At 36.4% G+C, this 144,179-nt stretch overlaps 1 protein-coding gene across 2 annotated transcripts; it reads left to right on the top strand.

Moving 5' to 3' along the window:
• The first annotated feature begins 68,132 nt into the window (after nt 1-68,132).
• On the top strand, nt 68,133-130,477 carry LOC131045294 (probable inactive purple acid phosphatase 2). 2 transcript variants are annotated; one of them, XM_057978857.2, is made up of 3 exons: nt 68,133-68,424; nt 68,539-69,191; nt 128,913-130,477. In XM_057978857.2, exons 2-3 carry the CDS (start codon nt 68,544-68,546, stop codon nt 130,113-130,115), a joined length of 1,851 nt encoding a protein of 616 aa, XP_057834840.1. In that variant the 5' UTR covers nt 68,133-68,424; nt 68,539-68,543; the 3' UTR covers nt 130,116-130,477. The 2 variants fall into 2 exon arrangements, with proteins under 2 accessions (XP_057834840.1, XP_057834839.1); XM_057978856.2 differs by having other exon boundaries at nt 68,133-69,191.
• The last annotated feature ends 13,702 nt before the right edge of the window (nt 130,478-144,179 follow it).

Genomic DNA, 144,179 nt, shown 5'->3' with positions numbered 1-144,179 from the left:
ACATGGTGTTGATATCTTGCATGGTATTGCTCATATTGTTGATTCTAATATCATGCCTATGAAGAGTTGTGCTGAAAACCTAGGTTATACACAACCTCCTAGTCACATTAATCATTCCATTCCTTTAACAACTCCTATGACTAGTGTCCCTACATTCACATCAAGCATCATGGCTACCTCCACTAGTACATTTGGAGCTGATTTCCGATGGCCAATTATCGGTTGTCGGATTTGCGACTAATTTTCATCAGAGTGCCGACAAAAGTAGTCGTCAAAAACTCATCATCGGATTGGTCGACGATGCCCTACCCATTGGAAATATGACAATCCCATGGACTCTGCCGATGGTGGGCATGAATGCTCTTCCGGTCAAAAAAGTTGTCGAAATCAGTAGATTTTGTCACAAAGCTGACAGCGATTTGGAACTTCGCACCGACAGTGATGTTGTTTATCTGACACTTATGTCATCGGTCCATTCGGAGACATTGACGACCGTCTAACTACGAAGTGTCATTGCACGTAAAACATCCTCGTCGGATGTTTGTGTGGTTTGAGTCGGAAGTGCGACGACTCCAGAACATTTCACCGACGAGAACATTATATGTCCGCCGATTTCATCGTCAGTCGAAAGCTTGGTATTCGTCGTAATTCCGACGATGATAATATTTTTATCAAAAAAAAATTATTATTATCCAGTCATTGATATGTATAGCGAATGATATTCTATCCCCACCACCTACCAGTAGGGGCATAGGTTTGAGGCTAATATGAGGTGCATGGTTTCAAGCTAATATGATCGTGTGCACCATGGTTGAGATGGTCCAACTCCCTAGTCTCACTCTACGACTAATCTCATGCCATATCTAAATGAAAGACATCTCAAATACATCATCGGTGGAAAGCTACAAAATGTCATTTTCATACATAAGCAAGACATACACAATTGGGCACAATCACCAAGAGAACGGTAAAAAGTGTGTTTGAGATCATTGTCCTAATTGTGGTGTGGTCACGAAGAGATCACCATAAATTTGTCAACCTTTCCTTCATTTAAACCTACAAACCATCATTGTCCTAATTATGGTGTGGTCACGAAGAGATCACCGTAAATTTGTCAACCTTTCCTCCATTTAAACCTAAAGGTTTTTAGGTTTAAATGAAGGAAAGGTTGACAAATTTACGGTGATCTCTTCGTGACCACACCACAATTAGGACAATGATCTCAAACACACTTTTTACCGTTCTCTTGGTGATTGTGCCCAATTGTGTATGTCTTGCTTATGTATGAAAATGGCATTTTGTAGCTTTCCACCGACGATGTATTTGAGATGTCTTTGATTTAGATATGGCATGAGCTTAGTCATAGAGTGAGACTAGGGAGTTGGACCATCTCAACCATGGTGCACCTGCATGTGTATATAGTTTTATGTATTCATTAAAGATTTTCATTTAATTTTGAGCATTTTGGTTAGCAAATCAGGGTTGCACTTTACATTCTTGTTGTTAACCAATTCACTTACTTTAGCTCTGTTTCTTTCTTCATATTTGGGGTCTAGAGCTCCTCCCTAAGCAGAGATTGTTGGTTTTGTCTCCCCTACTTTAGCTGGAGAGTTTCTTGCTATCTCTGGTAGTTTGCCCTCAGAGTTCAGCTTCTCTATTGGTCATACTGGTATTTTCCCTACCTTCTTCTCCAAATGTTCCTCCTCTTGTTTCTAAGATTTTTCCTTTTCCTTCTACTCAATGGCCCTTGGTTGTGCCTTCATGCCCTCTTAATGTCTTCATTGGGTTCTTGTTTCCTTCAAATGATGGCTTCTCTATGTTATGCAATATCCATCTTGGATCTTGCAACATCAAATTCTGGCATGGTTCAAGTAATGTATACAAGAATTAAAGGACAATGGAAACTTTTCCATTGTCTGTAATAGATAGCAAGAAGGAAAGACTATTATCTATGTAACATCTATTTGACAATTTTGGATTCATAACTTTACGTATAAACATATACAACCATGGTATATTGCAAAATGACATAAAAAATCCATTTCATGTAATCAATAATTTTGTACAAAGGGGAGGATGCTAATCATGTCACCTTAAATATTCACAAACAAGTTTAGTGTTTGCAGATTACGTTTCATAGTCACAGGTTGATGGATCACATAGATAATTAATTATAGATTATTGCAAGTTGTTCATGGTTTATCGTCACCTAGTTTCTTACCTAATTTTGCATTGTTTTCTACTTTATTTCCTAGCATTCATCTACACTTGAGTCATTCCTGTGTTGCTTCAGATATGTTGTTCATGATTTATCCTCGGCTTCCATGGTTAGTACTGATTTTGCATTTGACTCAACATAACTCCTAGTTGTGTATTGTACTTCACACATCACACAAAAAGGGTTATTTTAGGAATTAGGATACGATATAGTATTTTATAGTCCTAATATCTAGGTCATTAAACTTTCACATATTGATGTATCACTGTTAGCTATTTTATAATTCGATGTGTGCTTAATGTACCTAGTTTATGGAGTGATTACATGTTTGTTTGATTGGAGAAAATTAACCAGACCAATTTGTAGGCTAGGGTTGTTATATTGTTGGTAATAGGGTTTGGTACATACATTGAATTAGAAACATCTTTTATTGATTAATATAGATTCTAAAGATATTATTTTATGAATTATGGTGTCTTATTTAAAAATCATACCAAGATGTATGTATGGGATCTAGTGTTCCACAAGGACATTTCCTCCCCCAAAACTATTTGTTTTTTAAATGGGGACACCTTCAGAATACAGGGACTTGGATGGGACGTCCCCCTGCTGCCCTAGTGCAATCCAATGCCATCATCTTTGAGACATCTCTAGAACATCCTTGAGACATTTGAGGGACTCCCAAGAGCCTCCTGACCATCCCAACAACCCATAAGTGATTTTAAAAAATCAGAACTTTTTTTCAAACTCCATGCCCAAGGTCAAACTGTCACAGCCTATGGGCCCCACCCAAACCCCACCAACTTTATAAAACTGCCTCCTATTTTTGTTTCAACTCACAAAAACAAAGAGCAAGAAGATGACAACTATGAATGTGAGAGTGAGAGTTGCAGGTGCCAGGTGAAAAAGTGAGAGTGCAGAGCAAGAGGGTTGAGGAGAAGTAAGAAGAGAAGTGATGCCAAGTTGCCAATTTGTAATGGTCTACCCCTGTTTTGAAACCAATTTCTTTTGCACCTTTTCAAGTATGCTTCTTAACAAACAGTTTACTTGAATGCTCTAATACTAATTTTCAGTTTGTCTTTCTTGATTTTGTGAATGCCAATGTTTGTTTGCTGATAATTTTGAGACAACATTTTGGCAAACAGCATGCATGCACTGAAAGGGTTTCAATTTGGAATTGATAGTGCAGATATCACTTTATAATAATCAAGATTTGCATTCACTGAAATGATTTTAATCAAGTAAAGAGCAATATTCATGACTTGCAAGTAATTAAAAAACTTTCAAGGATGAGGCATATTCATTACTTACAAGTAATAAAAAAACTTACAAGGATGAGGCATATTCATAACTTTTGCAATCCCGCCTTGGATATCAACACTAGAAGCAACTCATATTGTTCATGTACAGACAAGACAATATGGGAGTTCATTATACCCAGCAACTTGTGGTGTTGTTGTTCGTGTTGGCTCTGTTGGACCCTGCAATTCAGATTCAATAGACATTATTCAATAAGATTAACTGTGCAACATAATGAAATATTGAAAAGTGTATTATCTTGTTGAGCTTCGCTTGGTTTCGAAACCAATTTCTTTTGCACCTTTTCAACTATGCTTCTTGACAAACAGTTTACTTGAATGCTCTACTGCTAATTTTTAGTTTGTCTTTCTTGATTTTTTGAATGCCAATGTTTGTTTGCTGATACTTTTGAGATGGCATTTTGGCAAACAGCATGCATGCACTGAAAGGGTTTCAATTTGAAATTGATAGTGCAGATATCACTTTATAATAATCAAGATTTGCATTCATTGAAATGATTTTAATCAACTAAAGAGCAATATTCATGACTTACAAGTAATAAAAAAACTTACAAGGATGAGGCATATTCATTACTTACAAGTAATAAAAAAACTTACAAGGATGAGGCATATTCATAACTTTTGCAGTCCTGCCTTGGATATCAACACTAGAAGCAACTCATATTGTTCATGTACAGACAAGACAATATGGGAGTTCATTATACCCAACAACTTGTGGTGTTGTTGTTCATGTTGGCTCTATTGGACCCCGCAATTAAGATTCAATATACATTATTCAATAAGATTAATTGTGTAACATAATGAAATATTGAAAAGTGTGTTATCTTGTTGAGCTTCACTTGGTTTCGAGAATAGTTTAATATTCTCTACTTAACAGGGCCAACCACGTGAAGGTGGAAGCTCATTTGGCCCCTCTCCCCCCCCTAACATCACTCTAAATTCCCCGTTAACATCTTATAACATTCATTCATTCTTTATTTCTTTCTTTCTACCATTAATAAAATATAGCATTCATTCATTAATATCACATAACGTTCATTAACACATAACATTGATTAACATTAATTAACACACGACATTAATCAATATTAATTAGCACATATCATCCATAACCATTAATTAGCACATAATTACATTCACCAACACATAAAAATCAGTCATTATCAAATAAGTTAGATTACAATCATTTATTTTTTTGTTTTTTCTTTGAAGCTATGAAAAGACTAAGTGGAACATCAGTTTCTTCATCATTTCCCCCCTCTGCAGATGTTCCGCCAACTACTCATGATCTTGATGTATGCCTAGTCCTATATAGAGGAAGAGGACACTGAAGCAAAGGGGGGTCCTTTGCAATAACAAAGAGATGGGTTAAATTAAAAAAAAAAAATATTATTGTTACAAGTATTTCATTAATTTAGAGAACATAATTGTTGTGCTTTTTACCTTATGGGGCCACATCATTTTGTGTAACCTCAACCTCAACATGTTGAACACCCTCTAAATCATCTGGAGTTGAAATACTAAAGGTTACATTAATGCTAAACACCAATTGTAATTATATTTGTTTAAAGCAATAGCAGTGGTCCTCTTTACCTAAGTGGGGAACATCGCGTTCTTGATGTTGTGTACCCAGATCATGCTCCACTTTCTCACCACCGACTACATGCTCTAAATTATTAACAAAAAAGGTTACATTAATTACTACTCTAATTACAAATTAAGATGTTTAATTGTATTAATAGCTAAATAAATAAATTTGAATAGCAAATGAACACCTCCACTACTGGGATACACATTCGGACCTTCATGTGCAGGTGGTGTTTCATGATTAGAAGGCTGCATTCCAATGACATGCACATTGTTATCATTTCTTGCTTATTTAAAACAAATATAGTCACTTTATGTTGGAACTCAACATCAATTAGATTATTGGTAAAGTATTCAATTTGAAATAATTTCCATTTAGTATATTTACCTGTGTATGCCCACTCAATTCTCGTAGCCAATCAGCCACGGTTGAATAGCCTTACTAGTAGGCAATTCTCTTGTCATCTTCTGTGGGCGCTCTATTGAATTCAGAGCCCTGCATTTTTAATATTTTGATGCAATATTTCTTTTGCATGAGATACTTACAATTCGTGCAGCAAGTTTCATGTAACCACCAGAGCCAAGTTTGTGTTGCCCGTGCTTTTCTTGCCTTGCCTTGGTTGCCTTTGACGTGTCACTCAGTCTGTAAAAAGTTTAAAATATGTTAGATTATATAAATATAAAGAGTAATTAATTAGTACATAATTACATTCTTAATAGTATCCCGTACCTTCTTCTAGCGTCTAGTGGTGTATTTCCTTTTTTCCTTTCAATTCTCTCCTTGGCATCCAAAATTAGGTCTTTCCACTCCCTCTCTAGAATCATGGGGGGGACGCTCGTACTTTAGGTTCCTCTCTAAATGGGTCCTGTATTGGTCCCTCGCATACTTTAGATATGTGCCATCTTTTTCAAGGAGCTTGGTTTTGTCAAAGGTGTCATTTCCAAACCACTTAACCATTTGGTTTGTCAATTCATCTTTTAACCTTTTTTCTTGGTCATTCCACCTTTTAAAGCAAAAACAAACCTGTTAGATTCATAAATGAACTGAAGCTACATTTATTACACTTCAAGAAATGGATCAAAGGAAAACTATTCTAGCAATGATATGAAATCAAAATAGTGGATTAGGGTTAGTTCACATATGATGTACCACCTTTTACGTATGGTGGGCCCAAATATCTACAATGCAATGTCACTAAGATGTTTATAGAAAATATCATTGCCTACAGAAAAATCATGGGATCATTAGTCCAAAACGAGTGATCATAAAGTAAATTACAATTAGATTATATATAATAATAATTTTAAAGTACCTAGAACCTTTTGTATCTTTAAGGGAATCATTTCTTCGTCGCTCACCACCAATGTGGCCTGCAACATTCCCATGCTGGCAATACGAGAAGATCCAGGAAATGATGGTATGTTATCAGTAGTAGTCACCTCTGGCACATCCTTATGTGCATCTCCTCCTGCAAAAAATGAATCCACTATGAAATGGCACTAGAATTCAAGAAAGAACACTTGAAGGGAAATAAACACATGACAGAAGATAGAGCAAAAGAGGGATCTACCAATAGTGGGCAGGCCAATATGACGTGCAGTAGAGGATGTCTGCATGCTACGTGTTGCTGACATTGCAGTCGGCAATACAAGTGAGGGTAACCTCTGATGAGGTGGTGGCGGCATTTGCACAGTAACATTGACAACACCTAAAGAATAATACATTAAATATATCAAACATTAAATATATGAAAAGTGCAAGAATTGTAAACAGGGATGAACCTTTATTTTGAAAATTGACAGTATCAAGTATGATGTGTTTTGGGTACTCAGAGTGATAAGCCAAGCAAGTGATAATACAAGAAAATTGTTATCACTTGAAGATCCTGCAACACCCTAATCATGGGAACGACTTTCATGAGGGCGGATAAATTGCTGTAAAAACAATACGTACATATTTTAGTTAATGACATAAAAGAGAATAATATATAAACCATTATTGAACTTTTGTTATAATTAAAGCTTTCATTACTACTTACTTGCAAGTTTTCTATTGTCTGAAGCAATAATTCCACCCTCTCTCATTTCTCATCAGTAATAGGATGCACGGCTGCCAAAGCAACAATCTCTTTTCTAATTTTTATAAGAGGCATTTTAAAGAATTTCATAAGGTGTGTGGAATCTTTAGGGTCATCATCACTTAACCCTAATGATTCCACATCCCTAGAAAGGTGCTTAGGTACTACAACTCCCTTTCCCTTTCCCCAAACATCCGTCTGTGTCAAGAATATCATTAACAATTACAAAATTAGTATAAATCACTAAAAAAAAGAACATAATAATGTAACAGTTTGCTTCTATCTAATTTGTATAATTACAATGAGGTTTACCTGCTTAGTAGAAGTGTCACAAGCTACATCCCTATCTGTGATATGTGATGGATCCATGTCGGCCTGTGATAAAGAAAAAATATAAAAAATGTTAGCGAAATTAAACCAATAGACTTAGCAAAAAAACTTCATAATAAAATGGTATATTAGATTCATTAATTGGAGGTTGGTTAATTTAAATGGTATATAGTACGTACCACCCCCATGATATTAACTTTGTTTGTATCTATACGATTCAAATTGTAATCAATTAGAATCTCTTCACTTGCACTTATTGATTTTATCGCACATACAAATACATGATTTCCCTCGCGTGCCTCAAATATGCAATTGGGTTGTTTACTAGCTGACCCAGGTCGCGTACTATTTATAAAACCTTCAATATTCCTTGTTGCTTTTGGCTGACCATCAATGTACACGTATGTGAAGTACTTAAATACATACTAAAAACACAAGAATGTGAATTACCTTAATGAAGGTATGCCAACCATGCATTTTCATCCCTGGCCCAAATTCACTTTTCTTTGATATGAGATTGTTTATGTTCGCAAAAAATCCTGTGGGAAATCGAATTTTTTGTATGACTTCTTTTATAGCATTGCTTTGCTGGTCTGTTAATAACCAAGGAAGCTCACTTATATTAATCTGGTCTCCATGGCTATTTGATTGAATGACATTTATCATTGCATGATTGGAATCCTGAATGTCACTACATATTTTGACATTTTTTTCTTTGTCACGCCTTCCATCCAATATTTTCCATACTGTCTCTGTTATATTCTTTCCAATATGCATACTATCAAACAAATGAACAATTTGTAACTGCTCGTAGTAGGGAAACCTACTAAATTGTTGGGGATAACTTTTTAGTCCCTTAGGAAGGTGGTCATTTATGCCTTCACGACCTTCATGATCATCAATCACATCATCAGTAAACAAGTGAGGTATGACCTTGACGATTTATTCTATTATATTCCAACTTCCACAGGTGAGGTGTCATTCTTCGTGGCTTTGATGTATTCTCTTCTTTCCCATTGAAAAGATGTTTTTCAGTATTTCGATACTTATGATTTTTGTGGAGAAAGTGCCTATACTCATCAAACACCTGCTTTCCTAAACTTTTTGAATGACGAGATTTCATCTTTGGACCACAAACAAGACATGCAAATTTTCCCTTTGTTTGAAGACCTACAAGATAATGTATAATTGGATTAAATATGATAATTTTTTAAATTATAATGTTCATGCACAACTTAAACACTATAACATACCACAAAAATGTGTTAGCCTTGGGGCATCATGTATTGTCCATAGAAGCATCGCATGGAATTGAAATTGTCTTTGTCTTATTGGTCTAGAGACGTCATACATAGTGACACTAATCCATAACTCCAGCAACTCGTCAATAAGAGGCTTGATATATACATTTATATCTTTAACTTGGTACTTACCTAATTGAATGAACAAAAATATTACATAATTATTATGACCATTTTACTACAATATTTATAATTAAATTTAGACGACTATATTTAAATGATAAAATACCTGGAACAATCATTTCCAACATTATGTCCCCCCTCTTTATTGAGATCCATGGAGGAATGTTATTGCTGATAACAAAAACAGGCCACACTAAGTAAACAGATCTCATCTCTCCAAATGGATTGACACCGTCCACTACCAATGAAAGCCTGAGATTATGAGGTTCTTCTTTAAAGTGTGGCCACTTTTCCTCTATGTCCATAAATGTTGAACCATCTACAGGCATTCGAATAATGTCATCTCGACTTCTATTGCGTGCATGGTAATCCATAAATTGTGCCAAGCTAGTGCACTTGAATAATCATTGCATACGTGGAATAATGGGAGTATAGTGAAGAACCTTGCGAGGAACCCTTTTTGTTATTTGATCTGTTCGATATCTACTGATATGACATTCAGGGCATTCAGTTCAAAATTCATGTTGTTTGTGATATATAATATGATCATTGGGACAAGCATCTATTGCTTGATACTCCATTCCAATATATTTCATAACGACAGATAATTCTTGGTATGAGCGAGGTAGAATATTTGATGGTGGTAACAAAAACTCACCTATCAATCTACAACAAAAAAATATAATTTGTTAATATAAAGAATATTAATGGTACAACATGATTCACAATTTATTATGACATATATGACATACCTTAACATGTGTGACATTGTTATGTTGGATAAACCATTCATAACCTTCAAGTTCACCAACAATAATACAGCGGAGAGAAGAGTTGCCTGCGAGCCTTCATAAAGGGCCTCAGATGCCTTCTCAATTAGAGGGACATCATGAACAATATCAAGGTCATCTTCATCATCATGATCAGCTACGTGAGTACTAAATGAGTCATGGATCAATGTATTTGTACCATCATCTTCAATTGTGTTTTCTAGCTCATGATCATCATCTTCCATGGGATCATTATCTTCAGCTTCAATATTCACACCTCCATGTTCATCCACTTCAAAAACCATATTCTTAGGGTTGTGTTGATCCATACCATGGGCTCTGGGGTGCTCGACCTATATAAAATTGATAAACATAAATAAACCGTGATCATGATCTCATCATCACGTGATTTATTATGTATATAAATTGTTAAAACGATATAATGAAAAACTTACCAATGGATGATAATCATGTCCACCTTCAATGTGACCATGCAGCCTACAATGTTTTTTGGTTGTTTTGATTAGAAGTCTTCTAGTCTTTAACCCCTTACAAATTTTGCACAGACAATAACATTTTCCATCACCTTTTCTTTTCAAGTTAGACCACAATCTAGCAATTGTCTCCTTATTTTGTTGTTCATTGATATTGTCTGACATGGTCTTTCTTCACAGGCAAGAAAATTGGGCTATAGAACTAGTTATATAGAAGCTGAAATGTTAGTTATGAAATCACGTTTCAGTATAATATACCGAATCAAATTACTTGAAAATAGAAATTATCATCATTGAACCAAAACCATCTAACTCTTCTTTTTCATCTCAAAACATATCTAATGGCTTTGTGGTATGCAATCCTTGTATAAGATATTAAGTTGATTGATGTCTAATTGGGGTAATCCATGAGTGTGTAATGTGAATTTAGTATCCTAAACATTGGAGAGACCTTATCTGACTTTCCTAATCAATGTGGTTGTTGTCCTAATATGAAATATTGAGTTCTACCCTTGCCTCTGCATCAAACTTCTCACATCATGTTTCTTCAACAAAACACACTAATATGAATTGAGCCAACACCATGAGGATAGGGTCAAGTATAAATATGGCAACTAATCATAATACGTGAAGATGGGGTTCACACATAAGTGTTGGCTCTCAACAATGTCACACTTCCAAAATTGTCAGTCTCAAGACTTGTCCTATTGGGTGAGCACTCATTGATGGCCACAAGGCCAAATCAATGTATGTAGGCTTCGAACTCCTAACTCTAGGCTAGGAGGACCCTACAGAAGGTCTATGAAAACTCACTTGGTTACAATAGAAAGAGCCTTCCTCTAGAACTTTGTTTGCAACACACACATCAATATTGGTAATAATTGTTATGATGGATGGTCTATTAGGACGGTAAATAAAATGCTTATTTTTTTCCACCCTTTGAAACTACAACAAGGTATTTGTGGTGCAGGTGCACCAAGGCAAACAAATTCAAATTTGAAGACCTTTGAGACCAAGGATGAGTGTCCAACATCAAACAAATTCAATAAAATCAATCCTGAGATCCTAAAGCCAATAATGGCTTTTGAAACTAAAAAAAATGCAAAAGTTGTCAAATTGTCCTGAAAGTTGTAAAATGTTGTCAAATGTTGGATATTGGGTCAAAACACCCAAAAATGGATTTAGGAGGGTTTAGATTCATCAAATATGCCAATAAGGATGAAAATCCAATAATTGTAGGTTTTATTCAAAAAGTTGTCAAGCATTTGCAAAAAAATGTAAAATTTAAATTTTCAAGTTCCAACAGTTAGGAAGAATTAGGAGGGAAAAGCAAGTTTTAATTGTTTTAATGTTAAATAAACTTTGTAACAAACCATATGGTGGTTGAACAAACTTGGAGAGGCTATTTAAAGCCATAGACATGCTTTGTAAGGCAGATTGAATGCCAAGGAGTATGGACTGCTGTAGAAACTCAATGAAAATTCAAAATTTTGGAGTAATTTCTCATATTTTCTATTCTTTGTGAAGGTTTACCTTAAAATTTGTTCATTCCATAACATTATAAAGCACTTTTATCAACATTCCACACCTCTATGGATGATTTGAGTTCATTATTCATTCTGAAATTCTATTATAGGGCTGACTGTCATAACTTTTTGAGTATTTTCCTTTGGTAGCTTTGACAAAATTCAATCATGGGATCATTCCATGAATGTTGAATCCTGTTTCTCATGGGATTACTATTTTATAACATGTATAATACATTATAACAACTAAAATGTGCAATTGAGGGGTTTAGTGCAAGTGATCACCATTTGAAGGAGTGAGAAGCCTAGTGAAGAGGCTCGATAGGGTGAAGGTTGGAGAGATCTACCTACATGAGGGGTTGTTTTTATGATTTGGAAATTGGTAAAACACCTATCTAAAGGTGAATCAATAACCAATTTGATCTAGGAGTGAGTGGACATGGGAGATTGGAGAAACCCTAGATTTTAGGGCTTTTTGATGAAAATTTGAGGCTTTTGGGGTTAGAGGCCTCACAAACTGAAATTGATTGTGGGTTCCTTCATCATTTGATATTTAGAAAGACTCTTTTAAGGTTAGAAGTACCCAGAAGTAATATTTCTTGTAGTTGCTTTGTTAATCCACCATTCTAGTTGCTTGAAAACGAAGGACAGTCTAAAAACAGCAGATACTTTCCAAAACAACTTGCTAAATGCGCTGACTATGTTATATAAAAGCCAAAAGGGTATCCAAAAATATATTTTATTTGTCTTTTGTATTGGAATATTTTAGATTTTTCATTAAATTTCTCTCGCTATAGGGCTAATAGGGGCTCTAGGGCTAGTAGGAAGAAATTAGGGTTTGGGCATTTGGGTATTGAACAGAAGGCCAAAACTAGTTTGAACCTTTCTACAAGAAATGCAAAAATTTTCATGGCAATATGACAACTTTTTTCCCAATGGACCTCAAACTTTCACAATTAGGTCTCTATTTGTTGTTAGAATGCGATCTATGACTAAGTATTAGAGGATCATACTAACTTGAGTATCATTCTTTTATGTGTCTCTGACATGACTCCTAGTAACTATATAAGGATCTTACTAGTCCTAGATCTATGACTTGTCTTTTTGATATGGTTCCTAGTGAGAATATATGAATCTTACTAGTTCTAAATGTCATAACTTTGTGTTTTGCATGCTTCATGTGTGTCACCAATGTTACTCATATTACTCACTTTCTACTTCCCTTTTATCTCAATATTGTAGATTGACAATATCATAAGTCTTGGGAGCTACCACCTTTCCAAACTTGTAGACATCTTGACTCTTCAATATCTTGGTGAAAGAATATTTGGTTTCTCCATATTTTCCAAAGAGTAAATGAGCATAATTTCATACTCTTGCTAAGAGGGGGCTAAATATTGCATCATAGGTTGTATCTCTTTAAACATATACACTAAGTTTGGACTCAATTTAAGTGGTTGTGCCTTATTTATGCCTAATTGTACTTAGGTTTGATAAAGTTTCCATAAATTTGGTTCATTCCCTTATTCATGATGTTCCCCATTGCTCATTTTTATAGGACTAGGATCTTGGGAACCCTTATTCATGGAAATTGGACCTAAAATTTGAAAGATGAATGGTGGATTTGCAAATAGTAGGAATTTCCTCTCCAAATTTGGACTTTTGCAAAAGTTCAATTTGAAAAGGTGCAAGGACCATCCATATAAGGTCCATCTTGAAAATTAAATGATAATACCATCCATACATATTAAATGATATAGTCAAGTAATAAAGAAGGAAAACCATTTCCTAAAGTCAAATGATTTTAAAGATGCACAACAGTCCACTAAATGCAATTAACTAAAAAAGAAAATAAAGTATGCTACAAGATAGTGGGTAAGATGCAAGGAATGAAGTTAAATAGACAAAGAAAAACCATGAATATTACCAAGTCAAAAGGAGTAGCTATGACCTCTTAGGTGTTTTTTCACTTGCATAAATTAGACTTCTTAAGGATAGAAACACATGTAGATAGTAGTATGAAGTCTTTTTGACGATTTTTGAAGTAGTTGAAGGAATGGCTTATTTTAGTTATATCTAACCCAAGACAATTTCAACTCAAAGTAAGGAATAAAACCATATGTCCTATAAGTTTGGGAAGCTAATTGAGTAGATGGATAAGGTAGAGCATGACTATAGGGTAGTCTTGAGACTCTTTTAACTCGATTAGAATATGTACCAAGTATCTAGGAGCTTACAAAGCCAATTCAACCATATTTCAAGTGAAAATGCAACAAAAGGAGTAAAAGCTTTGAATACACCTCAAAAACCACTCTGGCAGCCAAGTAGGTGGAAATAGTCTTTTCCAACATTTTTTTTCTTCATAGATGCAGCCCTATATTCTCTTTATTATTTGAGATGAGAAATACATTGTTGGCGGTTCCGTTATTACCCAGTCCAGTATCGATCTGATCTCGATACTTTCGTAAAAGGAGTTACTATCCTAAGTGCTTGATACTGTCACAAAAACTGAGTGTTGCAGCAGTGAATCTTCCTTTGACCTTTGGGTGGTCTTGCCCAAGCAAGACATAATTACAAGTTACATGTATTTGGGCCCAGCCCTAAGTTAGATTTACATAATAGATAATACATGTGTATTTTAATTTGCCATTGACAACATTCAAATACAATAGATAGGTATCTGAGCTATCTACTATTTCAACATATCTATGATATTGTGCAAACCATTTAAGAAGTAATGCGAAACAAGGATGAAAGAAAACTAGTCTTAAAATTAAATAATTATGAAATATATATGTAACTTGTATTATCATACCCTATGATGCATATATTGAGTGGACTACCATGATAGTAATATAAGGAAGTACAAGGAGGGAGAGGTCCTCCTCTAGGTAGCCCACCTCATGGTAGTTGACTGATGGTCCCATGAGGCCAAGGGGGTGTAAGACGAAGTCCACCGCTCTTGGACCTAGAAGGGAAGGACATTCTCGGCACCCTATTGTATCTTTCCAAACTATATCATTATTGATTATTGACAAGGGGATAAGGATGGAAGTGATGAAGGGGAACAGTGATAGGATACCTCACTAGGTAGCCCACCTCATGGTAGTTTGGCCAATGGCCGCATGAGGCCAAGAGGGCTCTGGCTTTCACTCCGCTCTTGGGCCTAGGGTAGAGGGTCTCTTGGACACCTCATCATTCCTCTTACTCCCACTTTCTTATGATTGAGCTCCTATAGGGAGTTGGACCAGACACTGGTTAAGTTAATTTATGCTTAATTATCTTTCTTTAGAGATTTATATTATTAGCTCTAATGGATTTCTAACCTATTGCAGGACCTCAATCAGGTACGCATCTTATTCCATTTGTAGTTTTACATAAAATGGTGATTTAGGGCAAGAACTAGGGGTTTTACAAAAAAAAAGTAGCAGCATGTTTGTTCTATGAGTGTTTTGAAAGCTATTTCATATTGGGAATCATTTTGAACATTCCATGATCATTGCTTAAGGACAAGCAATCTTGACCGGGGTGGACTCTAATGTCCCCACTTTGGAATAGAATTTAATAATAATAGTGTTAAATTAAAAAAGAATAAATATAAAATATAAAATAAAATAATTAAAATTTAATTAAGTTAATGAATGGTCAAAAGACATGGAAGGAAAAATTGTGACTCCCTCAAACAAGGGATATAAAAGGGAGAAGAGAACCTCATTTTGAGAAGGGGAGAATTTTGGAAATGAGAAGAGAAGATCTGATTTAAGAAGTGCATATTTGATTGTGGAAGGTTGTGTCCCTTTCAAAGGGCAAAAATAATGAAGAATTGCTCTCTTTCAAAGGGTGATAATGGTGCTAATGGTGAAAGGGTGTGTCTCTTGCAAAGGGCATACATGATGAAGAGGTGAAACCTCTTTCTCACATTGAGAGATATAAAGGGAAGGAATCAAAAGCATCTAGTGACATCACCATTGATCTAATCAAATCAGAACTATTATTAAGTTATAGGAATTGGCAGCCTCCTAGTAGGGGACATTACAAATAGTGCAGCTAGAATGCAACAATGGAAGTTGAAATGCTAGCTAATGAACTTGCAAATGCCTATGATAATGTAAACTAAAGCCAAAGGAACACTTTGATATTGCTATGATCTCCTAAGCTCTTCAAAACAGTGTGAAAGTGTAATAGACACTCTAGACTCTAAATGGAGATGAGAGGCTTCCTCTTTATAGGCAATTCACTGCTTAGATCCAAGGTGGCAGAAATCAACGATTGGGAATCGGTCTTATGAAATGGAAGGTCAAGATCAAATTGGTTGAGTGAGAGGAGAGATAAATGGAGGATGTTTCTACTACATTGACAAGATGGAAGGATATGTGGAGTAAAGAGCCACATGGGAAGATGCTCACAAAGAGCATGAGAGAAAGATGGAAGAAGGAATCTAAGTTGTAGGGAGGTTGGAGGGAATATAGGATTCATGAGAAAAGTGTCTTATGAGTCTCTTTTGACTAGGATGATGTGGAGAAACCAATCTCTACAATGTAGGGAAGGTGGAGAGGAAATAGGAAATGGAATGCCACATAGGTCTCCACTCCCATTTGACTAGGAGTTGTCAGCTATACCATACCCAAGGATGTACCAAACTACCAGAACCTCGAACCCTTACCAATCCCTATCCCACAACTTAGGTATTCCACCATGGATCCCTTTCAACCTCAAGGGTTTTCGTTCTTCGATTGAATCACACTAAATTGCTCTAGAAACAAGGTTTGATAACATGACAAATTGGATGATCATTTGCTTTTTGCAATTGCTTTTATATGTTTCCCTTCTCACATGGTGCCCAACTCTTGAAAATCCAAAACTAGATATTGGGGGTTACAAAAGGCCTTATCTGACCCAATTAAATATTACACTTTATTTTAATCCATAAGTTGTCCTTTTTTTACAAAATTTCAATTGGACAAACTTAAAACATTATTACAATATTATTTCCCTAATTTTGTTCCCATTAGCCCATAGGAAATAAAGGAATTCACTATTGGGTTTCCCTTGATTCATTTTGGAAAAAGGGAAATAACATCATCTGCCCCAAACAAGGATCAGAACTGTATTTCCCAAGTATGGCTAACTTTCAAGGAGGGCCTCATAAGTTCATTACAGAGTTACTAACATGTTGGTTTGCCACAAAGTGCACCCACAACATATAGGAAATAAATATAACTGAACATCAAGTTGTGTAGCAGCAATCCAAACACAAATAAATGATTGAGACATTCGAAGAGCTTGTACAGTAAGTGCATTCCATCCAGACATTACCATGAAGATGTTGTAGTAAAATCACACAATAGCTATACCAGATTCCACAACAGATGGACTTTATGCTGCCGAATTCTAAAACAGAAATGATATTTTTTTCATAAACAAATTTGTATAGCTAACACAACCTTACACTATATACATGGTAGCCAACTAGTTTTCTAAAATATGCTAATAATAGTTTTTTGGCAAATATTAGCCTACGAGAATCCCCGCTATGGACCCATTTTCAGTTGTGAAATTATTTAAACTACAAGTCCTCTTACAGAAGCTTTCACCTTGATTTTGTGCTCTAAATCTCATATGTTATAAATAGTCTATCTAATTTTTGCACTTATCAAGAAAAAATTATGCCAAACTTTCAGACAAAGCAATCTCATTTGCAGAGGATAAAAAAATATTTTTTAAACATTCCTTTGAAACAATCCTAATTACAAAACTAGGGTCTTCAAACATAAACATCCCTAAAGAGTCCCACAACACACAGAGATTGAAGGTGTCCTGCCGCCCAAACTGAAAAGAAAAGAGAGAGGTGACTCAATTTACTTACTTTGGGATTTCATCCATGGACGCCCATTCTGGGTTTTTGGATATCTAGTACATTTTGTGAGTTGAGTACCAGGGGGATTAGAAGACCCATTTGAAGGAGGATTTGTGTGAATAAGGGCTGAGGGTGTATGTGGTGATTGAATGTTGGAGAGTTGGATTGTGACTGAGACATGTTTATTTGTCTTATTTGAGTGTGATTCAATGGTTGGGTGAGGGTTGGTGAGTATGGGTGTGTTTTGGGGTATTGAATCCTTTTGAGTAACTTGTGGCCTTGTGAGGGGTCTTGTGAGTAAGTGAAGGGTTGACACCTAATTGAATAGGTGAGTTGGGAGAAATATCTCCCTTGTTGGTTGAGTTTATTGGATTCTCTACATCAACATGCCTTTTCGCTATCAATCCATTCAAACTTCCACCCAAAGATTCAATCTTGTCAAAGTTCAAAATAAATTTCCTTGTTGTCCTTACTATCTTGCATCAACTTTCATATCAGTAGGTAGTATTTTGCTTAGAACTATCATCTTTCATGGTAGGATACCATCTCAGTCCCTTGAGTTAAGTTAGCTTACCTTTAGAATTTATCATTTCCTAATCAAGTTGTTCAAGGGGAAAATGTCACTAATCAAGTTGAAATGTCAATTTCTCAATCTGCCTAAGGTAAAAGGTTAAAATAAATTGCAAAAGATAGAACAAGGCTGCGAGAAAATGAATCATCAGTATTACCTAAATCCACATTATCAACAAAATCTAGAAATAACCTTGTATGTAAATAATTTATCATGCCAAAATTGCCAATTCTAACATGAAAATGAGACCAAGGAAAGCTCTAGAACAACTACTACTATTCATTCACATGTTCCTTATTAACCTCAATCACCACGAAAGATGCACAAATTGATTATAACAAAGAAGATGTTTCATAAATGTAAATATTAATTTAGGACTAAGGAAAATGAAAGAAATAAAAGAATACCAAGCAATCAAAAAAGACTACCAATACCGTTGCAAACTATGAACTTCATTTCCATTAATTCTTCAAAATATACTAGCAAAGCACAAGTATTCAATCTAAAGCCTACTACTAAATATCTTTTGAAAGAAAACACACTAATGAGTGTTACTAAACTTGGACATTAAATAATCAATTATTAGACCCTCAAAATGAATTTTGAAATTACATTTATAGGGAAACTTTTTCCAAAAAATTAGAGATTAAATTCCACCCAAAACCTTATCAAACTAAGAGGTACAATCAACACACAAGATACTAGCCTATAACTAAATTAAGAACTATAAGTTGACTCATGAAAATGAAATATAAGTCAGAAGGGACTTAGAATATGGAGTCAAAGAAGCATGGAGAACAAGAAAAAGAGGATCTATCTAGGCCCCCACCCCCAAGATGATGACTCCAAAAAATTTAAACTTAGGTGCACAAGCAACAAGATGAAGAACAAAGGCCAAAGTAGGTTGTAACTACCATGAACCCGTCCATCCAAAGTGATGAGAATCTAGATATTCCTAAGTGGCTACAATTCAACTTTGAAAGGATAAAGAAGAGAGTATTGAAGAAAGTAAGTTTGCAAAAGGTGATCGTTGAGGTTGAGGCCGCAAGGAAGCCAAAGAAGGAAATGACTTTGTATGCCACCTAAAACTATGCAAAAGGAGAGATAGTTGCCAATACCCTAAAATAGAGAAGATTTAGTAAAAACTACCAATACCCTAAACTAGGGTAACCTGAGACAGTAAGAAAACGGTTTAGGGGTCATATAGACTAGCTTTATACTGTATGTTAATTACAAAGTGATAAGTTGTGTGGTTGGATATTTTCAGTCCACCCCTTCTAGGTTAGGATTGTGTTGAACCAAACACGATTGTATCTCCCTAGGGCTTCCGGGTCGGGTGTGTTAGGCTGGTTGGCAAGAGAAAGAAATGCTTGCCCGAACAACACTGAATGAAGGTTGCAAATCAATTGAATAATATTCATTCCCATTGTTTTATTGTGCGTTGGATTGATCTCCATCGATTCAGCAGCCAGAGGCAAACACCGCCCTATATATTAGCTCGTACAATAGTGAACAATCAACACATGTGTATACGGGAAGAAGGGATTGCTGCGACAAAATTGAATGCTCACTCCTCAATCACAGTTCTATGGTTTTACGAGGAGTGGATTCCTACAGGGTATTATGCATTCAGGGAACCACACCTTTGACTAGAAGCCATCTGGCCTGAGATTGGATAATCAATATGAATACGAGATTGACCAATCTGCAATAAAAACTAGGGCAAATAACCACCACATGTCTCATTTCCTAACATCTTTTGCATAAAAAAGGAATCTCTCATACTCCAAGAGTTTCTTCCACAATCAGTCAATATCCCACAAGAATGCAGGCATAGCTAGCATGTATAAAAGCAAGCAAAAGTTGTAGAATCTCTTGAATGGTATATTTTTTGCAACATGAAATTAAGGTGAAGAATCTACCTCCTTCGCGGGATTGCAAGCAATGCACAAATGCCTTCGACGCGGGTTTGATGTTGTTGGGGGTTGAAGTCACCACGGATGCTTACGCGGGATTGCAATACACAAATGAATTGCCCTCTTCTTTTTTTTTAAGTAATGGTCGTTGTTGTCAGAATTACGATGAACTTGAGAACTTTTTTGAAGAAAAGAAAATTTTCATTGCTAATGCCTTCTTCGTCGAAACCAAATGGAAAATTTCTATCGGAATTACAATGAATTCAAACATTTTTTCAAAAAAAAAAATCAAATTTGGCCACAATATACCTTCTCCGTCGAAAACCTCAGTCGGAAATCTAGTCCAAATGTATTAGTGCTCTACACAAAATGTCATAACTACAAATGTTAGTCATGGGGGAAATACCTCTTCTTTCATTTCTCCTACCATGAGTGTTCCCCTTGTTACCCAATCACATTCACCACCTATAAATGTTAGTCAAGGGGGCAACTCCTTCAATCACAATTCCTTCATTCCTCCTATGAGTCTTCTATGTGTTACCCAACCTTCTCCATTACCTACTTATCATAGTGTTCCACCTACTTATTATCAACCTCTTCCTGCATTCAACAATGTTACTCCTCCCTCTCAATCCAACATGTCTAATTTCAACCCTTCTACCGAAGCTACAATCAATAGTCTATCCCAAACAATGTCTTCCTTACAACAACAAATAGCTTCTATGAATCGATCCAAGTATAATGTTCCCACATTTGATGTAGCAAGCCCATTATCCAATGACATTGTTAGAACCATCCCTCCTAAACATGTCAAAGTCCCACAATTAGAACTTTATAATGCAAAAGGTGATCCCTTAACTCATGTTAAGACATTCCAAACTTTGTGTAGTGATTCTACTCATGATCAAAGATTGTTAGCAAAATTGTTTAATAGAACATTAAGGGATAGAGCTTTGCAATGGTATTGTTTTTTGCCTCCTTATTCTATTACTTATTTTCAACAATTGGCTAATGTTTTTATTCAACAATTTCACTATAACATTGGTCCTAAAGTTACTTTGATTGATTTGATGCATTGTAAACAAGGCGTTAAAGAAAAAGTGACTGATTATATTGGTAGATATAAGAATTTGTATTCTCAAATTTATTTTCCTATGCCTGATCAAGATATTCAAAACATTTTATTGTTAATTTACAAAAACATATTAGGGATAAACTTCTCTTAACTGAGTTTATTTCCTTTCCGTAGTTGTGTGCAGTACTTCACAATTATCAATTGATTGTGAGTCAATTGGAGAAATATCCTTTCATGCCTCCAAGTGATAAGGGTGATAGTGCTCAACAACCATTTGTGAAGTTCAAACCAAACAAAGGATTCATCAAATTCAATGACAACAACAACAATCAATCAACTGGTAGCCACTACAGGTGTGTCTCCTTTGTCTAAATACTTTAAAAGAGAAAAATAATTTATTTCTTTAAATGAACCTTTGCATAACATTATGTCGCAGTTAATAAAAAAGAATGTGTTAAAAATTCCCCAAATCAAACCAATTGATCCATCTATGACAACTTCACCTTACTTTGATGTTAAATCCTTTGTCAATACCATCATCAGCCTGGTCATGATACTGAAAAATATTTTTCATTGAGAAGAAGGATTAAAGAGTTGGTTGATAACAATATCATATATGTGGCAAGTGTGAATGATAAAGGAAACAACTCCATAGCTCCTCCTAATCAAAACCTTCAGATTTTCACTGATCCTTTACCATCTCATTCCACTAATGTGATTGAGACTGATCATCTTGCTTTCTCTCCCAATGATGTTGGCCTTGAATCTAATAATGTGGTGAATCTTGTAGATCAACAAGAACCTCCTAAGGACTTGTGCATTACATTTGATCCTAGTGAGACCATTAAAGCACCTGATGGCCCATTATATATAAGTGCAAAAATCAAAGGTATACCTGCTAGAGAAGTGCTTATTGATCCTACTTGCATCATTAATGTGATAACTGAAGAATTTATTTATGCTTTGCAATTGCATCAAGTCATATATGATGATATTTATGTGGTAGTTAAGGTTCTTGATGGCTTCATTTATCCTGCTATTGGTTCTATAACACTTCCTATTGATGTTGGCACTAAATGCTTAGATCTTTAATTTTCTATCATTCCTACATCCGATCAATTTCGTGTGAAGCTGGGACATCCTTGGATCTCTTCCATGAAATCAACTGCTTCTAATGTTCATAAGTGTTTGAAATTTACTCACAATGGTGAAATCATAACTGATAATCATAGCATGTATCAACCTACAATGAGGCATGGATATGTTTGTCTTGATTACTTTTGGTCTGAACGATTCCAGCCTCTTCAACCTAGAAGTGATGCTCTCTTTAGATCATATCAAAATTAGAAAAATGAAATGATTTTGTCATTGAGTAAACCAAGAAATCCAACACTTATCATTCCTCTTGATGATCATATACCCCTTCTTGAGGATAAGATTATTTTTCCTCCTAAGGAAATAAATAATCTTCTTCCCGAAGAGGCACCTATGCCTTCTCCTAAAGAGAAAAGTATCCTTTCTCCTAAGAAAAGAGATATTCTTCTTCCTAAATAAAAATATATTCCCTCTCATATTGATGATTCTATTGTTCCTCCCAAAGGTAGAAAAAATATTCCTTCTAAACATCAACCTATTCCTCCTAAGGCTAGACCTAATTGTCCTCCTCATGATGGACCCGATCTCCTTCCGACACCTCTCATTCCTTCTTTATATGGTGTTGTTCCTCTTCCTTCATCTTATAGAGAAGTGACTGACCTCTCCTATTGTCCAACCTAAAATACCTCAACCCATTCATCCTTCCCTAAAAGAAGAGACAAAGCCTATATCTGATGAACCTAAACCTCCTCAACCTTCGGCCAGAACTAGACGAAACCATTGTGCGAGAGAATGTCGATAGAGACGTCGTGCTAGATCTCATGAAGTTTTTTCCCAAACCATTTCTTCTCCTAAAACACCAACTATTGACATGATTCCATTTTCTGCTAAACAAGATGTCCAACCCAATTCTCCAAGATGCAAAATAGTTAAGACAAATGATGGTTCAAGTTTTATTCCTATTAGAGCTCCTATTCTTATTAATCTTGAGGAAGAAATAGGTGAAAATGTTATTAATGATGAAAATTTTGATCCTAATATTTCTGATGATGAATATGAATATGTTGATGTTGACAATAATTTATCTACAAAATTTTTAAAAGCATTAATCCTAGCTCCTAGTAACAAACAAAGTGACTCATCATTAGAGCATGCTCCTTGTTTGGAACTTGTGATAGCTCCATCTACTAGTGCTTGATGTGGCTCCTCTTGCATGTTGTCCACCTTCTCAAAATAATGATCAGCAAGATCGAGGGGAGGATGGCATGCTTCATTAGCTTCATTAGCACCATAAATTCTCTCTCTCCCCTCTCTTGCTTATTTGTGGTATTCTTCTATTTGTTTCCCTATTCTTCTATTTGTTTTCGCTAGTGTTGTCTAGTACTTGAGGATGATGCACAACATTGACATCTCTTTTGGTCTTTTCCATGTTGACTCAAAAGACACATGTGTTCCCTTCTTCCATGGTGGTTTCCTTTCTTTGCGGGATGAGGACAATTATATATATATATATGAGTTATCATAAAAAGCATACTGGCTCCAAAGTTAGGTGAAACCACCTCATGTTTTGTGTTTTCTATTCATTATCCTTTGATTTGTCCTCTCTTGGGGGCTAAATTATTGTGATAATGTGTTTGTCTTTTTGGGTGTATCCTACCTTAAAGCAATTGCTCTCGGCAACACATGTGCAATCTCTTTAACGTGGGGGCATACACTTCGCTCATGATTCTCTCTCTTGATACTTAAAGTTACTTACCGAACTTTGTCTTTTCTTTGTAATTTTTGGTGCTTTTTCTTTTCATGACTTATAGTAAGAGAACCTTACTAGTTGTAGTCATGGTTCTCTCTTTATCTCTCATGATCTTCCCTTTTACCTTATCATTGAAGTTGTAAGATCCTAAAGTCCACTGGGGGCTTTTTTGTATCTTGCCTCTTTGATATGGTGAATGTCTTTCAATCTGAATTCCTTGTACTTTTTCACGAGTATTTGTGTAAGCTCATACTCCTGCTAAAGTGGGGGCTAAATGTAACATCCTAAAATTGCACCCCTTACAATTTTCGACTGCATTTGGGTCTTCGCCTTAGTGTTTGCACCCCTCAACCTGATCAGAGACCTGATTATACTCACACATGTCAAAAACTTCTTTCAACTCAGTGATGCACCTGACTGTCATCTTGATCTTGCCCCAAATTAGGGCAAGACCAGGGCATTGCACCCTAGTCCCCCTTAATGGAGAGTTATCTTGGGCCCCTCCCCCTAACCTATCTCAAATTTGAAGTGGAAAAATACCCTCTATGTCGGCTCATGTTGGAAATTTAATCAATTAATCCTACGAGAAAGTATATAATAGGGATTTCCCCTCTCATTTGACAAATACAAATCATGAAATTCAATCAAGCATCTAAGCATTCAAGAGATCAAGCATTCAAGCATTCAAGAGCAATTGAGCATTTGCAGTCTTCCTTCAAGCTTTGGAGCAGAAATAGAATCAAGATTTCAAGCATTGAAGAGGAGATCATCATTCTAATTCATGAAATCATAATTTCATGTGGATGAAAGAAAAACTTCACAAGGAGGTATAATAATTTCATTCTCAGTCGATTCAACATCCCCTCAAAGAGGAGGATTTCTTTTTTCAGTCATTTCAATTACATTATTTCAACCACTTGGTTAATTCCAAAACTGGGGTTTGACCTAAAGGCAAACCTCTATTCCCAACACATTTCCCTTTCCTTCTATGTGCAGGAAACAGGTGTGCAGACATGCTTATGGAATTAATTTTTATTTGCATAAATGAAAAAAACCTTTTTCACGTACAAAAAGTTCAAAGGACTGATAGGAGGGCGACTTGGTCCGGACAAGCGGTCCCCACAACTTTTGGCAGATTTCACAAAGTATCTTCAAATCATCTCAAACTTCTCAAATCCAGGTGCACGACAAAATCTTGAATCTGTAGCTTGTTGTTTTCTCATATTTATCTTCATTTCCAGCACTTAGGCTTAATCCAACTATTCTACTTAGTATTCAGTCCTTGTATCATTTTAGGATTTGATCTAGTAGATTCATGCCCTCTTTTGAATGTAAAGTCCCTCAAAGTGAAAATTGGCTTAGTGATTTCTCCTTTCCGTGTGGTGAATTTATTAAGCCTCGAATTTTCCTTTACAAATTCATTATTGTTATCTTGGTTAAAAACAACACCATGCTTGTTGGAGAAATATCTCCAAGTAGCAATTAAATCACATTGCAATGATGGGATAAAAAGAACAAGATTTATCTATCGTGCTTCAAAAATGATAGGTATATGCTCTCCCCTTGATTGGGTGATCAAAAATCCAAACTTTCTCTTTTTGCTTTCTTTCAGTTCTTGCAAATAAGATACAACCTTTAGTAAGCCTACCCTCCCAAGAAGCCCATAAAGCTGGTGAGAGGGGAACAACCTAAGTGGGGAGCAACTAACTCCAAGTATTCCAACCCACTATAATCAAATGTGGATGTGATGAAAATCATGTCCAATGGTTTTTCTCATTGATTAGTCTTCCCCTAGTATCCTCGTGATACATAAAGCCTTTTGTTCTAAAGGTTGGGAAGCCTCCCAAGGGAGTTTATCACTAAAGACCGAATGAAAGCCTTACTAAAAAGCTTTAAGAGTAGAATCCTCATGGAGTCAATTATCCAAACTTTTCTAATATCATAGTGTGAGGGTGGGGAAGAATCCACCCTCAAGACACTCAACATGCATCTCCCAAGAAAATGATCCAATTGAGAAGCAATCTCTTTGGTTCAACTTCTGGCAAAAGGCAAAAAAATGAGCGCATCGTAGGGTGTGACAATATCGTTTGAGTTGAAAGAGTATCAATATGTGAGCTATTGATATTATTAATGACCCTTGAGATTAGAGAGTTTGATTGATGTGTCTTCTTGTTCCAAACCAGTGAAAACAAAAGGGGATTTGAAAAGATCCTTAAGAACATGCACTTCATGCTTAAATTAGAGACAAATCTACAATTGTGTTCATGAGTGTTTTCTATGTTCTTGTTAGATATCATAGAAATATCTTGCTAAAAATCCAACAACTCAGAAATCACATCAAAAATTTAAAAAAAATTAGGAAATCCAGTAGAGTAGTGCATTTGACCATTTCTATGGCACATTTGAGTATTTCTCTAGCGCATATAATGTTCCTGTTGGTGCATTCAACATAGCTTTTAGCGCTTTTGATCAGTATACTAGCCCATTCAACATCTTAAGTGGCCCATTCAATAAGGTTTTAGCACATTTACTTTGGCGCATTTGAGATAGTGGACACTTTTAGGCATACTTTGATAATTCCAAAAATTGATCCAAATACCGTTTTAGGTTTTCTTTCAGATTCAACTATCATAGACAAGCTTTCTTCAACAAAAATAGACTGAAACTCAACCAGTGATCTAAGTACACCTTTCAACAACATCAAAATCAAATACCTAGCTTATTTATTCAATTTAGTCAAATCAATTAAGTTTCCATATTAGTATCTATCATCGTCCATCAAGAAACTTCATTAATCATTTGGCACACTTAGTCCTATCAATAGGAAAGCATAAAATCTCATATTTTTGACTTAGTAAACTTGAGTCAATCAAAAAAAGTATTTGTTATCAAAACAAACCTCAATTTTGATCACTCGTATGACCATCCCTCATCACTTAAAGAGGAACGAGCTTAGTCAAAAGACCGACTTAAAGAGAAAGAAGCTTAGTCAAAAGAAAATCTTGAAGAGAAGAAATTTTTTCTACATAAACTGCAAACTCTTGCTAAAACATCACCCACTCCTACACCGATTCCAGAATTATTCACGCGGTCGTGGAACTGAGTTTGATGAAGAGTCATTGAAAACACATGCCTTTCAACAAATATTTGCATTATCAGAACATCTTAATAAAGGAGGAAAGATCAACTTGGATTATTTGCCTCAACAATTAATCACCTATTGAGTTGCAAACTAATCCTTCACATGCCAGTTTTAACTCGAGCTCAAAAGTGTAGAGAGCAGGAAATACAATCACAACTTATCATGGGACGTAGAGAAACAAACCCCTTTTACACGTATCTGGATTCTAGTGAAGAAGAAATAATTGAGGACCTAATTCAAGAGGCCCAACAAAACCCTAGTTACCAAAAACTTGTACAAAAACTCATATAATCGGACAAGGAAAAATACTTTCTCATGCTAGAAAGAAAATGTGTTAAGATTCCTAGGGATTTTGATATGGACCAGCTAACACAACAACACCAGGAAATAAGAGAAGAGCCAACAACACACAACTATAATACCGACGACCATGATAATAACCAAGGAACAATGATAACGAGTCATTGAACGCCTTAACACAAAAGATCCAAGCTCTTCAACAACAAATGTGATACATGCAAAGGGGAACAACAAGGAGATATACCTTAGAAGATATTTGCCCCTATCCATTTGATCAAATTATAAACATGATACCATTTCCACCAAATTGTGAAACTCCAAGGTACGAAAAATACAATGGCAAAACCGATCCACAAGATCATGCGAGTGAATTTTTCACACTGTCTAGAATTTGTGCATAACAAGACTTACTTAATGAGGTTATTTCTAAGAATTTTAGGTGGACCAAGCATGAAATGGCTCTCAAAACTCCCCTCAGGTATCAGGACATTCAATGAGGTAGTAGATAAATTTGTGTCTCTATACTCATACAACATTTAGCATGAAGTCAACATGCTTGACTTATGCAATGCAAAATAGAAAAATGGTGAACCTTTCCTTACCTTCTTGCAAAGGTGGCGAAGATTGTTTGCTAGGTATCCTCATCCTATACTAGAAACAAAAAAGATGGGCATTTTCATTAATACTTTAAACAATTATATGAATTATCAGCTCCAATTACAATGTCCAACTTTTCAAAAGATGGTCGAGAATGGTCTCAAAATTGAGAAGGCTTTAGTCAAAAAGGGAGTATTGAAACTCTATAAAGAAGGAACCGGTTCTTCCAACAATTCCATCAACCTCAATAACAATGACAAATCCAAATTTTGGACACAGAACAAGAACATTGTTAATGATGGTGTAGTAGATTCCCATAACATAAAATCCAAGCAACCAGTCTTGAACTTATCAAGAAATACTACACCTGTAAACAATCCAGAAAATAAACCCAAACCAATCCTTACTCCATATCGAAGGAAGTTCACACCTTTAGGGCAATCACTCGAGTCCGCATTCAAAGAACTTCTAGCCAACAAACTCATAACATTACCCGATACACGAGATTTTGAACCACAAGTCAAACCATCATGGTGGAATGGCGTGCATTGTTGTGAGTGTCACAAAAGCAAAGGTCATAGAACTAATGACTACTAAAGATTGAAAAACTTAGTGCAAGATCTAATCGACAAAGGCAATATAACGGTAGAGGGACATAAAACAAATGATGATCATGAAGCATTCAAAAATCCTCTCCCCAGTTATCAAAAGGGAGAACCATTAAATGACAAAGTAAAGAAAGTGAATTATATCTATGATAATGTTATCAATCACATTTCCACATTAGATAACTAGGTAAATGTCATCAAGATCAAAGATAAACAAGAACACAAACTCGTCAATATAATTGCACGGGCTCAATCCAAGTTTGTATTAAAAGGAAGCACATCCAAAACAATTCCTCAATCAAATCCATACAAATTGGTAGATCAGTTACAAAAGACACCGACCCAAATATCAATACTCAAGCTTTTAAAATTATCACCGGGGGGTAAAAGTACAAACTTGTGTCATACTTTTATAAAGGAAAAGGTTAACACAACAATAATTGTTCAATTTTGAGGCCATAAAAGTGGCATTTGTATTTTGAATTTGAAAATGATGTAAAATGATGAAATGTATATAATTTGATGAAGTTTGAGTCTACTATAATTTTGAAAAAAATTGTTAAGGATTGATATGTTTTTTTTAACTTTTAAAGTCGAATTTTTTATTACTGAAAAATGTTGAAAATCAAGGGGTTTAGTTCCCACCAAAAAACAAAATATAAATCAACTTATTTTTGTTTGATTTTGATATCCCTAATAGATGACATACATATATAGTGCATAAGAAAATTAATTAATTTTCGATGTATATTTTTTTCGTTATAACATTTTAAAGTCGAACATACCTAAATTTGTCAATTTTTATCTCCCACCACAATTTGTTTATTTAATTTTTGATAATCAAAAAACAAAAAATACCCTTTTGGAGAAGACTCTCTCCTCTAGTGAACCATTTTTTTTTTTAAACTTTTTTGAAGTGATTCAATTTTTGTTTTGTTTTTCAAACCAACCTCTTATCAAACATTAGAATACCTACTTGTAGTATTTTTAAAATAATATATATTAAATCTAATCAAAACATCATAAAAATTATATAAGTAGATTCTTGACTTCAATCTCTACAAAAGGGTTTTTTTTTTTAATAAATTGAATTTCCTTCTAGAATTTTGTTGCAGAGGTCATAAGTTTCAGAAATTTGTCAAATTTGGTGATGTGGCTGCCACTTAGGACATTCCGGCCAGAACCCTTTCGGTCGGATCCTTGGAGGTTGGCGTGATCAGTCGTTTGAGCGACCATGCCTCTTCAAACCCATAGAAATTATGAAAATAAAGGTGTGTGAAATAATATAATTCATTTTTTAATTAAATCAATTGTTTTTACAAATAAAAGCGACATTTTTATATAAGCAACATTTTTTATATAAAGCGACAAAGATTTTCAATTTTTTTAAAGATTTAGTATAAGGCTTCAATTTTTTTCTAGTATGTTATATTAAATTATTATTTTTAATTAAATAAATATCTAATATTATAAGGCTTCAATTTTTTTTAAGTGTGTTATATTAAACTAAATATTTTTTAGATTTTATTAAACCTCATTTTTAATATTTTTGTAATTATTTGTAGTTTTTGTACTATTTTTAATAATTGAAATTAAGGGATCGTTTAGGTCTTTATAACTCCTAGTATGTACTAGGGGGTATGTTGTACCTACTAGGACTTTAAAAGGGGTAATATGGGGTCCTAAGGGGTTACACATGTGTGGCCCCTTAGGACTCCATATGACCCCTTAGGATGCTATATGATCCTATGGGGTCATATGGTGTCCTAGGGGGTATGTTGTACCTACTAGGACTTTAAAAGGGGTCATATAGGGTCTTAAGGGGTCACACATGTGTTAGAACATGTGTGGCCCCTTACGACCCCATATGACCCCTTAGGACACTATATGATTCTATGAGGTCATATGGTGTCCTAAGGGGTCATATGGTGTTGTTAGGGGTCATATGGGGTCCTTAGGGCCCACACATGTGTTTTAGGGGTCAACATGTGTGCCCCCTAAGGACCCCATATGACCCCTAACAACACCATATGACCCTTTATGACACTATATGATCCTATGGGGTCAAATGGGGTTAGTAGGGGTCATTAAAAGTCATAAGTGGTCTTAAGGGGTCATTAGAAGTCATAAGGAGTCATTACAGTCCAAAGGGGTCTTGAGGGATCTTATGGTGTTTTATGGGGTCTTATGTTATACATGTTAAGATGCTAAAAGGGGTCAAAAGATGTCCTAGGATGTATTAAGCAGTCGTCCATGTACTGGGGGTTATGTTGTACTGACTATGACTTTAAAAGAGGTCATATGGGGTCCCAAGAGGTCACACATGTGTGGCCCCTTAAGACCCCATACATGACCCCTTAGAACACCATATGACCCTATGGTTTCCTAAGGGGTCATATGGGGTCTTAAGGGGCCACACATACATGTTAGAACATGTATGTGTGGCCCCTTAAGACCCCATATGACCCCTTAGGAAACCATAGGGTCATATGGTGTTCTAAGGGGTCATGTATGGGGTCTTAAGGGGCCACACATGTGTGACCTCTTGGGACCCCATATGACCTCTTTTAAAGTCATAGTCAGTACAACATAACCCCCAGTACATGGACGACTGCTTAATACATCCTAGGACATCTTTTGACCCCTTTTAGCATCTTAACATGTATAACATAAGACCCCATAAAACACCATAAGATCCCTCAAGACCCCTTTGGACTGTAATGACTCCTTATGACTTCTAATGACCCCTTAAGACCACTTATGACTTTTAATGACCCCTACTAACCCCATTTGACCCCATAGGATCATATAGTGTCATAAAAGGTCATATGGTGTTGTTAGGGGTCATATGGGGTCCTTAGGGGGCACACATGTTGACCCCTAAAACACATGTGTGGGTGGCCCCTTAAGACCCCATATGACCCCTTAGGACACTATATGACCCTATGGTGTCCTAAGGGGTCATATGGGGTCCTAAGGTGTATGTTGTACCTACTAGGACTTTAAAAGGGGTCATATGGGGTCCTAAGGGGTCACACGTGTTAGAACACATGTGTGGTCCCTTAGGACCCCATATGACCCCTTAGAACACCATATGACCCTATTGTGTCCCAAGGGGTCATATGGTATCCATTTGACCTTATGTTGTACCTACAAGGACTGTTAAAGGGGTCATAGGGGGTCATAGGGGGTTACACATGTGTGACTCCATATGACCTTGTATGACACTATATAACCCTATGGGGTCATATGGTATCCTAAGAGGTATTTTGTACCTACTAGTACTTTAAAAGGGGTCATATGGGGTCTTAAGGGGTAACACATGTGTTACCCCTTAAGACCCCATATGACCCCTTAGGACACTATATGACCCTATGGATTCATATGGTCTCCTAAGAGATATGTTGTACCTACTAGGACTTTAAAAGTGGTCATATGGGGTCTTGAGGGGTCACACATGTGTCAGAACACATGTGTGGCCCCTTAGGACCCCATATGACCCTTTACGACACCATATGACCCTATGATGTCCTAAGAGGTCATATAGGGTCCTAAGGGATAACACATGTGTTAGAACACATGTGTGGCCCCTTAAGACCCCTTAAAACCCCATATGACCCCTTAGGACACTATATGACCCTATGGGGTCATATGGTGTCCTAAGAGGTATGTTGTACTTACTAGGACTTTAAAAGGGATTATATGGGGTCCTAAAGGGTCACACATGTTAGAACACATGTGTGGCCCCTTAGGACCCCATATGACCCCTTAGGACACTATATGGTGTTTTAATGGGTATGTTGTACCTACTAGGACTTTAAAAGGGGTCATATGGGGTCCTAAGGGGTGACACATGTGTGACCCCTTAGGACCCCATATGACCCCATACGACACTATATGAACCTATAGGGTCATATGGTGTCCTAAGAGGTATGTTTTACCTACTAGATAAGAGGTATGTTGTACCTACTATGACTTTAAAAGAGGTCATATGGGGTCCTAAGGGGTCACACATGTGTGACCCCTTAGTACCCCATATGACCCCTTAGGACACTATATGAGCCTATGGGGTCATATGGTGTCCTAAGAGATTTATGTTACACCTACTAGGATGTTAAAAGGGGTCATATGGGGTCCTAAGGGGTCACACGTGTTAAAACACATCCATGGCCCCTTTGGACCCCATATGACCCCTTAGGACACTATATGATCCTATGGGGTCATATGGTGTTCTTAGGGGTCATATGGGGTTCTAAGGGGTCACACATGTGTTAAGGGGCTACACATGTGTTCCAACACATGTGTGGCCCCTTATGACCCTATATGAACCCTAACGATGCCATATGACCCCTTAGGACACTATATGACCCATGAGGTCATATGGTGTCTTAAGAGGTATGTTGTACTTATTAGGTCTTTAAAAGGGGTCATGTGGGGTCCTAAGGGGTCACACATGTGTGGCCCCTTAGGCCCATATGACCCTTTAAGATATGGTGTCCTAAGGGGTATGTTGTACCTACTAGGACTTTAAAAGGGGTCATATGGGGTCATATGGGGTCCTAAGGGGTAACACATGTGTGACCCCTTACGAACCCATATAACCCCATACGACGCTATATGAACCTATGGGGTCATATAGTATCCTAAGAGGTATGTTTTACCAACTAGGACTTTAAAATAGGTCATATGGGGTCCTAAGGGGTCACATATGTGTTTGAACACATGTGTGACCCCTTAGTATCCCATATGACCCCTTAGGACACTATATGACCCTATGGAGTCATATGGTGTCTTAAGAGGTATGTTGCACCTACTAGGATGTTAAAAGGGGTCATATGGGATCCTAAGGGGTCACATGTGTTAAAACACATCCATGGCCCCTTTGGATCCCATATGACCCCTTAGGACACTATATGATCCTATGGGGTCATATGGTGTCCTAAGGGGTCATATGGCGTCCTAAGGGGTCATATGGTGTCCTTAGGAGTCATATGGGATCTTATGTTATACATGCTAAGATGTTGAAAGGGGTTAAAATATGTTTTAGGATGTATTAAGGGGTCGTTCATGTCTTAATTGCTCCTTGGATGTACTAGGGTGTATGGTGTACCTACTAGAAATTAATATATATATTTAAGCATTAAAAAACTATACAAAATTATGAAAAAAACTAAAACATTAATTTATTAACACTAATTTTTTGCCCCCCTCTTCTCCTCGGCCACTAAACTCTAAGTCGATTAGTGCAAAATGAGGCAGCAAGCCTTTTTTGCAGGTTATATAGCAAAGGGGTTCCAATTGGAATGGTTCCTACCAAAACACATTTGTTATGTCAGCACCACGTGACTGTCACATTGGTCCGACTAAAACCATTCCAGCTGGAATGCTTTCGGCTAGATCACATAGATTAGCTCTAGGTGCGACACAGATCCATACTTTTACCCTGGGGCAAAAAGACATTTTAGAAAGGGCTCTTGTAGACACTACGGTACCAACCAATTTGGATATTGATCGATTCCAAGCCATGGTGGGACATTTAAATGTGCCTCACACTTTGTCGTTTTCTAAGCATGATGATGTCTCCTTGAGTCATCCATATAACAATCCCCTCCATATTGAAGTTCTAGTTTACAAACATCAGATCAAACACATACGAATATATGGAGTAGCCGACCTAAATATATGTACTTTAAAGCTTATCAGTGCATTAGCTGGTTTCTAAGAGAATGTTATAGATCCAAAGAAGAAAATCGCCATCAAAGCATATGACAACGAAGAGAAATCCTCAGTATGACTAGTGGTCTTACCCATCAAAGTGGGAACAATTCAGAAGGATACCCTTTGCCAAGTCTTGGACATAGACTTCACCGACAACATACTATTGGGTCGACCTTGGATCCATGAAATGCAGATAGTACCAACCACATACCACCAATGTGTAAATTCCCCTACAATGGACAAGAAATTTCCATATCAGCTGACACAAATACCTTCTAGTACTACAACAATCTCAAGATAACTCAGAATGTCCTTGTACCACACAACTAAGAAGCTCTCGCTTCTACGTCATCAAGAAGTGAAACCCAACTCAAATATTTATCAATAGATTTTGAGAAAAAGATTTTGTTAAAAGATAAAGGTATGGGAGAATATTCTTTTGAACCCTCCTTATGTCTATCAAAATTTCTAGTTTCACCAAGATCTCATGGACAACCATCAACATCCGAACAAAAATATTCACAGCCCATCAAACTCATTGGTGGAACATTTGTTCAAGAAGGAACCTTAGCTGATGAAATAGAGGATAAGGATGTACTCAATTGGCTCTACAAAGATGAGGAGAAATCTAAAGTAGTCATTCTTAACATCAAAGTACCCACAAAACAATATGGTAAAGGTTTCAAAATCATGCAAAACATGGGATATGATGGTTATGATCTTATTGGCAAAATAAAATAAGGTATTCTAGAACCCATACACCTTCCTACTCAAAGAGCTAAAGACAAATCAAGACTAGGCTTTGGTCAGTACATTCCAGTTCACAGGAAAGAAGAAGAAATAACACACAAATAACAACATGAAGAAGTAGCTCAAAACCAACAAAGCCTGGAAACATTCCAAAAACACCAAGAAGAAGAAGTAGCTCACCAACGAAAAGAGGCAAAAATAGCCCATAAACAACAAGAAGAGGAATATGAGTGAAAACAAAAAGAACTTGCTATCAAGAAGGAGGAAGATACTCACAATATCTATGAACAAATCTAGAAACTGCAAGCCAGTTTTGAAATAGACTCAAATGAGTGAGAATGGGATTATTATTTTGAGGAAACTTGTGACATTGATATAGATGTGGTTAATACATATTCACCCATACTTTATGATGAACAAAGCTTGGGATCTAGACCATTTGAATTTGGATCACAACCTATCTATGGCTCTAGTGAGGATGATTAGACTCCAAGCGAGATAGAAAATACTGAGGAGAGTATTATCATAGACCTTGAATTTTCTATCACAAACCTTGATAATATATCTATCATTACCCTCACTGCTTTAGATCTTAACCCACCTAACAATCCCTTACAATTAATACATCCTGAACTCATTGACTGGGAACAAGAAGAACCACTTAGTATCCCTACAAGCCATTATCTATTACCTTTGTTCAGTAAATCTGGAAACATGTTCCACCAATAAATCTCAGATCGAAGCTCTCAACCAGGGGAGTGCCAAGTCTCTTAGTCACAAAATGAATAAAGCAAAAAATTGATCTAATGGTGAGAACCATTCAATGGTAGTATTAGATCATAAAAAAGTAAAAAGAAAGGGTGTATCCAATGGTGAAAACCTCTCTGAGGAACTGATAGATGAGAGACTTGACACTCTTCCAAAATATTATCAGGAGAGATCATGAATATTTATTGAACCAACTCAATCAATCAACATTGGCACTGAAGCGGCAACAACGACCATACACCTGGTCGAATCATTAACAAAACAAGAACAACCTCATTTCACTAAGTTCTTTGAAGAGAATCAAATCAATTTTTCTTGGTCCTATGTAGATATGCCAGGGATAGATCCAAATTTGATCATACACCACCTATCCATAGCTCCTGAAGCTAAGCCAGTAAAGCAAAAACTAAGAAATATGAATCCACGTGTTGCACTTTTGGTAAAAGAATAACTAAATAAACTACTAGATATGGGATTCATCAAACCAATTCATTATGCAGAGTGGATTTCAAACATTGTACCTGTATCCAAACTAGATAAAAGCATCAAAATATGCACAAATTTCAGAGATCTTAACAAGGATTGTCCTAAGGATGATTTTCCTTTACCTAGCATCAACACCATTGTAGATTTAACAACTAGACACACCATGCTATCACTCATAAATGGTTTTTTAGGATACAATCAAATGAAGATAGCACCAGAAGATTAGGAGAAGACATCCTTCACTTGCCCATGGGATACATATTGTTGGAATGTCATGCCTTATGGATTAAATAATGTTAGAGCAACTCATCAATGAGCAATGGCCATAATCTTTCATGACATGATGCACACATTCATGGAAGACTATGTAGATGATCTACTAGAAAAATCATTCACAAGGGAAGGACATCTCGAAATCTTAGATAAAATCTTTCAGCAGTTAGAACAGTTCAATGTGCAGCTGAATCCTAAGAAGTGTGCATTTGGAGTCACATCAGGAAAGCTCATGGGATACATAGTATTAGCTAAAGGCATTGAAGTCGATCCAGCAAAGGTCAAAACAATTATGGAGATGCCATCCCCCAGAAATATCAGTCAACTAAGATCTCTACAAGGAAGGTTGCAATCCATTAGAAGGTTCATCGCACAACTGGCTGACAAATGCCTACCTTTCACTCATCTACTACACAAAAATGCACCTTTTAGATGGGAAGACAAATGTGAAGAATCCATTGAACAATTAAAGCAGTATCTCATGAATCCACCCATATTGGTGCCACCAATGGCTGGAAAACCACTTCTACTCTACATATCTGTTATGGAAGTATCTTTAGGAGCTTTGCTAGAACAAGAGGATTCTACAGGAAAAGAGAGGTTCGTCTACTACATCAACAAAACATTGAGTGGTTATGAACTTAACTACACATTCATTGAAAAGGCTTGTCTAGCTGTAGTGTTTGCATCCAAAAAGTTGTGACATTATGTGTTAGCTCACAAAATCAAGCTAATAGAAAATATAGATCCCTTGAAATATCTACTCAACAAGGCCACTTTAACTGGTCGACTTACAAAATGGGTAATGATTTGAGCGATTTTAGAATTCATTACATGGATAGAAGAGCCATCAAAGGTCAATAAATAGTAGATCAATTGGCTGAGGAACCATTACAAGACAATCATTCGTTGCATATTGAATTTTCAAGCATGGATGTTCTAACAATCACAACGCAACCATGGATCTTGTACTTTGATGGATCATACACACAACATGGATTAGGTGTTGGCATCCTATTCGTCACCCCACAAGGACATACCATCCCAAGATCTTACAGATTAATGTTCCCTTGCACAAAAAACATAGTTGAGTATGAAGCTCTGGTCACAGGAATCAAAGTCGTAGTAGAATGGAAGATCACAGAGTTACAGGCCTATGGAGACTCCCAATTGATCATCAATCAAGTAAATGATGAGTATCAAACCAAGGTTACAAGAGAATAGTGGATGACTTTACGAAGTCCTTTGTTGAGATCAAATTCGAGCATATTCCCAGGCTGGATAACAAAGTTGTAGATTGCATGGCAACCATTGCCTCTCAACTACAAATACCAGAACAACAAACTCGTTATGAGTTCCTAGTGGAACAATTATTTTCTCCCACCTCTGATAATCCCAATACTCGAGTCATATGCCACTTAGTCGGTTCTGACTCACCACTCTATGGAAAGATCTATACCTACCTACAAGATAATACCCTTTCACCATATCTATCTCGAAACCAAAAATACAACTTTATATGTCAAGCAACCCATTATACCCTAACTGTTGATACACTTTATCGATAGGGTCTTGATGGTACTCTCCTTCAGTGTCTTGACAGTAAAAAATCTAAAACTGCCTTGCAATAAGTTCACGAGGGAATTTGTGGTACACATCAAGTGGTCCTACTCTAGCCAAGAAACTTTTGAGACTGGGATACTATTGGCCAACTATGGAAAAGTGATCCCACCAATTTGCTAGAAAGTGTTTGAAATGTCAAATCCTTGGCAATCTTATACATGCACCAGCACAGGAATTACAACCATTCACTACATCATGTCCATTTTGTCAGTGGGGACTTGACCTCGTGGGTAAGATCCATCCCTCCTCCTCAAATGGACACAAGTTCATTATCATAGCCACTGAGTATTTCACAAAGTGGATTGAAGTTGTTCCATTAACTACTATTACCAATAAGCTAATATCTTTCTTCATCTTGAACTATATCATTTGTCAGTATGACATTCCCAGTTCCATTATCACTAGTGGTAGACCCTTCAAGAACCAAGATGTGCAATAACTTTGTGAAATATTCCATGTTCAACGTTGCTTCTCCACACCTTATTATCCTCAAAGGAATGACCAAGCAAAATCTTTAAATAAAACTATTTTGAAAATCCTAAAGAAAACATTGAACGATGTTGGTCGAGATTGGCATGTTCAACTTAACCCTGCTTTATGGGCATACCGAACTAGTATTTGCACCCCTATCGGAGCCACACCATACGCACTTGTATATCGATTGAAAGCCATTTTACCCATTGAGGTCAAGATACCTTCACTCAAAGTATCATTGAGAGGACTCATCCCAGATGAGAAATACATGGTAAATAGACTACAAGAACTGGAACTGTTAGATGAGCACCGTCAACATGCTTTTGATCATCTAAAAACATATCAATAATGGATGTATAGAATCTATAATCATAGAGTGTACCCAAGAATGTTTCAAGTTGGTGACTTGGTATTGAAAGAGAATCCTTGCAATCAACAAGATAGAGAAAAGAAGGGAAAATTTGAACCAAATTGGCTAGGTCCATTCATCATTATAACAACATATGGATCTGACATATATCAGCTCTCTACATCAGAAGGGGACCTATTTGACGAACCTATCAACAACATTCATCTCAAAAGGTTCTACACATGAGTCATCCAATGCACAAAAAAGCTATAAAAAAAAAAATCAACAAAAAAAAGCAAGAAAATACAACAAAACCAAAAACAAATCTTGTGTAATAAAAACAATTTGTGAAAACCTGGCAATAGACACTATTTCTGATTGATCAGCTCATCTATCTATTAGTGCGTATATCATAGATCCATTTTTCCTATCTGTTAGTCTGCTCTTTTAATTTTTCCGCATCCAAAGAAAGTTTTCGTTTTGTGGCCTTTCTTGAACTTGAACCTTGAACCTTTCAAAAAAGTGGTTCAAAGTTCAAAGTTCAAAGTTGGTTTATAAAGTAATGGATGTGTTTAATAGGGCATCAATAGACTTTGTGATAATTGTCGTTGAACTTGAACCTTTGAACCTTCTTTTTGGTGGTTCAAGGTTCAAGGTTCAAACATCTTGTATTAAGTCTTTTGTGAGTCGCGTTCATAAAGTGTGAGTCCTTGTTTGGTTGAATGTTTTGTTCTCTAGCGCAGTCTTGAACTTGAACCTTTGAACTACTTTTAAGTGGTTCAGGGTTCAAGGTTCGAGGATAGATAATTTTGAAGACAGAGTAATAAAGTATCGGCATATAAGGGAATATTCCGGATTTGAATGATGAACCTCAAGGGAAATGAATGATAATGACATCTGTACTAGAGATAATCATATTGAGGAAAGATATGAAAGGAGAAGGCACGTGGGAATTAATAAGGTGTCAAGATAAAATCCTCTCGGCATAATGGGCATGAATAATCTGACAGGTGGGAGTCATAAAGAGTCATGCAGCCAACATTTCAGGTTATGTTATAAGTCTGTTTCTTTGAAAGTAAATTATTGGCCTCTATTGTTTGCTCAAATCAGTCAGTAGTGAAGTAGCGGCGGCGGTAGTTTCTTTCCTCAGCTTTGTGTGAATTTTCGGTTCTGCATGAAAGGTGAGCTCAAAGTTCTTCTTTCTTCCCTATTAAATTGCGTAAATTGAAAAGTGTTGTTCAGTATTTCAGTTAGTTTAGTCCATTCTTCTTGCTGTGCACTTTTCCTGTTTGTTGAGTAAAGATGAGACCAAAACCACCTCAGCCGGACCCCAAATCTGGTTTAGTCTGTTCCCTACCAGACATAGGAGACACCTTCTTGCCAGCAGTGAATTTAGAGGAATTTCATGAAAGAGCACGTGATTTTGCCAATACCCCATTAATGCAGAAGATTCTAGACAGTGGGTTAATTGAAGCCGCAACATTTCCCCCTGTTGTATCATGTCCAGAGTTAGTTTTAGAATGTATGAGCAGATATGACCCTGTCGAGAGGTGTATTAGAGATGTAAAGGGGAAAAGTTTGCTAGTAATTAGTCGGTAGACTATTGCCACGGTAATGAGGATTCTTGAGAAAGAACAGTATGAAGACTAGACGGTTTGCAAGTCACAAGGGTTGTTTTTAGAAAAAAAGGCCTATTACCGAAGTGTTATTGCTAGAAATTGGCTGTTGAAATTCCAAAAAGGAGCTTCTCGATTGCCCGGCCCATTAACCCGTGATCACATGATTCAAGAAGTAAGGGACATTATCATTCTCTTACATAGAATGCGGGGGAATATGATTGCCTATTACTAGGAGGATTGGATGTATTTCTTTGTTCAAGTTATCTTTGGTGAGAAAAGATATATAGACTGGGCCGAGTTGATTGCAGAGAGAATGCATGAGGGTTTAAGCTACTTTGGGAACAAGAATTTCTATATCTTCCTATCTTATATATTGCTTAGCTTGTATAAGACAATGGACAGGTTTATTCCATGAAGTTTGGCTGAATAATATGAAAATTTATGAGTACCATCCACATTTAAAGCAACACAGGGTAGTAGAGAATTATTATAAGGCTCAAAATATTTTCCTAGGCAGGATAGTATTTGAATTGAGGGGAGATATGCATAAGAGATTGACTGAAGAAGCTATGCAGTTTATAAGTACCTATGGCGGTGTTTATATTCAGTTTTCTAGATTCACTTATCTAAGGGTTGGTGGCTTTGAAGGAGAACCCTATAAATTGCCGAGGTATGTCTTTGATACACAGATGCTAATGGAAGTAAGTAGACAGATGCTAATGGAAGTAAGTAGACAGCTTGCTTATATAGAAAGGAAATACAGAGAAAAGCATCAAACATGAGTATCTTTCCCTATTGAAATAACACATTACACTTGCAATACTATTCCGGATGCCTTGAACCTAGAGCTAGAGTTCAAACAGTTCAATTTCAAACTGTATATTCCTCGCACTAACTTTGATATTAAAGGTTTTGCAATGGCTCATCTTAAAATTAGTGAACATTTTCAGCATATGCCGAATCTAGAATATTTTTGGATAAGTTGTGAGGATGAGTATGAGGTTCGGAGAAGAGGCCACCTAAGATTCACTGTGCAACAAGTAAGAGAGTATGGCCTGGAAATGAACACTGCTTGTTGAGGAAGATGGAAAAGATTTAGTTGATCCACAGTTTGTTGAAGATAAACAGCCAGAGGTAATCCCAGAGATAGATTGGGAGAAAAATGAGGAGGAAGAAATTCAAGCTAGAACCCTTATGGTCATACGAAGAACGGAGAAATGGCTTAAGCAACACCGATTGAGGCAAAGTCGGCATAAGGGTTCAACTTCATCCTCTAAGAGCCTGGTTTCTAATACATTTATTCAATCTTGTGATGTAGGTCATTCTCACAAAAGGGATAAAGGTGAGCAGAAGAGCAGGGCATTACAAAGCACAGGGCAATTGATTCCTATTAGAGTTACCCACTCTAAAACCAGGAGTAAAAGAAGGTCCTTTCCTCCAGGCACAGTAGTGGTTGATCTTGAAATGGATGCCCTTCAAGATAATCCAGGTTTAGAGCAACAAAATCTAGATGATGAGGAAATCAGTCAGCAAGCACAGGAAACCTTTCAGGTAGATTCTATCATGGTAATAAGAAATGAAAAAGATGTAGGAATTGATTCTGTAAAGACTCCAGTTTCCATAGGCCCAGTCTGGTTGGATAATATGCTTGGTAGCAAGAAGAGAAACATAGTCCCCGCATCCATTCCAATGGAAGATATGGTGAGTAAGTGCTTAGGAAAGACTCCCAAAGCCAAGATATCAAAGACTGTGTCAAAAATTGATTTTGATGCTGATAGTGGAGATTGGGTGGCAGAGATTGCACATCCATTGACAGACGCTAAGATTGAAAATCCTACAGTTCAAGATTTTACTGTTGAAAAAGTAAACATAGGGACTGCTACTCGTGCCACAGACGTTCTTCATCTTGAAGCTTCAACTAAGAAGATTATCACAAGGACTTGGAAAGATGAAAGGGACAAACATCGAATGAAGGAGATGTTGTGCAGAATGGCAGAGTACATTGAGGCAGTGAACAGTCTGAATCCTCAACCCTTGTCACAATTGCCTACATCATTTGATCCGAAGTCCCCGGTCAATCAGAAAACCTTGGAACAAATACAGAAATGTAGACTGATAACAGAAACCGTGATGGAGTGGTTGGAACAGATGCGGAAATCTGGAGTTGTGTATTTTGGGAACCTGAGTAAAGTTTATAATGGGGCAATACAAGTAATGAAGGAATTGGAGACTGAAATAGGTAATTGGAAAAATGAAGAGGTGGAATGGGCAACAAGGACTACACAGATGCGAGAAGTACAAACTTACGGAGTTATGAAATTCCTAACTGAGAAACCAATGCCAGGACTAGATGATAGCATCTTGTATGTCTGCCAAAAGAATATTGAATGGAGGAATTCATTGATAAAACAGGCATATGAAGAATTCACAAAATTGGCAGGCCAACTTGCAGAGTTAACCACTTCCAAGCGAAATGAGCTCTTATGCATTGGAATTAAGTGCCTAAAAAGTGACGGGACACTAGAGACCGTCGAAGTAATAACAAAATCTTTTGAGAAAAAGATTAACTATGTGAAGGAGGCTAAAGGCTTGGTCTCAGATGACCTAACTACTATCACCAAAATTGAGTCGCTTCTCTTCCTATGCATTGGACATCTGGATAGCCACTCTGATAAAGTTGCATAGGTTCACAAGGAAAAGGAGGTGTGGAAGCAGCGCATAACACACATGGGGCTTCCACATAAGCCTGTTATCTAGCACTTCATTATGGCGTATTCTGATTGGAAGAAAGAATCTATTTCTTGAAATTTCTTTCATGTTTTCTAGACTATAGGCTCTGTTTTCTGGTAGTGAAAAAAAGACAGTTTCATTTGGTAAATTTTGTTGAACTTCACAGGGCGGAAAGTTAGTTTTTTCCATGTTTCCCGCTTTACTGTAAGCCTTGCTGTGGCTATTTAAGGGATGAAAAAGACTCTGTTTGGTTCTGAAAGATTTTGGGGGAAAAAGGAATGTAATAGATAAAGATTTGTTTTCATGATGTTTTGAGAAAGAAGAGAATAGTTTTTATAAATAAAATTGTTGCAAGTTCTGTAGTATTAAATCTGTGAGTTTAATAGATTTGGATGATAATCTCTGTGTGGATTTAGTTTGAATTTGGAGTTTGTTACTTTTCTTCTCATTATATGTGAATGCATGTAAAATGCTTTTCCCTTGAAAAACAAATGCTTGAAGTCTGTGAACTTCATGATTAAATTGGTGTTGTTAATTGAGAATATATTCATTATGTGCTGACAAGTGAATATAAATCTGCCTTTAAGTACTTTCGGGTAAAAAGTATGCAAATTAAATTACTATAATCAGAGCTAATTGAAAATCATTCTTTGTTGGGAAGCTGTACCCGTATGCAGAGGATAATTATTCCTAAAATTATCCAACTGTTAGTTGCTTTTTGTCTTTTAATTAATGGGCATACAGAGATTTAAGAATACAACGTATAAAAGACAAATCTGTTGACTAACACTATCGTTATTGATATTTGTAAAGAGACCTTGTATATACCTCAGGTGTCGCAGTAATCTCTCACCATGGCTTCATAATCATCTTATTTGTCTATAATAAAAGGTTGTGTCTAAACTAGGGGCAAAATCTTGACCTCATTGGAGGAAATTCACTTTAAGCTAACAACATGTAGACAACTAAACAAGGCAACATACATATCAAACAAGGATCACAAAAATCAATAGTGAACACTGAACCAAGTTCCCAAACACTCACAGGTAGAATCCAAAACAAAACCAAGTTGAAATCCATTATTACAATGTTTTTATCTGACAAGATCCAGGAATAAGCATGAATGTACATCTGTGGTAGTTTGATTTTTGTTATCATATCACCTGATCAACTCAAGGATGTCTTGAAACTAGAGGAGCAAGGAAAGGGTTTGATATTGTCTACTATTTGTGAGTGAATCCTTGATACTATGCAAATTTGTCGCAAGACATGATCGATAACACATCATCGAGGATATTTCAGATTTGTATAGGATAAAGGTTAGCTCTTTCCTGTTTTACGCAAACAACACTCAGGTCATCTCGGCTCAATTATACATCTATGCTTGTGTCAGTTTGCAATATCAAAATCCATGTAAGTTGTACTCGGGTCATCACGGTTCAATTATACCATCGATATTTGTACTAACTTTCAACATCCTAAAATCTCAATGATGATAAAAAGGGCACAAACAATTAACCGACAGAATGACAACATTGCATAATTAGGCTTGTATAGTTAAGATAGATTACATTCATCCATATCATCTAAAAACTAGTAATATTTGCATTTATCCATATCATTTAAGTGCATTTTTTACATCATCATAAATAACATACATAAATCACAGAAGCACAATCAAATAGTATCATAGAACATTATCATATACATGAATTTCATCATTGCATCTTTCCATGCATCACATCATATAAGCATTAATACATGCATCATCATCACACTATCGTATATATAACATGATCACAAACATAATCATATAGAATTATTTGTATCATCATACATGGAAATCACATACATCTATCCATTATATAAGAAAAGCCTAAGTCATGTACCATGTAACATGCATCTAATCATCCAATGCATATCATATCATAAATAAAAAATCAATATCCATGTGTACAATGACGTCAAATACATATGAAAGATACATCTCAGACCAAACATGAATCATCAAATGTCTCCAGAGACATGCATACTTAAAAAAGAGAACACATGGATCTAAGTGGTGCTCTCTCCAGATACTGTTGGCCTAACTAAACCTCTTGTTGCTCCCCCGAAGGCACCAAAATCAACGCATCTAAATCTGCCTGCAACGTGATATCAATTTTTTTTTTATTATCTATCAATTGATCAAATCAATCAATTAGTTATCCTATCAGCTCCCTCAAGATTTTAATCAATCTCTTTGAGCACCTATCAGTGACTCTCATCAATCACGAGGTCACATAATCAATCAACCTCAAATCTATCCTATTAGTGGCGCAATCACAAAATCATCAAAATTGGAGTTTCTATCATAAACTCTTATCAATCAAAGGTTCATCAAACCTATCCTATCAGTGGCACAGTCATAAAATCATCAAAATTGGAGTTTCTATCATAAACTCTTATCAATCAAATATTCATCAAACCTATCCTATCAGTAACAAAGTCACAAAATCATCAAAATTAGAGTTTCTATCATAAACTCTTATCAATCAGGAGGTTAATCTAACCTAGCCTATCAGTGAAAAAGTCACACAATCATCACATTTGAAGTAAATAACTCTTATCAATCAAAACCTAACCTATCAGTGACTCTCATCAATCATGAGGTCATACAATCAATCAAACCTATCAAATTGTGAGTTTATATCATTGACACTCATCAATCATGAGGGCAATCAAACTCAATCAATCATCTAACTAAGCAAACACATCAACACAATCAAGAAATTTATATTTTATTGGGAGATCATATCAAGTTAATCAGCAACATCAAGTATTTAACCGAAAAATGAATCAATTGTCCAAATCCCAAAAATGTATAAATATATCCGTATTCATCTCCAGAGGGGGCATCGTCACATCATTATCCAACCATCAGCATCTGAGGCAAATCAAAAATTTTATCAGCATCAACAAACAAATTTTCTTTGAATCAACGTGTGGTCACACATCACTTCGAAGAGGGGCAAAATGTAGACACCCATTTTTGTCCACTTGATTAAATGAATTTTATATTTGTTTAATTATCATTTATCCAACTATTAATTAAATTCACATTTAATTAATCCTCCCTTTTTCCAACTATTAATTAAATTAATATTTAATTTATTCATGTTACTACTTATCAAGTTGCCATTAGTTTCATGTCAAAATTATTCTATATACTCTAGTCAGTTATCTCTACCGAGATATTCAGTCGATATGAACAGTCTAGTCGGTTACAGAAGAAAGTAGTCTCAGAACATAGTATACACCGAGCTGTCTACCGAGTATCATTTCATGTCTATCGAGCAGCAAAGATGACACACCAAGTGAAACGTGTTACCAAATTCATTGAACTTGGACATACATATGAAAACGTGTTACAAGATCAAGGCACATCTAACCGTTATCACATTGGAAATTGCACTTAAAGATTGTGTATGATTTTGATGTCATCTAACCAATGAAATAACTTGCATGGTTATTCATTCGATAAAACATGTTTGTAAGATCGAAGCAATGAATGGATCACCGTCATAAGAGATCTATTTATACAACATAGATTGAGATCAGACACATACATGTAGAAAAGGAAATATAGTAATGCATGAGTGTATGAAGACTGTTACAAAGACACAGAGGTCACCGAGAAGGTTTTCAGATAACAGTTAAAGAATAGAGTAAACAGAAGAGTTTACCAAGTTACTATATGGGTTATCAAGGTATGCTATAAGCAAGGTAACTTATTTTGAGCACATAGAATCTGCTATAACATTCCAAATGTAAAGTTGCAGATATTTGTAATAATTTTATTGTAACATTTTGAAGTTGAAAGAGAAACCTTAAACAGGGTAAAAGACTCTAATCAAGTCTATAAATTGTAAAGCCTCTAACCAGGTGCAACATTTAGATTAAGTGTTGTAAAATCTTTTAGCAAGGTAGATCTAATAGATCTTGATACTCCTAACAGGGTAAGCTATCAGAAATAGCTAAACATGTAGCTCTAACCGAGCACTCTTTATTATTGCAGTAGTGAAGTTGTGGGTGCCATCCCCACCGCAGTTTTTCTCTCTAACCAAGAGTTTCTGCGTAGCCAAAATATATGTGTTATGGAGTGAATCATGTATGATTGTTATCTATTTGTTTTAGCTTTATATTATGTTACTGCACTATTTGGTTTATGCATAAGAGTAAAGTTATTATTGAAGAAAAGTTTTGGAGTACTGATTCACCCCTCCCCTCTCAGTACATTAGCTTTCCATATTGAGCCTAACAATTGGTATTAGAGCTTCAATCTTGGAAAAGGGTATAATTGCCTAAAGAGAAAGATCCTATCAATGAAAGGCTATAAACAATCTTGGAGGATTGTATATCTGCAAGAAGAACTGGATCATGCTAATCAAGTGATTGCAGACATGCAAAGACAAAGGCAAAAATCTCTAAAAGTAAGAAAAAGATTATCTGATGATTTGCAGGACTCTCAAGAGTTAGTGGAACAAATTGAGACATCATTTGAGGATAGTATATCTGAAGAAACTGAAGAAATGATTGGAGTATTGAAAGAAAAGAACAAAGCACTGGTTGATCAACTGAAAGCAATGAAAAGAGAACATGAACACTTCAACACACAGATGACTGAAAATCTTGATGCATTGAGGACAACCGAGGATAAAGTAAGAGATCTAGAAAGAGAGAAACAACAACTTGAAGTCTTAGTATCAGATAAGAATGATGGAATCACAAGGTTGACTGGAATTCAACAAAATCTGTCAGATCAACTAGGTTATGCACATCATGAAGCAATTCTGAAAAATGATGAGAAGCAAGCATTGAAACTTGAAGTATCAAGGTTGACCGATGAACTTGAATCAGAGAAGAAATCCAAAGAAACACTCAAGAAGAGTTATGAAGCATCAAAGATGTTGGATGAGCAACTGAATACAAGAAGACCCAACAAAGATGCAGAACTCGGTTACAAAGGAAAACACTCTACCGTGAAAGGAATTCATACTATCGAGAGAGGAGAATCATCAAAGCAAGCTGGAATCAAGAAGAATATCAAAAGAAAGAAGCCTATTTGCAACTACTGTGGAAATCAAGGTCACACTGCCAACATGTGCCAAATCAGAAAAGGTAAGCAACCGAATATTACTAAGTCTAATGGTTATTGTTATAATTGCAATAAATATGGTCACGCATTTAACCAATGTAGGACAAAGTTTGTTAACAATTATAAGAATGCAAAATTCAAAGGGTTCTGTAAAAACTGCAATAGATATGGACATAGTACCGAGAAGTGTTGGTATAAGCAAAAGAACTATATGTGGTCTGCACACCGAGCAAATGCTAGAGGTTACCGAACTCACACACATCCTTACTGACAGTATTCTGCAGTACCATGGGATTACAATACAAGGATATGGTGTGAATGTTGTAGAAGATATGGACATATAAGTGCCAACTGTTTTATAAGGTTTGAGCTAAACAATCGAAGATCATGGAGAAATCCTGGTATGGCATGTTTTCACTGTCACAAAGTTGGACACTTGGCTAGAGATTGCAGAGATCAACCTAGAAAAGACACTGAAGAAATAAAAGACAAATTAAAGATGATTTGGAAAAAGAAGGAAATTATGTCAAATGAAGAAAGCACCTTACCTAGTGAGTTAGGTGCACCTATTCCAAATTAATTGGTAAAGGTATGAAGGGACTGCATTCTCTCTAAGGTTAAATCTTAACAGTTTCTACTTTAGTATGTACTTAATTCAAAATCTACATAGTTAAGATGTATTAGTAAGTTTGAAATTCTATCAAAGTCTTTTGGAGCACTATATAGGAAACTTGTCGAGTCGGTAAATGAAGGAAGTTTGGTTACTCGGTTAAAGCGCAAAACAAAGGAAAGAAAGTTAAGTGGAACCGAGTGCATTTAATATTTCTGACCTAACCTACACGGAACCCGATAAGGCATATGATGTACTTAAAGCATTTACGCGGTCATTTTTCACTCACCAAGTTTTCAAGAGAGCAGAGCAAAGCGATTCAAAGGCAATCAAACCTCCTACAAAGCTAATTCAAGGTATTTACATCAATCTCAATGCATTGTTAAGCTGATTTACCGATCATATCTAGTTGTCATTATCTGCTAAGTATAAAGCGTCAGTTATTTAAAATCCTGAAACCCTAAGGATCCTTTGTTAGCTTTTATCTAAAATCTACAATGGCGCCCAAGATCCAAGATCCCATAGTTGTCAAGAATGTAGAGAAGCCCTCACTAAAATACTCTTTGACTCCCAAAGTTGCATCTGAACCGGATGACAAAACCACCTTTTCACTCATCCTGGATAGAGTGTTGTTAGTCGAGGATGTGAGATTCTTCACCAAATGTCGTGTTGAAGAACTCAGTCATGTTGAAATTAAAGACACCTATGATGAGCTGTGCACATATGGTAAATTGAATAGCAAGTATGAGCACATCAAGATCAAGGGATTAACTGAAGCCCTAACCTATCCCTGTGTGTTCAAACCCCAGTGGGTTAAGTTTGTTCTAAGCAGAGTTCATGATGATTTCATGTGGCTAGAAGAGCAACCATTTAAGATTACCAAGGAAATCATTCATCTGATTACCGGTTACCCCATTCATGATCATGCCCGAGCCCAAAAGATGATATCACAGAAGGAATTGATCAGTTTAATCGGAGTAGAATCTGATTGCAGAGGATTAAAATTGAACAATGTCACAGATGAAGAACTAAAATTTGTCATTAGAGTAATTGGTTACTGTTTCTTCCAATCAGTAAGGGAAAATAGTGTACCCTGTGCAGCAGTAGACCTGGCTTACAAAATTGTGAAAAAGGAAATGAAAATTGACCTATGTGAGGTGTTGTTGAAGAACCTATTTGAGAATCTGAACACCATCAGGAAGTTGCTGAAGAACAACTCGGCTAATACTCTAAAGTTTGGATCATTACTGGTATGCATGTTTTTCTATTTTGAAAAATTCTTTCCATCAGTCAGTAAATTTGTTTGGGAATTGCACCGACCAATCACCCATCAGATTAATGACTTCATCAAGAAGTTAGGTGATAATTTCAATGATATTATGGATGATTACTTTAGTAAATTTTAAGAGAAAATGCATAACAGATATAGGATTCCACCCTAGCTAGTGGAGAAATACAAAAATGATATATGTTTTGAAGTTGACACCGATTACTGTTATGTGAATGTTGTGGAACCGAGGACTCAATCTTTGTCACTGATGGGTTACGAGATTGATTTTGAGATCACACAACAACAAATTGATGCATTTCTCTCATTACCGAGGCATGCTACCGAGCTGAGGTATGGAACCTATGAGGAAGTGAAGGAAAAGGTAAAGATGAGCATTGTAGTACCCAAAGCTACAAGAAAGGCAACAAAAATGATAAAGGCATTGTTAGAAAAATTCGGAGAAGACTCTTCCTCTACACCTGTCAAAGGCACCATTGCCATTACCAAAGAGGAATTTGAAGCCCAAGAGGCAGCAATAACACTACGCAATGAATTGCCTAAGGGAAAAGTGTTGAAGAGAAAGAAACAGGACATGTCAAAGTTATTCTATATGCTCTAGTCGGTTATCTCTACCGAGATATTCAGTCGGTATGAACAGTCTAGTCGGTTACAGAAGAAAGTAGTCTCAGAACATAGTATACACCGAGTTGTCTACCGAGTATCATTTCATGTCTACCGAGCAGCAAAGATGACACACCGAGTTGATATACACCGAGTGAAATGTGTTACCAGATTCATTGGACCTAGACATACATATGAAAACATGTTACAAGATCGAGGCACATCTAACCGTTATCACATTGGAAACTGCACTTAAAGATTGTGTATGATTTTGATGTCATCTAACCAATGAAATAACTTGCATGGTTATTCATTCGATAAAACATGTTTGTAAGATAGAAGCAATGAATGGATCATCGTCATAAGAGATCTATTTATACAACATAGATTGAGATTAGACACATACATGCAGAAAGGGAAATATAGTAATGCATGAGTGTATGAAGACTGTTACAAAGACATAGAGGTCACCAAGAAGGTTTTCAGATAACAGTTAAAGAACAGAGTAAACAAAAGGGTTTACCGAGTTACTATATGGGTTATCGAGGTATGCTATAAGCAAGGTAACTTATTCTGAGCACATAGAATCTGCTATAACATTCCAGATGTAAAGTTGCAGATATTTGTAATAATTTTATTGTAACATTTTGAAGTTGAAAGAGAAACCTTTAATAGGGTAAAAGATTCTAATCAAGTCTGTAAATTGTAAAGCCTCTAACTAGGTGCATCATTTAGATTAAGTGTTGTAAAATCCTTTAGAAAGGTAGATCTAATAGATCTTGATACTCCTAACAGGGTAAGCTATCAGAAATAGCTAAACATGTAGCTCTAACCGAGCACTCTTTATTATTGCAGTAGTGAAGTTGTGGGTGCCATCCCCACCGCAGTTTTTCTCTCTAACCAAGAGTTTCTGCATAACCAAAATATATGTGTTATGGAGTGAATCATGTATGATTGTTATCTATTTGTTTTAGCTTTATATTATGTTACTGCACTATTCGGTTTATGCATAACAGTAAATTTATTATTGAAGAAAAGTTTTGGAGTACTGATTCACCCCTCCCCTCTCAGTACATTAGCTTTCCATATTGGGCCTAACAATTCATCCCAACCCTCTTCTCCTATTAATTAAATAAATTATTCAATTTATTTGATTTAATTCACTTAACCAAATTCAGACCATTAATTAAATAAATAACTCATATTTGTTTAATTAAATCCTCTTTCACATTTAAATAAATTAATATTTATTTAAATCCCCAAAATCCCACCTCTCACATTTAAATAATCCCATATCTCACATTTAAATAAATTAATATTTAAATCCCCAAAATCCCATCTCTCACATTTAAATAAATTAATAGTTATTTAAATCTCTAAAATCCCTCACCCACTTGCACTTTCTAGAAAATGCAAGTTGCAAGTTAACATTTTTCATAATCATGTCTAAACCTCTATTATTAGCCTAATCATCATTTCATGGTTTGCACATTCCTAAACCAAAGATTAACCCAAACCCCATCAACTCAAGCCTTTAATGACTTTCTCTAAAGTCTTCAAACCTTTAATGGTTTCATTCTAGAGACTTCTCAAGTGTTTAATGACTTCCTTCAAGTCTTCAAGCATTTAATGCTTTATCCCCCTTTTTCTCATTTAAATAAATTAAGATTTATTTAAATAAAATCCAAAATTCACATTCACATGTAAATAAATCAATATTTATCTATCCAAATGCAAGTTGCACCAATAAATTGAAATAAATTAATTTTATTTCAATTAAATCTTAAAAATCCCTCCCACTTGCATTCTCCTACAAATCCACTTGCATGCCTAAACCTCTTCTAATCACTTTCATTTTAGCCTAATCCTCCTACTAATCATTTGCACATTCCTTAAGAAGGAATCACTTCTTAAAAATATGCAAAGTCTTCATAAACCATTAAAGGCTTTATGTCTTCAACAATCTAACCTCCAAAGTCTTCAATAACCATTAATGGTTAATTCACCATCTACCCTTGGTTAGAGACTTTCCTCTAACTTAACCATCCTTTTAACCTATGGGTCTCTTCAAGCATTTATTTCTTTGAACATGGTTATCCCCTTAACTCTTGGACAAGAGTTTATCCATTGGATAAAAGCTTTATCCACTAACTCAACCCTAACCAAACCCTCCTAGGTTAACCATCATGTCCCCTCAGGTATTTAATGTCTCTTCTCTCTCCTCTCAAACCTTCTCATATTGACACTTGTCAACATGGGATTGGATTGAAAGTGTCACATGGATTGAGTATCCTTCAATCCTAACCCATGTTAAGATTATTCAATCTTAACCATCCAATTGCCCATTTCTTCTATAAATAGGCCTCATTTCTCTCATTATCCATCATCCAAGTTTCATGCATCCATATTATAGTCTATTTCATCAAGCTTTGTCTCTCTCTGTTTAATCATAATCTTTAATATTTAGAAGCATTTTATATCATTAGAATATCATATTCATGTTAGTATATCATGTTAGTATAGCTTAATATCCATATCATAGCATAATATCTCATCTTAGTAAGCTTTGTTAATCATCATATAGATCTCAGTGACTTTGCATACAAATCATCTTATCACACACCACTCCTTCTTGGAGTTGTCATTCCAAGAGTCAATTGCTCAATGATTTGAGAGCAATCATGACTCAAGGAATCCTATGAGATAGAGAACAATGGAATGGTTTTGAGAGGATATTGATTTAACTTGTTTTATCCTTCATGTGAGAGGGAAAGTTAGGCATTTAATAAAAATCCACAAATCCCACATCAATGAAGGTACAAAAATAAAGCATAAACAAGGGAATAAGGTAAGAAAATGCAAACCATCCTTCATATGCTTGAAATGATCCCCTCCATTAACCTTCTTGCTTCTCTAATCAAATGATACGAGGCTCTCAAACTCCAAATTGCAAATGTGTTAAAAGAAAGTGCGAGAAGATTCAAAGATTTGAAGTTAATTTGACAACATATAGTTACTCAAAATGTGGATGTCAAAAAATGAGCAATGAGAGCTCAATTTATAGGAAAGAGGATTTTGAATCGACGGATGAGAATAATTTGAAGATAGGAAGAATCAGCGGCTAGGATCAAACACATACTAGAGTTTCCATTAGGAGACAGAGAAAAAGTGGAAGAAATCCGGAAAGAAATTTGGAATCAAATTGAGGAAGATAATATGGGGATTTAACAAATAAATAAAATTGATTATCCTCATATTTTTCCAAATTAGTAGATTGAAAAGATAAATATGGGATAATTAAATAAATAAAATTTATTATCTGCATATGAGAATATAAATATGATAAATTAAATTTATTAATTTACTATTCATTTTTAGGAACTAGCTAATCAAATAAATTTAATTTATTTAATTATCGAAGAAGACCCAAAATTGATAATGATTTTGATAAAAGACTGATAAGATTGATAAGACCAATTGACAATGACTTGATAAATAATTGATAAGATCAATTGATAAAGTGCCATGAAAAGAGGTTGATAATTAATGACCGATTAATTATCAACAAAGAGGAAATTAAGTCTAATTGTCAAGATGAGACCAATTCGAATGATTTGAAAATGATAAAACACTAATCATAATGATTTAGGACCAAATGTGAATGAACAAGACCGGTTAGGGTTGGATTTGAAATGAACCAAAACGAGAAGAATGACACAATGCCAACATATGATGAAGATCAAATGCGACATAGAAGACATGCTAAAAATTAGGTTAGCGACGTAGGAGTGATGACCAATTTTGAGTGTCTACAATTTGCACCTCTTTGAGACAATGTGATTTTGAGTGTTGTTTCAAAGAATAATTAAAAAGATCACACCCTAATAGACTGAGAGACGGAGGTAGGATGCCCCCTCGAGAGATTGTTTATGTATGAAAGAAATGAATGATCTCTCGAAAGAAGAGAAGAAATGTTAGAAAAATGTGTGGGAACAAAAGAATACTTAATTGATTAGAGATAAAGAGTTGAATGATTGATAAAAGAAATGTTAGTAAGTGGAAATTAGACAAAGAAAAAGGGTGAAGAAACCTTGCCTTCACAAATGCACATTACTGAATGGGAGCCTTTATTTAATATTGCAAAATGGATGCATCGCATCATGGCATTGAAGGCCAGAGCGATAATGCAATCCCTTTGCATAAAACAAACACATTGTAGACAAGGAGTGAGTCAAAACAGCCTAAGACAATACATGTGTCAAGGGGAGAGGTATGTGCGGTGTTCACAAATTGAATGTACTTATCACAGACACCCAAGACATGCGTGCCCCAAAAATTTATGAAACACTCCGCAAACAGAAAACAAAACAAAAATGATCACGAGCCATCCTGACCACTCTAAATCACTCTATGACATCATCGAGTAGCATAGGAACATGATCAAATATAAACGAAATAAAAAAATAAGATTCATAAGTTCAAACAAGTCAAACAAACATCTTGATCTTCATTGCCAAAAGTGAGAGTGTTGTGTTTAAAGGACAATCATGTTGTCTAGTTTCAGGGAATGCAATACCCCGTATAAGACAGAACACTGTCTGGTTTCAAGTATACCACACCCTGTATAAGACCCATGATAATGTTGTCAAAGGACCGATAATGTTGATGTTGCTAATTGATAGGACAAGTTCGATTAGTTTGAATGCTTGGTTGGTTGAACAGTTCATCTATTAATGCGTGATTTGCAAAGCGCAATGTTTAATGTATTTATGTTTGACGTCTGCTCAAAATGTTTGTCTATATACAAAGGGGATAGTTAATTAACGAAATAAAAATGAAAACAATTGTTTTTTGGGATTTTGATGTTTTCAAATTTTTAGGGTTTTTGAATTTTTTATTTTTTGTGATTTTTTTAGGACATTTTACAATTTTTTTGTATTATTATTTTAGGACCTTTTACAATTTTTTTGGATTATTTTAGGACGTTTTTCAATTTTTTTGTGTTATTTCAGGACTTTATTTGATTTTTTATGGATTTTTTAGGACTTTATTTGATTTTTAGGGATTTTTCAGGACTTCGTTTGATTTTTATGATTTTTTTAAGGACATTATTTGATTTTTTTTTGTTATTTTTTATGATATTGCCCCCGGTGTCTATCAAGGCAAGCAATGTGACAAATGGATAAATGAGCTTACTGAAATGATGATGGACAGAGGAAAGACATAGGCCATTTATTATGGAGACATAGCGAATGCAATTTCTAAGGGAGATCACACAATGGGATACATGATTGGATATGACAATGTAAAGAAATGGCATGGCATGAGGGACATGTCAAGAGGTTTTTGAAACCATGTTTTATATTTTACATCCTTATGTCAGATCAAGATCAAGAGACAAAAAAAAAGAGTGTATGGACTAGGATAGGATGTGTATAGTATAAGCAATATCAAAAATGGATAAGGGACATGGACTGAAGGTTGTGATAGGCTAATGGATAGTGATAGCAGGGTGCAATAAGCCAATGAATATGGATGAAAGGTTGTAATAAGCTAATGGATAAAGACCAAAAGCTATGATAGACTAAAAGTTGCAAACAAGATGCATGACATTCATGAAAATTATCAACCTTGTCAAGATCAAAGGTGGGAAAGGGGATATGGACATGAGGGATGATAGGATAATGGAGGGTATGACAGGGGTACAATAGGATATGGAGGGACAATATGACATAATAGGATAACATAAATGAAACCTGCCCCCAAGTATGGAATGCAAGAAGTTCATGGATTACACATGATGCCTATTTGCCAGGTTTTTGTCATGGTACTTGTCCAAGGCGCCTATTTGCTAGGTTTTCACTAGTGGACGAATTATTTTTCTTTCCTTTTTTTTCAATTTTTTTTTTGTATTTTTTTTTTGACTTTTTGACTTTTAGCAAAGAATGGACACATGATAGGGGATGGAAGAAAGACCCAAGCATCTAGTTGTTTAGATAGTATCCTTGAAAAAATGAACCATGGCCATTAAAAATATGCTCAAAGATGTTGGTAGGATAATGAAATGGAAATGAGATGGGACTAAGATAAGGATTTATGCAAAATATTGGATAGGATGGACGAAAGGATGGAAAAGAGGTGCTTGATAATGGATAGGGTATTGGAAGACTTATGCTTGAGTGGATGGAAATGTTGGAAAGATCAGCATTGACACACACCTTGAGGGGTGTTGGACTGATGGAGGAAAAATGGATTTTGGATATTGATATTTTGATGGAGGAATAGCCAGGGATTTTGGGACATAAGGACCCAAAATGGATGAAGGAGGTGATTGAGGAATATATTTTGAATATTTGGATGGAGGAATAGAAATTTTGGATGCCATGTTCGATGCTTCCTTTACTGTTGTGCTTCAAGGACCTCTTGAGAATCCACATGGTTTTTTATTTTTCATTCTTTTGTAGTTCCTTGGAATGCATTGCTTGCACAAGGGATTTTGGAACCCATATAGCTTTTGACTTTGCTTTCTTTTGTTCATTGGGCTTTTGTGGCCTTTTAGATATTTCTTTTTCTTTATGGATCATGTTGTTCTTTATTTTGACATGTTGATTAGATTGGACATGTTGATCCTTAAATACATGTGGATTGTTGGACTTATGAATTTTATACATGGCATCCAAATTGCTTGGAGAGGGAAAGGAATGTATGGATGAATAAGAATGAAATGGATGTCTTTTGGATGGATGGGAGGTGCTCGAAGATGTGTGCCTTTGCTGACCTTGCATAGAGGACAAAGCGATATAAGGACCTACGATGGATGGAAGGGATGAAGGGGAAGGCATATGTTTGGATTTTGATGAAGGGAAACCAACGCCTTGAGAGTGAGTTGTGTATCCATGACCATTAATATTTTCTTTGGTGTGGAGGGGTTCTTGCTAATGAAGGTCTACCCATTTGTATTTATGATTATTTTGACCCGTAAGATACTCTTTGCTTTGGGAAGAAGACGTGATTCCATTATGAAGTGGATATGATATGATAGGAATGATGGGATTATGAAGTGGATCAGACTCAACCAAAGTGGAGGAATCTATAGTGCATGTAGGGGGTTCATGAACATCTTTCACCAACATGTTGGGATCATGAGGGGGACCAGGATCAATGACAAACTCTTCATGAGATGGAATGGGATGAATAATGGGATTATCAAAAGAAATGAGATCTTGGAGTGTATATGGAGGATTAGGACATGGAGATGGGGGAACAAAGGGTTCTTGCAAAGGATTTAAATGGATGATAGGGTCTTGTGGTGGACATGACTTTGGAAGGATGTTTTGATCTTGACAAGGAGGAAGATCACTGGATTCATCTTTAAAGGTTTTCTACTCTTGAATTTCAATGGGGTTATTAGGAATGATGAAAGGGATATCTTGATCTTGCTCAGGGAGTGGAATGTCAATGGGATTTTGGATAAGATGGACAACGATAGGGGGATCATAAAGGGAAATGAGATCTTGATCAAATGTAGTATTCAATAGAAAAATTTTAGGGTCTTGATCTTGATCCGTTTCAAGACTCATTTGTTCATGCTCTAAATAATCCTCTTGACATGGGGTTGGACTTTGGATATGCACGGGGGATTTGGGAAAGGAATAAATGCTTGGACATGAGGAAGATGAAATTTGAATGGTATTTTTTGCAATAGGCATGATAGGAAATAAAGCACATGGTGGCATTGGGTCTAACATTTCTGAAGCATGGCAAGGACTTGCATCATGAATTGGATTATCTTGGCAATCATTCGTGGATATCACTTGGGGGATTTCATCTTCGGTGTATCATTTGATGAGGATGATATGGAAGGCTCTTGCAAATATTTGAAAGGTGTAGGAATGGATTCCACTAGATAGTCAATTTTCTTATGACAAAATGAGCCATTGCTAGACATAGATGCATGATTTTGATCTTTCTCTGAAAAATTGCTTAGGGATCTCTTTAAGAGTTGTGTAATAGAGCCACATTTATTTGGAGACATATTTGAATCCTTGTGAGGTTTTGACATGGTTGACTTTAGAGTTTGACATTGTTTGAAGGTGATTTGGTTTTGGTTTGGCATGAGTTGCAACTTTTGGTTTTGAATTTCTGGTTGTAGTTGTTGATATTAATTTTGTTGTTGGTACTCCACAGTTGGTTGGACCAATTGTTGACATTGTGTATTTGGTTGAGAATATTGTTTAAATTGCCTCATTTATTGTGTTAGTTGTACATGTTGAACTATTGGCTGTGTATGTTGAGTCATTGGTTACGTTGGTTGGAAATGTTGGACCATCGACTGTGATGGTTTGATATGCCATACCATTGGTTGTTGTTGGATGATAGCTTGTTGTTAGATATTTGGCAGTTGTTGTATGATTAGTTGTTTATTTGAGATTTGATTGAACGGAGTCTGATTTGGGACTTGGTTGAAACTTTTGTTTGTTTCTTGAAATTGTTTCATCATCTCTATTTGAGAGATGATGGATGGAATGTATGATCGTTCAATAAGAGCCTTTACATCAATTGGCTGAAGATTTGGGTTTAGATCTTGAAATTTTTGAAATGTTTTGGACATTTGGGATCTAATCTTTTCATGGTTTTTCACTTTTTTTTCCCAGATCTCTTTTTCTTGAGCTAGTTTCTCCTCTAGTTTTCATATCTGGACACTTGTTTCATCATAGAAAGTTTGACTGATATTGCCTTGTTGTTGGGTTGGATAGAACTGTGATTGCTTTGGATTGAAACTTGATTGCATCGTGTTATTCATTGGTCCAATCATTAGTTAATATGCCAAAATTTGATGCATCATAGGATCCTGGAACCTTGTTTCAATAGACATGTCACTATGCAATGTTTTTGGGATTTTTTTATTTTAAGAATGATGTATGTGACTAATGCAACTAAATGTTTTTGGACCTTTTGAATTTTTGAATGACAATTAGACGCAACTAAAAGCGACTTTGGGATATAAACATGCAACTTAGGGCAAGAATGCAACCTATATTTTTTGTTGTTTTTGAAGATTTGGACAAAATTTAAAATGCAACCCTAAATATGTGACCCTTAGGAAATTGAAATGAAGTCAAGACCTTAAAAGGACAAAGGACAAAATGACAATGTATCACCTATACGCTTGGATACTAAGCTAGGTTTGACAAAATGATGTTGATGACAAAAGGACAAATATTGGACAAGGTCAAGACTCCCTAACAATGAATTAGGGTTTAATCCAAAGATTTGAATCTTTTTTAAGTTTGCCAAAACCTAATTTTGAGACAAAATGCAAAGAGGACAATTATAATGACAACGACCTAGGGTATGAATCCAAGATATGATATGAAAATAATGTCAAGACATGAAATGAAATGACCTAGGGATATGAAATAACCTAAAGGTATGAAATGACTCAAGGCTATTGTGCAATGATATGAGTTAATGGTATGATATGAATGCAAATGTGACAAAAACAACCTAAGAGAAGACCTTGGGTTTTGGACTATGCAATGATATGATCTAATGCAAGAGAAGGATATGCAAGGCAAGAATATGACTTAATTTTGGGATGACAATGATAATGGAAGATGCAACCTAAGCCAAGACCTGGTTTGGGTATGACAAAGATAATGCAACGTATCACCTAAGTGAAAACCTAACTTATGTACTACAATGAAAAGAAGACTTATGGAAATGATTTTAAACCTAAGTGCAAAATGAGGATACTAAAATGAAATGGGCTAAAATGGAAGATAATGCCTAAGGGTCCTAAGACCTAAGGTTTGAACTATGCAACACCTATCCTAAGTGACATGAATTTTAAGACAAGGATTTCCAATGTTTTGACAAGCCATGTTTGAATGTTGGATGAATAATTGGACAAGATTTTGGACCTTTGTTTTGAATTTGGTTTGGAGAATGTTTGGACTTGCTTGAAAATGACTTTTTGTGACACTTGTGTTTTTTATTCAACTTTTGGCAAACATATAAGACAAAATGTTTGTTGGAATTTGACCCAAAATAATCATTCACCTTCACAACATTTCCTAAGGCTGACAAGGATAATATCTATTGAATCCTCTTACCATAAAATACCACATTCAACCGGATAGTTAGAATCTTGGTAGCATTGGCTCCCCTCCACGACACTCACTTCTACGGGCATACCAAGCTTCAAATTCAAGGGGCATCACTTCCCAAGAATTTACTATCTCTAATTGAGGGGTACATGAGAGGTTTCTTTGGCATGCGTGTATCACAATGCCCAAGTCAACAAATAGTGGGATTTTGGTCTCTAAACACAGGAGGTTTTAGTCAAGGCATCCATTCGAGTGGGCATATATTCGATGGATTTAATCGTCGCTATACCTTTCCAGCACTCGTTGCTTACAACTTTCGTTGCAAACACAATTATTTAGAGTGATTTGGAAGAGCTTGGCCTTAGCCCATCACCACTTTGGGTCGTTCCCTCTCACCCGACCTTAAGGGCTTCTCGAGAGGCAGGCCCTCTAAAGGTTACCACACACAAAACATCTATGAAAACAAAGCAAGCACTTGTTCATTAACCTTAAGAAATTTAAGTGTGCACTAATCTAAAAATAACCACAAACACTTTGTTTTTGGATAATGTTCTTTGGTCGCGTCCTGCATCAAACAATGTCAATAGTTTTTTTTCTTTCCAAGCCTTTGATGAACAAGGGGGGAAGAGACCTGCACAAATAAAAAGTTCAAAAATCAGTCCCCAAAATCAAAATAAGCACACCAAACAATCACACCACATGACTAACTAACCAATTAACCTAAGACCACTAACTAGACAAACATAAAGCCAACAAATTTAATTTAATCAACAAACTAAAATAAAACAACTAATCTAATTAAAAAATCTAAATTAACAACTAACTAATTTAAATTAACTAAATCTAAATTGTAAACTAAACCTAAAGTAATCTAAATCTAAATTAACAAACTAAATAATGAAAACTAATCTAATTTAAAATCTAAAATCTAAAATCTAAAAACTAATTCTAACAAAAAAAAAAACCATTTCTAAAATAAAAATCTAAAAAAACGAACAAAAACTAATTCTAAAATTAAAAAAGAATAATAATAAAAAAAACCTAATTCTAAAATCTAAAAATCTATTAAAAAAAAACTAAAAAAGAATCTAAAAATCAAAATTAATTCTAATTTAAAAAAAATCTAGAAAAAAACCAAAAACTAAATCTAAAATAAAAAAAATCTAAAAACAAAACTAAAAAATCTAAAACATAATTTAAAAAGCCATCTAATGTAAACCTCCCAATGGAACCTTTCTCAACGTATGTTAATTGACTTTTTAATGAATTTTTAATGTGGGAGCATAGAAAAGGTATGTTAATGAATGCAAATGATTGTAGACGTGAAACCATAGACAAACACTTTGACAATTTGCTAAAACGTGGGCAAGCCACATGAATAATTTGGCAAAAGGAATATGATCTCAAATCAGATATCATGGAAGCTCTGGGACAATAATGCAGAAATAAATATGATCTCAATAAGAAGAAATGGGACAAGAAGAAATGGGACAGAGAGTTAGTTTGCATAACATGCATGTGGGATTTTGGCAATGGAAGTCAAGGTAGAAATATATGTCTGTAATGTGGGCTGCTATACTCCTTAAACAAAAATGTGGGTTGTGAATGAACAATCAAGTAATCATAGACGATGGACTGTAATGTGAATTGTGAAACGATTTTAATAAATGCCTTCAAGAAATGGTGTTTCAAAACAAGATTTATCAACCCAAAATATTAACTGGTCGAAATATCTGCAAATCAATGCTATGAATCAAATGCAATCAAACCAAAAACGAAGATGATATTAATATGTTAATTGTTTAACAAAATGTAAATACAGTTGACTTATACACAAAAAGATCGCTCAATTGCATAGATTCAACACTGAATGCATCTTTCTGTCTACAAGAAACACACATGCAAAGCTAATATTTTCACTGAAACAACACATAAAGGTCTATTTTCTTCAGATTCAACCTACAAACACCTAAAAAGGAAACAAATTTAGTTAGTTCACATCAGGTTCACCCGATAATGTAACTAGGAATTTGGTAAAACATCAAAGCATACAATTAGGCCAACCACGAAAGCCTAAATGCTATGAACATATTCCTAACACATTCAACAAAGGCATGAACACAAACTTCTAAAACTGAAATGCAAACCAAAATGCTGGAATCTCCTTCATTACTCCTCTATTGTTCTTCTTTCTCCTTCAAATTGTTGTAAATCTCACCTACAAAGCAAGGTGTTGCAAGCAAGATGAATTGAAATTGACAACATAAGGATACTCGAAATGTGGTTGTCAAAAAATGAGCAACGAGAGCTCAATTTATAGGAAAGAGGATTTTGAATCGACAGATGAGAATAATTTGAAGATAGGAAGAATCAACAGCTAGGATCAAACACATACTAGAGTTTCCATTAGGAGACAGAGAAAAAACGGAAGAAATTCGGAAAGAAATCTAGAATCAAATCGAGGAAGATAATATGGGGATTTAATAAATAAACAAAATTGATTATCCTCATATTTTTCCAAATTAGCAGGTTGAAAAGATAAATATGGGATGATTAAATAAATAATATTTATTATCTGCATATGAGAATACAAATATGATAAATTAATAAATTTAATTTATTAATTTACTATTCATACTTAGGAATTAGCTAATCAAATAAATTGAATTTATTTAATTATTGAAGAAGACCCAAAATTGATAATGATTTTGATAACAGACTGATAAGATTGATAAGACCAATTGACAATGACTTGATAAAGAAATGGTAAGATCAATTGATAAAGTGCCATGAAAAGAGGTTGATAATTAATGACTGATTAATTATCAACAAAGAGGGAATTGAGTCTAACTGTCAAGATGAGACCAATTCAAATGATTTGAAAATGATAAAATGCCAATCATAATGATTTAGGACCAAATGTGAATGAACAAGACCAATTAGGGTTGGATTTGGAATGAACCAAAACCAGAAGAATGACACAATGTTAAAATATGATGAAGATCGAATGTGACATAGAAGACATGTTAAAAATTAGGTTAGCGATGTAGGAGTGATGACCAATTTTGAGTGTCTAAATGTCATATGTAGTGTTCCATTGGTATGCTTGTTCATTTAGTTCTTAATTGATCACTAACATCTTTTCAGGTATACACCTATTACTTTGAGTAAGTTGTTTTTCAAAGTTCAAGTAGTAATTATGATGTCTAGTTGGATTCTTAACACCTTTAGCAACAATCACAAGTTTTTTTTAAGGTTGAGGGGCATCTTGATGAGATACAAATTTAGGTTTTCAATGACTAGAAACATGAATTGCATTGACTTGACTTTGATTAAAGGCCCTTTATTCACTAAAGCTTCATATTTAGAAGAGATAGCATTGTAAACATTGCTTTTCTCCTCCTCATCCATCTTGACACATACACATACCAATTGTGTCACCAATATATTGAATTATTTAAGGTGGTATGTAATTAACCCACCCTCTTCTATTCTCAAGGAATATAATTTCTTCCTCAAGAAAATCTTGTTCACTAAAGATTTGGCTTGATGCATCTCACCGAGTTTCTTCCACGACTTCTTTCCAGAGGAATCCTTATGGACATTGATTAGACCCTTGGCTTTGTGTGAGCCATAACATCATATTGTTTAGTCATTGTGGGATATATAGTTTTGAAGACATTCTATTAATAGATCTTCCATATTCAACTTTCAGTATCTCAAAAAAAAAAAAAGAATTTTTTTCCACCTCTATTATCCATAATGAACTTTCCATATGTTTTTTTTGCAACAAGATCATAAAGTGTCTTCTTCACAAACTCCCATTCAAATCTAGATTAGTTCAAAAACCCTAACAACCCACAACTAAAACTAAAGGTGATCAAACTCTAATACCACTTGAAAGGAAATTAAGGTAGTATTACAACTTCTTACACTAATCTTGAGAGGAGGGTAGTGCAAAACAAATTCAGATATTTATAATAGTTACATAAACTTGACATAAATAAACATAAATTGGATGCATACCACGAACATGATGATTTACATGGGGGAAAATCCTTGGGAGAAAAACCCTACACTCCAAAGGCCACACAATATATTGTTCATAAATCAATAACATGTTACAATATACTTGCAAAGCAAGCTTATCATAGGAGTATCACCAACTAGATGTCCAGAGGTAACTCAATAGCTATAAGAGTCTTACACACAACCTCCATCTCACACACCTAATACATAGGAAATACAATGCATGAGATCATCAAATGATATTACAAAACCATGAGATAAAAACACTCAAAAAATGGTGCCCAACTTATCTCCAATTCAAAATGTCCTATGATGTGACAAAACATACACCTACACATGTGACTCCCTTTTGCAACTCTTTTTATGTGTCCAACATATTTTTTATATTTCCCATTTTAGGAGACCTAACTTCTGGAGGCCATTACTTTTGATCTAAGAGTCTAATTAATGAACCATTTGAAGCATTAGAAAGTTCATTAAGTGTTGTATCGACTAAAGATGACCTTATCAATTATGACCACTTTCAGGCCCAAAAAAATGCTTCTAAGACCTTCAAGATTGACTTTGAAACTTTCAAATGAAACGTTTAAAAAATGAAACTTTAATATCTTCAAATCTAGACATGATCTTACAATGAAAATTAACCAACATGCTTATTTAGCTAATCAATAGGTTTGGGGAAAATTTTGGACCAATTTGTGCTCAAATATAAACTTAGTATAAATACCTTATGTAATTGCAAGGTTGAGACATCATTTTCCTAACAAATAATATGCCACATCAAGGCCTGGGCAATCTCTTAATCTACTTTGGGGGGAGTATCTCCAATAGTCTTTAATAAGAAACACAATACTCAACATGAAGATTATAACTAGCTACTAACCCATCTATATACCCAATTATGTCTTGGATACCACTTAAGCCAACTTAGATACTTAACTATAACCCTTGGATGACCTAAACACCATTATATAATTATAATAGTGATTGTGTAACTTATTTATTGTTGAGATAGCCGTAAACCATCTCAATACACATTATATAGGGTTAGGAACATAATATTCTCCATCTCTTTACAAAAGCATTCTCCTCAATGCTAATCAATTGTGGATGCCTCTACATAAAATATTCATCTTTTGACATGGTAACTTCAAATAGAAAATACTTCCATTTAATGAGGTACTTTTGTATTGTCTTGCTCTCATCTTTTTCATGTGTTTGGAAAATTAACTTCATCTCCAAGATGGGTTTTCCCTTTGCATCTAGCTTAAGTAGTATCAAAATTTTCATTGGTTCACTTGCCTATTCATTAAGTTTTGATCCTTTGCCTTTTTCTCTTTGAGAATAGATGGTAAGTCATACTAGTGTTGGCATTTTTTTTTTCATTTCTCTAACTCTTTTTGTGTACCTTTGATGAAGAGATGAAGGTTGGTAGATTGTACCATACCATTAATTAACTGATTATACTAGAATCCATTTTAGAAGGCAATCCTTTTCTAATTTCTCCAAATAGTGACAATGCATGGAAAAATGTTAATGGTTTGACTTCTCTTTATATTTTCTCTTAACTTCTATTTCTTCGCCTTCTCCTTTTGCTTCTCATTCTTTTTATTCCATATGTTCTTTTTCACAAATATTTTTCTTAGACTTTATAAAACCTTTCATTTGCTATGCCATTAATAACTTGATTTCATCCTTCATCTTTTTATATTATTCCTTTATTATATCAAGATTATTGTACCCATCTTTTCCACTAATTTATCCTCTTTGGAAGGAGTCTTTCCAAGAGTTATGTTTCTTTCCATGCCTCTTGATGAAACCCTCACCATGATGTGTCAAAGTAATTTTTTAATATATCACACAAAATCAAATCAAATTGACCCTTTTTGCAACTTATGCATACCAAGATCTCACTTCCCAAATCAATCTCTATGATATTAATTAATTTACACTCTTGGTAGGAATTTTTTTTGACATTCTTCAATGTGATCTTGAAAACCTCTTTAAAAACCAAGAAAATTTGCTAATCAAAGAGATATGTGCTTCCCAAAATGGCCTTGAAAATTAAAACAAATTGTCTTGCCTTCATGGTACCAAGACTATGCTTGATGCCAATTGTAATAAAACAACTTGCATAATAGAATAAATAACAACAAATATGTTACAAATACTTAATAATATGTCGCTTCTAGGGGGCATCCTCCTTATCTACTTCAAGGAGGTAGCTTCCTAATCCATCCAATAGTCTTAAATAGGAATATGATACCCATCCTAAAAATAATAATTAGCCACTAACTCTTATACACAACTAATTATGTCTTGGCTGCTACCAAGATTTACTTAGATACTTAAATGCTTGTATTTGATTATAAGAATGATTATGTAACTTATTCAAGAGTTAAGGTAGTCACAAGCCAAGTGCTCATAACCCAATACACATTATAGAGTTAGAGAAATAACAAGATGACATTTCATTGATTAGACGCTATATAAATTTCGCAAAATATGTACGTATATAAATATTAAAAAAAACTTATTTTTCACTTATAATACTTGATTTATTGTTAAATGATAATAAAAAAACTAAACTATTATCTAAATTATAAAATACCATCAAAATACTAAAACAATTATATTTAAAAATAATTTTTTTTTTTTAAAATAAATATAATTATTTATTTATTTACATATAATGAATTATTTAGTTATACATGATTACTGAATAATTATACATACTTGATGAAAAATTGAATCCACCGATTAAAAACAGCCATCGTCTATCCAACCCATAAAGTACATTTAACCATGTTAATTAATTAATAATTAAAAAATAAAAATCCGTTTTCTAAATAATTTATAAATACGGTAAAAATTAGAAAAACCCATGTTGCTTCCTGCGAGGAATTTGCTTAAAATATATAAATCCGAAAGTAAAGAATACTCGGCGAATATACCTGCATTTCTATGACAAATGTACAATCCAATGGGCAAAACCGAAGCATCCCTTGCAGAGATTGTAATCAAGATGCTCTGAAAATTTGAAGTTTTCAATTAAACAGGATTAAAGCATACGTAATTTTATGGACGCTGTTGTTCAATTTCGCCACACTTGGATGTAGTTTATTCAACAGCCAACTTAAATGTCAAAACTCCCTCTTTCAAAGTCATCGATTGCTTGATCGAAGTCCCTCCTATCTTATGGTGAGTTTGCGTTTTGATTTAAAGTGAGTCAATTCGCTGTGCTTATTTTTATCAGAGGTCAGTTATCAGAAATGGGTTACATCGGGGATGCATTTTTAATGCTGGTGTCAACAGTAGTGATGGTGGGTGTGGCTCGTGGTGTAACACTGGAGGCATTTCCAAGGATACTGAACGCTTCTGGAGATAACGTCACTCTGCACTGGGAAGGCATTTCTTCTCCTTTAGACTTAGACTGGGTGGGTATTTATTCTCCTCCCAATTCTGCAGATGATCATTTCATAGGTTACATTTTTCTCTCCTCATGCCCAAATTGGAAAAAGGGTTCTTGTTCCATAAATCTCCCCCTCATCAACCTCAGATCTCCTTATGAGTTCAAAATATTCCATTGGGACAAATCCCAGATTACAAATACCACTCCAGTGGACTCAGATCACAATCCCCTGCCCTCCACTGCCAATCTACTGGCCAAAAGCCAGGTTGTCACTTTTCAGAATCTGAATCATCCAGCTCAGGTCCACTTGGCATTTACTTCCAATGAAGATGAGATGCGTGTCATGTTTATCACCAAGGATGATTTCAAGAGCTATGTGAAATATGGGCTTGAAGAGGAAGGGCTGGATGAGATGGCGGAGGCTTTGTCCATCACTTATAAGCAGTCTGACATGTGTGATGCGCCTGCTAATACTACCTTGGGATGGAGGGATCCGGGTTACATTCATGATGCTGTCATGCAAGGACTGGAGCCAGGGAGGCGTTATTTTTATCAGGTAAAGTTTTTCTTTTACAGACTTTAAAGATTCTGTAGCCCTGAATAACTTGCCAAGAAATTCTGGAAAAGAAAAAAAAAAAACTATAATTTTTTTGAAATCGATATTTCAGGGGCCATCACTTCATCAAGATGACTGATGAGATAGATGGCAAAGTCAAGCTCCATATAGATCAAATTTGGAAGTTTTTCTATTAGAAATCTTTAACTTATGTACTCCATAACAATTGAAAACAAAATAAATCCTGGAGAAAACACATGTAAAGAGGAAGCTTGGGTCTGTTGTCCTCAATTTTTGATTTCAAAAATTGGACTATCACAAGGAAATTTTTATTAAAAAATGAAAAAAAATTACTCTATGGCACGCTTCCCGAGGTAGAAATTCGTCCCATCCTTGGACTGGATCGATTGTTGATCCATCTCCAAGCTACGTTTCGAATTTCGTCGCGTTTCGAGTCCGTTTGCTATGTTTTTGCTTCAATGTAGGGGAATTTTTCGATAATTACCAGTACCTGGTAATTTGTTTTTCAAAACCCCCTTGAAGCTTTTGGTCTTGTAGGGGAATTTTTCTCCAATTGCAAGTTTTTGGAAACTGGTAAAAAGGGTTTTAAAACCCCCTTTACTAGTAGAATGACTTAAAGTGTTTTGTAAAACTTGTAAATGGGTTTTTAAAACCCCTTTACATGTTTTTATGACTTAAAGTTATTTTTTATTTTTAAATAGAACTTGTAAATGGGATTTTAAATTCCCTTTACATGTTTTAAGTAAAATCACTTGTAAAGGGAATTCTATTTCCCTATTACAAGTAATTAAAACTTGTATTTCCATTTCTAAAACCCGAAATTTCTCCCATGCCTTTGCAAATTGATTTGGGTTCGAATTTTTTGGAAGAAAGATAGGGATTCCTTCCAAAGGCGGATTTGCTGCAACTTTGAAGAATTCAAACCCTTGTTCTACGCATCTATCAAACTGATTTTCGCCATTTGTCTTCTTCAACGTTTTTTTTTCTGAATCATGCATTTGTGCCATTTGCCACGGTTTGGAGGTTCGAATCTGCTCTTACCTAAGGCGTTTTTGATTTAATCATTAATGCGTTGGATTTCAAGCTGCATTCAAACCGTTTTGTGCGCATTTTGGGGAATCGATTTGCAAAAACGCCCTAAAAACCAGTCACGTTTTTTGCAAGTTTCGCACCTTTTTCGTTCAAGGTATGCTTTCAATTCTAAATCATTTTTGCTTTCTCTTGTATGTAATGATGAATCGAATCATTTTTGAACTACTTCCTTGGCATTTTTCATGGTGTTTTTATAGCGAATCGGTTTTTCTTTGGTCACCATGCGTGGCTAAGTTTCTTCCTTTGTTTAATTTCTATTTAAAGGGTTTCATCTTCTATGTTTGGTTGACTCCACAAGCTTGGATCTCTCCTCATCTTTGCAAGGTAATTTTTATTTCTATATTTCTCTTTTGTTTCTTTCCTTGCAATTTCCTTGTTTAAGTTTTGGTTTTTGTTCATGTTCGTATTGGGTTTATGAGAGGAAATTCCCCATTTTACAAAGGAATTTGTAAAGAAAAAGTTGTTCTTCCCCATTGAAAATTCTCCTTCTTTACTTGCATTCGGGTTTTAAAACCCGATTGCAAGTAAAAGGAAAATATGTGTTCTTCCCTTTTTGGACAAAGACTTAACCTTCTTTAGTCCAAAAATCAAGTTTCAAAACAAGAAAGATGTGCTCTTCCAAATATGTTCTTCCCAATTTGCAAAGAAATTTGCAAGTGTGAAAAGTTCTACCTCAAGATGTGTTCTTTCCTTTTTGGACAAAGACTTAACCTTCTTAGTCCAAAAATCAAGTTTCAATGACGGAAAAATCAAGTTCTTCCCAATTTCGGGTTTTGAAATCCGGATTGCAAGTCGAAAGTCCTTCCCATTTTGGCACGACAAAGTTCCAAGTAATCTTCCCGAAATTCATTTTTACTTATCCGCTTCCAATTCCCTCATCCGTACTTATCATCTTCGTCATTTCTCGCATGCCTAAATACCTTTTTCCGTCCATTCCTTCGATTTTCAGTTTGAAAATAAGTTTGCATTTGGATTTAAAAACCCATTGCAAATGCGTTCTTCCCAATTTTCAAACTGAAAATTCATTCTCCTTCCATTTAATCATGCTTCGTGTTTCGCAAGTATAATTGCATTCGGAATTTAAAATCCGATTGCACGTTTGTACTTCCCTCTTGTGTACTTGCGAAACATTTTTCCAAAACCCGAAATAAGTCAAAAGCTTATTTTTCCACCCCTTATATCTCCTCTCACAAAGTCAAAATACGAAAGTTGAACTTTCTCATTTGGAGGAGTGAAAATGTCTAAAGATACTGACTTTGATGTTGCCTTGATACTCATGGATTTACATTGCAGCATTCCCGGTTGTGCCCAGATGACAGATGTATCATCATCTCCCACTCCAAAAAAGATGAAATACAGGTATGATAAATACCAGAATGAAGTTCCGCAGTCACAGATCTCCTCCTCCCTTGATCATATCAAGGATACTGAGATAGGGCATGTTGACATGTCCGAATTCATACAAAGGATTGAAGATCCGAAGGAGGGGGATATGCAACGGTTGCTGGACAGCCATATCCATCATGCCGCATCCTTTCCAGTTGCTGCCCTAGAACCAGAATTTGTTCTAGCATGTGCTCATCATTTTGACAAAGAGTCACGAGTCATTAGAAATGATGATGGGGAAGTGATCATTCGCTTGGATGCAGAAGCTATAGAGAGGGTTTTTAAAATACCTTCCGAAACCATTTATATAGAGATCTCCAAGCAAAGTGCAGCTGAATACTTTGCCAAAAAGGAGAAAGACTGTAAGCGTCATATCAACAAATGGATTCATGAACCTCGCACTGCGCTTACCAGATGGGCAAAGTTATATCGATCTGATTTCAAGAATGAGATCGGTGATACTATTACTCTTCTTAGCCGTATGATGGGATTGGAACATTCCAATGTTTTTGAACCTTGGATGTACCAATTTATTATGTTAGTAAGGCAGTCTCAGCACATCTGTTGGGGTGAAATCATCAGTGATGCTTTGTGTGAGCAACTTGCAGTCGTCCCTACTACCTTCACCTTCTACATGAATTCATATCTCGTGTATATTGCTGCGTCACTTAGACATTTCCCAGGTCTTTCCACCAAGGGTGACCGCATGCTTGTACCAGTTTGGGAATACTATGATCAGTTGCCTCTAAGATCAAGTAGGTCTCATTTCAGAAGGGTTCAGGACGCTTTCTTTGGTCATTATTTGTGTCAATTTGACAAGAACCTGAAGGACAAAAGAGTCTCAGATGAAGCATGGGAAAAGGTGAAAGAATATGGTTGTTTGTTTCTCCAATTTCCAACTTTTACCTACATGAGAGTTGGATGTTATGGCGGGCAGCCTTACATGCTCCCACGGTACCCAACAGATAAGATTATCCTCATGGAATTGGGAAGGCAGATCATGGCTGTACATACACACCAGTCAGTTAAGCACAAGGTTGGCATGGGTATTTCTTCCAACAACCCATTGAAGATTGGGCAATATTCTCTAATGACTTCAATCAAGGCCAGGGCTATGGAAACTGAGTTGCAGGAAATCAGACTCAAAAGATTCAAACCTAGAGCTGATTTCGATTACCGAGGCATGAAAGAGAAGATCAAGAAGACCTTCATCCATGTACACCGGATAGAAGATATTTGGGCTGATCTTCGTACCGAAAAGGAGATTCGCAAGATGGATTACTGCCGACTCACTGCAGAACAGATTGTGGATCTAAACCTCGCAAACATGCCACAAGGTATGATTGATGATGGTAACGTTCTTGATCCTGAGTTTGTCAATCAGAATGTTGATGAGGCCCCGCTTCCTTCTATCCACTGGTCCCACAAGGAAAGCACTTCTATCTTGGATAGATTTCAGTCAGTTCTTGCCAATACCAATATCTGGCTTAAGAATAATGGTGTCAAGCTCATTAAGATTAAGGTGGGGAAAGAAGATGATTCTACAGGTCCTCTTGGGCGGAAGTCTGAAATTCAACTAGACAACAAAGAAGGTGCATCCTCTTCTAGTACGAGGATTAAATTGCGGGTCAGCCGTGCGATGGTGCTTCCTCCTCAGGAAATAACAGTTCAAGGCAAGGAGAAGCCACAGTTGAAAATTCATGTGATTGATCCTGAAGCTTCAGAAGAGGAAACTCAATCTGATAATGCTCCTCAGTCACTTTCTACAAAGTCTCCACATAATTCTCTTTCTTCATTTCCTATTGAGGTACCCATGTTTCCTCCTGTGATAGATGTGAGCTCTCAATCTGCCCCTTCAGTTTCGGAATCTCCACAGAAAGTCCTCCCGCTTTCAGCAGCAGAACCATCTCAAGGCCATCCTCAGGAAAGTTTATTGAATATCTTTTCGGAAGATCCTTCATATGTACCTGTGTCTGATATTGATACTTCTATGACCTGTTTTGATGAGTTCATAACATCTTCATCATATCCTGTCGTCACTCAGCAAACTATGGTGGCTATCCAGACGGACACTTCTCCCAAGGTCACCACTGTTATTCAAACAGAAACTGCTTCTCCCTCCATCCCACAATTAGAGTTAATGGCTTTACCTCCATGGCTCAGTTCCTTCATTGCAAAGAGGAAGAAGCAAGTGATCTCACCTGATCCCTTCGACTATCAACATTTGAAACAATCAAAACCTAAAGCTGTGAAGAAGGCAAAAATAGTTTCAAGGGTGATCGTTGATGAGAACCGGATGAGAGTGGCAGAGATTGCTGAACCAATATCAGATAAACCAGTTGAAGAAATGCAAGCAGCTGATTATCGGATCACCAAAGTTCAACTGGGTAAACAGACTCATGAGGTTGTCAAGCACGATGCTCAACAGACAGTGGCTACATTGGTGCAACGATATGATGAAGTGTTGACCAAGAAAGATCAGCTAGAAGTAGAGAATCAAAGACTCATGGCAGCTATCCAAAGTATTACTCAACCTTCAAGTGGAGAAGGCCAAGTACCTATTTCTTCCAGGGTCAGTGAACCAATCCAAGGTATCGAGAGAGCCGCCCAAAAGGTTCAAGCCTTAGACACCTGGGTTGATCAACTGCATGACTTATGCTCACAAGTCATAAGACAGGTATTTGAAATGATGGTTAAATTGGAGATCATTGAAGATAAGTTGAATCAAATCTTGACTGCTTTCAAGCTAAATTTGGAGAAGGTTGAGGGAAATTTAGTTTCTTGGCGAAAGATGCCTCAATATCAGTTGAGCGTTCTTCAAGTGCATGATGTGATTCCTTCCAGAGTCATGTACATTGAATATGAGGAACTCCTGGAGAACAAATCTCTTGTTCTCAAATCACTCATTGAAGAAGTCGATGAAACCTTAAAGTTGCGTGAAGCAGTCTTTCAAGATGTAACCTCCCATTGCAAAAAGGCATCCTGCGACATTTTCAATCAGAATGATGAGCTGCTGCTCGAGGAAGAAGTTCTTGCAGACCTGCAACTCAAGATTCATGATGAATGGAGAAGTGATCAATTCTCAGTCGCTTCCATTCAAATATTGATCAAGTATCAAACTAAGTTGCAGGAAATCCAGTCAGCATTGGAAAAAGGGAATTCCACGCTATGCCAATGCCATGATGTCATCGTAAAAACTAGGGTGGTGGCTATGAACACTCATGAACCAGATCCTGATGAATTGCAGAAAGTTATTCAGAAGTTCGATTTATTCGTATCTTCAAGAGTTGCAACTTAAGTGTTTTTAACACTTGTAAATTTTTAAATAATTGTAATTTCAGAATTGTAGTTTCCCTTTCGGCAAGTTGTCATCACTTGCATTTTTGTAATTACTTGTAAGGCAACTACAAGTTGTGTCCAATTAGGACTGTAGTTGGAATAAGTCTTAGTTAGTTAATGAAGTCATAATTAGCTGTTGAATAGGTCTTGGTGGTTGAGGGAATTTCTCAAGTTAGTTAGGATCCTCCCATCTTTTTCTCAAGGCTCCTCTCCTATAAATAGAAGAGAGGGTCCTTTGTAATTTTTTTATCTTTTGGAAAAGCAAGCAAAAACTCTACCAAATTTACAGCAAGAAGTCTTTAAGCTTATGTATGTGAATTGAAGGTTTTGAAGAATAAGAAAGAAGGATTACTCAAGTTTTGAGTCTTTGAGCTACATGTTTGAGTTTGAATCTTTTATTTCTTCTATGCCAAGTGTTTCTAAAGGAGCTTAGTCCAATCTGATTTGAAGTCTTTGAGCTGCAAGTAGAGAAGATTAATTAAAATAGGAAAATCTCTAGAAGGAGCAGCAAGTCTTTGAGCTTGCGTCTATTCTTGAGGAAAAGTTACTGTTTGATAAGAAATATAAGCAAGTCTTTGAGCTTGCATTAGTTCTTGTCTTTGTGTTAAAAGAATAAGTTATTCCAGTCTTTGAGCTGTTGTTGTTTATTCATTGTAAAATTTAGTATAGAAAAGGGTAGATAGGACTTCCAATAGTCAAGTCTTTGAGCTTGATATTGCTGTCCCGTCCCGAAGGAAGTGACGGAAGTCTTTGCGCTTTCAAGAAACTTCATTTCCTTTCTCCTATTTCATTTTAAAGTGGTTACTATTGTTATTCAATCGCTATCCTTTTCTGTGAAGAGAAAAGGATATTGTCTTTCTTGAAAAAAGAGGAAAGATTGCTGTCCCATCCCATTTTACTTTCCAAGTTGTAGTTAGATAGGGGGAGCCTTCCCTTAATTAGGAGAGTTTTTACTCGTGTGCTGTGGTTGAAACCACAATTTTGTATATTTCCCCAAGTGTACAAAATTTTCAACCAACAGGGTCAAACAAGATGGATCAAATAAGACTGCAAATTCGAGAACCTTATATTGGTAATTGTTTGAAGCAAATGTGATCCTCGATTAACTACAAGATCATGGTTATAAATTATCGGTCAAAAATAGTTTTTTAGTATTTTACCTATGCTATGCTTCTTGAATTTTCATCCAAATGATAGTAGAATTCCTTTGAATTAGAGTTAAAGTAGGCATTCAAGTGTGAAGGATGATTTGTAGTTATGCTTCCTAAATAAGACAAAACAGAAGCAAATCACACCATAGAAACATGCAGAGTTATCTTAGAATCTCAAGGCAAGGTAGACTGGTTGGAAGTGGCAAAAGAACATCTTCCAAGCTTCTTTAGAATGTTGAAAGTCACTTGAAACAACTACAAGCATGAAAAACTCACTTCAAGCATTTCCCATTTTCCTACTGTTGGTTGAAAATTTTGTACACTTGTGAAAGCAAACAAAATTGTGGCTTCAACCACAGTGTGTGAGTATGAAACTCTCCTAATTAAGGGAAGGCTCCCCCTATCTATTTAAAACTGAAATAAAAACAGGATGGGACAACAGTCTTTCTTCTTTCTTCAAGGAAGCCTATATCCTTTTCTCTCCTTAGAAAAGTGATAGCAAGAAAATGTATAATAATGGTAACAACTTCAAATGAAAACGAGAGAAAGGAAATGAAGTTTCCTGAAAGCTCAAAGACTCCCGTCACTTCCTTCGAGATAGGACAACAATATCAAGCTCAAAGACTTGACTATTGGAAGTCCTATCTACCCTTTACTATACTAAATTTTACAGCGAATAAAAGACAACAGCTCAAAGACTGGAATAATCTATTCTTTCAACACAAAGACAAGAACTAATGCAAGCTCAAAGACTTGCTGCTATTTCTTGTCAAACAATAATTTTTCCTCAAGAATAGACGCAAGCTCAAAGACTTGCTGCTCCTTCTAGAGATTTTCCTATTTTAATTAATCTTCTCTACTTGCAGCTCAAAGACTTCAAATCAGATTAGACTAAGCTCCTTTAGAAACACTTTGCATGGAATAAATAAAAAGATTCAAACTCAAACATGTAGCTCAAAGACTCAAAACTTGAGTAATCCTTCTTTATTATTCTTCAAAACTTTCAATTCACATACATAAGCTCAAAGACTTCTTGCTGTAAATTTGGCATAGGCTTTGCTTGCTTTCCAAAAAGATAAAGATTACAATAGACCCCTCAAGTATTTATAGAAGAGGAGCCTTGAGAAAAAGGTGGGAGGATCCCAACTAACTTGAGAGATTCTCTCAACCACCAAGACTTATTCAATAACTAACTAAGACTTCATTAACTAACTAAGACTTATTCCAACTACAGTCCTAATCGGACACAACTTGTAGTTGTCTTACATGTAATTACAAAAGTGCAAGTAATATGTAACTTGCAATTATAAAGTTATTTTTTTACATGTAACTTGTCAAAACGAAATTACAAATGCATAACTAAAACTATTCCATGTGTCTAAAGACACGACTCTAACTGCATCATCCTTTGTCTGTGATGATCTTCATGTCGCTTCAGGATGCTAGAACTTGAAGTATTCTGGATTGGTAAAGACATTTTGAACCGGAACGGGAACTTGCATCCTTATCTTCTTGCTTGAGGTAGTACTGGCTTTTCAAGAGGGAAAGGGCGGCCTTCCTTTTTTTATGTCATGACCATCTTTGTCTTGAAAGCATTCTATGTTCTTAACCATGAATTCTTATTGTATCTCTTCTTTGTATCATCCTCCAATCTTGAAATCTTCTTGCAAAATAAGGCCCATGCCTTAATCCATTGATTTGGTAGATCGTGTTTGCAAACCGGACTGACAAGGGAAAGGATAAATTGATGCAAAAATGGCTCACAAGTGAATTTCGGGTTTTGGAAGTTGCATTACATGTGTGGGAAAAACAAGAGCATTAACTTGCAATTGTGGAGAACAAACATGCAACTTCATATGTGTAATGGGTAACTTCAAGTTTGCACTTGTAATTGGACCTTTAAAACTCATTTTCAAGTGTTTTTTGAGTGCATTTTGGACCAATTTCGGGTTTTGGATGGCTGACCGCAGGTAGACTTTAAATGGGGAAAATGAATGAAGGTGTGAAATGAGTGGATGAAATGGTGTGTATGGATAATGGAAATGAATATGAAAAGATTTTGGGAAGATCGTCTTCAAAAAAATGGGAAGAACTTTCAACATGTAATCCGGTTCTAAAAACCCGATTTTGAAAGAATGGTAATTTCTCATCTTTGTAACTTGGAATTTCAACAAAAGATGGTTAAATCTTTTATCCGTAAGGGAAGAACAATTATTTTCATCCAACTTGTAATCGGGATTTAAAATCCCGAATACAAGTAAAGAGGAAAAAGGGGAAGAATAATGCAATTCTAAAATTGCTTTACAAAGGGGAAAATCTCTCTCACAAAATCTGATTTTTGGGAAAGAACCAACATATTTACAAATTTACAACTAGAAAGGAAAAACAAGAAAACAAGAAAATGAAACAAAGAAAGAAAAGAAATCAAAACTTTGCTTCAAATTGAAAATGCCTTCTTCAAAAAGATGATCAATCTTTGAAAGAAGGAAGGAGAACTCTTAAAAAGAAATTAACCGCATTCCAAAACCCTAGCCACGTTTTTGAAAAAATGCCCAAAACTGAAAAACGTGGCAGCAAATGCATGAGAAATGGCATGGAAAATGGCCAAGACTCTTTCTAACCTCAACGCCTTAGCATACCAAGTCAAAACGATTCATAACATTGCTGATTTGTGGCATTTCAAATGGCAAAAAACGTGGTTGCTGTTATAAAACAAAAAACCAGCAATCTTAACCTCCATGTAGCGTGAAAGGTGTCTAAAAATGCATGGAAATAGGAAGGAATCCTAAACGCCTTCCTCCTCCAACAAATTCTCCACAAAAATTTGCTAAAAATCCTAAAAAAAAAAACGTTTTTCCTTGCAAATCGGGATTTTTTGACCAAATAGCAAGTTTAAAATGTCAAAAATGCACTTTATAAGCAAAATCGGGTTTTTGGAGACAAAATGCAAGTTTAAAATTGTCACTTTTTTAATCACAAGGCAAAATCGGGATTTTTGGAGAGAGATGCAAGTTTTATGCACTTGTAAAGGGGAAATAAAACCCCTACAACAAGTTATAATTTACTTGCACACATGTAATAGGGGTTTAAAATCCCTATTACATGTAAAAACCTAAGTTGCAGGGTTCGCCCCTGGGAAGCCCTGGTACGGGTCCGGGTTCGACCGGGTCCGTGGTACGGGTCCGGTTCGACCCGGGTTCGACCAGGGTTCGTAAAACCCAGGGTGGGTTCGACCCGGGTCGAACCCAGTCGAACCCGGGGTCGAACCCAGTCGAACCCGGGCGGACCCAGTCGAACCCGCGTGGCTGGGCGGCCCAATAAGTTAAAAAACAAACCAAATTTTTTTTTTTTTTCAATTCCGCCTTTAAAAAAGCGAAAATTATAACCTAAAAAACACTTCTAAAACATCTTATTGACACATTTCACCTCATTTGTGTTGCAAACAAATTTTTTATGAGAGCAGGTTGAAGAGAGGTTGAACAAAATTTGGCTTCCAAGATCAAAGAGGAGGAGTTGAAGACTGATTTTAGAAGCTTCAACAAGTGTTGCAGCATCATTTCCATACATTTTCAAGCTTCCATTGGCAGCAAGAGGTAGGTTTTTAAACATTTTTTTCCAACTATTTTTGTTTCACAAATTGTCAAACATGAAACTTGAATTTTTTTTCATTATTTAGTTTTTGTTTTTGAATATGTTTATTTTATTTCTTGCCATAGGAACTAGAATGGCATCTACATCTTCCTCCATTGGCAATGAACAAGTAATTGCAAAACAAAGAAATGATCCAAATTCTCCCTTATGGAAATATGTGGACATTATAAAACAACTTCCGGGAGGTGGGGGATTCCGTTGGAAATGCCATGGATGTGATATTGAACGTAATAGTTCATATTATCGAGTGGTAGGCCATTTGTGTGGAATAAAAGGAAGAGGCATCAAAAAATGCCCTGGCAAAAATGGTAAACCTATACCAAATGAGATAGTGATGAAATATATTAGGGAGCATGAGGCAGCAGAAGAGAGGGAAGCCCGTAGATTGAACCAAACCGCATCAAAGAAAACAAGGGGAATGCAAGGCCCTTCTAATCCCAGCATTGTAGTAGAAGACCACCCCTTCTTTGCCACAAATGAACCTCAAAGTGAACCACCCTTGACACGTAAAAGAACAAAAGGGCCTTTAGAAACCGCATTCCAAAATGAGAGTAGAGACAATGCTGATCAAGATATAGTAAGGTGCATTTATGCAAATGGTTTGTCATTCAATGTTGTTCGCTCCCCATATTGGAAGCAAATGATAAAAAGTGTTAATGAGGCACCAAGAGGGTATAAGGGCCCCGGTTATGAGAAGGTACGTGGAACATTATTGGAGAAAGAGGTGAAGAGGGTTGAAGATGCATTGAAACCCATAAGGGATTCGTGGGTTGAGACAGGTGTAACAATTGTTTCAGATGGGTGGAAAGATGCTAAAAACCGTCCCTTGATCAATGTCATAGCGGTGTCCCCTAAAGGGGCAATGTTTTTGAGAGCTGTGGATTGTGAGGGCCAAATAAAAGATGGCGAATTTATTGCAGAAATTCTCATCTCTGCCATTGAGTCTGTGGGACCCCGCAATGTTGTCCAAGTCATAACGGACAATGCAAAAAATTGTAGAGCTGCTGGTTTGTTGGTTGAGCAACGCTATGATCACATCTTTTGGACACCTTGTGCGGTACATTCGCTCAATCTTATGCTACAAAGGATTGGGCAAAAAATAAAATGGATCAGAGATGTGTATGCAGAGGCTGAGGACATCCAGATGTTCATCACAAACCACCACATGTCTCAAGGGATTTTTAGAACCTATTCGAATTTGGAGCTATTGAAGGTAAGTGAAATAGTAATTTAATTTTACATTTTCTGATTTTTTTGAATTTTCAATGTTAATAATATCATTGTGTAAGCTATATTGTGTATTCTTCTTTAAAGTTTGGCTTTATTTTTTAATAATTTGGCATTAATTTGTGTTATAGGTTGCTGAGACCCGTTTTGCATCAAACACAATCGTCTTAAGACGACTTGTGAAAGTTAGAGTGGCACTATGCAATATGGTGATCAGCACCAATTGGACTGTATGGAAGCAAAGTAGCACTGAGAGGGCAGGAAAAATTAGGGATAGAATATTGGATGAGAAATGGTGGGATCTTGTTACATATCTCCTAAGTATCACTGAGCCCATCATGAGCATGATTCGCTATACAGACATGGATAGGCCTTGCATAGGTGAGATTTATGATGGCATTGATTCAATGCTTGAAAAAATAAAGTTCACTATAAATGAAAAAGAGAATGATCCTCAGGAGAAATTCTTCAAAGAACTGGAATTAATTATTGTAGAGAGGTGGAATAAGATGACCACTCCTTTGCACCTTCTTGCCTATGCCTTGACACCTAAGTACTATAGCAATCAGTTTCTTGATAAACCAGGAAGGATTCCACCATGGAGAGATCTAGAAGTATCTGATGGGTATAAGGCAGCATTTCTTAGACTATATCCCGATGATGATTTGCGAGATGTTGTTACAAATGAGTTCATAGAATTCGCAAATGGGAATGGTCTAAGTGTTGATGCACTTCGTCATAGATCCAAGAAAGATGCTCATAGCTGGTGGTACTTCCATGGCACATGCTTCCAACACCTACAACCCCTCGCTATAAAAGTTTTATCACAAGTAAGTTTAATTAATTAAAATTTTTAATTTACAAGTTTTAGTTTATTTATAGTTTACTTTGTCTTCATAGGTTGCTAGTAATTTTATTTTTATTAATGTATAACTTTAATTGTTTACTTTGTCTTCATAGGTTGCTAGTTCATCTGCTTCAGAAAGAAATTGGAGCACATACTCTTTCATCCACTCAGTAAAGCGCAATAGGCTGCTATCAAAAAGAGCGGAGAATTTAGTATATGTGCATTCCAACCTACGTCTTCTTTCACACAAACAACATGACTACACACAAGGGGAAACAAAGATGTGGGATATAGAGCCAGAGCATACTGATTTGGATGCTCCTGGTTCTCAGCTTCTTGCATTGACACTTGATGACTCGGAAATTGAGCCAACTTATAGTGCAAGTGCAAGTGGCATTGGCTCATGTAATGTCAATGTCAATGAGGATGAGGAGGAGGAGGAGGAGGAGGATGAAGAATTAGATGATCCATTTGATGATTAAACTTTTAAGTTTATATTTTTGAAAGTTGAAACAATGATACTTGAATATTTTGTCATTTTGATATTAAACTTGATGTATATGATGCTATTATCAATTATGGTATGATCATGATGCTATGATTACAAGTTTATGTTTGTTTTGTTGTTCATATGATGCTATGTGACATGCATATTTTAATTCATGCTTATAGGCTTTGATATATATATATATAATATATATATATATATAAATTTACATGTTTTTGTACTAACGAACCCAAACGAACCCAAACCCCTTTTCAAAATTTTGCCGTACCGGCGTACCGGGTTCTTCGAACCCGAACCGGAACCCGAACCCGAACCGGCAACTTAGGTAAAAACCATTAAAGTAGGGGTTTTTTGAGAGAACTACAAGCTTACTTGTAACTTAACCAAAAAATCCCTATTTTAACTAAACAAGCCAAAAAACAATAAAAATAATAAAAACAACAAAGGGGAAATTTAAAACAAATTACAAGTATTCATCTTTGTATAAAAGTGCACATGTAATAAGCTGAAAATTCTCCTACAAAGACTAAAACAATGGACATCATTAAAACTTGCAGTTTGAAGAAAATTCTCCACCTGCAGTCGGGATTTTAAAACCCGAAATTGAAGGAAAGACATAGCAAACGAACCCAGAATTTAACGAAATTCGAAACGTAGTTCGAGGATGAACTGAGGATTAAGCCTGTAAGAACCCTTACTAACTTTGCCCTTAAATCATTGATTTCTACCCTTGGGAATTTTGTCAAACACTTGTCTTGCAAAGTCTGTACTTGCTGTTATGAGTTTTCTGTTTGTATTGTTTGGGTCTTGTACACTGCATTTAATGTTTTGAATGCCTCTAACCATGAAAGATTGACTAACAATGTCATAGAAATGATATGCCAATTGATTTTGATGCATATAAGTAACTAAAAATAACAACTACAGCTGCTTGACAAATCATCAAACACTTGGCATGCAAACTAGAAATTATGTGGCAGCGGCATAATGAAGTTTTTATTAGTTATTCTCACACCAAATAGTTACAAAGGTATAACATGTAATTTCCAAAACTTATGACAGCAAAATTAGAGAACCTGATATGTAAAATGCTTGCTGCAAATGATGGTCTCCACTCTTCAATGGACTGCCAATTAAACACGTTCCTGCTGTAGCTACGAATAATTTGCCAATTAAATGCCTGATTTCTTAGTACTGTAGCACGTCACTATTCACGCCACTGTAGCGTTTCACTATTCACGGATTACTGTAGTGCGAGTACTGTAGCGTCTACTGTAGCGCGGTTACTGTAGCGCGGGTACTGTAGCAGCAATTGTATCTTGAAATGATTGCTTCAATTCTGATTTTTAATGGCTGCCAAATGAAACTGTAGGTCTGCAATTGATATATATTCGAAAATCTGCATACCCTAGATGTCTTCCCTTCTTTTTAAAGCCCAAATAGAACTCCAGAATGAAGCTCTCTTGAAATGCCAAATTCAGTGGATATTTCACCACCTCAAATGGTTGCAACACTGAAGAATTGTTGCTCTCCAATGGCCGACTGAATCAGAAACCCTTGGCTTCTTCTCCCAAGTTCATAACAAACAAATATCAATTCTCTGGATGGATGATATAAAAATGAGCTCTTAAGTCCCTTTTTATTCTTTCTTATGAGAGCTCAAACACTTTCTTGGCCAATGTGGAATTAAAGACATATTCACACATTATAATATTAAAGTGACTTTATTATTATAAAGTTACTTTATAACTTTATAATAACATTAAAATATTTAAATAAATCACTTAAGTCACTTTTAATTAAATTAATTAAATATAAAGTCACCTTTTTTTATTTTATTTTATTTAATGACTTAATAAGAAATTAATTTAATCAATTTCTCCTTATTTCTCCACTTATCCTTCGGAGAATGTAAAGGCTAAGAACTCCACTGAGATGCTAAAAAGGTGGGGACATTACAAAGCCAGTCCAAGGATTAGTCGAAATTCTACCTCGGGAAGCATGCCATAGAGTAATTTTTTTTATTTTTTCACAAAAATTTCATGTAATGGTCCTTCATTTTTGAGAACAAAAATGAGGACAACACCTAGTGCTATTTGGCATTGAGTACCTTCGATCTCTTGAGCTGTGTGCTATGCTTGGAAATTCCTCCTCTATGCTGAACTCTAACTTTCTCATGTTTTGTGCCTTGCAAGGGGAAGTTTGGATTGTTATTTCAAGCCTCCAATGATCCAATCTTACCTCTTCATGTCCTCAAATAGATGCAGAGGGTCCTGCTTGTGCATAGGAAGAGTCTTGAATGGGAATTTAAAGATGAGTTTTCAAACTGTTTGATTCACATTCATATTTCTGTTGTCACGATGAAACCACCCCTTCTAGCAGACTGACATTTTTGAAGTCGCCCCTTTTATGAATTGGGAAGTTTGTCACCGCCCCTGATGGAACTGGTGATTTCTTACTGCTAGTTCCTCTGGTTTTTTTCTGAGCCTGCAACTTTTGAACTAATTCCTCCTGCTGCTGTATTACCTTTCCCCATGGAGATCAAAATGACCTCAATTTTACTTTTGCATTTAGAGCTTCATTTCAAGAAATTTTACAGTTAGAGCTGTGCTATCAGAGAGCCAAAACCATGCTTGCTTTCTGATGAAGGAAATTATCCATTTAGGAAATCATAAGTTTTACTTTTGACGATTAATATAACTCAAGTTCACTGAAAGTTACCGGTTTGAGTCACTCCACTTCACCACAAATTCCAGATACGTATGAAGCTGTTGGTAATCACAAATGAATCCTAAGTTATCCAGACAAAAACTGAAAAATGAATCATATGTCATCCAAAAAACATAAAAAATAGAAAGCAAATGAAAAATGAGTCCTATGTTACCAGCAATATGAAATAGAAAGCAAATTGGGAAATGGCAAAATGGCTACCTAGTTTCAACTCTCAACCAAAAGAATAAGTTGGGACTGAGACTTGCAAGTTTTATTTGGAAGTGCAGATTGTGGTTTCCAACACCTTCTGCAGGCCACACTCAGGTTGGGGTGCCTCTGACACCATGTTTAAAATTGTTAGACTCAAACCTAACATCTAGATGTCGTCGATAGCCGCTCTATCAATGAGCTACTTGCCTATCCAATAATGAGGAAAGGAAAGGCCTCACATGTAAACTGAATTCATCACTGCTTTGAGTATAGATGTGCCCATTTAGATAGAATCATTTCTGAACATCTTGTGCGTTTTGTGATGACACTTTCAGAACTTCTGCAAGCATATAAAGCAAATTCCAATAAATAAACTGCAATTGGGCTATTGCCCATTTTGGGCATATGCAGAAACGCTTACATTTATCTCCATGGAGGATAATTATTACAAGTAATTTAGAGATGTCAAATATTTATGATTGTAATATTCATTGTTATCATTGTTATCATTGTTAATTTTCTTAATTGTAATTAGTAATATGATTAATTCAATAACTAAATTGGTAAATTTTATAAACTGCAATAAGAACATAGAGTTCTCGTCTATAAAAATGTACACCACGTGTAATCAAATGACAAAGTTTACAAGCACATAACACAAGCTTCAGATTTCATATGAATATGTCTTGACTGTAGCAAATATAAATCAGACTCAATACAATGATCCATATGTTCTTTAAGTGCACTCTTTTTAGTGGTGTAAGAGCATCTACTCTTATCATGGGCTAACTGTTGTCAGCAGGCCTCTTGATCAAATCTTGTAGCATGCTTGTTATGATTCTCATTAAGCAAGCATCATGAAGCAATTTACACTCTTCTTTGAAGGCCTTCTTTAATCTTTCCCATGTGTTTATGGAGGCTTGGTCAATTTTTGTATACTAGTCAATCACTACACCTCACAAGGTGGCCTGAAAAGATCATAGCCAAATTGCTTTATTAACTTGCCCATTTGTTGTTGAGATTGTTTGACAAGTCTTATAGTGCCTAATGGATCCTTTGTGTAAACTTGGGCAACTTTTGCTCTTCTCCACTAGGGCTTGCCATGGTTTTATTCTGATGCAAATCAAGTGCCTGGAATCTGCTTGCTCAGGAGTTTTGATTCAGACATTCTAGCGTTTCTCTCACACTCTCAGCCATGTAGGAATCTTCAACTCTGACCCCGACTTCTGTCTGACGTGCACTTGTTGTCCTTCAAATTTTCTTTAATTCACCCTTTGCTTGACTTCCTCTCCTTTAGCTAACAACCTTTGCCTCGAAGGCTACTCTCATAAAATTTTGTGAAGGAACTTAACTTTGTCTCCCAACTTCCCTTGTCTAGAGAAGGTTGTCTTGACTTTTCAACTTGATTATGTTCTCGGGAAGGGCTCTGACTTGGGAATTGTTCGGTTGTATTTTCCTCAAGTGTTTCTCGTGATCTCTTCCATTGTTCCCTTTGCTCAATGATCCTAAAAAATCAACTGATCTCATGGTCTTGACCACATTGTGGTCTCTTCTTACCTTTATTGGGATCTAAGGGCACAGATCACTCAAATCTGACCCAATTTGTTTTTAAGGCAATGGCGTCAAATGTTGTTGCTCTATCTGATGTAATAAATACATGAATTAATAATAGCAATGACATTGTATACCAAATACATGAGTAAAATATATCTTTATTCGTAAATGGAATTATTATAAAAGAAGACTAGAGATGGCTTGCCAAGGATCGGAGTCGATTGGACTAGATCATACTACTTTCCTTGACAATACACAATCTATATAAAGGACCCAACAGTTTCCAAGAGGAACACAACTATCAACCAATAGATGCTTATAACTACTTGAAGTTGACAAACACTTAATATGAACAATTAATACATTGTTGGATAGCCAATATTATTGAAACATAATAATAGACATTGTACATTGACTATAGAGCTCGCCTTTGCCAAACACCCTCATGCTTTCACTGATCTCATCATGTTGAGAAACGGATTAATGAATCATTCTTGCGAGTAAAATGATAAACATAGAGAATGATTAAAATATTTGATATTAAACTAAGGAGCAAAAGTCTCCTTAAATAAGAGATTACAAAGATCTTTCCATAACGGCAAGGTTGCATGGGTATGGGGGTACTTGGAGACTGGTACTCGGTACGGTTATATTTTCAAAATAGGAGACGAGGGTACTTGGAGACGCCAATTTTTTTAAAATATAATTTAATAATTTATAGAAAATCTGAAAATATAATGACATTGATCTTTCAAAACAAGAATTGACATTAACTTCAAAGTTTAGATGCATAAATATGAAATGAGTGAAATCAAAATGTCATACAATCATTGTAATATTTATCAGAAATTTCTGATAAATTCAAAGACAAATATTATAATTATAAAATTATAAATATTAAAAATAAAAAATTTAAAATTATAAAATTTATTAATTTGTAATAGCTAATATTAAATAGACTAATGGTTTATATCAGTAAAAAAATAAACAGTTAATATATTTAATACTAGTTATTACAAATTATTGAATTAATAATTTATTAAATAAAAAATAAAAAATTAAAAATTAAAATATTTAAAACAAATTTAAAAAAAAAACTAAACTTGTACTTTCTAAATTTTTTATACATTCATAGTTTATATACTGTGAATGAATGAATCGATTCATTCACAATACATTCACAGTTTATAAACTGTGAATATCGTGAATGAATGATTTCAGATTCGTAGAGACGGAAATCGGGAGGAAAACGCAAAATGAAAAATGCCCAAAATTATTAAATAATAAATATCTAATCACGTAGCCTGCTGTGTGGTCGAAAAATGTTATCAGACCCTTTCCACGTTGCTTGCCTGCAAAACCCCTTCGCGCAGTGTACAAATGGCCGCAGATGTGTTGTTTTTTGCCCGCAACAATGTTTTGAGGCGCGAAAAAAGTTGTTATTTAGGTTTTTGACATTTTTTGGGCCTGGATTCATCGGGAAACTTGTACACGACTCCCACCCACGTCTCTGGTGCAGGAGCACCTAGGACTTAGACTTATAGTCCTTTCACAATTTTGGCTTGTATTGACCTTAGCCAAGTCAGGTTCCTAATAAGGACTCCAGGAGGGTCCAAGGAGTGAGTGTGATGTTTGTTTTGAGTCAAGTTTAGGCCTAGTTGAGTTGGTTTTCTTCCTAGGCTTGCACTTTGTGAGTAGGTGATAGTTTGAGTAGTTGAAATGACCTTCTTGATGGTCAAAAGTGGTAAAACTTGGTGTGAGCATTAGAGAGGTTTAGTATGGTCTTAGGAATGCTTAGAAAGTCATGACTAATGACTTAAAATAGGTTTTATAGGTTGGCAAAGCAAAAAGCAAAAAGTTGTAAAAGTTGCCATGACAACTTTTGTCCTAAAAGTGCTTAGCGATGGGGTTAGGGATAGCACAGCGCCCTAGAATGCCTCCACACGTGGGGAAGACTATAAGAACCTCCTCTTGCACGGTTACCAAGGTTTGGAAGTTTGTTTTTGTATGATTGACAATCTAAAACTACTCTTTTCGGATTGTTATCACTTTTTGGGCTTATTTTGCTTACAATATGAATACAAATGGATTGAATCCATTGATCCAGTTATGGATTGAGCTTCTTTAGTGTATTTCAGAGTCATTTGTTTCATTTCAAGCTTTGTAGATAGCGTGTGTTGGTGTTTTCATAGTTTTGTTTTCAAACAGCCAGTTTTGGCTTTTATATAGCAATTTCTTGTAAAATGGTGGCCCCATAAAATCCCTCCGTGCTACCATCACGGCTTGTTGGGACATGGAAGGCAACCACTTGTACAGTGTATATATGCAAGGAGAAGTTTTGGAAGTGGTGTTTGATATGGCTACCACCTTGTTCTAGGCGAGTCCAGTAGCAACCCGGCTACAGAAGACAGGGTGAAATTTGAGTGCATAGTGCAGAGGTGAACACCCAGTAGCAACCCGGCTAGAGAAGACAGGGTGAAATTTGAGTGCATAGTGCAGAGGTGAACACAAAACCACAACCAAATCATTTGGAGGGGTCCATGAAGTCCATACAGAGTTGCCATAGCAAGGAGAAGCCTTGACAAGACCTTTTGATGCCCACTTCACAAACTTGACCAGTCACTGCTGGTTAAGAGGTCTAGAAACCCTTCAAAACCCTCATTTTTGGGTTAGGGCATTGTACGGTGAGTTGGGAAACCAAAACCACCAAAATCACTTGGGGATAGGTGAATGAATGAAGAAAATCAAATCTTGTTGCAGGGTCTTTTGGACCGTTTTCTTCTAAACCCTTGAAAACCAGATTTTGGAGACCTAATAGGGGCTCATTCCTTGTAGCCCTTTTCTAGGCTAAATGGTGAAATCAGTAGGAAGAAGAATGGTTGCAAACCACAAATGGACCCAAATGGAATTCATTTCATGTTAAAAGCCACCTCCACACCTTTGCAACAACTCACAACAGCAGGAGGTGAAATTGACAAGTTGAAGACAAGACAACAAGAATGAGCATATGGGAAACACTTTGAATTGGTAGGGTTCCTAGTTAAACACTTGTTGCAACCACCTTGAGATTGGCAAGAAGCAAGCCCTAGAAGAGATTGAGAAGGACTTGGAGGATAGCTAGACCTGGAGAGGTTGGTGGAATTGAGCAACACCAACTAGGTGAAGTGTGAGCAAGCTAGGTGAACCCCATCAAATTGGTATTAGAGCCTATAAGATTTGGGCTCGGTGAGTAGATGTCCTCAGTGGAATCTGTAGGGGACAACAACATGGTGACCAATGCAGAGTTGGCGAAGAAAGTGGATGATTAGGAGGAAGAAAATAGACTCCTTAAGGAGAAGTTGATTGAATTGGAAAGTAAGCTTGGTGAGATTGAAACCAAGGCAGATGAAGTGTTGGTAAAGGTTGGAAGGAGCAGAAGGGAAGGGTAAAGAGGTGTCAGAGATAGACAAAGTACCTGAACCTGATCCTGTCTTAGAACAAGAACCTTTCCTAAAGGCATTGAAGGCCTTAAGTGGTAAATCACTAGAAGGATTGCCATTGTTTATCGGTAAGATGGAAGCAGAAGTGGTTCTAGAATGGATAGAAGGCATGGAGAACCATTTTGAGTGTGAAGGCATAACTGAAGCCCAAAGAGTTAAAGTGGCCAAATCTAGGATGAGAGGAGCTGCTCTCACATGGTGGAAATTTTTGCAAGATGAGAGAAAGAAAATGGGCAAAACACCCATCTCTTCTTGGAAAGGGATGTTAGTCAAAATCAAAGAAGTCTATCTCCTTGATGACTATGAAGTGCAGATTGATAGGAAAAGACAAAACTTAAGACAAAAAGACCTAGATGTAAGTAGTTATACGGAGGAGTTTCACAAACTTAGCCTTAGATCTCATGCGGTGGAAGAAGAGAGTCTTAAAGTTGCTAGGTACCTAAATGGACTATGGTGGAACATCCAAGAGGAACTAGTGTAATGAGCCCAAAGACAGTTCATCAAAGCTATCAACTTGCCCTTAAGGTGGAAGAAAAACTGAAAAGAAAACATGATTCAAGTAGTAATAGGGGCAGGGGTAGAGGAAAAGAAAATAGAGGCCATAGGGGAGGCTTTGGAGGAAGAAGTTCAGAACAAAGAACACAAGGTGAGTCTAAACTCACTGAGCAGCAAGAAAGTGGCACTGGTAAAGGAGGATTCAATAGAGGAAGGGGGTCAAACAGTGGTTTTAGAGGAAGGTCTAGTGGACAAGGTAGAGGTTCCTCATATTTTGCAACAATGAAGTGTTACCATTGCAACCAACTTGGTCATCCAGTGTATAGGTGTCCAAAGAAGGGATCATCATCACAAAGTAGTGAAAGGAGAGTGAACTATCTTCAAGAAGAGACTTCAAGCAGCAAGACTTCAGAGGTAGCCTTAGAATCAGAGGTAGGTGACAACTTGATGATAAGAAGAACTTTGATAAAAGAACCTGTCAGAGAAGAGCCTAGCCAAAGGAGGTCATTGTTTAGGATCAAATGCAAGATAATGGACAAAGTTTGCAAAGTGATCATTGATTCGGGGTCAACAAACAACATTGTGTCAGAAGAGGCAGTGAGTAAGCTTAAGTTACAAAGGATACCTCACAACAACCCATATAGAGTCACTTGGTTGAACAAAGGCCAACATGTCCTAGTCAATGAGAAAGCATGGGTGGATTTCACCATTGGGAGGTATAAGGACAAAGTGTTATGTGATGTCCTACCCATGGATGCATGCCATCTTCTATTAGGAAGACCATGGCAATTTGATAGACAAGCTATTCATGATGGAGCCAAGGATGCATACTCATTCAAGAAAGATGGAGTCACATTCAAGATCCAATCTATCTTTGAGGAAGGTGAAAAGAGGGCAGCAGGTCCTGATGTTCTTTTGGTGAGTAAAAAAGAGTTCTTGAAGACACTTGAGGAAGGTGAAGGTATAGGATTTGCATTAGTAATGAAGCCTAAAGAGGAAGACAAGAAAGAGCAGCCAGATTTGCCAATAGAGGTTCAAGACCTATTGAAGAAGTTCAAGGGAATAGTGAGTGATGGACAGCCAGCCACCTTACCTCCTAAAAGAACCATAAGCCATCAAATAGACTTTATTCCCGGAGCATCCTTACCTAACAAGGCAGCTTACAAAATGACTCCCCAACAAAATGTTGAGATTGCCAAGCAAATCCAAGAGCTTTTAGACCAAGGCCTAATTAGGAAAAGCATTAGCCCTTGTGCTGTACCTACCGTGTTAGCCCCAAAGAAAGGTAGTACTTGGAGATTGTGTACTGACTCTAAAGCTATAAATAGGATCACCATTAGATATAGGTTTCCAATTCCTAGAATAGAAGACCTAATGGATTGTTTAGGGGAAGCCAAATACTTTACCAAGATTGACCTTAAAAGTGGATACCACCAAATTAGGATTAAGGAGGGTGATGAATGGAAAACTGCATTCAAGACAACAAAGGGTCTTTATGAATGGCTTGTAATGCCATTTGGCTTATCCAATGCTCCAAGCACCTTCATGAGACTCATGAATGAGGTGATGAAGGACTTCATAGGTAAATTTGTGGTGGTATACTTAGATGATATTCTCATTTTCAGTAAGGATAGGGCAGATCATATTAATCATTTGCAAAATGTGTTACAAAGATTGCATGAAGAGAAACTAACCAAGAACTTGGACAAGTGTGAATTTGTTAAGCAGGAGTTGGTTTACCTTGGGTTTGTGTTGTCTCAAGGAAACCTCAAGATGGATCCTTGCAAGGTTGAAGCCATAGTAAATTGGCCTACTCCTAAGTCAGCAACAGAGGTGAGAAGCTTCCATGGACTAGCTCAATACTACAAGAAGTTCATTAGGCAATTCAGTGCTATATGTGCACCAATGTTGGACACCATTAGAGGTGGAATGAAGGCAAAGTTTCAGTGGAATGAACAAGCAAATAGAGGTTTTGAAACCTTGAAGGAGAAGATAGCTACTCAACTGGTGTTAGTGTTGCCTAGTTTTGAGAAACTCTTCACAGTGGAATGTGATGCAAGCAATGTTGCAGTAGGTGCTGTCCTAAGCCAAGAAGAGAGACCAGTAGCTTTCCATAGTGAGAATCTAAGTGATGCAAAGAGGAAATACTCCTCTTATGACTTGGAATTATATGCTTTAGTGCAGGCTTTGAGGAAGTGGAAACACTATCTTCTTCCTAAGGAATTTGTAGTCTATACGGACAACCAAGCTTTGAGCTTTCTAAACTCACAAGACAAACTCAGTCACAAACACATGAAGTAGGTGGAGTATATGCAAGCCTACACATTCACAATCAAGCACAAAAAAGGACAGTTAAACCGGGTTGCTGATGCATTGAGTAGAAGACTCTTGACAGTCCAAGAAATTCAGCTAAGGAGCATAGGTGTTGACAATTTTTAGAGACCTATACCCGGAGGATGAAGACTTCTCAAATGCCTACAAGTTGTGCAAAGAATACCAAAATCATTTTCATAGTGAGTATTCAGATTTTGCCTTGCAAGATGGACTATTGTTTAGGGGTGGACAACTTTGTGTGCCTAGAGGATCAATGAGAGAAAATCTCATACAAGAGAAGCATAATGGCAGCCTTAGTGGTCATTTTGGAGTCAACAAGACTCAAGAGTTGTTTCAGAGGTATTATTATTGGCCTAGGATGAATCAAGATGTGAAAAAGAATGTGGAGACTTGTATTGTTTGTCAAAAGGCCAAGGGCACTTCTTCAAATGCCGGTTAATACCAACCTCTTCCCATACCAAATAGACCTTGGGAGTGCATTAGTATGGACTTTGTAGTAGGTTTACCAAGGACAAAGCAGGGATTTGACAGCATTTATGTCATTGTGGACAGATTTAGTAAGATGGCCCACTTTGTACCTTGCAAGACTACTCATGATGCATGCCAAATAGATCATTTGTTCTTCAAGGAAGTAATAAGGATACATGGTTTACCCATGAGCATTGTTTCAGATAGAGACTCAAAGTTCATGAGTCATTTTTGGAAAACACTTTGGCAAAAGCTTGGCACCGACCTATCTTTTGGGTCAGCCTACCATCCACAAACAGATGAGCAGACCGAAGTGGTTAATAGGAGCTTAGGGAACTTATTGAGGTGCCTTACCAAAGAATATGGTGAGACATGGGATCAAGTGCTATCACAAGTTGAACATGCTTACAATGACATAATAAATAGGACCACCGGCAAGAGCCCTTTTGAAGTGGTCTATGGTGTTCACCCAAGGGGTATATTGGAGTTAAGAGACTTAGGGAATGCGGCAACAAGAAGTGGATATGCAGAAGACTTTGCTCAGTCAATGAAGGAGGTACATGAATCAGTCAAGCAAGCATTGAAGGAGAACACATGAAAGATCAAGTAAAAAGTTGATGAGAGAAGGAAGAACCTACAATTCCAAGTAGGGGATCTTCTCATGGTGCACCTAAACAAAGCAAGGCTACAACAAGGAGTACCTAACAAGTTGCAAATGAGAAGGTTGGGTCCATGTGCCATTCTAGCCAAGTATGGAGAAAATGCATACAAGGTGGACCTACCTAGTGACATGGGATTGTCACCGGTTTTCAACATAGCAGACTTAGTTGTCTACAAAGGACCAATTCAAGGTTCAGATTGCAGTCACTCAGAGGTATCAGATGATGCAAACAACCTTCAATTACCAACAAAACTAAATCCAAAGGCTGAAAAGGTATTGAGTTCAAGGATCGCTAAGAAGACAAGGCATCAAATCTATTGGGAGCACCTAATCAAATGGCAGGGTATGGATGATGTTGAAGCTACATGGGTGCTTGAGACAGAGTTTAAGAAGTTAGGCATTGATCAGAATTTGATCCCCAAGGAGGTGACTTAGTTTTCTTTTGTTTGGGAGAATGGTGCAGGAGCACCTAGGACTTAGGCTTATAGTCCTTTCACAATTTTGGCTTGTACTGACCTTAGCCAACTCAAGTTCCTAATAAGGACTTGTTGTGCGAATCGCACACCCATCCCCGTCTTGGACAGGGACCCCCCCGGTTTTGTGCCTTTCTGTCTTTGCGGAAGAGGAAGGGGATATGAAGGATCAAGTTGGTGAGTGATGGAGTCTGGAATTTCCTGACCCTGAAATTTGGCTAAGTCTAGAATTTCCTGACCCTGAAATTTGGCTAAGTCTGGAATGTCCTGATCCTGAAATTTGGCTAACTCTGAAAAACTGAGGAAACCTCCAAAAACTAGAATTTGCAATATAACTCCTGGAGGTCTGAAACCACTCTTAAACATCCTGAAAGTATATATGGAATATAACTTAAAGTATATCACTTATACTTAAATGTTATATTCCATATGCTCAATTTCAGACCCACAAGCCAAAAAGTTGAAAAAGTAAAAAACTTGCCAAAAGGCCCTTTACGTCCGAAATTTACCTTAAGTTGCCAAAAGACCCTCAAGGTCCAAAAAAAAAACTTTAAATGTCCATTTTCGGACCCTGGGGCGAAATGTTTAAAAAACGCAATTTTGCAAAACATGTTACAAGGTCCAAAAACCACTTAAGCGTCCTCATTTTCGGACCCTGGGAGGTAAATGGAAAGTGCGTCGAGTTTAAAAACAAAACACGTTTGAGATCCGAAATTCGCCAAAAGGCATTTAAACCCCGAAATCCCAAAGGGCGTGAGTGGTCTGAACTTTATTTAAAAAGTTGCAAAAATGTGCCAATGGTCCGACATTTTTAAAGGAATTTGCAAATCATGTTAAGTAGTCCGAAAATTCTTTAAAAAACTTGCCAAAAGTGCTTTCACCTCCGAAATCCGCCTTAAGTTTTCTTTTTCGGACCCTAGAAAGCATATGGGGAGTGTGCGAAATATTTGAAAAGGGATGCACTTGGTTTGAAATTCGCCAAAAGTGCCCCCAGCTCCGAAAATCATTAAACACCCATTTTCGGCCCTTGGGATCGAAATGAAAAAACGCGATTTTACAAAATATGTTACCAGGTCCGAAAACCACTTAAGCGTCCATTCTCGGACCTGGGGGGGAAATTGGAAAAGTGTATCGAGTTTGAAAAAAACGCGTTGAGGTCCGAAGTTCCTTTTAAAATTCGCCAAATATGCTATAAGCTCCGAAAACACTTAAGTGTCCATTTTCGGACCCTAGGACAAAATTAGAAAATGTGAAATAGTGCGAAATGTTTCGAAAAACTCCTCCAGCTTCGAAGTTTGCTTTATAACCCCAAATTCGGACCCCTGCTCCGAAATTTGGAAGTGCATCGATTTTGCATAAAACGTCTTTTGGCCCAAACTTCGCATTGAATCCTTATTTTCGAACCCTAGAGCCGAAATTGAAAGGTGATTGAAATTGGCGAAAACAACCCAAGTGCTCCGAAATTTGCAAAGCGCGTTGAACTCCGAAGTTTTTACGAAGTCGTTGAAATCCGAAAATATTCCCAGTTCGCCAACACGCTTCAAAGGGTTCGAAGTTTTCTTTAATTTGCAGAAGGGTTCAAGGTCCGAAAATTACCCTTCAGCTGGAAAAAAACCCCAAGCGCTCCGAAATTCGCCAGAGGGTGAAAATGCAAAATTCCAAACATGCAAAACGTCCGAAACACTTCCAAATTTGCAAAAGGGTGTGAATGCTCCGAAGTTCTTTCAAAATCACAAAATATGCCAAGGCATACGAAGTTCGCCCTTAGGATTGGAAAACGCAGTTTGAAAATTGCAGAATAGCGTCTAAGTTCTCCGAAATTCACCAGAAAAGCATGAGAGTTAGAGTTTTAAAATTTGCAGAAGCTCTTCAAACCTCCAGAGTCGCACCATAAGAAGTTTTCAAAATGCCCGAGACTCCAAAGGTAAAAACACGCAGAAGTAAATCGACCAAGGATCAGATTTCACATTCAAAGAGAAAAGAGAAGCATTTTCAAGATACATCTCACAAAGAGCTTCTCAAGCCAGATGTCGTAATTAGATTTAATATTTGTTAAATTAATTAATTAATTTTTCAAATTGATTTAATGAAGTGAAACTGGTTGATTGATCGTAGGACGTCATCGAAGAACTAGGAGAAAAACCTCAAACACAAATCAAGGATCGCAATTCAAGGCTAGGCGCTGAAGACTGGAAAAAGAAAAGATGTAAGAGCGCGAGAGCAACCAAGCATTGGGAACCGTACCATTGAACAAAGATGAAGTCCACCGACGAAATTGAAGGCAAAAGGCAAAAGAACACTCAGTCTATGCATTCTCAAAAAGCACACAGCTGGATTTAAGTCCAGAAATTCAGTTTTAAAACTGAAACAGCTTTATTGTAAACTGCCTATGGGTCCCGTGCAAGATATTTTTGTGGATAACTATTCCCAACCACCAAGAAGATTGGATAGACTCAAATTAATGCCAAAACAGTTGTAGGTGGTTGAAATTGTGGTTGGTTGGATAACTGAGAATTAATTCGGCGTGGGTTAAAGCTGCTAGCTTCTGGAAGACAGATCAGGACCCTTGGATGCAGTCCATCCTGGCCTCTGATTCAAAATTGTAATATCTATAAAAGGCAGAGGCCTTTCTTTTGTAAAGGGTTAGATTGTTAGATAGTTGGAGATTTTTGTCAGACAGTTGGTTAGAATTTTGTAGTTAGATCTTAGAGGTTAGAATAGGTTAGATCTTAGCAGTAGCATAGAGATGCTGCAGAAATTGTTGTAATAGGCAGATGAGATCAATATATAAACATTGATTTGGTGTTTATTATCTTGTTTTCATCCTGTTTGCATGGTTTCTTTCAGCATTTTAGATAGATCTTTCTGTTTTGGGTATGCAGGTATTTGATAGATTCAGGCTCATACCACTGAGGATATGCTGATTGTGTATCCTTTTGTGTGGTTAACTTGAGCCTTCGATTGTGCTTAGCTCAATTGCAGGTGTCCGTCTGAGCTGCGCCAGAATTGGGTGCTTAGCCGTGCGTCTCCAGTCTGAAAATCTTCCAAGTCCCTTTGAAGATTGCATCGTTCCTGCAAGGTTGTGAGCTATTATGGCCAAGTAGGAATTGGTTATGTTGAATCCGTCTACCCGCATACCCGTGTTGTTAGTTTTAAATCTCCTAACCCTTTCCTTTTGCTCTTTATTGCGTAATTCGAGAATCACAGCAGACTAGCTTGTTGCAAATCGTAAGTCCCCTTGTGTTTCCAGCATAAACACATCAAGCCACTAAGAGGTCCTGTAGTCAAGACCTGACAAAAGAAACCTTGAGGTAGTCTCCTTTGATCAAACTTAGAAAACAACATTAGAGACTTCCTTATCTCAAGAGAGAGTAGGATAATCAGTCGGCTATTCTATTCTGCGTTGGCCGTATGGAGTTTGCAGCAATGCGATTTCAGACACGTCAACAGGACTCCAGGAGGGTCCAAGGAGTGAGTGTGATGTTTGTTTTGAGTCAAGTGTAGGCCTAGTTGAGTTGGTTTTCTTCCTAGGCTTGCACTTTGTGAGTAGGTGATAGTTTGAGTAGTTGAAATGACCTTCTGGATGGTCAAAAGTGGTAAAACTTGGTGTGAGCATTAGAGAGGTTTAGTATGGTCTTAGGAATGCTTAGAAAGTCATGAGTACTGACTTAAAATAGGTTTTATAGATTGGCAAAGCAAAAAGTTGTAAAAGTTGTCATGACAACTTTTGTCCTAAAAGTGCTTAGTGATGGAGTTAGGGATAGCACAGTGCCCTAGAATGCCTCACCAACGAACCCTAAGACGCCTCTGGCACTGGTACACAAACCCGTACCAAGTGGTTAGGGAGACGCTTCCATGCAACTAGCATAACAGATAAGATCGACAACTAAGAAAAGCAAACTTAATCGAAAAATGAAAGAATGTTTCTAAATAATATCCTAATAACATAATTGAATTATAAACTAAATATAAAAATACTATTTTAATACCCTCGCGTAATGGTCAATCTACTAACTACACCAAGCTTGTCTCGAAATTTTACAAATTTGTTTGGACTCAAGGACTTGGTAAGAATGTCAGTAGTCTGATCCTTAGTTGGAACATATTGCAACATCACTAATCCATCCTCTACAAGTTGTCGAATAAAATGGCAATGAACCTCCAAATGTTTTGTGGGCTCATGGAAGACTGAAATTTTGGCAAGCTTTAGCACCCCTTAGTTGTCATAAAACAAAGGTGAAGGCCCTGCTTGAGACATTTTCATGTCACAAAGCATCCTTCGAAGCTAGACTGCCTCACATATTGCTTTGATAGTTCCCTGAGACTTTGCTTTTGTTGAGGAAAGAGCTACTGCCTGTTGCTTCTTAGTGGTCCATGTGATTGCACCCATACCAAGACTGAAAACATATCCAAAAGTAGACTTCTTGTCATCAACAAAACCTACCCAATCTGAATCTATGAATCCAACCAGCCTAGGATCTTTGCTTTTGCTATATAGAATACCAATTTTCACATATTTTAGTACCCACTTCAGTGCAACCTAATCTTTTGCCTTAGGGGCTGTAATGAAACGAGAAATGTAATTCACAACATAATTCAAATTAGGTCTAGTGGTTGTAAGGTAGATAAGACTGCCCACTAGTTGCGTGAAAGCTAACTCATTGATCACCTTTGAGTTTGATTTGGCTGAAAGTTTCAGCCCTTTCTTCATAGGTGTAGACAAGATTTTGCAATTTGTCATTTTGAACTTGTCTAGCAAATTTCTGGCATATTTAGATTGAGAAATAAAAATGCCACCATGTGTCTACCAACCTCTATACCTAGGCAATAATGAAGAAGGCGCAAGTCTATCATATCAGAAGCTTGACACAAATTCCATTTGATTTGCTCAAGCAAATGTACCCCATTGCTTGCAATGATAATATCATCCACATAAATGACAAGAAGAATGATACCATTACCTATGGTTTTGACATATAATTGGGACTTGAAGGACTTCTCTGAAATCCCTAGTCATCCAAATACTTGTCAATCTTTATGTACCATGCCCTAGATGCCTATTTCAGGCCATAAAGAGCTTTCGTCAATCTGCATACTTGATACTCTTTTTCGGCAACCTAAAAATCCAAAGACTGTGTCATGTACACTTCTTCCTCCAAATCTCCATTGAGGAAGGCACTCTTCATGTCCATGTGATGGACTTTCCAGCCAAACTGTGCTGCCATGGCTAAAACTAGACGGATGGTGCTCATCTTTGCTGTAGGAACAAAGGTCTCCTCATAGTCTATTCCTTCTCTTCGTGAGAATCCTTTAGCTACCAACCGTGCTTTATATTTGTCAAGTGTACCATTATATTTGTACTTGACTTTGTACACCCATTTGCAGCCAATGGGTTTCTTCCCTAGTGGAAGATCTATTAGGACCCAAGTCTTATTTTTTAAAAGATTTTGATGATTGGATTCCATAGCCTTTTCCCATTCAGTTTTGCCTTTTGCCTTTGAATAATCCTAGGCTAAGTTACCGGTTTAGGTTCGCCGACGTGAACCTGATTCGTGGGTTCAGCAAATTTTTTTGCCTTTTGGGTTTGTGGGTTGGATTCGTCCGTACGCACACACACATATATGTAAAAATTTAAGTGCTTGAATCTCCTTTGTGCAAGCTCTCCACCTTCGTCAAGCACTCCACGCACAATCTCCTTCAAAAATAATCACTTGCCCTTCAAAATGTCAAAATGAAACCAAGAGAGAATAGATCAACAAATGAAGTTGTTTAGGGTCTCAAATGCATTTAGCAAGGGCGGATTAGGTTTTTGTCCCCAAAAAGACAAAAAAAATTTAGTTTTTTAATATTCAAAGTCACTTTTTGGTGACTTGACATTGCGCAACCTGTGGGTTCGCCTGAGTCTGGCCAGGGTTCACCCCAAGGATTGTGGTTTGCTCTGGGTTTGCCTTGTCGCCAAGGGGAACCTAGAGCGAAACCACAGTCCCTGGAGTGAACCCTGGCCGGACCCAGGGCAAACCCAACACGGACCCAGACCCATGCGGACCCAATTCACGTTAGGAGGGCAAAAGGGGCGAACTCGGTAACTCAAATCCTAGGGTTCATAAACACTTTGAATGTAAGCCATAAGAGCAAAGTTTATTGTATTTCGCTTGCTCTTTCCTTTGGATGATCGATCTTCAACCAGTTCATCATCCCAAACATAACCAATGAGTTTTTCCCACCACTTAGGTCTCATTGTAGAAACACCTTCATCCAAATCAGTGTGGTCATCATGACTTGGGCTACCTTGAATTATATCATCTGGATGTTGATCTAAGTTTTCTTGAAGATTTGTTGGTATTGGTACTTGCCTAGGAGATTCCACAAGTTCGGAATCGTCAGATACTCCTTCAGGTGTATCTAATGGAAGCTGAACACTCAAATGTGTAGCCTTCAAAGGCTGATCTTCAGGATTCTTGATGTTAGGAGAGATCTGAAAAGGCCCAACTTCTTCATCAATCACTACATCCTTGTTGAATGTTAGGCGATTAGACATCAATAAGCCTGTAGGCTTTATGATTGTCATTATACCTTGTAAAGTTAGGCTTTATGATTGTCATTATACCTTGTAAAGTTGTAAACATTAACTTTTGACTCTTGGAGTCAAGCTTGGTTCTCTTAGCATCTGGAATTTACATGTATGTAGTAGAACCAAAAACCTTTAGGTGGCTGATTCGTGGTTTCCTCCCAGACCATGCTTCTTCTTGGATCTTCTCGTTGACTGCTTGTGTTGAAGACTTGTTGAGAAGGTATGCTTTAGTGAAAACCACCTCAGCCCAAAACTTCTATTTTCCAACATACAACGGGCCATTTTTGTAATAGTACAGTTCCTCGTCTCAACTACACCATTTTGTTGAGGGGTATAGCGTGTTGCAAATTGGTGTTTAATATCGTGTTTAGAACAAAAGTCGGTGAATTCATTTGAACAAAACTCACCCCCATTATCAGATCTAAGAGTGATGATGGCACATTCTGACTCTTTTCTACTAAGGATTTAAACTTCTGAAATTCTTTAAACACATTTGATTTTGCTTTTAGGAAAAACACCCACATTTTCCTACTGAAATCATCAACAAACAAGTGAAAATACTTGGCACCAGTGACCAATGCAATATTCATTGGTCCACAAATATCTGCATGAACCAGTTGAAGGACCCTCAATGCTCTCCAAGCTCATCCTTCCAAAAATGGAGTTCTGTGCTACTTCCGTGCGTGGCAAGTTTCACAAACACCTTGTATTTGCTCCTAGATTTCAATTAAGCCTTCTACCATATTCTCTCGAGCCAACTCAAAGAGATAAGATGGATTGAGATGCCCATAATGTTGATGCCAAAGAGTACTGATTGAAGATGAACTCTTTGCAGCCAATGCATGTTTCTGAACCTCTCCAGTATCATCAGGCCAATACAACCCTTGATCTTCGATGCCAACATCAATGATTTTCTTGGACTTCTTGTCAACAATATGACAATTATGTGCACTGAAGATGACATCCAACTTGGGACACTGGCACATAATTTGTCTCACTGAGAGCAAATTGAGCTTCATACTCGAAACATAGTATACATTGACAAAAATGAGATTTCTCCCTCCAAAAGTTATTCGAACATTGTCTTTGCTGACAAACATATACTCTTCACCACCACCGAAGATTATTGAATCTAAGCAAGCCATATACTTAGTGAACCAATCTTTCTTGTTTGTAAAGTGACGAGATGCTCCAGAAATACCATGCTGAAGAGTGTGCATATTTGCTGGTTGTTTGGCCATGAAGGCATAGAAGGCTGAATCTTGCTTTGAATGATTTGCAATATGGGCCTTCTATTGAGATCCTCCTTAGTAGGATTTTTGATCAACCACCCGCTTTTTGCAATGCTTCTTCATATGACCAAGTTTACCAAAATAATGACATGCGATAGTCTTTAGATTCTTTGAAGTATCATCAGGTTTTCCTTGTCCTTTTTGATGAGTGGACTTGCCTTTGCCTTTGTCCTTGACTGTAAAGGCTTGTTTTACACTTAATGAATCATTGCTGCTAGTTGTTAGTTTTCATGATCAGATTATCCACAATAAACAGAAAACTAAAGTTGCACAGTAAAGCATACAAATAGAGGATCACACAACACAAGACTACCTTGGGAAAACCTCCCTCTTGGAGGAAAAACCCAGCAACAAATCAGATCTAGATCCTTTTATTAATTGTAGAATACAATGGCAATAATGATCAGATTACTTATCTGATATAACTGTCAACCTAGGGCAGAATTAGAGTTACAGTGGTAACCCAACTAGGGCACAATGTAACAGCAGAAGATAACAGACATACAACTTCCAGCTCTTCGTAGTTCTTCACTGAAGATTGCAGACCTAATGATGTTTGTGGACCTTCAAGAGGAACTCGCTATCCTCTTCAATGTATTCACTGTCCAAGATCACATGTATGGCAAATGCTGATGGCAGAAGTAATTTGCTGATCTTCAGAGGTGGTTCACTTGCCTTCAATGAATATTTGCTAACCTCCAGATCTTGCAGAGCTGACTTCACTTTGATAATGATAAAACTGAATGATGAATACATACAAATGAATCTCTATTTGTATGTGGCATGGAGACCAATTCAAGTCGGCTTTACCTTAAGTTTTGTGCCAAGATTTAATTGCAATTATAAGGCTTACACGTTGCCTTAAGTCTTGCCCTATTTTGGCATCTTAATAATGATTAAGTTATATTGCAAGGGGAGCGCACCTATTTAGGACCACACGTTACATGAAGTGATATAGGGTCGGCCCTATAATATGATGAACATGTTTCATGTTGCTTTGGCGTGTAGGAGATAAAGGGCCCAGCCCTATTCGAGTTTGTGCACATAGAGATAGGGCCCAGCCCTATTTACACGCCTCCTTAATGAAGCAGGGCCCAGCCCCCTTTTTGGGATTCAGACAACATTGGAATAGGGCCCAGCCCTATTTGTTTTACACATTACATATAAATACAATAGATAGGGCCCTGCCCTATAAGGATTCGGATGATGCCTTAAGGCAATCCGAATCCTATTTATTTTCCTAACCTAGTTACAAAATCAACACACACTGCTTCTTCCATCTATCCTGCTGTAAGAGTTTGTTGCATAAATCTTTGAACTTTAGGCCAACATTGGTAGAGGTGATGTGAGTGTTTTGTATGAAATGCTCATATGATCGTGGTAAGCTTTCAAACGTTATGACGACCATATCTTCTTCCATCCGGCAATCAATGGCGTCCAGTTGATCGTGAATGTCTTTGATTTTCATCAAATGATCCTACAAAGACATTTTCTCATCCATCATTATTGAGAGCAACATGTTTTTGAGGAAGAAGGCCTTGCCTTTATCTGATGCCTCATGTAGAGATTTCAGACAAGTTCAAATTTCTGTAGAGGTCTTGTTTTGAGTGAACCTCTAGAAGCATTTCATCTGTGACAAATAACTTGATGAGCATAACAACTTCTTGATTATGCTCAACGAATTTGCCCTAGTCTTTACCTACAACTAATGGAGGAGTGTATGTATCGAGGACAATCTGGTCAAGGCACCTATACTCAAAGATTGTGAGCATCCGCTATTTCCAGGTTTTATAATTTTTACCATTGAACATTTGGCTGCCTTCCAACATGATGTTGGGCAAAGAAGCCATCCCTCTTGCTGTCAGAAGCCATAAAAAATGAAGAAAACTTGCAGCAGCTTTTACTAAAAAAATCTGGAAAAAACTTTGAAAACCCAATCAGCAAACAATACCTCCAATTTTTATTTATAAAAAATCATTAAAAAAAGAAAGATGTTAAAATAGATGCCACAATTTTTTCAGACAAAACCCACGATTTCAAGTAGAAAAGGAAGGCATGATTTTCAAAGAAAAAATCTGCAATTTTTCAAGCAAGAAAACCCACAATTTTTATTTAAAAAAGAATTGCCCAAAAAAACTTAATACAATTCTGTACGAAAATCTTATGTTGAATTCTTTGTCGTGTTGTACTATTCGTCATTGTCACAGTCCATGGAATTGACATGCTCACTTATTTTAAGGTTTTGCAAGCCTGAGCTCTGATACAATAAAATGATAAACACACAGATTGATTAAAATATTCGATATTAAACTAAGGAGCGAAAGTCTCCTTAAATAAGAGATTACAAAGATCTTTCGATAACGGATAAGACTGACAACTAAGAAAAGTGAACTTAATTGAAGAATGAAAGAATGTTTCTAAATACTATCCAAATGACATAATTGACCATTATAAACTAAATATAACAATATCATTTTAATAGCAAGGTTGTTTGTTGATTGCACATCTTGTGTCATTTAATTTTTCTCCTTGTTAAATTGCTGATACTATTCATCATAGTTTTTTGGATAACCAATTTCTATCAAAGATTATGCACTTCCACTTGATTTGGTTTGTCATCATAAATTTTTGCTGTGGCCTAACTTTACCCAAAAAGTTGAATTGCAGTTGCTTGGTAAAAGTAGTCTGATCATGTGTTCAAAGCTACACCAAGTCCAAAATGTTAGCTAATCAAATTGTAATTTCTTCACTCAAGGCCCTTTTTCTCATTAAATAGTTAGGTTAATTTTTGTGTTTAAGTGATTGGCATTGTTTTAGGGTTTAGTGAAAGAAAAGCTTGAAGACGTGTTTGGATTGTGGCATTTTGTTGTTGGGTTTGTTTTCAATGAATGCTTAAGAGGAACATGGTGAAATCTAGTAGTTGAGGACTAAGAATTTATGGGCCTAGGTTTAAGGTGAACCAACAATACAAATTCTTCATCATGCATAGTAATGACACCATTCTTACTTTTCTTGGAACAATTTCGAGACTGGAAGTGGCTATAGGTAGGGCAACACAATCTATCTTAGGGTGAGGAAATTTGACACAATTGTCACAAAGGTGTTTTAACTTTTTGTCATGATGCTAGAAAGGCAAGGGTCCATGCTTCCATGCTCTATTAGAACTTGCTCTTGTGAGGTTAGCCTCAAAGGGTTCCCCACACAAATAACATTAATTACTTTGATCACGTAATCCTCCAATATTCATGCTCATGCTTTTCTTTTTTTTTTGAAATTAAATTAATGTATATATGAGTCCTTGATAGAGGTAACTATGATTTTTGACATATTGAGTAGAGTTTTTCCATGTCTTGGTACAACACTTTTGCTACTGTCTAAGAATGGGACCAACATGCTTGATTGGGAACTATATGATATAGTAATATACATATGGCAATGCCCAACCAAACAGAAAAGACCAGAGTTGCAGGATACGACACCCCCACTTCCATGATACATGTACCATTGTACCTAAAATGGGTATGGATATGGTACGGCATTGATACAGCACGAATATCGTATTAGAATGCTATTGATGATACTTGTGGCAATTTTATGACCACCTCTTTATATAGTGTTGCTCTATCATCCTTACGTTGTCTATATCTAGTTAGAGATGGGTATTTTGAAGGGTTTGCCAGCTGAAATCTAGATCAAAGTGGAGGAGTGAATAATGAAACAAAAGTCAGATTACGAGAAAATGAGTTTTAGGCACTGTAAGTGTTATGGTTTTGGTCATTTGGTGGATCCTTGTACAAGTGTTTAAAGCATAGGGCTCCTAGTTAGGCTTCATGGTGGAGGGATGCCAAACCTCACCATTTATTGATTTATGGTGCCTTAGTTGCAGTTTCATAAGAGCCCTCTTTGTTCCCTAAGTGAAGCATTAAATAGATGGTAAGCTCCCTCCCACTTGTGATCTTTCTTTGGTTGTAGAGTGTTGCTCATCTTAGGATTCCTCTTCCTTATTGGTGATTCTAGTGGTTGTTTCTTTTTCATTTGTTTGTTGGCCTTTTGCAACTTCCTTGCATGCATCCTATTGGATCCCTACTACTTTTGCTCGTCTCAAGATTCCCCTTATTGGTGATTCTAGCGGATGTTTCTCCTCCATTTGTTTGTTGGCCTTTTGCAGCTTTCGAGCATGCATTCTTTTGGATCCCTGCTTCTATGAATGTGCAGCAGCCTTCAATGCCTTTGGTGACTTGTCCTATGTTTTTTGTGGCAGCTGCATCCCCTCGTCCTGTATGTATTTCATCTTTAGATACAACGCTTGTGTCCATTACTCCCATTTGTAGGCCGTCATTCTCTGCTATTTCTATAATTGCTCTACTTGCCTCTCAAGGTGTTTGAGGCCTTTAGGTTTGGTTCCTCTGGTTCCTCCCTTTCGAGGAAGTACAAATTTGTGTTTTTGGACTCAAGAGTGGATGCTTGAATGAGGGGGTTTGTACTATTGTATCTTATCAAAATTGTTTTTCTAGAAAGGACTCATCTTAGATGATTTTGAGATCTCAACAAAAAAATAGGATGGGGAGTAAGTTGTGTGTTGGTTGGTTTCTTTGTTTAGTATCCCGACTTAGCTGGAGAGATATGTTTATGATGATTTCATGTCTGCTTATTTAAGCTGATCTTGAATTTAAGGCTCACTTGTAATTGCTTATCATCTTTGGGACTAAGCCCCTACAAAATCCATAATTAATCCATAAAATTATTTTCTTTTTTTCAAATTATTAACATTATGTTTTTGTAAGCAAAGCCACCTTAAAATGTTTCAGTTGTAAAAGGTATAGTTTGAAAAAAGTGGACATGGGGTGGGGACATTTCATGCATGTTTTTTAAACATCATAGGATGTTCCCTAGATCCTAGGGGAATAGGGGATTGATCCTCATAAGACACAATACATGTGCATAACATCCATGCTTACCCATGGATGGTGTATTCTAATGAGGAAGAGTTGGGGGATTCGAATCGAGTGGCCCTGGGGGGCCCAGATCATCACTGAACCTGCATCCACACTTGGCTTATTCTACGACCTAATGGGTTCAAATGAGTAACATGCTATTGCTAACTAATTTAGAAAGAAATTATAAGGAAATAACTTTCAATTTGCATAAAAGAAATGCTATCTTTTGCATGAATAATTTTTTTTAACTTTTATAACTAATTTGAATCAAGAGATAAAAAGTAATCATAAGCATCAACTAAATAAAATTATATAAGCAAAGACGATAACTTGTACTTTTCTTCTAACATAAATTACTATGCAATAAGTACACAAGAAGGGTTAGAATGTATAGAAGTTTGCTTTCCAATTTGGAATCTTTACAAGTCTTGGCTTATTCTTCAAAAAAGAGAGCATCATCAAGGTGCTCCCTCCTTACAAAAATGGCCCTACCCTTCACAAGGGTGCAGACACAAGATTGGGTCTTGTTGAGGCTAAAGTAGAACTACAAAGAAATATCCTGAAACTTATTAGTCCATCATAAAGTATAAAAGAAAGCTACAAGAAACTTAGCTTCAACCAATGAAGTAACATGAAATAAACAAAATAAACAAGATTATACCTTCCATGATTTACACCTCATTGTGTCCTAACTCCACTGTTCTTGGTTGCAGATGATTTTGCTCTTAGACAAGCACTGGTAGCTTCCAAGATGGCATATGATATTAAGCTAACATGCTATGAAAATGATTTATGCTCAAAACTCTAAAAATGCTATTTGCTTCAAACTCAAACTCATGGATGCAAGATAAAGACTCCTAGAATGACTGTAAGATTAACTATTAGACTACTAGACTATTAGTTTTAAAAATGGCTTAGGAGACCTCTATTTATAGATTTTTGAGTTCATAAGATTAGGTCGCAGAGATCAACGGTCATGATCAAATCTTGCAATTTTGAATGGTTATGAGCAAGAGGTTGAGATGTGAGAAAGGTGGAAGATGTTCCTCCTACTCCTACAAGATGGAGGAAAAGGTGGAAAGAGAAGGCAAGTGTCATTCATCTCACCTTGACTAAGAATGAAGACTGAGAGAATATAGGATAGTTGGAGATGATTTAGGGATAGGAGGACAAGTGGACTCAATTTCCTCCAAAGATGTAGGAAAGTTGGAGAACTTCCTCCAAAGATGTAGGAAAGTTGGAGAGAATATAGGGAGGTTGAGGAATGTGTGTACGCACACATTATTTGGAGAATGAAATGAATCTTGAAGATAATGATACATATTAATATTAATATCTTTAGCCACATGATGGATGAGTTGGCAAAGAAGAAGTGATGTGGAGATGAGGGAGAGTTGGAAAAGTGAGATTAACTAATTAAGAAATTATTTAATTAAGAAAACTATAGGATAGTGGATAGAAGAATTATCATTAAATATTAGATATTTAATTGATTAGAAGAAAGGCTAAATGAAGTAATTAATAGAAGAATGAATTAAATAAATTAATCTTTTCAAATTAACTATTTAATAGAAGAATAATTATTAAATAAATATAAAATATTTATTTAATTGCTCATAGCCAATTTTATGTGTATAATGTCTAATTGCCATCTGAGCCTGGTGTTTAGAACCTACATGACTCTAGTCGGTCACACAATATAGGTACCTTCTAACTAGTATGACCTTCTAAATAGGAAGTGTATTCAGATCTAGTGAAGTGATAGGCACATGCATAACACTGTGCCACCTTGGCCAAAGGTTTTATATAATTGCAAAGCACGTTGAACGCGCAGTCATTGTTCACCACCCCACTCGACTTGTTACAACATTACTCAAGTTCTGGTTGACTTGACTTGGTGGACTTAACCACTATGACATGCTAATTCTACATACTATTAACTGATAATATTAGGTCACACAAGACTCAACTGGATGAAGTTCACATATAGTCAATGAAAGGTTTCAACTTCATTATAATTCTTAATGTATAGATAAGTTCTTTTAGGCTAGCTGGTAAGTTACAATTTAAGTTTGTCATGGTCTCACTTCTCTCCTTGTAGTGTCCCCATTTTGAAGAAGAATTAATTAATTAAGTTGTCCAAATTATTGATATATTTTATGGATAGCTTGATTAATTATTTAATTAATAATATTAAGTTAATTATTTATAAAGTTATCAAATAAATTAAAATTAAAAGATGACTTTATATTTAATTAATTTGATAAAGTGACTAATTAAATATTATTTCATAAAGTCACTTCTAGAAGCTTCTGGGTGATGGGGTGAAAAAGTATTAAAGGAGATCAAGATGAAGTTTCTGTAAATGCATAGTAGCTTCGGTAAGATAAATGATTGAATGAGGGATAAATGAAGTCTCTCATTCAATCATTTATCATATCGATAATTATGATGAATAACTTCAAGCCCTCATTTGATAAACCATTCTTTATTTGTATATGATCAATCAAATTAGTTTGATCAAAATGCTTAACTGCCAATTATCATTCTATAGCATAGAATCCCGATTTAATATCGGTTACACTATTTGTGTTCACCGATTATTAAATCGGGTTAACCATTGCAATCCGAGTTAATTCGGTTAACTCATTTAATGATAAAACAAACAATTATCGGGTAGACCAAATATCGATTAGTATCGATGTTAATTTATGTTTGCACCGATTGATATCGGGTGGTAGGATAAATATACACCAATTGTTATCGGGTGTTAAGGCAAGCATTCACCGATTGGCATACACCGATTGTTATCGGGTGTTAATATAAGCATACAACATTTGGTAAATAAACGCCATGTATTATTATTATAGTGAAGGGGCACGATCAAGTAATGTCTTGATTGGCCATGTCTAAAAGACATGGCCGGTCAAGGCATTGCTTGACCGTACCCAGTCTGCTATATATGTATCAAATGTTATTTGTGAGAAAGGACATCGAAATTCATAAATGCTCCTCTCACCTGCCATACAAAAGAAGATAGTCAGATTTATATTTTTAAATCAGTAATACATAGAACAAGATATTATCAAATAGAATACAACTTGCATATTGAATGTAAATTGAACATCATTTACATGGTATCAGAGCTATAGTTAAATCGAACCTGAGGCTGTTCAATTTTACGTAAAATTCAAATCAAGCATATATTCAACATCACAATCCTATCAATGGCTAGCGCTATTAGATTTGAAGACAAACTCGGAGGAGGTGATGACTTCTCTGCATGGAAATTCAGAATTCAAATGATTCTAAAAGAAAATAAAGTTGAATCATTTGTAAAGATTGAAACTGAAGAACCTGAGACTGAACCTGACAAAGCAATTTGGAGAGAAGGAAATGAAGGCTATCAAAATCATAGTTGATGGGGTAAGGAACAACATTATGCCCATTATAAGGAAACATGAAACAACCTTCAACATGTTCAAAGCACTTGAAGATGCTTTTGAGATATCTAATGCCAGTAGAACCTTGGCTCTAAAAAGAGAAATAAATCACATAGCCATGATGAAAGGAGAATCGGTCAATGCCTACTTCATGCGAATATCTGCCCTAAGGGATGAACTGACAACCCTTGGATATGAGATCCAAAGCAAAGAATTAACCCTCATTGCTCTAGATGGGTTGCCTAGCATATGGGAAACATTCGTCCAAGGCATCAGTGCAAGGGATAACTTCCCAAAATTCGATAGGCTAAAGGCTGACTATCTCCAAGAGGAATCAAGGCAAAATAAGAAAGGGATCAAACAGAAGAATATAGATGAAGATCTTCAAGTTCTAAATACGAACTCAAACAAGAAAGGCAAGCAGAAGCAATTCAGGAAGAGAAAAGGTCGTCACGGCAAGAACTCCTTCAAGAAGGACCTCTCTCAGATTCAGTGTTAGAGATGTGACAAATTTGGGCACTATGTTGCCAAATGTCCCAGAAAGAGCTAAACAAGCCACATTTGCCAAAATAGGAAAATCCAAAAGGGAAGAAGACTCCGAGAAGTATGTACTCTATTCAACACTCACAAATCAAGCATCAAACAAAGTGAACTCCTGGGTGATCGATAGTGGCTCATCTAGACACATCACAGGATTCAGAGAAGTACTAGACTCCATGAAAGAGGAGAATGATGAGGAAGTAACTATCGAAGATGATTCTACACACCCTGTCAAAGGAGTTGGAACTTGCACCATCAAACTAAAGTCGGGTGTATCATTACAACTTAGAGGAGTGCTATATGTTCCATGCATCAAGAGAAATCTAGTCTCAATATCAGCACTGGAGGACAATGGATACAGAGTAACCTTCATGGACAACAAAGTATTGGCTTGGCCAAAGAACTCATCCATCAAGAAAGCTAAAACAATTGGTCAAAGACAAGGCTATTTGTATGAGCTATGTACAGAGCCCAACTTAGCCCTAATTCATGAGACTACAGATACCAACGAAATCTGGCATAGAAGAGTAGGCCACCTAAATTTTAGAGCTTTATCATCAATGGGAGACCTTGTCACAAGTCTACCTAAGTTAAAGCAATATCATTCAGGGGCATGCACAGGATGTGCCCTAGGTAAAAATACTAAGGGTGCTTTTCAGAATAGTACTAGGAAAACAAGTAAAATTTTAGAGTTAGTTCATTTTGATGTATGTGGACCTATGTCCGTACCTTCATTGGGGGGATTTCTGTATTATGTAATATTTGTTGATGACTACTCTCTAGGAAAACGTGGATCTACTTTCTGAAATGTAAAGAATTAGAAGAGATCCTTAATAGGTTTAAAGAATTCAAATCACTAACAGAGAACTACTCAGGAAATAAAATTAAAACCCTAAGAACTGACAATGGGGGGGAATACACATCAGAATTATTTAAAGAGTTTTGTAAAAATTTAGGGATTAAGAGGGAGTTAACAATACCTTATAACCCTCAACAAAATGGGATAGTTGAAAAGAAAAATAGAACAATCGTTGAAGCTGTCAAAGCTATGATTCTTGATCAGAATCTAAATATCAATCTTTGGGCAGAAGCAACTGGCACTGCTGTATATATTCAAAACAGATGTCCCCACTCTCATCTTGAAGATAAGACCCCTGAGGAAGTCTTTACTAAATCAAAACCTGATATTAGCCACCTTAGGATATTTGGATGCCTTGTCTATATTCATGTACCTAAGGAGAAAAGATTAAAATTAGAGCCTTCTGGGAAAAGGGGAATCTTTGTAGGATATAGTGAAACCTCCAAGGTTTACAGGATCTATATACCTAGTCAAAAGAATATTGAACTAAGCAGGGATGTGATCATTGAAGAAGACTTAGCTTTCAAAAGAGCCCAAAGCTCTCTAGACCCTAAAGTCTATATCCCAACCCCTAGCATAGATAGAGATCCTACTCCTGAGCTTCAGAGGGAGAATCTTGAGGAAACTATAAGTGAAACTCAAAGTCCACCTAGAGAAAACCTCAAGAAAAGACCACTATGGGCCACCAAAACTGCAGCAGAAGCTTAGAAGTTTGTTGCTCCTTCAGGAACCTTCAGGGAAAGCAAAAGGCCTAACAAATTCACTAGCTATGTTGCCCTTATGAATGATCTCTCCAAAGCCGAACCAAACAATGTATCGGAGGCTCTTGAACATCAAGTATGGAAGGATGCCATGTCTGAAGAGTATCAGTCCATTATGAAAAATGATGTTTGGGAGATTGTTCCTCGGCCAACTAAGAAATCTATTGTTTCATCTAAATGGCTTTTTTAGATCAAACATGCTACAGACGGTAGTATTGAAAAACACAAGGCTAGATTTGTAGCTAGAGGTTTCTCTCAAAGGGAAAGAATAGATTATGAAGAAACTTTTGCACCTGTTGCCAGATATACATCAGTAAGAGTTGTATTATCCATTGCAGCAGCTAAGGGGTGGAAGGTACACCAGATGGATGTTAAGACAACACTTCTAAATGGTGAGATCTCAGAAGAAGTCTACCTAGAGCAACCTGAAGGGTTTGAAATTTATGATGCAGAGTCTCATGTGTGCAGACTCAAGAAAGCTCTCTATGGGCTTAAACAGGCTCCTAGGGCCTGGTATGAAAGAATTGACACCTATCTCTCAGGACTAGACTTCTCTAAAAATGATGCAGATCCTAATCTCTACTACAAAAGAAATAAAGGTGATATGCTAATGTTGATTTTATATGTTGATGACTTATTAATCACAAGAAATGATCATCTTATAGATCAATGCAAGAAAGATCTATCCAAAGAATTTGATATGAAGGACTTATGACTCCTTCATTACTTCCTAGGATTGGAAGTATAGCAGAATTCTGACAACATTATACTAAACCAAGGAAAGTATACCTTGGATATATTGAAGAGATTCGGAATGTTAAACTGTAGGCCCATGACCTCTCCTATGGAAACCAATTTACATAAACTTAAAGAAGCAGCAGCAGAGTCACAACCCACTGACTCTACTCAATACAAACAGATGATTGGGTCCCTGATGTACCTGGTGAATACAAGGCCAAATATCTGTTATGCAGTTAATGCCTTAAGCCAGTTCATGTGTGAACCTAAGGAGATACACCTGGTTGTAGTAAAGCACATCATGAGATACCTACAAGGTACTCTAAACCTTGGTCTCAAATATGAGAAAGTTGACATAAACCTACATGGATTTACAGATTCAGATTGGGCTGGAAGTGTAACTGACAGAAAAAGCACCTCAGGGTGTTGCTTCAGTCTGGGTTCAGCCATGATATCTTGGATCAGCAGGAAACAGTCCTCTGTAGCTCAAAGCTCCACCGAGGTAGAATACATTGCAGCTTCTATGGCTGCTCGAGAGGTAGTATGGCTTAGAAAGTTGCTTGTGGGGTTGTTTGGAGAACCTATGAAACCCACTATTATACACTGTGACAATCAGAGCTGCATAAAACTTCCAGTTAACCTAGTGTTCCATGATAGATCCAAGCATATTGAGATCCCATACCACTATGTGCGAGATATGGTAGACAGAAATGTAATTCAATTAGAATATGTTTGTACAGGAGATCAAATGGCAGATATTCTGACCAAACCTCTTTCCAGGGTGAAGGTTGATCACTTTAGTAAAGGTTTAGGTATGATAGAAAGGTAATTTGCTTTGTAATCTGTATTTACATATCAATAAGATGTTTAATGTGTAAACTTCTTTGTCATGATAGGACATTTTGGATTTTTATCCCCTGAGTTCATATCTAAGAGGTGACAATCTCTCAAGATAATGAAGACTTGTATGAAGACATTATAAGGTGATAATCTTATAATGTCCAAACTAGTTAGCATGTTGGATCTCTGGTGTATCATGGATGAGCCATGATTGTGTTGTGGTAAAACATTTATATGAAATGTTAGTGCACCTACCACAACTTGGATAAAGATGAGAATTGAATATTTTCTCATATGATTATCCTTAAGTATTGCGTGCTTAGGCAATACTGATATCACGTGTTAAGGTGATATCCTGTCATCACAAGATTGATGTGATAGACACTTTGTATCACGTGTTTAGATGATACTTCATATCATGTGATTAGGTGATATGATTTCCTAGAAGGTTAGATTGTGTAAAAGAATGCTAACTATCATTTGAATTGTGATGCTTGATATTCTGCTCTCATTTATCTTACCTAGCTAAGAGGGAGTGTTAATGCATAGTAGCTTCGGTAAGATAAATGATTGAATGAGGGATAAATGAAGTCTCTCATTCAATCATTTATCATATCAATAATTATGATGAATAACTTCAAGCCCTCATTTGATAAACCATTCTTTATTTGTATATGATCAATCAAATTAGTTCGATCAAAATGCTTAACTGTCAATTATCATTCTATAGCATAGAATCCCGATTTAATATCGGTTACACTATTTGTGTTCATCGATTATTAAATCGGGTTAACCATTGCAATCCGAGTTAATTCGGTTAACTCATTTAATGATAAAACAAACAATTATTGGGTAGACCAAATATCGATTAGTATCGATGTTAACTTATGTTTGCACCGATTGATATCGGGTGGTAGAATAAATATACACCGATTGCTATCGTGTGTTAAGGCAAGCATTCACCGATTGGCATACACCGATTGTTATCGGGTGTTAATATAAGCATACACTGTTTGGTAAATAAACGCCATGTATTATTATTATAGCGAAGGGGCACGATCAAGTAATGTCTTGATTGGCCATGTCTAAAAGACATGGCCGGTCAAGGCATTGCTTGACCATACCCAGTCTGCTATATATATATCAAATGGTATTTGTGAGAAAGGACATCGAAATTCATAAATGCTCCTCTCACCTGCCATACAAAAGAAGATAGTCAGATTTATATTTTTAAATCAGTAATACATAGAACAAGATAGTATCAAATAGAATACAACTTGCATATTGAATGTAAATTGAACATCATTTACAGTTTCAAGGCAGATTGGATTTGGTTTTTGATTTTCAGTGGGTTTTGTAGAACCGAGAGGTGTCTGCAGATCATAGTCTTTGGGAATGAAAACTCCCATAGATTGCATAACTGAGGGAGTGGAAGATCTCTCGAGGGGTTGCATTGAGGAGGTGATACTTCAGTCATCTCAAGTGTGCTCATTTGTGGCCAAGGGGCAACTTGCTAGAGTTCGATTTTGGAAGAGACAAGGGAGACTTTTTGGTGTGAGAGTCTTCATTGGTTGGATTACATATGTGATGATTACACCTTCTGGTTTACTTAGTTTATCTCAGTCATTTTTAGACATGCTACAGCTAAGGTGAAACCCACGACTTGCTCATAGAAGATCACATTTGCATCTATTCATTATGGGATTCAAGGCGAGGTCATCTTATGATGCTTTGAAGGTGAATAAGGAAGGTTGCAGGTGTAAATCAGTCAAAAAGATCTGAAGATAAGTCTGTAGCAGACTTCCATAACCCACGATTTCATTCTATTTCCATCATTGGAGCATCAAATCATACAAAAGAGGGCAGCGCTAGTGTTGACAATGAAGGGCGATTCCCTTGGGGGTGTTTTGAAGGGAATTTAAGGAAGAAATTGAAATATCCCTAGCCAATTTTTTTTGAAATTTTTGATCAACTTAATTACAACAACTATATGAGTGATCAATTAGTTCTGAGAAAAAAAAGTATTTAATTTGCTGAAGCAACCCTAACCAGAATGGCACCGTGTGGATGAGCATTGGTCAGAGGATCTTAGTTGCTTATGAAAAGAACTCTAACCAGTATGGCGCCGGGATGGCGAGCATTGGTCAGAGGGTCTTAGTTGCTTATGCAAAGAACTCTAACCAGTATGGCGCCGGGATGGCGAGCATTGGTCAGAGGGTCCCTGAAATCTAGAACTGGAAGGAACTCAACGCCAAGTATGTGCTACCCACTCCAGACGGATAGGGGCTACCATATGACGGAGTGAAACTTAAATGCTTGAATTTAATTGATTGCAGAAACTGAAAAGACACTCGACATCCAGGATGTGCTTTCAATCCCAACAGGGAGAGGAGCTACCATAGGATGGAGGTAGATAAGATAAGTTTGGTTAGCTTGACAATTACAACCAAGATCACAGTTCAAGACTGCCAGTACTACTGGTCAGATTACAATCAAAAGAAATTCTTTCACAACTCCCCTTTTAGAAGAGAGTTTCTGATTCAACATAAATCTGCACATTCAGCCGCGAACCCATGGATCACTGCCAACAGCTCATTTCTTCCTCGTACAATCTTCTTTCCTCCGGAAACTAGTTGCAAAATGCCTTGGTGACGTGGAAACCTGCGAAAGACTCAAACAACACTGCAAAATCCTCACAATGAAAAATGGCACGATTTCCAATGCATTTAAAATGGTACGGCTGGCTGCAAAATACGATTTGTCATTAAAAATAAATGCATGAACCAAACTTGCTGAAACCCAAGGAAATGCAACGCCTAGGTGAGGCAAATGCAAAGAACTAATACCCACAATGCAATTTTTTTGTATTTTCTGGTTGTGAACAAAACATGAAATTAGTCGCGGGAATTCTGGATGCAGAAAACTGAATGAACTATAAGCCTAAATGATTACAATGAAAACTCTGATGATAAACTACGGCTAAATGCAATTACATAGAGAATATAATCACCCTAGTTGCTATTTTTCAAGCAAGAAGAGATGCCTATGCTAGAAGGCTTCCATTCCTTGAAGCATGTCCAGAGCCAGGCGGCTGCCCAAATACAAATTCTGCCAAAAGATCCCTTCAATCCTCCCAAGACTCCAATAAATAGCTTCACTTGCCTCCTCAAAACCCTAATTCGATTTCCAAGGCAAACCCTAATCCCCTCCTCAACATGGCGCCATCACACCTAGCCAAAAAGTCAATGAAATAATATAAAAATATCACCTTGGTAAGTTTCGCCATGTTTTGACTTTGGCCAAGGATAAAATATTAATTAAATCCTCCATGAGGGCGCCACCCATAAAGTCCCCCTTTTAAGTGATGTTTTTAAGTTGTTGGACTAGGCCAAGGGGGGATAAGCAACTTTATAATTATAATGATTATTTAATTAAGATAAAGTTACTTGACCACACAACTCCAAAATCTGAAGCTAGAACCTGACCATGCTCCTGGAGTTAACTGAACAGGATGTAGAGATTACCCGATGCCACGCGAGCCCTGCCAAAAATAGAACTTACTAAAAATAGTAAATTCTGAAAACTGCTCCAAAAACTGAGATGAAGACATCGTTGCGAAGCCCTCTGAACCATCAGAAAAAGCCGACGATGAACCCATCCAAAAAAACCTCCTCAAAAATAGGAAACCCTAATTTTACCCTCCGACTGGCCTCCGAGCTTCCTAGAAAGAGACCAACGGTTGCAGAAAGGATCAGGTTTGAGAAGGGGTCATTACAGAAATCAAGCCCAAATCAGATTCTGAAGACAAACCGATCATACTGCTGGGACTCACAAATTTGCTCCTAGGCATCCATATTGGTATCAAACTTGGCTTTTGACATTGGCATCTTGATTTGGGGAAGATAGCGATCATTCTCGGTAAAAGGTGAGGACTTAGAAGCTGTCAAATTGTTAATTCTCAGTCCACCAAAGCAGGAGCAGGGGCGACCTGGTAGGAGGGTCGAATCAGGTCATTGGAGGCAACAAAATTGTTGATATTGCTCTCTTCTTCAACAATCAAGGAAGGCGATTTGTTTTAGGTTCATTTGACATTGAAATTTCATTGTAATCTCAGTTAGTATGCATGAGTCCATGGCTGTTACTTATCTTCAGAAAATCTGAAAGTGGTCATTGAAAATAGTCAATGTGTTTTGATCATAGTGCTGTCAATGTATTGTCCTATTTGATCATCAATTGAAATAAGAAAGGAAGGAGCATTGGTTGCATCTTCATACATGACTTTTCTGAGGTTGTATGCCAATTGTTTGGTATAATGTCAGTTAGCTGGAAGTACATGTTTGTAGGTCTAATTTGACGTAGAATACTCTAAATTTGTTGTATATGCGCTTTTGGCTATCATTCCTTCATTTGCAGTCATTAGTAATTGCCCACTCATATGTGCTGGTCCACTTATATGTGCTGGTTCACCCCCATATCAATCTGAAACTTCTGAGACAGCAAACAGCATAACACGCAGTTTGGACAGCAAAGTATTCCTTGTTCTCAGTCATTATAGGATGGGGGATATTTCACTCCTCTGGCTAGGATTACTTCCTAACCCTTTGGATAGAGACTTTACCCTAGTATGCATAGGGCTGCTTGAGAGTTACTACTCTCATCATGATTTATATTAATCATTCTCATTATTTTATTATGTATGCAAGTGGGTGCTTCTTGGTACATTGCATGTGTACATGTATGTGCATCCCTTGCACATACACGCATGTACCTTGTCTACAACTCTATATTAACACACTTTAATTTAATCTCCATGTACCCACAAATGTCTACTATCAGTTGGGTTGAAAACATACCAAAGGTATTACGATGTCTTATTAGCCAACTATTGTTCAATGAGTAACAGGTAATCTTGGTTTATCGATTTCTAGATTCAAAAGCAATGAATAATTTATGCAGAATAGAGGATATTCTCTTTCCTCAAGTCTCAGATTGACCCACGTAAGGGTCTTAAACAAGGTTCACCAGACAACAATATTGCCAGCCTCAGCTTGACTGAGGCTTGGTATGAAATGAAATATCACAATGCTTTCTCTAAAATTGAAATGATTTTGCAACTGAGAGTCTGTATGCTACTTATGATCTGCAGACTGATTAATAATGGCACTACATTCTCATGCCAAGGAAAGGCAGAGATCACATCTTTGATAACAAAGCATGCACAAGAAGGTCGGCAGGGTTTAACATTGGTTAGAATTAATAATATCTTGGAATACAAGTGATTTCATCATGTACTAAGTACTACGTCTCTACGAGCTAAATAGTTTTAAATAGACTGGTTTCATTGAATCCATTAACTTAATGATTCAAACCTCATGCTAATAAATCAAAGAATGAAGCAAAGATTACTTCAAAATAATGTTTTTAACTACTGCAAAAGAATGCTTGTAAAATCTCGAAAGAAACAGATTATAATGGTAATGGATCATGCCTGGTTATTCCTTGAGAGGAAGCAGAGCGTGAGAAACTATTCTTCCTCAGCTTCACACTACCTGTTCTTCTGGATGAGCTACCAAATCTTCCCCTTTTCTCTGCAATTGCTATGCACTATCTTTTCCTAGCATACGTCCAAGACAACATCATGATGTTTCCTGAATTGGCTCCCCATTATATGGCCAGATTTCAAATGAGTTATACGATAGCAAAACCAAGAATCAGTTACCATGCCACAGTTCTCATAACACTCTAAGATATTTGCATTCCAATATACTATGAATTCAATCACCTCCACTGGATGCGGTGACAAGTAATGCCCAAGCTAATAAGTATGCTCGGCTCTAAAAATGCATTTACATGGAGAATCCGGCTTTAAAAGCCGTTTCCACAATGTCTCCCAAGATTTAAATTTTGAATTATTGAAATAACAGTTATGTATATATATTGTGACTAGGAATTTGGAATAACATATCAAAGGTTAAGTTATGCAACCACAAAACATAACAAGCTAAGAAATTAATCCTAATACATTCAATGAAAGAAGGAAAGACAAGATTTCAAAACAAAAGCGCAAACCACATGTAAAAATCTCCTTCCTTGACCTCCATTGTTTCTCTTTTTCCTCCAAATGTGTTGTGGATCTCACCTACAAAATGCAAGTGTGATAGAAGCAAGATGATAGCAAAATTTCCAGCGTGAGGATACTTGATATGTGGTTCCGATTATAGAAAAGATTGATAAATTTATAGAAGATTGAAGACAAGATTGGAGAATCATGATGGATTCAAAAAGATGGCATAAAGCGGCTTTTGATTGGGCATATCTCCTTTTTCGAATTTTAAATTGAGATTAAAGAGATATTTTCCAAGAAGATAAACCAAGAAAATCAGAAGCTGACTGGTTACTTCCATTTTCAATTTTTAGGAAGATATGATAATGATTTTTGAAAATCATATAAATCAGATGACAACATACTTTCCATTTTCGAAAATTGGGAGAATATGAGAAAATAATTTATTTAAATTGGATAATGATTTATTTTAATTTTTAAGTCATTTTCTCGTTTTATTGCCATTTTTTGAATTTGGATGAGGATAATTAAAAATTAAATTAAAAACAAATTAAGATTTGTTTCCATTCTTGATTTTTGGAAGAAGATAATTAAGATTTTATTAAATAAATAAAAATTTATTTAATTATGATGAAATAATTAGCTAATTTAATAATTTAAAGAAATTATTCAATTATGAGAAAAATGAAATTGAATTTAATTAAATAATAAAAATTATTTAATTAAAGTAGGATTGAACTAATCAAATAATAAAGATTATTCAATTAATGTTAGGAAATGAATGATTAATGATGAAATGATTTAAATGATTAGGAAAATAGAAAATTTGAATTAGAAGAATGATACTTGATCAATTAATCGATTAGGGCAGAAATGTTAGTAAGTTAGTGTGCACAAGCATGGTGCAATTTTTGGGTGTCTACATATATATATATATAGATTAACACAATTGATTGAGTACTAAGATACTCCCAAGCTCGAATTCATTTATTTATTTCAAGTCAAATTATATGTCCATGTTAAAAGATCTCAATTTAATATTGAAGATTATTAACATAGGAAAAACGACCTTGGCCTGACCATCTAGGCTTAACAAGATCTCGACATCTAAACGTCATAACACTGACTCAACACTAACGACTCTAGGGTGACAAAGACAAACCCTATTTAGGTTACTTATCTCATTAATCCTGGTATTGATGGCAACTTTGACCTTTTTCCCATGTTTGTGCCCTTCTCCTTGATGATGCTCTCCCTCCCTTCTCGGAGGGTGATAGAATTTTCTGCATCCACTTAGACACACGAAAGTAGTTAGAGATAATCTTTTTACCATTCAAAGTATCCACAAAACAAAGTATTAATTGCTCAAACCATTATTCATTCGTTCATAAAAATTCATCAAACTGATTTACACAATAAGCTTCACATAACATCATCATATCTATAATATGCAAATAAGCAAAATGAAATTGTTCATGAAAGAGGGATGTAACAGGATGGGACCATTTGGAGTACTGTCTTTCTTTCTGTTGGTTTGGGATCGAGTGGATCCTTGAGAGAGTCCAGATGAAAAAAATGTTATTATATGTAGTACTTGTGGAATTGAAACGCAAGGCTATTATATAATGAAATTACGAAAAATTCTCATTGCAAGATCCTTTATTTTCCACTCCCTTATAACCCCATCTTTACATGACATCATTTTATGTGAGTTTGGTATTCCCACTTGTTTTAATTAACAATCATCCCTCATATTTACCAAGAGATAAGGATCAGTGCACTATTTTTTTTTGAAACAGGTTGTGGACAGTTGCAGAAAGACAAAAAAATAAAATATATAATGTGTACATGCTTTACCAAGACATGAGGACAGGTATGCACTATTCAAAAAATAAAATACAAAGATTTGCAGAAACATCAAAGTACCAAATGCAAAATTGTATAAAGAAAATTTAAAATATTTTATAAACAGCTTAAAACATGTGTTTGATATTGAACCACACTAAATGAAAGGTCACGAGATGCAAGAAAATAAGATAATTCAAGTGCTCCCAAACAAACTTCAAATCAGAAACTTTTAGCTGCTAGAAGGGTCCTAGAGAAAAACTTTTATTTCATGATGTCAGAGATTATGTAAATTTTCTAAATAGTTATTGCTTGTACAATTTACTATGCGTGACAGCTTTACCTACCTGAATTGTCAGCTATAATTGAATCAGGTGATACTGGAGTTTATTAGGTTAAGCGACTATCATGGAGTACCCCTCTTAGCACACAGGACCATTACACTTAGCAACTAGGAACATACTCATTTCGAGATCTTAGTCCACTCACTTATTACTCTATCTTGTCTTTATGGCTCCAAAGATCAGAGTAGTTTAATGCCCATATATTAGGATTTTGAACTGTAGCAGCAAAAGAAGGGTTATTGTTTTCTGTGCCCTGATATATTGTCTCCACATGCCATCATTTTACTAGAGTTTATTGGCCACCTCTTGTTTTACATCCACAATCATCCATTATAGTTTCAAAGACAGGAGGACAGGTATGCCATTTTATTCAAAATATAGGACATGTATGTTAACATCTTAAAACACATTAATATTGAAGCACAATAAATGGAAGGCCATGAAACAGCAGAAAACAAGCAGCCTCCATAAGGGACCTAGAGAGAAACTACTATTTCATAGTGTTTATATTATGGAAATGTTTAAAATAATTACTACTCGTACACTTAATTACATATGGCATTTACCTAAATTGACAGCAATAACTGTGTATACTCTTGAAGGCCCTTTTCCAAAAGATGATGAGTATAATGAGTTCCTTCTTGATGATTAATTATTAGAAACAAAAAAATACAATTACAAATCTGGTTATTGTAATGTCCCCACTTCCTGAGTGATCTATCAGGATGGAGATTCACCTATCATTCATCTCCACAGGTGAATTTAGTGGTTGGAGATGAGTTGCTTACCAAAGGAAGTTCTATACTAAGTCATTTTTATGACTTTGGTAAGTTAATAAAATAACTTTATAATTTAAAGTTATTAAAGTTACTTTTTCTAAAAATAAAAAAATAAATAAGTTATAAGATGTTATTCAACAACTTTATGTTTTCACCATGGCACCTTTTTCTAAGTTGTTTTTTAATCAAAAGGTGGCCCCACTTTAATGATGAGCTTACCCATACTTGGGCGTACCTTTTTGGAGGTTTAAGATTCCATGGGAATCTTTCTAAGATGCCATGAGAAGTTCGAATTAGGGTTGGAGAGGTAAAAAGAAGGTTTGAGGGTAATTGGAGAGTATTTTGAATTTTATTTTTACATCTAATTTTGAAGGTTCAGGTCTGCAATATGGCAGAGAACAGAAAATTGGAGACGGTACCCTCTGATTTGTAGTGGAAGGATGAAAACCCTTTCATTGTGACACCACATGGGAGCTATATCAGCTTGCATCTGACCAATAGAGGGTCAAATCAGCAAGCATTTGTCAGTTACAGCAGTATAGGAGGCAACCGATCAGATCTGGGCAAGGTTCCATCAGCAAATAACAGATTTGATATTGTTTTATGCAGGCTGTACCTTTCCCAGCAGGACCGTACCACTTACTTTGCCTGGGGAAGCCAAATAAATAAATTAAGGGTTAATTAGTTGGTTTGAGTGCTCAGATTATATTGTTATCAGCACATAAGAATAATCCAATAGCTTCTTTGGTGGAGGGACGTCAATTCTGATCTACAACAACAAAACAGTGGGAAAACTGGCTAATTTTGGAGATCTTGCCTGGCGAGATTTCAGGATTCATACCAGACTTGGGGTTTCTTTATCAAAAGGTTTTAGATAATTATCCTAGAGTGAAATAAAGTCATTTGCAGCTATTAATAGCAGCTAGAGGTGCTTGGTTTAGTCATTCCTCATTCCAGGCTTATATTCCACCTTCAAACCCCAGCGCTGGACTTCCGGTAGGCCTTAATTGGCTTAGTTTGCTAAGAATAGACATTTCAAATTATATGTACTTGCTGCAATTAAAAATCAGAAGTTTGAATTTCATTTCCAACTCAATATTTATTGTATTGCATTTATTAAATTTTCATGCATTGTCAAAACTCCAAAAAATAACAAAAAATTGAAAAACCACAAACTTCCAAAAAACACTTTTCGCTGGTCAAAGAATTTGAATCTGAAAACAATCAGCAGTGTGGATAAGATTTCTAGTCAGGGATCTTTCAGTTATGCTGCAGTTTGTTAAGACAAACTTGTAGCATGGAGTTCCCGCTTTCCCATTTCAGTAAATTCACAAAGCTTCAGTACATAGACATTTTAAAGCTTGTTGTTTTCTCTTTTTAATAGAACTGCTTTGGGCTTTGATAAGAGAATTCTCTTCTATTAAACATAGACATTTGCATTAAAAAATCAGCAAGATACATGCCTGTTAGTATCTTCCATTGGCTCTATTAACTCCAAACTTCCATGACATATTTAAGAAAGATATCTTAGAAGCTTTTTGATTTTCATTGGATGTTTCTGGCATAAGGAGATCTTCTCATACTCTCTGAGGTGGGGATTCATCATAAATATGAATTTCATTATCGTGTTACTTACCCTTTATGCAACTGACGGAACAAGGCATTATTACTTGTTACACCAAGGCTTCATCACTCTGCAAACATATTAATGTGGAAATTGAGAGGCTGTTCAACTTGTGAGAATCCAATCAAGGCTCCTTACTTGATCAACAGAGGTATTGTATCTGATAATCTGTAGGGCCTAGTTGAAGAAAACGTAGATTGAATGAAAGGAAGCTCTAATAAATTTCAGCATTACTTTCTATTTTGTTTGCACTTTTGAGGCAACATTATCTGCTCTTCTGCATACATTAGGCTCCAAGTAACTTCTAGCCTTGGTGTTCCTTTAGTACATCTTAGTGTATGTTTCTACTAGCTAAGTGCCAAGATGGATACCATGTTTAGAAAAACCTGAATCTTAATACCCTTTTGTTTTCAGATTTCCTATATAAATTATTTTCAACCATTAGCTGAAAGTTTTATGATTATGCAAATAATCTTCATGGGCTCTTGATGATGATTATTTTCAAATAAATATTATTGGAAAGGTCTGTTTGATCTGTAGACTGGGCTGGACATTCCACACACTCAGACCTCTCAATGCCCCTTAACTTCACAAATTTGTCTGTACAATGGACTTTATAATGAAAGAGGCATGTATAATAACATAAACATCCAAAAATAAACAATGTGGAATAAACACACGCAGTTACTGCTGGAGAAACCCTCAACTGGGAAGAAAACTCCAGGAAGAGTGAGTATAACTCCTCATGCCTTGATGGCCATATAATGTCTTTTTGGCCATACAAATGTTTTCAACATACAAATTAACACTCTAGACCTCTCAGTGTCCCTTAACTTCACAAATTTGTCTGTACAATGGACCATAATGAAAGAGGCATGTATAATAACATAAAATAGAGATCCAAACACAAACAATGTGGAATAAACAAGCACAAATCTGAAACAACACACAATTACTGCGGGAGAAATCCTCAACTGGGTAGAAAACTCCAGGAAGAGTGAGTATAACTCCTCTCGCCTTTTTGGCCATACAATGTCTTTTTAGCCATACAAAGGTTTTCAATGCTATTTTGGCCATACAAGAGCATCTTCATGGAAATTATGAGCTCCCTACACCTGCAGTATAAGCACCTCTAAGACTCTGCAACAACCCATGCTATAGACCTAAGAGAATATGGAAAACATACAATCAAACACAAATGAACAGGCACAACTCAATATTGAATAAAATAGGGACCAATATTTTATTGCGAACAAAGATTTGACAGAATGACACAGACAAATGCTGACTATTGGCTAAACCAGAAACCAGTAAATCTATATCAAAATGAACGAATTAAAAAACTAATACTAACAATAGCAACAACTTAAGATTCAAGAGAAGCAAACCACTTATAAGTACACAAAGTCAGTTGAAAGATGTTTTTTAATTCATAGTTCAACACCTTTATTGTAATTTACTTATCAAATTGTTACACAAAACACAATAACTCAACTTCAATGTTTGAATGACAATCTCTAGAAAGTTAGTCTGAATTCAACTATCATTAATAAATTATGTGCATAAATCACTTCTTTATAAGCTCTCAAAGGCTAGCTCTTAGGGATTAAAAACAATTAAGTATTCTAAAAAATTATTGCTTTTCTCAGAAAAAATGGAAATAAATCTACTTTAAAAGCAAGCTGATCTAAAGTAATTGATTAAATTCAAAAGCCTAAAATAGGCTCATATCTATTTCCTACAAATAGCCACCAGTAATGATGACAACCGCCAAATGTAGCCACTACTAAAAATAGAAATGTGGCACGAGTGACTCTAAAGTCTGAAGCAACTTTGACTTGAAATTTTTGAATCCACCAAAACCTCTGAATTCTGAAATATGGAAAACCTTTCGGAACTTCTGGTAAGTTATCGAAATCTTACTACAGCAATATTTTGATATTGTGAATACCTTGGTGGTTAGAACACTTAGAAGGCAGTATGTATGCAATTTGTCATGGTCAAACCCTAAAGAAAATCTGCCCAAGCAAACCATAAAAGAGTGACTTGTGGAATCTCTAAAAAATCTCAATATTGGAATCTATATATAAAAAGCCTTTGTTTCTGTGTTTATCTTCTGACCTCTTCATATTGCTGTTGGAACAGAGTTGCTAACTTGGAAAGGCTTCTAGAATAGTGCAAAAAATGGGCACATTTTCTATCATGATACAAGTGGGGTCGAGGGGTAGAGCCCCACCACCAAACCCACCAAGCCCAAATTAAGTCTTTTGAAACCACACAAACCTTCATTGTGCACACCATTTTGACAATTTTATTTCTATTTTTAAAATTTAAAGCATTGGTTTTTAAAAAAAAATGCTATTTTCTTATGGGGATGCCTGATCGTCCCCACAACAGTCATCCCCGCCCATCCTGGGCATGGTAGGCCATCCCCTTTAATTTTTTGGGATGCCCCCAAGTTTCCGGGACATCCCTTGCTTTCTTTCCAATTTGGAGATGGTCCAGGATGTCCCCTAGGCATCTCCACATCCTTTGAATGTTCTAGATATGGGGGATGCCCCAAAAAGTGTTGGGGATGTGTCCCCATGTTTCTTTGAGAAGTTTTCTTTTAGCTAAATAGCCATGAGCAGGGGATCCTATCAATCAAAGTTACCTAGAAGTTGAACCTAGCCCAGTCACACTTCCAGAGGTTTGAACCTTGGTGGGTGGCATAATCAAGGAACATACCATCATCCTCACCAACTGAGCAAATCTCTTCTTTCTTTTGATACAGTCTTTTTAAAATTTTGATTGAATTTTATAGCAAAAATGCCTAAATATGGTATTACAGCCATCAAATTTAGGCCCTGGGCAGAACCTGCACTGAACCTGGTGAAGGAAAATTAACATAACCTGAACCTGTACTCCATGCCTGAACAGGCAATTTAGTCTTTAAGTTAACAAATAAATCACTAGGTTTTTCCATAAGTTTTTTCTCAGTTATCTGAAAGTATGAAGATTATGCAATACTGTTCAGATTTAGGTTATTCAAGATCATAATTTTTCAGGTGATTAGAATTCAAAAATTCTTATAAGACTATTATGTTACACCAGTTATGTTTTTGTTAGGAAGCTTTTCTAAACATGGTTGTGAAGGGATTCACATGGTAACTATGGGCGATGATATGTTACTCTGACAAAATCACAAGTAGAATCACCTTATTACTGGCTTCTTGTATAAATTTTGAGAATTTAACTTTGAAAAATCTGTAAAAATCTCTTTGCTTTAGATTCCTTTTTCATCTATGGTTTTAATGCTTGCAAGCAGTCTTTAGTAAAGATTATTCAGAAATCATATATTATTTTTATATTTATAAATAAACAAGACCTAAGTTCTTAAATGCTTGTTCCTCAATATTTTCTTATTTTCTTTTCATTTTCCTATGCTTTTTGTTTCAGAGATGAGTTTATTTTAGGGAGAATTTTTCATTTGACAGGTTGGAAGCGATCAAAGTGGTTGGAGTTTGATTAAAAGTTTTATATCTCGAGACAAAAATTCAGATGAAACCATTGCCTTCCTTTTTGGTGACATGGGAACGTCAGTTCCGTATAGAACTTTTCTCTGGACCCAAGAGGAGAGCAAGCTTACGGTCAAATGGCTAAAACGTGACATAGAAGAACTTGGAGATAAGCCTACATTTATTTCACATATTGGTGATATCAGCTATGCCAGAGGTTATGAATGGTTATGGGATTCGTTCTTTACTCAGATTGAGCCTCTTGCATCCAAGGTTCCATTTCATGTTTGTATAGGAAATCATGAGTATGATTGGCCATTACAACCATGGAAACCTGAATGGGCAAGTAGACTTTATGGCACGGATGGTGGTGGTGAATGTGGGGTGCCTTACAGCCTGAAGTTTCATATGCCCGGTAATTCTTCCGCTCCCACTGGAACTGCTGCTCCACCCACCAAAAATCTCTACTATTCATTTGACTTGGGAGTTGTACATTTCTTATATATATCCACTGAAACAAATTTTTTACGTGGAAGTGATCAATATGCCTTCATAGAGCAAGATTTAAAAAATGTTGACAGAAGAAAGACTCCCTTCGTAGTTGTTCAAGGTCACCGTCCCATGTATACAAGTAACTATGAACTTAAGGATGCGCCCCTACGCCAAAAAATGATTGAGCACTTAGAACCTCTTCTAGTAGAGTATAAAGTCAATCTTGTCTTATGGGGTCATGTTCACAAGTATGAGAGATTTTGTCCAATAAAAAACATGTCATGTGGAACCCTAGACAATGGTGCCAATCTTCCAGTGCACGTTGTGATTGGAATGGGAGGGCAAGATTGGCAACCAAAATGGGAGCCTAGGCCCGACCATCCAACAGATCCAATCTTCCCGCAACCTGCTAGGTCCGTTTACAGAAGCAGCGAGTTTGGTTATACAAGACTGTATGCAACTAGGGAAACGTTGACACTTTCTTACATTGGTAATCATGATGGACAGGTCCATGATGCTCTAGAGATACATCTAAAGAATAGCACAAAAGCTTTCTCAAACTGGATTTGGTTCCTGAAGGCGAGCTCTTTATTTCTGCTAGGAACTTTATGTGGTTTAATTGTTGGATATCTATTGTACTCCAAAAAGGAAAAAATTAAATGGACAGGGCTGAAAACCAATGAATTCTGATGGGAATCATGTGACAAAAGCATAAAAGACGAAAGGATCTATACATCTATGTCAACTTTATTTACTTTGGAAACGACAAACTGAAGTATTTGTATGCTTGTTAGAAGGAAAATGCAAGCTAACATGTCAGGCTGAACCATTTGTATCTTGTGAATGAAGAATTGGTAAACTTAAGAGTACCTAAGCTGTGTCCAAAGTCTATTTATGTGAACCCATGAACTTCTGATGCATCAAAAAGCTCTTGTCATTATCTTCTTTGCACGAGTATGATGTAAATAATTTGTAACTATAACAACTATTTTTCACTGAGGGTCTTTATATTGATTTACATAAGCCAATTTATTATTTTCTTTGAGCTTTTTCATGATTAGCATTTAACGTAGATTCTCTATAAAATGGATCAAGAAGTATACATTGTTAGTAGTTTGTACATTTGACTTATACTGTTGCAGTCACTCGATCTCATTTCTATCTTGGCAATGGAAAGCTATGTCTTGTTGTTCATCTTGTCTTTGAATCAGTAGGGATGGATATCAAAGATGAAAATTGGCAAACAGCACAGTTGAACTGAAAAATCATCAATGCAAGTATTGAACGAACATGAAATACCTTGAATAAATTTTCATGAACAGATAAATGTATTTGAAACGATGCTCCATCTTTGCCCCTCACTTGTCATCATAGAGGAGTTCAGTTTCTTCAAGTATCTTTTCAACATTTGGCATGAAAACCCAATGACGAGGGGATTGACAGAGATGGAGTTGGGTTAGGCTCGGAACACCTTCTGCATCATATATTATGGGATTAAGACTACTTGTTAGTTTGATCGTTAACGCCATGCACCCGCTTGGTGATCATAGTAGAGGTCTATAATATATATTAGTAGAGACGATGTACTAATTCGATGATAAATCCTTGCTTTGTAAGAGTGGATGCTTACAATGAGAGTTCTGTTTGTTTTAAACTGTATTCTGATATGTCATGTCTTAATGTGTGAATATCTATTACCATGCCTTGAGTGCTTATTGTGTGTCTCTGCACGGATAAATAGATGATTTCTAACATAGTGCCCATTGCATGCCTCGTGCGAGACTGTCCCAATAGGTTTTTATAGTATATATTCCGACTCCAACTAAGCTCTATGTGTGCTAGCTAGAAAATTAGCTCACTGACAACCATATGCAAATATGAAAAGAGACTTTAATTTAGTCTTGATATAAGATAAAGGATGCAGACAGACTTAAACCATATCACATCACATATCACATAACAATTCATAACATAGAGACTATGAACAAGACTCATCCATTAGGTGATGGATTTCAAGATCCCGTGAAGAGAATCTTTTACGCAGAAGAGCAATCATTGTACCATCAAATGTTTGGTGGGAAAAATTAAATATAAAAATATAAATTAATTTAAAATTTTGTTCTTAGTATTCATTTAAGCCTAATTAATCGATTTTTTGCAATTATAAAGTTGAGATTTATATTTTTAAATTAGAAATTATTTAGTACAATATGATTGGATGAAAAAATTTGGTGTTATGGGTGCAAAATTATAGGACTATAGATTTTATAGGCTTTTTAAAAGATTTTGTATATTTGAAAAAATAAATATCTATTTTAAATAAATTTTTAAATTTTTTTTTATTGATAATCTTGTAAATAAAGTGATTTTTCTAGAAAAAATATATAAAACATAATAAAATTTATTAATTATTCACACCATTTAAATAAAATAAAATAAAAATTTAAAGAAATAATTAGACTATTTCATTACAAGTATTAAACAACAAATATTTCTTTTAAAAAAATAAACCCAAGAATGTATCTTTTATAATTATAATTTTGTATAATTTTTTTTAAGTCATTCTATTTTTTATTAATGCTTTTTTAAAATCATAATTTTATTTTTAATCATTTTAATATATACAATAACATTTAATCATAAACTTAAATATTTTTCATTTAGTCATTAGAAAATACCTATTTTCACTTTATTGTTTTTTTTATTATCGGTAATTCATGTATTATATTGATTAAAAAAAGATACACATTTCAAAATATCAAGCCCTCAGAATCGGGCATCTTCAGTTTATCCCTTTACCTCCCTTAGATACAAAATTACAAAAAGTGCATACCCCTTTCTCGACTACGCCTATGGTATATCGACATTCCAAAAAACATAAAAAATAGGGCTTTTTCCGCCACCTCCTAACCCTCCTCCACCATTGCTTTGCCTTTCTCATTTTTGGCCACCATTATCACTGCATTCTGGTTCACAATCTATGGGTTGACTCTACAACTGAGAGGCTCTCCTTGTAGCAAGACTCGAATCGTCCTCGTCCTCCTCTTCCTCGCAAGTCATCCTCGCCTTCACCTCAAAGGTGTAGACTTAGCCTTCAATGCCCAATAGTTCTCATAGGGCCCCCATTTGGCTTGCTTCAGGCGGGTCTCCCAGACGCAATGTATTGTTTCACTCCTTGCATCCCTATTTGTGACTTTGCCCTCCTCACTTTATTGTTATAGTTCGCACTCCACAGTAGGAACGACCTGAGGGGAGGGACAAACTCACTAGCATGAATCCATGTCCCTCCAGGGCATGCAAACCCTTCCTTGTCGCACACCAAAGCTATCAAGCTTCCCATTCCCTCCAACTACTCTTTCTTCACACATCTATTCATTATTTCCACCATCGAGCTTCTTCGTTCCAATTCCAGACACCACACCATAAACATTGATGCAATGTCCGCATTAGTGCGGTATTTAAACTCCCTGTTTAGGTATTCCTCCCCGAGCACTATCTTCACTTGTGATGAAAGTTCACTCTTCAAAGGCGAAGATATTGATTAGTCTGTCATCCGTTATGCGCCCCCAAAACGCCAGTTGTTTCTTGCTTCTCTGCAACGATAAATTTGCCTCCATTCTTCCAACTCTGTTTGCTCACTTCGCTTTTGGCTTCATCGAGACGCCAAACTTTGATTATGCATGATCGTGTCTTGTGGTTTATAGCCTACATTTGGTGTCCTACATCTTAAATGCCTCTTCCAACTTGGCAATGGCAACATATCCAAGCATACAGATTCTACTCCAAGATGAAGATTTTTTTATTTACGAATTTGTTTGATTCCATATCATGTCAATTTCGATTTGCCATCGTTAACTATTGCCATTCATCTCTGCTATTGATGCACAACCCATCATTCCTCGTCCTACCACCTCATCTGCACACCAATCCTAATTGCTTGCTTCAAGTTCCCACGCTTGAGGGAAGTGTACATCTTCTCTCCTTACATCCTTGCCTTAAATGAGTTGTGATTCCTCACCTCGGCTTAACTCTGCTTTGTTGTCATCATCCCTACCTCATTCCATTTAAACTCACCTCGTCGATATTCCACTGCTTCCTTGGCTTGTGTATCCACTTCCTGATTTCCCTCTCTTAACGTGTGAGATATTTTGAATTGTGAAAAATCATTTAATAGTCTAATGATGATCTGAATAATCTTATCAATTTGCCAATGGGCTACCTCCCCTTTCAAGATCACCTGTGTTATTATTTTGGAATCACCTTCCAGCTGCAAATTTCTCACCCCTAACCATTTTGCCATTTGGACAACCAACAAGGTTGCATTAGCTTCTGCTAATTTATCGGTTGTGACTCTGAGGCCTAGTCCACACTTTGCCAGGACCGTTCCCTCTTGATTTCTTGCCACACATCCTACACCTAATTGACTTGGGTTACCCCTTGTCACTCCATCAAAATTCACTAACCCATTCTTTATTAAGGGGATTCCATTTAATATTGTGTCTCTGCTTCTCTTTAGGATCAACCCTAGGAAGCCCATCAATGGGCCTAAATATGATTAGTGGCCATTGGGCTTGAATTTTGTTGTCAAGCCAGTTGTAGGTTCGTTTATTCAGATTCATCCTTGAAGCTGATGTACTCACTAATTCTGAAATGGTTCTATCCTGCTCCACAATCTTTCTTCGCCCTCCTCCTTGTCTTGGAAGATCCTTATCTTCCTCTCTTTCCACACTATTGGTTGGAAATTTGGCAAACTAGGGAAGATTACAAAATTGTGGTTTCAGCCACAATGTGTGAGATTGAAATCTCTCCTAATTTCTAAGGGAAGGCTCCCCCTGTAATTCACTACTCTACCTTTCTCCAATAAGATACAAGTTTCAACTTCTAATCTAACCTGGGTGGTGCATTATCCTATCCTCTTTTTTCAAGATAGATGTTATTCTTTTCCTCTTATTTTAGGAAATAATTTACGATATAGAGCAACAATAATTCTTACAATTTCACTGCTACAAATTAACTTAGAATGCAAGAATGATACAATATGGATAAGGAAAGAAGCAAAGTTTCTATAAAGGCATAAAGTCCTCCATTGTTTCTTCGGGATGGGAAATAGTGCTTGAGCTCAAAGTCTTAAAACTCATTGCTGTCCTATCAACCTTTTTACAAATACTTTTGTAATCCAATGTGTTAATTAAGAAAATCAAAGCAAAACCCAAAGTCTTCAATTTGACACCTAATTACACTTTCGATAATATTTTTCTAAAATGATAATATAAAGCTCAAAGTCTTCAAGTTATGATTTCATTTTCCAAGATAACACAATAAAGCACAAAGTCTTCAAGGTGCTACCTTAATATATATTTAGGTTGACTTTAACTTTAAAATACCAATGTGAAGTACAAAGTCTTCAAAATGATATCACAATCACCAATTACTTCAAAATGATATCACAATCACCAATTCCTAATTGTATTAACAAGAGTCAAAATATGACACAAAGTTCACAAATTAACAATTGCCTCTACACTTTAACTATATTCTCTCAACACATTTAATTTAGCAAAATAAGAATTTATAATGAAAATGACATAAGAACACTCTCACCATAAACTACAAATGAACCCAACACAAAGTCTGGATGCCAAAGCTGCTTTCTTATTTGATCAAGTTTGTAAAATAACAATAGGAACACAAAGTTTCACTTTTACTCTTCACTTCAACTAAGTTTTGTCATATAGATTAAAGATTCTAGATCCAAAAAGATAGATCCTCCTAAGATCCTTATTGCAATGAAAATCCTCATATATAGAGAGGAGAGGTGCAACATGAAACTAGGAAAGTTACAACTAATTTGTGACCAAGTCAAAGGAAGAGTTTGATTTGACTTAGGACACGTGCAAGTTCTACATGCAAAATCTTGAATACAAAATGACACTTGAGGTGTCAATTGAGATTAAAAAATGACACTAGGCTAGAGATGCATAAAAATGACTAAGTGTCTGGAGCCTCATCTTGGTCATCATTGTCTCCATTTTTCTTCAAGAAATCTTCATATTGTCTCAAGGTAGCTTGTATTTCATAGTCATCTGATCCCAATGTGCTTAATCTGGCATATGGAGTGGAGTTGCAGAAATGGATTTGAAGAATTCCCAGAATTGGACAAAAAAGACCAACGATGTGGTTCATGAAGTGCATTTCGGACTTATAAGTCCGATTTGCATTTGGGAAGGGTCCACAATTATAAAGGTGCATATCAGACTTATAAGTCCGAAATGCACTTATGCAAAAAATAAAGGAAAGAAACACTCTTTGGTGCGAATTGGGGTTATAACCCCAATTTACACCTAAGAAAGAATCATGGTGCAAGACGAGGTTGTCACCCTAATTTATACCAACTCTTAGCACTTGGTAAAAAATGTAAAAGGAAATAGTGTGGGTCGAGGTTATAACCTCGACTTGCACTGTGATAAGGAGACTCGATATAGATCAGGGTTACAACCCCGATATACACTGTTGGTAAGGCCTTGGTGTAGGTTGGGGTTACAGCCCCGACATGCATAATTTTGAGAGGACTCAATGTAGGTCAAGGTTACGGCCCCGATCTGCATTAGAATGGGCAGACTTGGTGCAGGTCGGGGTTATAACCCCACCTTGCACCAAAAAGGGAGAACTTGGTGTAAGTCAGGGTTGTAACTCCAACTTGCACCAAAATGGGAGGACATGCTGTAGGTCGGGGTTACAACCTTGACTTGCACCAAAACTAGGACTTGGTTATGAAGTGGTGTAAATCGGGGTTACAAACCCGATTTGCACTAGACAAAAGTTTGAAGGGGAAGTGTAATTCGGGTTTGTAACCCTGATTTACACCAAAACATAAAAGCTAACTTAAATGACCCAAAAAAGGAATAGAACCTTCGAATCAAGAATCGAGGGTCCTAAATCACGCATGAGGGGGAACAAGGACTACCTTGAAAAGCGTGCCTAGAGCACATGAGCTACAAATTGGACATAATTTGTAGGGGTTACCCTGTTTTTGTGACATAGTAAAAAACGAGGACAACACACACCTCCTAGATTAAAGCTGAGGGAGAAATCTTCCATATGCTAGAGTATACTGACTTATCTCCCCAACATCCCCAAGCTTGAAACCAACTGAGTAGACTTCCCATAAGAGGAGTGACCCATTCAATCTTCTGCAACAATCTTGTCCAACAATTCTGTGCCACCAGGCAATGCAATAGAAGATGGGTTGGTGTCTCAATTTCTTTCTTACACATTACACACTTGAACGGACCTGCAAACCCCAATTTACTTAGTTGATCCCCTGTTAATATTCTCTCCCTTATGGCTAGCCATGCAAAAGCCCCTGCTTTCTGCAGACAATCTTTTCTCCACAAAAGATGTTGTGGCCATTGATCACCCATTTGCTCTTGATCTAGAAACTTATATCCAAACTTTACTGCATAATTGCCGCTCTTTGCACCACACCAAACAATTTGATCTTCTTCACCTATGAGTTTGATAGTTCTAGGTTGTAGCATTTCTCTAAATTTGATTTCCGCATCACCTGGCAACCTTAGTTCCCTAGGGTCCTTCCACTTCCAGGCTGGAACCCCGAACTTGTCCTCTTGGACTAAGAAGTCCACCATGCACTTACCCCACCTCGTCTCCATGACATTTTTGAGTCTAACCATGTTCTGTTCGAATGCAGATTTTGGAATCCTTCTTAGGAGTCCTCCCAAAATTTGTTTTTTTCCCATTCCCTATTCTCCAAGTAAGGTGTTTTGTTATCACCTCCCTACAATCAAGCAAGAAATTCCATATAGTCGATCCTCTAGGTGGGTTCCTAATTGCCAAACTTATTTCTTTGCCTTGTCCATCTAGATACTTGTTTACAAGAATCCAAACCCATTTTTGGCTTGGATTCTAATACATGCTCCATATTAGCTTTGCCCCATTGTTTTGTTAACTAAGTTCCACTTCCTTATTCCTGCACCATCTTTGTCTTTTTGTTGGCAAATTTTGTCCCATGCTAGCAGATGAATCTTTTCTTTATCTTGATTGTCATTCCAGAAGAATTTCCTCATCCCTTTCTCAATTACCTTGATGATTTTTTTTGGAATCCTTAGACATGACATATAATATAAGGGGATTGCAGACATCACTGATTTAAGCATCAAAATCCTTCCCACTAATGTTAACCTTATGCTTTTCCACCCCTCCATTCTTCCCAAACAATTCTCAATTAATTTGTTCCATAAATTCAATCGGCAAGCACTTATGAACAAGGGGATACCTAAGAATTTCCCAGGTAGCTAACCCTCTCAAACACCTAGTGTTTGTTATTTCTCTTTGAATATCAACATTTGTATTGAAATAATACATCTATGATTTATGCCTGTTCACCGCCTGTTGTGAAACTTTGCACTACTTGTCAATTGTGCTACAAATGATCTTGGCTTCCCCCATTAGTAAAGTGTCATTAACAAATTGGGTATGAGTAACCGCCTCTATAATCCTCACAATCCTGACACCTTTCCACCCGCCCGATACCTTGAGTCTGGTTATCATTCTCCCCAAAGCCTCCGCTAAAATGATGAATAAGAATGACGAGAGGGGGTCGCCCTGATGGATGCCCCTTGAGGTCGAGAAGAAACCTTGCAAACTACCATTGACTAAAACCAAAATTGTTGGTGAGGATATTTTGCTCTCTATCCACTCTAGCCAAGGTTCACAAAATCCAAATTTTTTCAGGAACTAAAGGAGAAATGGTCAGTTGACATGGTCATAAGCCTTCCGGATATCCAGTTTGACCATCATTTTGCTTGTCTTTGCCATTCTGATTGAATGGATCACCTCATGTACTACAATGATTCCCTCAACAATGGATATATTGGGAGTGAATCCACTTTGCTCCTCTGATATGATGATAGGAAGTACATTTTTCAACCTATTGGCCATCACCTTTGCAATGATCTTGTAGGTAGTGTTACACAATGATATCAGGCGAAAATCATCGAAAGATTGTACATTTTCCTTCTCTGGGATCAATGCAATGAAGGTGTTGTTGATTGTTTTGGATATGTATCTATTCTCCCTTGCCTCTTCTACCATTTCCAATATATCCATTTTCACAGTTTCCCAAAAGTTGTGGAAAAAGGATGGAGGGAAGTCGTCTAGCCTTAGAGCCTTGTCTCCCTCCATAGAGAAAAAGGCATTTTTAACTTCCTCCATTGAAACTTTCTAACATTAAAAATCTATTTTCTTTCTCAGTGATTATGGATGGGATGTGGTTTAGGACTTCATCCGAGTTTTTAGCCAATTCATTTCCTTCCGCTGTTAGCGGATTCTAGAATAAATTCACGACATCCTTATTGATATCCTCTGCCTGATCTAGGACATTGCCTTCTTCGTTTTAGATTTGGTAAATTTTGTTGGAAACCCTTCTAGCCTTAACCAAACTATGAAAAAATTTAGTATTCATGTCCCCTTCTCGGAGCCAACATTCTCTTGACTTTTACCTCCAAAGGGTTTCCTCCTTAGCCAAAATTTCTACTAGTTTTGAGTGTAATCTCTTCTCCTCCTAGAATTCCACTTCCATCATTCCTCTTTGAATAATTTTCTCATTATTTTCTACCAGACTGTTTTCTAATATGATTTTCTCCACAAATATGTTCCCAAAATGAGTATGGTTCCATTCCTTAAGTCTCTCTTTTAGGAACTACAATTTCCTTGCTACTACAAATGCCTTTGTACCTTTTATCTTGGGTGCATTCAACCACCACCTGGCAATCAGCTCTGTCAAGTTTGCATCTTGCAACCACATCTTCTCGAATTTAAAGGGTCATCTAATTGGAACATTGCCTCCCATACTATAGAAGAAAAATTCCAATTTTTTGATAAAAGGAAACAATCGAGTTTTTGGGCAATAAGACCATCTCTTGCATGTCTATTCGTCCATTTATAACAACCATTCTTGAATTTTTGATCTATTAGTGTATTCCCCTCTATGCAATTCTTAAACAACAAATGTTGGTTGTAATGATCCCCAATACCACCTATTTTATCCACGGGACTTCGAGCTGCATTAAAATCACCACCAAAAATTACGCGTTTACTTCCTACTGATTGCAAAAAATTTGAAATTTGTTCCCATACCTTTGTTTTCCCCCCTCTTGATGTCAGGCCATAAACATTGATTAGGATGAACTCGTTGTTGTCTTGAAAGCTCCTTATCTACATAGTTAGTTGATTCCCATTCAAGGCCAACTCTTCTCCCTTGAAAGAGTGCGATCTCCAAAAAGTGCTCAGGCCTCTCGATGCTCCTTTAGCATCCACCATTGAGCCTTGCCACATTTTCCATTTTTGTTGAAACTTGCTTTTGTCTTTTGGTTTGATTTTTGTTTCCTTCAACATAACAATGTTTAGTTTTGTCTGATCAACTCCTCTTTTGATCAGGTAAAATTTGTTAGTGGCATTGCAGCCCTTGACATTCCATGATAGGATCCTCATTGCCCTCCAGGAAGGGTAATGCCCTTCTTGGATCTCATCTTCCTTTGTCCTTTTGCATTGCCTACCATTTCCAGTTGTGGTCTTTTGGATTTCTTTCCTCTACTCTTTTCTCCCCCACATTGATTATGCTAGAAGAGGCCAACAATTTCTCAATGGTCCTTATATCACTAACATTTTCCTCTTCTTCCAAGTCAAAGGGATCTTCTTCCTCCATCTCCGCAGTTATTACCCCATCAAAGCATATTTTCCTTAGAGTGACCCTAAAAGGGGGGAGTCATTATAGTCCGGCCTTGGGGAGCTTGGTCTGATATTGACTCCTTCTACATACACATTTTTGTGTCCTCACCCGCTCTACTTCTTTTCTTTTCCTGCGATGGAGTTTTCCTTTGATAGGTTTTGCTAGTAGAGCTTGCCTGTAACATCTTTGATTGCTCCATTTTGTTCTCCAACTCCTTTAATGGTGTTCTTCCAAATGTTAATCTATCAATGATCATCTCAAGATTCTTTGTCTCTTCCAATGGGCTCAAGATTGTTGTTTCATTTCTCACTGACCCCATTTCCTTCCCTTGTGGCATGTCTACTGTGCTTGCAATTTCAAGGTTTACCCTTTTTGGACTGTTTCCTGTTGGGACCTTCTATCTTCCTTCCTCTTCTTGTCTCATGGGCTCTGAGTCCTTTTGTCTACCTTCTACCGCATCTTCAGTCTCCCTAACTTTGTTTGGGTCTTCGATTTCTATGTTTTTTGATTTGTCACTCTTCTCTACTCATCTGGTTTGCTCAGTCCTCCTCCATGTATTCCATATGCTCTTTCTCCTTACCTTTACTTCTTTTCAAACACTCCTCGACTTTATGATCATTTCTCTTAACACTTTTTGCAGGTTTCTACAATGTTCTCGATTTCAATCTTCTGAACCCAACTACTTTCATTTGTGATGAGTTCCATTTCTTTCAACAATGGAGGGATTGGTCGCCACATGATGTAGATTCTTGTGTAGACACTACCGTCTAAGGCCTCTACAACTTCATCTTCTTTAATGAATCTCCCTAACTTATTTCCAATATGCTTGAGGGTTTTAGTTTCCCAATATTCTCTTGGAAGATTATAGAGCCTTACCCATACTGGAACTTCTTCCATATTGGCTCGAAGAGGATCGAAGCTTGGCTCCCACTCTCTGATATACACTCCCATCTCATCCATTAGGAAAGGACCCCCTCGAAGGATGTCATATTTTCTCCTTTCATTAAAGAAAATCACCAAGAACAATTCGTTAGGAAGGGATTTAATGATTCTCTCCTTCCCCTAGGTCTCTTCGCACCATTTTCGTACTTTCGGGATGGTTGACCAGTCTCCTTCCCACTTAATGAGTAGTCCTCTATCCTTCAGAAAGCTCATTGAATCCTTCCAGCCCTCATCTTTGACCCTTATTGAGATCCTTCTCTCCTTGTCCACTCAGATATCTTCTCGACTTTCACCCATCTTCATGTAGCCTTGTCGTGGATGCCATATTTTCTTCACAATCTTGTTGAAGCTTCCTCTACAGCCTGTAAACAACTCTGCATAACCCCATTTCCTCAGTGGTGTTCGATTCTTCCTCAACCTTTCTTGCTTCGTCCTGCAGTTTATGTACCATTCCTAGTTTGCTTTTTGATCCTCCCAAACCCGATGCGGTGGATTCCATGGTAGCCCTCTACCTTGTCGCCTCTTGCAATTTCTCCCTAAGAAATTTGACCGTTGCAAAAACTTGTGCCTCTCCATTCTACCAGTGCTTTCCTTATCCCATTTTCACTTTATTGTTTATATTATATAATTTTATAATAATTTAAAAGTTATTTTATTTAGATCAAGTATAATTAATATTGCATAAATATAATTAAAAAATATATATTCTTAAACTAAATTAATAATTAAAATTAAGATTAATTTTATTATTATAATTTTTTTCATCGGTAATTGGTTCATTTTTCAATTTATTAACCAAGATTATGAGCTTGGCCCAAACTAGAGGTGGTTGCAAATAGGGAACCACCTCCCCAAAGATACAAACACCAAGACATGGGACCCATTAACAAGTCAAGATCCACATTTAGATTGTGATCGTAAGATCATATCAAAGTTACCAACTTTCTTAACATTCTTCTTTCCTTTCATTGCTTGCCAACCATCCTCCAGCTTTGTAGCCTCCTTTTACCATCGCAACAAAGCATCTAAAGTAGACCTTGTCACTCCATCCAGACTACCAAAGAGTCTACCTCTAACCATTGTTGCATTTGAGTTATCACAACCATCAACTCCATCATCATTTTTCATTTTCTCATTATCTCTTGTAACTTCTGAAGATGTGCCAACCCTCTTCCCCTTTTTCAAAATATGGGAACCAACCTATTTAACATCTTTCAAACCTACTAAGCAAGAAATTGTGGTGGAACTGTTGTTCAACTTATTTCTTTCTGAAGCATTTGTAGTTTCACTATCCAAATCTTGTTTTCTCATAGCAACAACCTTTCCCTGAACAACCTCAAGTGCTTTCTCATTTTTAAATTCAAGACATTGCTTAGTCTCCAAAGGATTTCCCTCTACACATTCCTCTTTCTCCATCGAATAAAACTGAGGGAAAGCATCCCTCCACCAAGTTGACCGATTATGGATCTTCTTTTTTGAACAATTAGTAGCAACATGCTTATTACGTAAACATCTTCTACACTTGAAGGGTTTGCCTTCGTAGTCCACAGGTTGCAACCATACCATGTTTACATATTTAAGAGACATATTAGCCAAAGGGGCTTTCATCAAGTCCATCTCAACCAGAATGGGGGAATAAATAGTATGAAAGAACTCTTGGGATCCCTCATCCACCCCAAAAACTTTACCCAAAGTATTCCCAATCGCTTCAAAGAAGGATTCAAACCAAAATTGTAACAAAAGGTTAGGCAGTCGTACCCATAAAGGAAGTTTATCAAAGGATTTAGTCGTCAGGTTAAAAGCTGGGTACTGAGGTTTCAACAACAACATGTGCTTGTTCTCCCAACTCCAATGAGATTCACACAATATTTTATTCCTATCTTGTGCATTGTCAAACACCACCACAAAAAACCTCTAGGCAACAAGATAGATCTGAATCTCCCCTTCCACAATAGAACTCCACTACTCATAAATCCATTTATGTAACTCTCCAAGGCTGGGCCAAAAACCCTTCAATCTTCCTATCAAGCCCATCTCTTGATTTTTTTTTTATTCTTAGGTATCTCTTCTTGAATGCCATTCTCCAAACTTACCATTAGCCTATCTACAAGGGGTTCAATCCATTTAGTCCACATTGCTCCTTCATTGCTTGTCTTCTTGTTCACTTATGCATATAACCTGCACATCATGGAATCACATTCCTTCTCCCCACATACACCCTATCACGCCTTCCTTTTTTTGTCAGGGGCACCAACCCAAACCCTATTATGCTTTGATGTCAAACTCAAGGCCTCCTCATGACCTCAATAATTAGAGGATGCCTCACCCTTCACAAACCCCTAAAAATCCCCCCTCTACATCCTCCACATCGGGCGCTCTTCCTCGTGAAAGGATTTGGAGAGATCCACCTTCAAAGGGCAAAATCCTTCTAAAGCATCCTTCCAAACACCACATCTATTTGGGCTACCATCACCAAAGCCAAAACTTCTGGACTTACTGCCACTATCCCCAAAGGAAACCCTCTTGTCACAAGGTAGTTCCTTGCGATCCCACAAGACATAATGTGGTTTCAAGTCGACATGATATCGACTAGAAGGCGCCTGATGACACTATTGATGACCTTCACATATAGGCAAGGTCTGTGAAACCCTAGCTGCAACAAAGAAAGACATCAAGAACTTTGGCAAAATTTGTTAGAATTTAATTATTATAATTATAATTATATAGATTTAATAATTAAATTAGGATTATAATCTTAAGGAATATGTATATTTTCACTATAATGTTTATATTATATCATAATTATTAATATTATTTTATTGAAGTGGGAGTTATAGTTAATGTTTAAAAAATATAATTAAAATAATATAATTTTAAAATAACAATAATCCAAAATTATAATTAAGAATTACAACAACTATTTTTATTACAATACTATAAAGATAAGTACTTGCCACTATTTAGCACTTGTTATATTATGTGTTACTTTTTTGAAAAATGACGTGATAACAAGTGAATCATATTGTTTAAAAATCGTAAATTTGCATGTTTTAAATTTGTTATTA

Source organism: Cryptomeria japonica, chromosome 3, assembly GCF_030272615.1.
Source record: "Cryptomeria japonica chromosome 3, Sugi_1.0, whole genome shotgun sequence".
NCBI classification, from domain to species: Eukaryota; Viridiplantae; Streptophyta; class Pinopsida; order Cupressales; family Cupressaceae; genus Cryptomeria; species Cryptomeria japonica.
This window is presented reverse-complemented; position numbering and strand designations above follow the sequence as displayed.

Excerpts from the sequence above, each read along its gene's own strand:
- LOC131045294 (XM_057978856.2), top strand. The coding sequence starts at position 68,496 with ATGGGTTACATCGGGGATGCATTTTTAATGCTGGTGTCAACAGTAGTG. Across the intron at positions 69,192-128,912 it reads GGAGGCGTTATTTTTATCAG|GTTGGAAGCGATCAAAGTGG; the intron begins GTAAAGTTTTTC and ends TTCATTTGACAG.